This window comes from Diabrotica virgifera, chromosome 3, assembly GCF_917563875.1.
Source record: "Diabrotica virgifera virgifera chromosome 3, PGI_DIABVI_V3a".
Lineage (NCBI taxonomy): Eukaryota > Metazoa > Arthropoda > Insecta > Coleoptera > Chrysomelidae > Diabrotica > Diabrotica virgifera.
The window spans coordinates 53,085,052-53,225,416 of record NC_065445.1 but is presented as its reverse complement, the minus strand read 5'-3'; the positions used below and the strand labels follow the sequence as shown (position 1 = coordinate 53,225,416).

Genomic DNA, 140,365 nt, shown 5'->3' with positions numbered 1-140,365 from the left:
ATAGAATTGTTTTCAAAAGTTAGTTCAATATTTAACTACAGCAAATAGACATGTCCACTATATTTTTCCAAAAGTACCCAAGTGAAAATACTGCTTATTCTACCAGAATGACAGCTCGGAAGACTAGCTAAAAAACCATGGTTGGTCAAAACTATTAATAAAGTCGTGAGTAAGGATTTTCTTGATACGTTTATTACTATAAGACATCTCAGCTATAATTTGGCTACCAAACTTTTAGTAGACTTTGCTTTGAGAGATACTTGAGATATACTACGTTTGACCCTAATAAGAGCATTTAGAAGACTTTCGTTCTAAACTTCAGACCAAAATCTACCAGATACCCTGAAGGCTTTGATACGATTAACCTTTTAACTTGTTCAGTGCCCACGACGACAGTGTGTCGTCACAAGGGACAAGGGTTCCATCAAGGTTGCTATGTGGCGTTTGTTTAAGATAAGCACCGAACGTGTTAAACGATTTCCGAAGTGGAAATCGAAACTTTGTGGTTTATTCTCAGTAAAAATAGTAAAACCAAAATAATACCGACTTGGACATTGAAATCGAGTATATTGAAAGAGTAAACCATCAGCATTCATAAAAATGAGAAAGCTTTTAGCAAGCAATCTAAGCGTCAGCACCGCTGGAGCAGCGAGAAATGTTACGAACTCTCGAAGCTATTTTATGGAGTAGAAGGGTGAACGTTAAAAGCAGCAACTATAAAAAGTTAAATAAGATTTGCTTTGGAAATGTGACTGTTTCGACGCATACTAAGATAAGCTTGGACAGACAGAGTAACCGATACAGAGGCATTGAGACGAATGGATACAGAGATGAAATACAGCCTACTACAACTTGTGAAAGACAAGACGGAAGGCAGGTGAGGGTAAGGTAGAAAGAAAAAATTCTGGCTAAAAACCTACGGTAATGGTTACACGTACCAGAGGCTGCAAAAATGATACATGCGGCACACAACAGAGAAAGAGACGGCACATAAAGATACATTGTTATTCTTGTGCCTTAAATTACACAAGAAAAATGGCAGGGCAAGTATTCTCCTTAATTATTTCACCATTTCGTCTAGGTTTACTAAATGTATGTACTTTATTCAGGCTTGAATACAGCAGCTTTTGCAAATAGCTCCATGTTGATTTATAAAACAGGGGAGCAAATCATATTTGTTCAATATTCGTAAATCTCCATTCCATATTTTCTTGAATGCAGAACATTAGAGCACTGTCTCATATTTTTTCAAAATCTTATGCTTCTGATTGTCAATTTCTTAAATGTATATATCTTCATTATTCAGTCTCGGATTATTGCTTTTGTCAAGTGTAGATATCTTTAAATCACTAATAAATTAGTATATCATCAATATTTTGTTTAATTCCTTCATTATTAAAAATATTTGTAGGTTTATTATTTCATAAACATAAAATTAATTTTCTCATTACTACGTAAGATACTGATTATATTGTCAATATTACGCTAGCAGTCAATTTTATTTTTAAGTTCTTTTTTATTTTTCAGCTTTAATAATAATGATTTGATATGTTTGACGATTTGTAGTAGTGTTCTCTGTGCGTCGTTTAATGGGTTAGCTTCAGGGAATGATCAGTAATAACGTTTTTAATCGAATCCAACCATCTTATCGGAAGCCTTCTTTAAGATCAATAGTCCAAGAGGCAGCGCTGAAAAATCTCTTTGAATTTACTAAAGCTAGATTTTTCACAGTTGGTTACTGTGATTGTGTAGAGAAACATACTGCGGTCGGTCAAGCGAAACGTAGAACAGGGGTTACTGAGAGGGTATCAAAGTTGATTTCCTACCAAGGTAATTATATCCATTTACTAAGGCTGAAAATCAGTACACACATTCTAAATTAAATATAAAAAAAAGTTATTATAGTCGGTCAGCTGTATGACGGGACAGAGCCGGTCGGTCGGCCGGCCCCAGTGAATGTACAGGGTTATTCACTATATTTTGACCCCCTTGTAAACTGCTTTATCTGCTTTATTTACAGAATTAGAAAAAAATGTAAAATACAAAAGATATTCGATTTTTTAATTATGATTTTTTGACATATATATCGTACTAGTGACGTCATCCATCTGGGCGTGATGACGTAATCGACTATTTTTTTAAATGAGAATAGGGGTCGTGTGCTAGCTCATTTGAAAGGTTATTCAATTCTCTACACAGTACTATAAACATTAAGATCATTATTTATACAGGGCGTCCAAAATTTTTTTGAAATTATTAATTAAACAATTAATTTAATTAAAAAAAAAATTTATGGTGTATGATTAATCATGTTAATGTTTATATTACTGAATAGAGAATTGAATAACCTTTCAAATGAGCTAGCACTCGACCCCTATTCCCATTTAAAAAAATAGTCGATTACGTCATCACGCCCAAATGGATGACGTCACTAGTACGATATATATGTCAAAAAATCATAATTTAAAAATCGAATAACTTTTGTATTTTACATTTTTTTCTAATTCTGTAAATAAAGCAGTACAAGGGGGTCAAAATATAGTGAATAACCCTATACATTCATTGGGGCCGACCGACCGGCTCTGGCCCGTCATACAGCTGACCGACTATAATAACTTTTATTTATATTCAATTTAGAATGTGTGTACTGATTTTCAGCCTTAGTAAATGGATTTTACCTTCGTAGGAAAGCAACTTTGATACCCTCTCAGTAACCCCTGTTCTACGTTTCGCTAGAACAACCGCAGTATGTTTCTCTACACAATCACAGTAATCAACTGTGAAAAATTTAGCTTTAGTAAATTCAAAGAAATTTTTCAGTGCTGCCTCTCCGTCTACAAGCTTTCTATACCCACAAAGTATGTTAAAATGGTTTTATTGTTGAAGGCAATCTACCAAATCTAATAATCTTTACGAATATACAGAAAAGTGTATCTGTAGCTATTGCCAGGCTATATTATGTATTGGTTCTAGTATGTATTACTTTCTAGACACTATGGGACAGAGCTAGAAGTGCAGATATACGACGGAGATGCAAGGTGCACAACATAAATAGCTGGGTGAAAAACAGGGGAGTAGAATAGAACGACCACATAAGCCGAATGACAACAAATAGAGTAGTAAGGACGGCTAGAGACGACGGTTCCCCAATAGGAAGACGATCAGTGGGAAGACCTTGAAAACGATGGAATGACAACTTACAGGAGGCACATTGAAAAACAGACTGAGTCATGTCTACTCAAAAAGAAGGTTTTAGTTGTTGTAGACCAACTACACCTTAGCGTTGCTGTAGGCGCAGAGATCAAGTGGTTTGTATAGATATTCGAACCACTTTGATGGAAAACAAAGTTTTGGTTTACGCTAATACCGTGTATTTTGTAATGGTGTATATCGTCCCTACCATTTCCAAACTGCAAACTGTTGAGTGCAAACTGACGAAAATGGTTATATTCGATACTTTTGATTTGTATAAATATAACTAAAGGTATATTTGTACAACGCTAAATGTAGAATGTGTCACATTCATTAGTTTGTGTTGTAATTTATTCAAAAGTTATTCAATTATAATAATCTGTAAACTGTCGAAAATGCTAAACTGCTGAGAAGAATAAAATGCACGTGTTTACAATTTGTGCGAATTTTGTTTCAGTATCGCTTCCAAGAAATTCTTGTGAGGCAGTTTATGATTTCATTTTAACTGATTTTTATTACCTATTTGATTATATAGTTATTCGCTATTATACATTCGCTACTTTGAATTATCGGACCGAAACAAATCATCGATTAATGCAAAAAGCAAAGTAACGAATGTGATTTTTTGGAAAGAAAAAAATGATAAGCAGTTCAAATTTGTTATCAATCTAAAAAGGATTAAACATTACATACAAAAATATAAAAATTTTCCCATTTGTTAATGCGCTGATTTAGGAGTCTCTAAAAAATAGTTATTTTGCTCTCCTGAAAAGTACCACTTTTCACATTCGATAGTTGGAAATGGCAGGGACGATATATACCGTATGTGCAAGTCGGTGGCTGATAAGGAAGTCCTTAGCGACCTGTAAGTATTGCCTCAATTGGCCGATTAAATGGATGGAAACAACAGGAAAGCTCTTTAACCAATACGTTGCCAGCATTCCAGGCTCTGCAATGAATAAACATACATTCTCTATCTTCTCGACACGAGTGGGCATAGAACAAACGAACACAAGTAAACCAGGGAAGAGGAAAAATGATGCAGTCTCAGTCCTCTCGAAACTTCAGAACTAAATAAAGTTACAGACTATACTTCCAATGACGATGAAAACTAGTCAGAAATATCGCGATGAAGTTCAGTAAGCATCTAAGAAGGTCCGGAGAGAAAACACGTGTACAGGATTTATATTAGCATTCAAAAAATAGGAGTAATCCATATCGATTTAATTTTTAAAAGTCTCAAACAAGTATTATTTACATGCATTGTTTTGATTTCGTAAATTAGGTGACATTGCTTCTGCAATGTAGGCCACTCGTTTTGAAAAACAGCGGACTCAGCAATTATGTTACTATTAGTATTTCATGGTCACATTCAAGTATGAAATCATAACAAAACCATTACGATTTATGTATAGATACGGAGAAAGTAAAACAAAAATCATTCATTATTCATCATTCATTATTTAGACATCAATGTAGTTAGAATCTAGACTTTGTCCACCAACTCGTTACTGGCATATTTAGTGTTGGCAAATAAATATATGTCTGGTAAATAGTGTTCAACTTAATCAACCCCATCATCGTGGGTAACTACCCCAACTACCACACACGGCCGTCGTATCGAGGAAAAGCAGAGTCTCGACCCAAAAGACACTCGTCCACAGGCGATAAAGCCAATCAGAAATCAGAAGATCTTTCATGTTGTAATGTGTAAAGGTATACAAGCTCAAATGACTCATTTCAAATTTATGTATCTTATTTGAGATATTTCTAAAGATCTTGACGCAATATACTCTATGTATTGCATGCAATATACTCTATTTATTGTATGGAATATAGGTTGAATTCTCACCCACGGGTCGCCAATGAAAAAACTAAAGGCTGTTGAGATGTGGTACATCCTCTTACTCGTTAAGATGTTACGGGCATTTTGATAGCTTGTCCTTTGCCTTGAATAAAATTTGCCTAGATACTAGGACTATTTTTCGACACTGAAGACAATTTGTAGCGAATCAAAGGACACAACTTATTACAGTAGTTACTTATTGAACATTTCTACATTTAAAACATCACCTCAATGAAATTTATATATTTTCAATTCAATACTACACCAACCATTTATTTTTACATACGCTGATATGACTCCTGTGGTATAATATTTAAAGAGCGACATTAAATGAACATGTTGTAAAAGTTGCACTTAAGATTAAAAAATCTTTGGGGTTACATGAAAACTATAAAATGTTTTTCTGCTAGACAAAAAGTACAATTTATACAGTTTTTGAGGAGTTTGCCAATAATAAATGTGCAAAGATAATTCAGTTTTATGCGTATCATTGCCAAATACAAATTGGCCTAAGGAGACAAAACTAAAATATTTTATGACAGTTCTGAGTATGTATAAAGTTGATATTAGTAAAATAATTATTGTAAATTATTTAGGTGGAAATTATCGTAAAATCATTATGAATATGATTGATTTAAGTTTTTAATTGATATTAAATCATTTTTTAATCAATTACATATTTGCTGGGAGAGAACACTGGAAGAGTTTCCCAAAAAAGACTAAATGCATGGTTATAACAGCAGATCTAATAAGGTGTAAATTAGAGCTGGAGGGTCAAATAATAGAACAAATCATGGAGTTTAAATATCTAGGCATCACACTATGCAGCTACGGAAAGCTCGAAACAGATAAGTGGAAGATCAGGTGAATAAAGCAAACAGAGCCGCGGGTTGCCTGAATGAAACAATATGGAGAAATAAAAACATCGGAAAAGAAGTGAAAGTGAAAGGCAGAATTTACAAAACAGTCATCAGACCAATAATGACATACGCGGCAGAAACACGACCTGATTCAGAAAGGACAAAAAGAATGCTAGAAACAGCAGAGATGAAAACATTGCGAAAAATCGATGGTAAGTGATCGTAAGTGGACGTGATCGATAAACCCAACATCATTGGATAAACCCCGTCGATTAGAAAGGTACTTCCCACCTAATAGCTTCAGTTTTCTCTGTCGCAATCGTCACTTAGTTTTAGATGGCAGCGCGCAGTCTAAGTATTATATGTCTATGACTGTGTCCGGCTCAAGAAATATTAGGTTATGTGAGGTTATGTTCAGTGTTCCCAATTTTTACTGCAGTATTCCTTGTATAAAGTAAAGACAATAAAACATAGTTTACAAAGAATACTAAATGATGAATTGATATAAAAATTGATTTCATATTTATATTGAAAAAACATACCAAATAAACTATTATCTTTAAATCTTATAATGGCATACATTACGACATTGGAGCATAAATAAATAATAATTACAAAGTTATACAGCACATATATATTCTCTATTCCACAACAATCAGTTAACAACAAAACCGCCATAAAATCAAACATACATAAAAAGTAAAATATTGTTTTTAACGAGAAAATATCTTTAATTTGGAAATGAACCAACTGCTTCTAATGAAAATGTTATGCAGATAAATCATTTCGTTGATTTCCTCGGTGACTAGTATACTCTACACTGCGTGTACGTTTACATCAATAAAATGAATTGAAACTTGATCAATAATTTTATGGTGTCTAAAATTGCAGAAAACGGAATTATCTTCTTCCTCTCGCATTCATTATGCCCTATAAGGGTGTTGGATATTATCTTCAAGAAATATATTATAATATAGAGATACTCTTTAGAGCAATTGTCATTGAGCCTACTGGAAAAGTTAGAGAATATAATATGGCACAGTAAGTATTGAGCCTAGAGATGATAATCTTTATCCAGACAGTACATGACAGTAGAAGGTGTTTCCCAACCGGTGGGTCGCGGCGTGACTCTTACACTAGCTGAATGGCGTACAGAGTACAGAATTGCGTATCATTATGGGTGGGGGATGGGTCGCGAATATAAAAAAACATCAGAAGGTGGGCCGAAAGACATAAAAGGTTGGGAACCAGTGCGTAGAAGATAAATAAAACCATTTCAAGATATGCTGCATGTTATGAAAACCCCTTATCATATTCTTCGGTGGTGCAATGTTAACGCTCCCGACTTACGAAATATCAAATTAGTTGTTCAAATCCCCACGAAGGGAGGCTTTTTTCTTTAAATAAATATGAATAATGTATTTGAAAGGGCGAATATTCGAATCATAATTTGTAGACGGAGAGGCGCGCTGAAAAATCTTTGAATTTACTAAAGCTAAATTTTTCACAGTTGATTACTGTGATTGTGTAGAGAAACATACTGCGGTCAGTCAACTGAAACGTAGAACAGGGGTTACTGAGAGGGTACCAAAGTTGCTTTCCTACGAAGGTAATTAAATCCATTTACTCAGGCTGAAAATCAGTACACACATTCTAAATTGAATATAAATAAAAGTTATTATAGTCGGTCAGCTGTATGACGGGACAGAGCCGGTCGGTCGGCCCCAGTGAATGTACAGGGTTATTCACTATATTTTGACCCCCTTGTAAACTGCTTTATTTACAGAATTAGAAAAGAATGCAAAATACAAGTTATTCGATTTTTTAATTATGATTTTTTGACATATATATCGTACTAGTGACGTCATCCATCTGGGGTCGTGTGCTAGCTCATTTGAAAGGTTATTCAATTCTCTATACAGTACTATAAACATTAAGATAATTATTTATACAGGGTGTCCAAAAATTTTTTTTGAATTATTAATTAAACAATTAATTTAATAAAAAAATTTTTTTTTTGGCATCCTGTACAATTAATCATGTTAATGTTTATATTACTGAATAGGGAATTGAATAACCTTTCAAATCAGCTAGCACTCGACCCCTATTCCCGTTAAAAAAAATAGTCAATTATGTCATCACGCTCAAATGGATGACGTCACTAGTACGATACATAATATGTCAAAAAATCATAATTTAAAAATAGAATAACTTTTGTATTTTACATTTTTTTCTAATTCTGTATTAAAGCAGTTTACAAGGGGGTCAAAACATAGTGAATAACCATGTACATTAACTGGGGCCGACCGACCGGCTCTCTCCCGTCATACAGCTGACCGACTATAATAACTTTTATTTATATTTAATTTAGAATGTGTGTACTGATTTTCAGCCTTAGTAAATGGATTTAATTACCTTCGTAGTAGTATTACCGCAGTATGTTTCTCTACACAATCACAGTAATCAACTGTGAAAAATCTAGCTTTAGTAAATTCAGCGAAGAGATTTTTCAGCGCTGCCTCTTGGACTATTGGGATATGAGGAAAAGGCAATTTAAATATGATGACAGGGAAGATGAGTAGAAAGGCTATATCATTAAACGCAAATGAGATTTTATATGGCGGTGTATACCAGAGTAAATTGAAGATAAAATAAGAGGAAGATAAAATAAAACGATTGTTTTACAGGTCTCTGAGGTGTTCCACAAGGAGAAGCGCCGAGATCGTAAGGTGTGCAGAATAGATTTTTCAAACGCAATAGTACACAATTTAAATGATTTTGCGGATAATGAGGCTCAATACTACGTTTCGAAGAATAAAATTTTAAAATAAATTATTTAATTAAATTTGCCTTAGTTATAAAACTATGATACTATTTTAAATAAGGTGATTCACAGATAACAGGGCGATTCATTGACGATGTCTAATCTCTGAGTTGTAGATTCTAGATCTAAACATAAGATGATTCTGCTCATGCCTTATGTATTGTTAGTTTTTGAGATACCGAATGTTTTCGCAATAATTTTGTATAATTTCACAAATTCTATTTAAAAATTGACAATTTTACGTTTTTTTTGGCACGAGGATTGCTAATTTAGCCTCTAATTTAGCATTTCAATCAAAACAACTTTTTTGCGGTTAAACTATGGGTAAAATAATAATAAATACAGTCGGAAAAATGAAAGAATACCCATGAACGATCACATCAATCATTTATTTTGCATTTGCTGTCTTTTTCTATAAATAACAAACGTTTGTTATAGAAAATAACAGCAAATGCAAAATAAATGATTGATCTGATTGTTCATGGGTATTCTTTCATTTTTCCGACTGTAGATCCTTTCGAAGAGGCAACCAATTTAATTGGACCTCTGAATTTAGATTTTATTCAAGAACATTCACATTACTACAGGATATACCTCTCACCTTAAGACAAATACGTAAATCAACAGTTTTTGAATCGATGGATTGGTCGTGGAAGTGAGTTTGCAAAAAGTCCTGATTTCAATCCTTTGTGTTTTTCAGTTTGGTCGCAAATGAAGGCATTAATTTAAAAGAAAAGAATTAATTCCCTTTTAGAATTGAGATAGAAAATAGAAGTCGCGAATGTGATTAAAAACAGTAGACGAGGGTTATTTGATATTGATGGACAAGAGATTTTTGCGAAGCTGGAACATAAAGTGTAGTGAACTAAATAGTGGAAATTTTAAAAGTTAACTTTAAAGGTTTTTTGTATTTTTACTTTAATTACTTTAATTTGTGATTGTTACCCATTTAGAGAATAAAAATTTAAGTAACTCGATAACTGATCGAATTACATGAATCAAACACGAGTATATTTTTGTAGAATTTAACACTTCTTCACATTTCTCTATTATTTTACCCATAGTTCACTCGAAAAAAAATTGCTTTGATTTACTACTAAACACAATCAAGTGTAACTAGCACCCTCTATTAGCAATGCTAAATTAGACCGTAAATTAGCAATCCTCATGTCAAAAAAACCTAAAATTGTCAATTTTTAAATAGAAATTGTGAAAACATTGCAAAAACTAGCAATATTTGTATAAGGGGGAGTGCGGTCCTGAACCTAGTTGATTAAGTACACCTAAATTTAGTCTCGAAGTTTTTCATCGCTTTACCATAGTAAATCTTTAAATTCATTATAACAAACATAACCAGTAGTTTAGTTATTAGTTGTGATTTGATTGCCGTAAGTACTTTTATCAATATATTTACGGTTTCATCATAATCTTATAGAATTTAAAATAAAAAGTATTTAACAATTTTATCCGATGGCTGGTACTTCCGACTACAGGGGTCCTCCAATGTTACCCGATCAACAAACACCATCTTACTCTACAATTATCCAACAGAAAGCAGCTACATTCCCTTCGAAACTACAAGCAGTTATTATCCTAGCAGTAGACACACTAAAATTAGAAGACTACGTTACATCAATAGGATCACTAGTACAACCCAAAAATGTACTTTTTTCATCACGAATTTCTAACGGCAGAATTTGCATCTACCTTTCCAGCAAAAAAGTTGTTGACACTTTTTTAACAGACTACGGAGGTATAAAAATAGGAGATAATGTTATCAGAGCAAGAAGACTAGTCACTCCTGCTAATAGGTTTCTGCTGTCTAGTGTCTGTCCGTCTATTCCTCATCACATCCTCGAAAAATATATTGCCGAGAAGGGCTTTCATCTTCTTTCACCGATGTCTTTCTTAAGAGCGGGAATTCAAGATCCTCAATATAGTCACGTATTAAGCTTTCGTAGGCAGGTGTACTATACACCTGCCGACAATCTTGTTATTCCTGAATCCATTGTCATTGACTTCGATAATACATCTTACCGAATCTTTCTTTCTGATGGACTCACTTGTTATCTCTGTCATCAATCTGGTCATATCGCCTCAACATGTACCTATACGGCCATCCAGTCAAACCCGTCCATACCTACATCCCAAACTGACCAAGACTCTATTTCTTCATGTAATGCAACAGCTGAAGACAAAAATCACTCTGTCCAGAATCAAACAGAAAACACTGGTGAAGTAATGGACTCCCAAGAACTCCCTACAGAAATTACTATACCGAAACGTTCTCATTCTGAAATATCGTCTCCACTTGATACACCACCGGTAGAAAACACAGAAATAGATTTTACAAAACCTAAAGCAAGATCAACAAAAAAGCCAAGAGTCACTAAATCTGATACAGAAACTGGAGAAACAGTTTCTACTGAATCACTTATCCAACCTGCAAAGGAATTTATTGATAAAGCTTCAACCCTGTTTGAATTAAACTATACAGAGATAGTCAGCTTTCTGGATGATGCACACGTTCCCCCAATCCATTAAGTATCGCACAAGAATACACGAAAAACATAACAGGACTATTGGCAATGCTAACAGAAATCTACCCCAAACTCGAAGACAGACGCATTAAATCTAGAATTACACGAATAAGGAAGAAGCTACGTCGTCAACTAAATCTAGATCAAACTGAAGGTGATAACTCCGAAGATACAGATGTTTCCCAAGAAAACCTCAATTAAAAAATCAATAAATGTGCTACGCCTGTGACGTCAATATAACTGTAGGTCACATTGTTATAGACTGTCCATCATATCATCTGCAAAGACAAGCTACTGGACTACCATGTGATATAAAGTGTGCGTTAAACAGTGCGGATTGTGACAAAATCATTAGGTTTTTAAAGGAAACTAAATTATATAACCAAATATGAGTACTACGTTTCAGAACAACCATAAATTAAAATTAACTTTGTAAAAACTCTGTAAAAAAAACTTTGTAAAATAGTTTATATTTTGTATCAAATTAATATGTATCATTGTACCACCGTTAATAACTTTTTATGGTTGGTGGGGTTATTTATAATAAAAAAAATTGTATAAGGTATGTTGGACAGAATCATCATATTTTGAGGTCTAGAATCTATTCTAGAATGTCAAATATTGGCCATTCTTAATGAGTCACCCTGTATATATAATCATATATTGTGTTTTAATGACTTATTTTGTATATTGAAATAGAACGAAAGCAGTGCTAAAGATTAACGATAAAACCATTTAAAAAACCCTGAAATATTTTCCCCACGAAATCATATTTTAGTAGTAGGTACTAGCTATCAACAAAAATGTACAAAATATACATCACCTATATTATTAGATCGAGTGCAACTTTTACAAATAATTCTAAAATTCAACACGGAGTACGGTTTCTTTTTTAAAAAAATAAATATAATAAAAACATAATAAATAACTTCCCGATCTTTTCTGCCATCTATATACAATTTTTTACCGCTCAATTTTTGGGGGTAAATTTGTACAATACCGAAACTTATGCTGTGTTTAGAATAGGTTATATATTTAGCAGCGTATCACCAAAGTTTAAAATTCAACTTTAAATAAAATACACTAATCACAAAAAGTATCAAAAAGTTATAATACTTATCTATCGTCTCCTTTAGGTGTCTACATACCAATCTATTTCAAGTTGAAGCGTGTTTTTGCCGAAAAAAAAACAGTAAACAAAACGTTGTTAAAGGAGAATATTTATTTTGGACATTTGTGTTCCAGAATTTGATCTGTGCACTATGCCTGAGGTAGATCTACACACCCAACAAGTCACCACGGCATTAAAGGAAACATGTAGAATAATTACCGGCTGTATGAAATCTATCTCTCTATCCCCACTGTACCGGGCAGCTGGATTCGCATCACCAGAAGACCGCAGACGCGCAGTTTTTTAAACATTTTAAAAAAGTTGTAGGTAATGAGTTTTCCCCGAATACTGCTCCGTTTTTTGGTTATTTCACGTTGAAATGTTCGATTTGGAATTTGACGACAAAGAACTTATTTTTCATTAGCTACTTCAGATTTCATGTATACACCATTTTTTTCACTTTTTTATACGCTACATTTTTGCTAAGAATATTTTTTTAGATAAAATACTTACTTTTTGAATTATTTGCCAAAAACATGTTTTTCTTTGTTAAAAATGTATTCACTCGCAAATAACTCGAAAAGTATTGACTTAGTGAAAAAACTCTAGAACAAGAGTTGTTTAGAATTAGTCATTTTATCCAATTCCGGACTTATTTTGAACGTATATTTTTCACCCCCAAGAAGGGGGTATTCCCCTCCATTTTTGTAAAATGGAGGAGATGTAGAATTGTAAACTTTTTCTTATATAATAATACACAATTTCAACTACCTATTCCCAAATTTTCATCTTTCCTTTATTTTCTTTTGGGTCATACTGTTCTTTGATCGGGCTACTTTTTAGACTGAAACATACAAACTCTTATCCGTATAATCAAATTAAAACTTTTGGTGATACATGCTAAACAAAACTATGGCGATCTCAATTCCAATGATTATTCGACAACGTTTCGATATTCTAAAAATTCTTGACTGACACGTTATAGGCATAACGATAATAGGTCATTTCCTAGAGGTTCGCAAAATGCAAAAACTGTTAATTTTTACCGCCGTTAACTGTACAAATGGGCAGAGAGTAAACAATGGCAGTGCTTCGTCACTTTGGAAGAAATCTCTCGATTTTCATAAAGGTTGTGATTAGGGTGTTCCGAAAAAACCAAACTTTAAAAATGTTGATCTCCCCGGCTGTTTTCTGGTGATGGGTAGCATATAAACCATCAATTGCAAATGTCAGCCCAAAATGTTAACTTTAACCCTTATTTGTCCCAAGCCCAAATTTTTTTGGGTTTTTTTTATCTCCCCGGCTATTTTCTGCTGATGGGTAACCTATAAACCAGGGGTGGGCAAATACTTTTAAGCGCGGGCCAAAATGAAATTTTCAAAATGTCTCCCGGGCCGGAGGACTATACCCAGTATGTACGCTAATATTTTTGGTGGAGGTTTTTCTCTGCCCAGAAATTTTGTTGACAAAAATACTGTAAGTATCATTTTAAAGCATGAAAGACATTTGACTGTTAATAATAATAAATTGCCTTTCTGGTGTGTACATGCGAACAATTTGTTCCCAGTAAAATTACGAAATTTTTAATATGGTCTATTATATTAAGCCATAACAAGGATCCAGATAAAAAATGAACTTCAGAAATTCGATCAAGAATAGAATAATTAAGAACAGCCTTTTTGAAGATGAGGAAATTTCTGAGTAACCAAAGATTCAATCTGCAAATCTAATATCGGATGGTAAAATGTTATGTCAAGTCAACCGTCATAGACAAAATTCAAAGGAGACAACTGATCTGGTATGGTCATGGACGACGTCAATGGACGATGACAGGCTGCCAAAACAAATTTTAAAATGAACGCCAAGGGAAAGAAGGAAGAGAGGAACGCCGAAACAATCCTGGCTAGGCGGCATTCAAAAGGCAATGTCGGAAAGGAACCTTCACCCTGAAGAATGCAACGACGGACGAAGCTGGAAACTGGCAACCGGAAGACGGAGGTTGGCTAGCTGTATAAAAAACAGGGACAATACTAAAAATGTTATGTCCACTCTCTTCTTCTTTATTAAATTGTTAATGCTGACTTAATGAAAAAGCTGCAAGCTTTTGAGATGTGGCTTTTTAGGGGAATTATGAAAATACCATGGACCGATCATATTACGAACGAAATGGTGTTGCACAGAATGGAAAAGGAACAGAGAACTTTTGATCACCATCAAAAGGAGAAAGACATATTTTGAAATTAAAAACCACACTAAATTTTCTCTTTTTTTTTTCACCTATGTGATAAACATTATAGAAGTTTTCAGGGAATTTCGGCCCTCGGTAATAATGTAATATTTTATTCTGCGTTTAAATTTTTCAAAAATACTTATTAGTTTTCTCAGGATACGAAAAAAATGAATGCATTACACTCTTAAAAAAATTGCTTGCGGGATTTTTCAATGGGCCGGATAAAGTAAGCAAAAGGGCCGGATCCGGCCCGCGGGCCGGCTTTTGCCCACCCCTGCTATAAACCCTCAATTTCAAATTTCAGCCCAAAATGTTAGCCCTAACAGGCTATTTTTCTCTTCTCTTTTTTATCTCCCCGGGTGTTTTTTGGTGACGGGTAACCTATAAACCCTCAATTTCAAATTTCAGCCCAAAATATTAACCCTAACCCTTGTCACAAGCCCAAAAATTTTTTTTTGGGTTTTAAAGATTTTTAATCTAAAACTTTTTGAAAGAAAACAAACAAGTAAAAGAAAAAAAATCATAAGCCATGTTAACAAGTTTAATGTGGAGATTAAAATATAATAATATAACCCATTTTTCATGTTTATTGGTCTTTCTCAAGATATCTTGAGTACCTAATTATTAAAATTATTCTCGTCAAAAAAACAACACTTTTTCTAACTAATACATCTGAATATAAAGGAATATACAAAGCTGTTAAAAATAATTAATTTAAATGGAGAATAGTAACTACATCAGTAAAAGTTTATTTAAAGGTTAATTAAAGTTGCCTTTCTGAAATCGGTAAAACACTTTCTGTGATTTTCAACTACTTGTAACACACTTTGCTTGCTTTTTCATTTCAGACATTACATTGCCCTCAAAAAAGATGAAAAACGCAAGCAAAGTGTGTTAAAAGTAGTTGAAAACCACAGAAAGTGTTTCACAGATTTCAGAAATACAACTTTGATTAATCTTTAAACAAACTTTTACTCATGTAGTTACTATTTTCCATTTAAATCAATTTGTAACATTCCTTAATATTATTTTTCTACGACCGTTTAATAAGATGCTCATTATTCGCTATTTTTTCATAGATAATAGCACCCATTACTGTACCCGTGAGTAATAATTCATTACTCACGGGCTGAAGTTAGATTTAAGTGGCGCATGCCACTTTTAATATTAATCGTATATAAACTGCAAATAAAATTACTTAAACATGTTTATTTAATACAATAATAATTGTAATTTATACCAACAATTAACTTCGAAACATTTTTAAATGAATTTTAACTGTAACAATGTCAGTATATTTTTTTACGTTTATATCTTGTTTACTAAAAATTTTGACGTTTATCATTTAATTTAGTGACAGTGACATTAGCGCATTTTGTTTATGTCAATTGGAATTTATAACTAATATTGTGTTTGTTTTTCAAGTTATATTGTGTTAAATTATAACATATTATGTATAGTTATATATTGTTATATTATATATAGTTAAATGTAAATAAACATTATAACTATATATATGAAATACGTCCACCGACAACAGCCATTTCCTATTTATTAGATTCACTGATAGCATGTAGGTACAAATTTAAGCTTATAATTTTTCGGAAACCAATAGAACTTATATTGACTATTTTTAGTTGTATTTTTACAAATAATAATAAGAATTTAGTAATAGTAGGCAACCAATTATTCAGCCACGTACTAGGGGTAAATAGCATTTAGGTATTTTTGTAAATTATTATAATTTAAATCTCGAGTAGTTGATAATTAAATTGTTTACTAATTAAAATAAAAAAAAAGGTCGTAGAAAAAGTATAGTATTCTACTCGCATGTAATGGCTATTACTCACTCTGATGAATTACGACACTCGCCTACGGCTCGTGTCGCAAACTTCATCATCGTGAGTAATAGTCATCATTACATGCTCGTTGAATAATATACTATTATTATATTTTTATCTCGATATTAAACTTGTTATCATGGCCTGGGATTTTTTTCCCAACATATACCTATGTCAAAATATAATTTAAAACTGAGTTTACTTGTTTGTTTTCTCACAAAAAGCTATAGATTAAAATTTTTTGGGAGGCATGGGACAAGGGTTAGAGTTAAAATTTTGGGCTGTTTGAAATTGATGGCTACCCATCACCAAAAAACAGCCGGGGATATAAAAAAAGAGAAGAGAAAATTGAAAAACCCAAAAAAATTTTTTTGGGGGGCTTCAGCCAAGGGTTAGGGTTAACATTTTGCTTAAAATTGACGGTTTATAGGCTACGCATCACCAGAAAACAGGCGGGGAAATCAACATTTTTAAACTTTGGTTTTTTCGGAACACCCCAGTTGTGATAAACAGGCAATAGTACGTTTACCTTTTGGTTGAGGGGTTAGTTTGAGTATAACGGAAAATTTGATCCCACACGAAATTTACAACTTGCTATTAGATAGGATGGGGTCATTCGTATATTTATGATTTGCCGAAAATTTTAATGCAATAACAGACTTAACTATTTATAATGGGAAATAAGCCACAATATTATTAAAAAATTATTTTTATTAACGTTTCGACGCCCAAATCGGGTGCCGTTGTCAAAATACAAAATACTATTAACATAAACAAAAATGTTGTTGCTTAGTAAAAAAAATTCTTCTAATAATTTATTTAATTTGACTCATTTATATCGGCAATTCAGATACATATGATACATTTTAAAGTAGAAGACTTGAAAATGATATTATCTCCATTATTGGCTAATATATTTATGGAGGATTTCGAAACTAATATCATTTCTAAACAAAATTTAAAACCCACTGTATGGTGGAGATATGTAGATGATGTGTTTTCAATATGGCCTCATAGATCAGAATTGTTGGATACATTCCTGAATATTATAAACGATCAAGAAGAGACAATAAAATTTACAATGGAAAAGGAATATAATAACACCCTGCCTTTCCTCGATGTTTTAGTCTCAAAGAAGGATACTGGATATGAGACTCAAGTGTATAGAAAACCAACAACACATACCAACAGATATCTCAATTACAAATCAAATCACATCAACGTTAAAAAGGGAATCATAAAATCCTTATATGATAGAGCCAAAATTACTTGTTCTAACGAAAACTCATTTTTAGAAGAAAAACAATTATTAACATCTGTTTTATTAAAAAATGATTATCCTTTATCGTTTATAAATAAAGAATTGTCAAGATTGGATCGAATGGAACAGAACAACATAGAACGGGATCCTACAGCATTCACAAGAAATAATACGAGGAAAATATCAATACCATACATAAAAGGACTATCAGAGAAACTTAAAATAATAGGAAATAAATTCAACATTTCAACAACATTCAAAACAACCAACACATTGAGATCTATTCTATCTAAAACTAAACCTAACAATGAACAAGAAAGGACAAAGAATTGTATTTATAAAATATCTTGTGAATGCGAACATTTTTATATAGGTGAAACATCAAGACCATTAAACGTTAGAATAAGTGAACATTAATCTTATATTAAAAATAGAGAATTTGATAGATCTCAAATATGTCAACACGCATGGGATAATGAATATAAAGTTCAGTGGAGAGATTCAAGTATAGTCCTGAAAGAAACAGATAGTAAAAAGATAAAAATCGGCTCTAATTATGCTAAAGATAAGAAGCGGCTCTAATTATGCTAAACGAAACCAATTGTGTCGCAAATTCCTCGGTGGAATGCAGTAGGATGTGGATACCCATACTGAAAGAGGAAGTCAGTAGAAAGAAAATACCACAATTAGTAAGTCAATAGTCGAATTAGTACATATTTTATATTTTAGTATTACTTATATATCCATGTATTATTGATATTATTTATAATTTAAACAAAATTACAGTAAAGTCAGAGTTTGGTATTCATTTTGAGAGTAAATTAAATGTAAGAGCAAATACTTACGATGTTGGGATAGTATCACGAGGTTTTTCCTGGTTTTCCCTCGTGATTTACTATGAGATCTCTAACGCGAAAATTTTAATGTCACCGTTGCATATGGTTGTCTTTTTAAAGACAGATCACATGCTATGATTTTTTTGTGACGGATATTCTTGAGTTGGGGTTGATTTCATGTAATCCAATGAACTATCTTTTAGTAAAGTCGTCCCAGGAACGCAACTCATAAATATTGGCGATATCATTTTAAAGTCTTCTACTTTAAAATGTATCATATGTATCTGAATTGCCGATATAAATGAGTCAAATTAAATAAATTATTAGAAGAATTTTTTTACTAAGCAACAACATTTTTGTTTATGTTAACAGTATTTTGTATTTTGACAACGGCACCCGATTTGGGCGTCGAAACGTTAATAAAAATCATTTTTTAATAATATCGTGGCTTATTTCCCATTATAAATAGTTAAAATTGTAAAAATGTCACAAGAAAATAGCTTCAGAACAACATTAATAACAGACTTTTTTCATAACTAAATCTGCATGTATAATAGAGGAAAGTAGCCACATTTCGGACAGTCTTCGCATTTTTAATATTAACATACAGAGTGGAGTAACAAGTTGTAGCCAAAAGTCACGAAACGCCCAAGTGAAGACCTTGGGACCAGAAGGGGACAAGTCACAATTTCGTCAAAAATGAGTTAAAGTAGAAATCGCACACTTTAAGGCCCTATTAATGTCCCAAACAGAAAATGTCAGCTGATTTCTCATAGATGGCGCCGCTGTAGTAAGTCCCGTTATGTCACCATAACTTTATATTGCAACAGGAGACAAGCCACAGTAGTAATCAACATGGCGGCGGAACATTCCCGTGCATGTAAATGAAAAATAGACGTTTCTGAATTTGATTCTGAACAGTGACCAAGATCCGTTTTTAAATGAAAGCGAAGATGTCAAAGACTATACAGTATGCGCAAGTAGCAGTGATTCCTAAAACATAAACTTAGAACGTTATGTTTATTAAATGTGTGGCTTGTCTCCTTATGTTATATTTTTCGAACCTAAAAATATTATGATTGTTCTAAAGGTTTTTTGTGGCTTATCCATTTTTAGTAAAATACTTGCTTTATTGTAGGAAAATGAATAGAACTAAAAAAATTAGGTGCACCTTGCGGTTGCACAAAACAGTGTAGACAGAAATTGGTGCTTGCCAACAGATTCTACCAGATACTGAGAATAATGAACCACTGGAAGACACTGAACATTTGGACCCCTTTTCAGCTATTGAAAACATTGACAACTTAATTATTTTATTGCGGAATTTTATGTTCACTTTTAGAATACATATAATTTTTTATACTAAAGGGGATAAGCCTCATATTTTTTTCAAAAAATGTTCAAAAACTCAAAAACCGTTAAATATCTAAACATTTCTGTTATTTTTATTGTGTAATTAATAACATATTCTAAATTTTAGAAACGATCATGGGCCTTACTTCCGAGAAAAATGTAAAAATTGGATTTCATGATTTGAAAATAAGTTTAAAATGATGTTTTCTCCAAAGTATTGTTTGGTGGCATGTCCCCTTCTGGTCCCAAGGTCTTCAATTATCTCTTCAATGGATGGTCCCCATTGCTCAAAAACTGGGATAGGCCTATTCTACAATATGGAGACTTCAAATTTGATGCTTGCAATGTTGCCAGATTGATTATTTTTCTGATATCAGTCACTTTGGTTTTTTAAATACAACACTCTGTATATTGTATTATTATTATTGGAACCCTCACTTCAACACCAATTCAGCCATATGTAATACTTGGTATTTTATCTATAGTGTTTGTCACTCCGAGTTGTCAGTATGGCTTGTATAAGGCAATGCTTTTCAAATGAGAAGTAAAGGAACAGTGTTGCCACATAATCGGTACGGACACCAGAGGTGGCTTTTAAATACAAGAATTTAACCCTGTCCGCTTCGCTAGACGCTTACTGTTTATAAAAAATTCACTGAATATTTTATTTTTAGTAGAAAGTTATTATTCTTCATAACGTTTTATCAAGATGGGGTTTACGATAAATCGTAATTTTATGTCAAAAGAAGAGTAATACAGCAACTCTCCCATACATAGCAGCACCAAAATTGACAATTGACAAACGTCTGCGAAACCCCCCTATCAGAATCATAGTCTTGACACAGACTGCACCGAGTTCATTTTTATATTTTTGATTAATTTGTTTTGATAATAAACTGAGCATAATAAGAAATATTGAGTGAAAAATCGTTTAAAAAATAATATAAAATCGGGTCATTTACAAATAATATTCGAAATTTGGCTACACTCCTCTACCATAGCTTGTCCACAGCTCCGACAAGAAAAAAAGATTCACTTTAAGTTACTGTTAATGGAACATTTAAACATTTTAAAGATCTCTGTACATAGTGATATAAATAAAGCTTTTGAAGGAGGATTTTACATTGAAAAAAATATATATAAATGTAATACTATCAGAAAAATGTGAAACGTTAATAATTGTAAATGTTGAAGATGGTTTCAAAAATGAATGTTCAAGATACAGATAGGGTACACTGCGTAAACCATTAACTAGACCATTTTTTATTCATCCCGCTATCATTTCTAAAATGTAAAGTAATTTTGAGTTTCTTCTTTAACGATTTTTAAATAAAAGCTCACATTCTTTTACTCAATCTCCATCGGTACAGAAACATATAGTCGTTTTGGTGAATTAACAATTTTGCATTGGTAGTAAAAAAAATATACTCTGGGAACTGGCCTGAACTGGGTTACTCTGTGAAAGAGAGGGAGGGGGCTATTTGTACTTCGAGAGAGAGGAAACGCCCTCCCCTTCCGATAAGGCGAGTTGCACTAGAGTTCATAAGCTTTCTCGGCTTTGGTAGAACAATATGTAGCCGGTTTCAGACGATTTTTGGGTGTCTGCAGTCAGGCCGTAGAAGTCTTCTATTGTAGAAGCGTCAATTTTCTAAAAAAAGAATATAGAAAATATTAATGAGTTACTATAGTAAAGAAATTTATCTGAGACTTTTCGCTTTTCTATAAGAGATGTCGCTGCAGAGTCCCAAAAGTGGACTTTAAACTATTTTAAAATTCCACATAAATAGACAGTTTGGTTTTGTTTTGCTTCAGCGGTGTGCACGCAGCTCTACTGAGGAAGTCTGTAAGACAGAAACAGCTGTCTAGAGATTGTGCATCGCCTCTGAATCGAAAGGAAACATAAACTGTCTTTTTCATTATAGACCAAGAGGCAGCGCTGAAAAATCTTTTTGAATTTACTAAAGCTAGATTTTTCACAGTTGATTACTGTGAGTGTGTAGAGAAACATACTGCGGTCGGTCAAGGGAAACGTAGAACAGGGGTTACTGAGAGGGTATCAAAGTTGCTTTCCTACGAAGGTAATTAAATCCATTTACAAAGGCTGAAAATCGGTACACACATTCTAAATTAAATATCAATAAAAGTTATTATAGTCGGTCAGCTGTATGACGGGACAGAGCCGGTCGGTCGGCCCCAATAGTCGATTGAGGAAATGAAGCATTTTAGCTCGCAATTTTTTCGTCCAACATGGATTTACTTGAAATTTTCACAGAAGGTAGGGAATAGTCCAAGGATCATTTTCTATATCATGCCGCTTTCATACGCTAAAACCTTGGGGGTGGTTGCCACCCCATCTCGGGGGTATTTTTTAATACATTTTAACCATGTAATTCGATGGAACAAGTGATTCTAAGAAAACAATGTTTTTTACATTTTCTTCGTAAAATTAATATTTTTCGAGTTATTCGCGCTTGAAAATACCTCGAAAAATATTCTATATATTTTTGGCGATAAAAAGTTTCTTCAAAAACGATTTTGTAGGATTTTTAAAGAGCTATAAGACTGTGTAAATTAAATTCCGTAAGATCCCTTAGTTTTTAATTGGGGCGGGTTTAAAGGGCTCGAACAAGGGAGTGTTTGCTGGTAAATAGAGGTTTTAAACAGCTTAATTTGGCTAACTATTCACTGTAATGAGAATCTATGCACAGGGTAATTTTATTCATTAAAAAAGCTACAATTTAGTAGTTTAAAATTTTTTTCGTATCTTCAGTATTTTCGGACATATTTTGAAGTAAAAGGTGAAAAATACCAAATTGCAAAAATCAATTTTTCTTTAAACTCCAATTTTTCCAAAATTAGGCATTTTAAATAGGTCAAACTCCTTGAGTGTATTGATAATGTAAATATAAAAGGAACTACAGAAAGGTGAAGTCCAATTTTGAATTAGGAAGGTAAGGTGGTTGTTTTCAATGATTTTTTCGTAGAGAAAAGCAGGTACCGACATTTTTTTGATTATAAGTCGCTTAATTTTCATGCTAGAAACTTTTTATTATTTTTTTGAAAGGTCTAATTGTATACTTGAAAAAAATATTATTTAAGTTTTCCTCGAAAAATGCAAATTTTTCTCATTATTTGGCTTTGAATATTTCAAATAATGCATTTGACGAAAAAAGCTAACCTTTAACATGCGGTTTGTTTTGGTCTTAAAGATATTATTGGAAAAGAATTTGGTTTGTGCTAATAAAAGATACAATTTTGATATCTACAGTTTTTTTTCGAATAAATGCATATTTTTCGAGATATTCTCAAAAAATCCTCTAAAAAGTCGATTTTTTTCTCCGAAAAACTTATTTTCAAGCGCGAATAACTCGAAAAACATTTTACAAAGAAAATGTAAAAAACATTTTTTTCTTAGAATCACTTTTTCCATCGAATTACATGGTTAAAATGTAATAAAAAATTCCCACCCCCTAGATGGGGTGGCAACCACCCCCCAAGATGGGGTGGCAACCACCCCCAAGATGGGGTGGCAACCACCCCCAAGGTTTTAGCGTATGATAGCGGCATGATATAGAAAATGATCCTTGGACTATTCCCTACCTTCTGTGAAAATTTCAAGTAAATCCATGCTGGACGAAAAAATTGCGAGCCAAAATGCTTAATTTCCTCAATCGACTATTGGGGCCGACCGACCGGCTCTGTCCCGTCATACAGCTGACCGACTATAATAACTTTTATTGACATTTAATTTAGAATGTGTGTACTGATTTTAAGCCTAAGTAAATGGATTTAATTACCTTCGTAGGAAAGCAACTTTGATACCCTCTCAGTAACCCCTGTTCTACGTTTCGCTTGACCGACCTCAGTATGTTTCTCTACACACTCATAGTAATCAACTGTGAAAAATCTAGCTTTAGTAAATTCAAAGAGATTTTTCAGCGCTGCCTCTCCGTCTATTATTATAGCAAACGTTACAGCAGTCGAAAAACAAAAACCTTTTAATCAGAGTTGGCTGTGAAATCACTTATCTATAAGGCTTGTTATTATAAATTTAGTATTTGTTTTTCTCAAGAAACGCAAGAGGAGTCAGAATCCAATTACTGCCTATCTTTCTCTCTCCCCTTCCTTATACCCTTTCAGATGTCGGATTTGGGTTTAGTTATGCTACATATTCACCCATCTCTTTTATCCGTTCTGTTTTGTGCTATTATTTTCATTTCTTCAATCGTTTTCTGTTTAAACTTTCCCGCATCTACTATTTGATGAATCCATTTTTTCCTCGGCCTCTCGTTTTTTTGTGATATTTAAAATTCTCTCATCTTAATTTCCTCGGCATCCTGTATGATTTATAAATTTTGAAAATCTCAGGAGGTGTAACCAAAGAAAGTATTCCACCTGTTGTCAATCTGGTGGTATGGGAACGATATTTATTGTCGTTTTCTGTGCAACTTCGATTGATAACTTACTTTGTTTTTTGGTAGATAGTTCATCCGTGACATTTCTTTCTTTGCAATACTAAAGGGCCCAAAGTGTCATGCCTGGGAAATCGGAGAGAAGAGGATATGGGACTACTGATGAGGGGGAAAAGACCTCCGAAACCGGTATAGTCTCTTCTTGCACTCTCCGATTTAACCAGAGCATTATGCAGCTGCTGCATTTTCGTGTTGCAAAGAAATTGAAAATGTTTATACATTTTTTGATATTTCTTCTTTCGTGAATTTTTCTCGTTGATCTACTGGATTTCATTACCATCAGATGTCCATATCAGTTTAATTGTCTCTTTATTAATGTATTCATTATTGGTTCCTGTTTGGTTCTCACTCTTATTGTCTCATTTCTTATTCTATCCTATTTGGTCTTCCGATTGTAGCTCGTAGATGTCTCATATCCATTGCGTTTATCCTACTAGAGTCCTTTTCATGAGCATTTTTCAGTGTGTCACAAATGATAGAAAAAAATGTAAGTCCGTGATAATACACATTTATGACATTTATTCTAACATGACATTTTAGTTAAATCTGACAGTTGTCACATTTGTAATTAGGCATAAAACAAATCAATTGTGTTTATTGCATTTATAAAATGGTATTTTCTTTGATTTGTATAGTCTTATAAATTGTACAGATTATATTCGTAGATATATTATACCCTATTCCACGAACATACGCCTGTTTTGGATTACTTCGACAACGAATATTTTACTGTGCAAAATAAGAAGAACGAAAGTAAATCGCAAATTACATTGTTGTTTATTGGAATAATTATTAGCGCCATTTACTTTCGTACTTCTTATGTTGCACAGTAAAATATTCGTTGTCGAAGTAATCCAAAACAGGCGTATGTTCGTGGAATGGCCCATATTATATAATTCCTAGATAACTTTTTTTTATTATAGCGCCATCTATCGACAACTAGAATAAATGTTATAAATATCTGTAATCACAGACGTGCCTTTTTTTGTCACATACAATTTAATGCGTTAGAAAGAAATCGAAAAACTGTGACGCACTGAAAAATGCTCATGAAAAGGACTCTATTATGCCTTTCCTGCAAAGTCCAATTTTCGCTCGTATATACAGTCCCTGGCCATATTATTATGACCACCTATGAATTTTTACAAAAATCAACTATTTCACTAAGTACGTTTTGTTGAAAATATGATTTTTAAATTTAATTTTGTTATGCAATGTTAATGTTATTCATTAACTATAATATATTTAATAATAAACTGCAATAAAATATTTGAAAATATTACATATTTATATTTTTTTAATATTTTGTTCAACATCTGATGTTAATCAGATGGAAAATTATTTGGGAGCTTTTAAAACGAGAAATTTCCGATGAAAATGTCACTAACGAACTTGTTTTAATTAAAGAACTAATATATCGTTGAAAACACAATGACAAATTGAAGCAAAAAAAATTTAACTGCATTCAAAATATGCCAAGACGAGTACTAGCAGTAATCAAAGTTAGACGGGCTCAGCAAAGTATTAAAAAAATACAAATATGTGATATTTTCAAATGATTTATTGCTGTTTATGATTAAATGTATTATATTTAATAATAAACACCAACAAAACATTTAAAAATATCACATATTTTTGTTTTTTCAATATTTCGCTGAGCCCCCTCTAACTTTGATTACCGCTAGTACTCGTCTTGGTATACTTTGAATGCAGTTAAATTTTTTTTGCTTCAATTTGTCATTGTGTTTTCAACGATATATTAGTTCTTTAATCAAAACAATTTCGTTAGTGACCTTTTCATCGGAAATTTCTCGTTTTAAAAGCTCCCAAATAATTTTCCATCTGATTAAGGTCAGAAGTTGAAAAAAATATTAAAAAAATATAAATATGTAATATTTTCAAATATTTTATTGCAGTTTATTATTAAATATATTATAGTTAATGAATAACATTAACATTGCATAACAAAATTAAATTTAAAAATCATATTTTAAACAAAACGTACTTAGTGAAATAGTTGATTTTTGTAAAAATTCATAGGTGGTCATAATAATATGGCCAGGGACTGTAGTATCGTCGGTATTACAATCGAATTTAATGTTTTCATTTTTGTTTCATGGGAAAAATTCTTGTTTTTTCAGAACAAGCACTAGTGCGCAGTACAGTTTGTTCGATTTCTTTGTTCTGTTTGTTACTTCGAGATCTATTTTTCAATCATTGGTAATTATACTTTCAAGATAATCATATGCGGTAAGTATTTCCAGTTAAGTTTTTTTGCTTTTTATCTTTATTTCGTATTCTTCCTTTTCGCCGATGACTATTATTTTACTTTTCTTGATGTTAATTTCCATTTTTAGTTTCTGTTTCCTCTGCCCATATGTTTATAAGTTTTTGCATTTTGGTCATGGAATCTGCTATAAGGACTACGTCATCCGCATACAATAAGGCTTCTATTTTTACTGGCTGTAATCTTTGGTATCCTATTATTGTCCGTATTTGGTTAGCAGTTGACATGCTCTCCCTTTTTGTATATTGGCACTATAAGGTTGCTTTGCCAGTCTTTTGGGATTTGTTGCTTTTTTCATGCCTCTGTATATTTTCCATAGCCAGTTTATCCCTTCGTCTCCCATGTATTTTACCATTTCCGGGTCTATGTCATCATCCCCTCCAGCTTTGCCTGTTTTTATGTTCGATCTTTCCTGTATTACTTCTTTCCACTTATTTGCTCTATTTCTTTGTTCCCGTCATATTGATATGTTTCATTTCTAACGTCTATTGTTTAATTTCTAAATTTATTTTCGTAGTATCATTTTCACGCTTTAGCTATCTGTTCTGCATTTGTCTGGAGAATCCAATTACAAAAATAATTATATAACTACTTACATCGACTTGATCATCGTCAAAAAGAAGCCAAAATCCGTGGCTTTTGACAATGCTTATATAATGTCCTCTATTAGGTCCGCTACCACAGTGTATCACAACAGCTACAAGATCATAAAGTCTATCTGGATTCAGTGCATCATCCGACTAAAAGAAATAATATAAATGAAATTAATGAAAATTCGATTACTTTATACCGGGTGGTGAATTGTAAAAGGGACCATAGGAAACTCAATGTAAAATTCTAAACTGTTGAATTCCTGCTCCCCTAATTATTTTACATCAAGACATTAGAAACTACTTGTAAAGGATTGAAATCTGTATTGAAAACAAATGTTAAAATTGTTCTACGAGTTAAACATATTCCAAAATTTTGTAAAAATGTAATACATTTTTCAATTTTTCAGCCCAAAATGAGGCCACACACAGTGCAATAATGTGTCACAATGAAGTTGTTATTTTCATATTTTTGAACTGTCAATGTCAATATTTTTATTGTATCATTTATTGTTTAAAAACAATACAGTTGATAAGATACCCTCAGTTGCGGAGAAAGTATTTTCACATAAAGATTTAATACTAAAGATTTAACAATAAAGATATAGCTGTATGGCAAACTGCCAAAGCCATATAAAAAAAAAAAACAATAAAGATTTTTTATTCAGTCAATGGTGTGAGCACTGTCAGTTAAATAGTAACGTGTGGCCTAACTTTTACACACATACCTACTGTGGCAAATGTATTATATTTTTCAAAATTTTGGAATGCGTTTAAATCGTAGAACAATTTTAAAATTTGATTTTAATACAGATTTCAATTCTCTACAAATATTCTCTCATGACTTTTGATGTAAAATAATTAGGGAAGCAGAAATTCGACAGTTTAGAATTTTACATTGAGTTTCCTATGACCCGTTTTACGATTCACCACCCGGTATATAAAACACTGTAGTAAAGTATGTATACTTGAGTCTACGATTCTTTACCCGTGCGTCATTAATACCTGGCGAGATAAAACACTTTTTATCTAGCATCATTCTCTTCCACGCATGAAACTAATGACAAACCAGCTACCGCCTATTAAGTAAAAACACATGTTATTTTTATGAAGGCTCTAAACTCAGTACATTGAAAAGAGATACGTACAAAAAAATACGTTTGGGAATGTTTTCAGACTTTGAGTACAATTTGTGACGTTTCTGGTGTCTTTACTTTTGTGGCTGTCCGTCTGTTGAATTTTGTCGAATTTTTGCATTTTGAAGTTTTTTTAAGTACACAAACAGTATTTTTCACAACTAATTTTATATTGGAGTTTGAAATTTTATGGTAAGTGTATTTACAACAAACAACAGTAAAATCCTTTATAAAGGGTATATTTAAAATCCCTCAAAAGGGCGACATCAAAATCACAACATAACTAGTTTTCGACTGGTTTACCAGTCATCATCAGTGCTTACGTGCAATGTACATGCTAACCACCAAGATATTATTTAACAAAAATATGTGGATCAAAGCCCAGTAAAAGTAGTTCGTCAAGGAAACATTGATTTAAAATGCTACGTTAAGCGTGGATGTTTTTACAACATCTGTTACAACATACAAAGCTAACCTCATTAACACAGTTAAGGAAATGTTTAAGTTTCCGCCAAAGTGAATCAAATGACAAAAAGAAAATATTCGCTCTGCCGAGATTCACTTTGACACATTCGGAATAGGAAACATACAACACAAAAATTCCTATCTCACACGATTAACTACTCAAATCAACTTATCTTTCATTAACAAAAGAATTATTAGAAATAGGGGAAGTGTATACTAATCTCATAAAATTTTGTGAAGTTTATTTCTACAAAATATTTTTATTTTGTACAATAAATAATTTTCTCATTTGCTATCAATACATTATAATAATGTAGATAGATAACTATTGATTGGCGTAAGGTTTATGTTATTTATGTCTGTTTACTGTTAATAATATTAGCCAACAGCAGGTATGTTTGGTTGTGTAGTAAATTCCAGTCACGCCTAGCAACTGAACTTCCCAAAAAATAAATTACTAACGTCACTAGACAGTTGTGTCTCAGAGAAGCGAATTGACTTTATTGAATTTTTTTATAAATTGTTTATTTATTTATTTATTAATCAATGATATTAAAAGAATTTATTAAGCTACTTCAAATGTAGCTGTAATTATGCATCAAAATTTTAAAGCAAAACCTACATTTGACATTCTATTTATTTGATAACGTGAAATTTTATACTATATAATATAACCCGTGATCAGAGCCGAGTTTAGGTCAATTGACGCCCTAGGCAATTCTTTAGTAGCTGCCCTTCAAACATGTACCATTTTTGCGAAAAAAAAATTGCAGAAATTTTTATTTAAAGAAGAATACACAAAAATGGACTTAAACTACGTTGTTTATATATCTATAACAGAAAAAATTGTCATTCCAGTTCGATCACATCAGAGATTTCTTAAAAAAAAAATTTTTTTTCTTAACAAAATCGACAAATTGTTAACACGTTCTTGCGTCATACTTGATGGGAAATTATTTTTAATTACAAAAATTGAAGAAAAATCTTCTGCGTAAAAAAACATAAATACACTTTTTACGCAGAAGATTTTTCTTAAATTTTTGTAATTCATGGTATACAGCCAGCTACAGGAAATTTTTCCTTGTGGATTTTATTTTTAATTCTTGACATTTTCGAAACTGACCTTTCAGCAGACACGTTGGCAACTGGGGTGCACAAATAAATGTGCAAAGCAATGTCAAAATTAGGGAAAATATCTTTCAATTCACTTAGTGCAGTCACTAAAGGATTTCACCTCCGATTTCGTTAAACCTTCATTGATTTTCATGAAAATTGGTGAGTAGTTAGAGGTACCTCAAGGAACAAAGGTGACATGATGCCAACTTGCGACTTTACCGTGGTGGTGGATGCCACCCCTTCTCAAGGGTGAATTTTTTTTAATAATACCATAAATCGATAGAGAGACAAATTCTAAGCTAAATTTGCTATATGTATAAAGTTATTAATATAAATCAATACTTTTTATTTATTTATTTTGAGTTATTAAAGATTAAAGATTTTATTTTTTCGTAAAAATGTATGTTTTAAAGCATTTTTCCACGTACAACTCAAAAACTATAAGCTTTTACAAAAAAGTTATTATTACCAAAATTGAAGATAATAAAAAGCTGAATACACTCCTCACTTAAAGAACTAAACTAATGTTAATTCAAATGAGTTATGGGTAATTGAATGTATATTTTTTCGACGAGTACTCAAATCTAAGCATTTAAGCTTACATAACGGGAAAACGATGCATTTTATAAAATATACCCGCCAAGTACTTGTCAAAGTACTTCGAAATACCTACCTATCAAATGAGTTCCAGTAGAAGTTAATAGCATCACAATTAAGCAAGTTATGATAAATAAGAGAACCCTTTAGAACTTTTTAGGAAAAAGTGAAAAATTAAACATACAAAATCCACAAATTAAATCCACAAAAATTAAACTATATAGTAATCCTTAGAAGAATTTCTTTATATTAGCCATAAGTAATGATTGCAACAATTTTGACAGGTTTAGAATGCATTTTTTTAAAAAAGATATAATTTAAAAAAATCATAATTTTTAAAATTATCGTAATTTTCATTTTCTTTTGATAATAACTCCAAAAATACTCAATATACGTAAAAAGTGATATATGTATAACCAAATTTTAGTTTTTTCTGTATCAAATATTCTACCTTTTTACTATTTCTGTAGGGTAAAAAATAACCGAGATAGAAACGTTTAAAGCTTAAATTTTGCTGCGAGAACCATGTAACCGGAACCATTTAATCTTTTATTTTTAAAAAAGCAAAGAGTTTAAAAGATTAAATTTAACGTGTTTTAATAGCCATTAAAATTAACTTTCAAATGGTTTTTAGATAAACCTGATATCGTAAAAATTAACGGGGTTATTTAAAAAAAATAATAACTTTTTTGGAAAAATTTTTAAAAGATAAACTTTGAAAAATGTTTGTTGCATAAATTTTAATGCTACCAACTTGTTCGGGGACTCATTTGATAAATATTTCTAAGTACTTTGACAAATGTTTAATAAGGTTATGTTATAAAATGCATCATTTTCCCGTTATTTAAGCTTGAATACTTAGATTTGGGTACTCGCCGAAAAAAATATATATTCAATTACCTATAATTCACTTTTGGTTAACATTAAAAGGCTTTTTCAGTAAGGAGTTTATTTCATTTTTTATTATGTTTAATTTTGGTAATAATAACTTTTTTGTAAAATCTTATAGTTTTTGAGTTATTTATGAAAAAGCGGTTAATAACATTAATTTTTCTGTCGAAAAATTAAAATCTTTGATCTTTAATAACTCAAAAAGTTTTGATTTATTTTAATAACTGTATGTAACAAATTTTGCTTAGAATTTGCCCCTCTATCGAATATGGGGATATTTTTAATAAAATAATTTTCACCCCTGAGAAGGGGTAGCATCCACCCTCAGGGTAAAAACGCAAGTTGACACCATGTCACCTTTGTTCCTTAAGATATCATCTAACCACTCACCAATTTTCATGCAAACCGATAGAGGTTCAACGAAATCGGAGGTAACAGCTTATATCCACTTTCAGTGACTGCACAAACTCATCTTTAAATATTAAGATTGTCAATTGGTGATTTTATTGTGATATCCAAATGACCCTTTACGTGAATGCATTCATGTATGAATGATGTATCTTGGTCGTCTTTATTTTGTATCAGATTTTCAGCTTCTTTAATAATTTCTTCATTGCTTAATTTTGGCAAATCTGTTAATAACACGAAAACGTTGATAAATAAGTCGATAAGATTCCAGACGTCTATCCAGGTCTCTTATCAGAGTGTCGATTATAATATAGAATGTGTGGATTTCCATCTCTCCTCGTCAAATTGAATTTTTATTTTTCTCTTTCTTATTTATTTATATGTTTTATTTGAGCACAATTTTTTGGCTTCCTTGCAGTAAGGTAATTTGAAAGAGCTTCATTTTCTTTAATGACAGAAGCCAGATCCATAATTTTTATATACCTACAAATATTTTTGTGCAGTATTTTTGCCGCCCTCTCATAATGTGCCGCCCTAGGCAACTGCCTATATTGCCTAATGGATAAAGTGGCCCTGCCCGTGATCAGAGCAGTAGCCACTTTCTGTCACTTGCTGTTGCGTTTAGTAAATTTCCTACTTATTTCGTATGCTTTAAATGATGACGCACGGGTAAAGACTCAGGGACTCAACTGTACACTACACTCAGATGCAAAAAAACGCAACAGAGAAAATTTTGCTCAAATTCAAAGTATTTCAGTTTTTTTAATTTTTAGCACTATTTTGATTATTTTTTTAGCACACTGTGTAAACATTTATAAATTTTAATTTGGTATAGTGAGTTTTTTAATAAAGTTTTGTATTTGATATATTATACGGCGATAATCGAAAGGTGGTTTTTTATCCTAACTTTGAAACATCCTGTGGAATAATGGACCGTGATAGTCGTGACGTCAAATCAATGTTGGCTACTCTGAAATGGTTTCCAAACAAAGCAAAAATTCACACATGGTGTTTGTTTTGGTTTTTATAATTGGAATATTATGCTTGTAGGATGTTTAATTTTTACAAAATGTTAATGTGTTGGGTACCCGTGATTGTAATTAATGCTCCTAGTATATTTCCCACCATATTTCCAAATAGGACTGGTTAAAAACCTGAAGAAAAGCAGTAAGTACTATGTAGTGTATATATCCTTGATTTTGTGTAAGGCCATTAAATTTATAAAATTAAAAGCAATATGATTGATATGACTAACAAGGATTGTGTCTTTAGAAAAAATCTACAGATGATTGTTAAAACAAAATAAAATTAAAAATGATTACACAAATCACGTGTATAATCAATTGACAGTTGCTTTGTTTGGAAACTTTTTGGCGTTTTGACGTCACACTATCACGGTCCATTCCGTTGGCGGATTTTCGCAAAACCTTGTTTTTCGGTTGCAACCCTGTCTTTTAAGTATTATGTTTTTTGTTTCATGTAAAAATATGGATTGGTTCATTTTTAGAAGCGAAATGACTTTTGTCACCCACAATTTACGACTTTTCCTATTATTACCATTATCTTTTGTATTAATTTGTAATACGACGATGGGGGCTATGGTGACATCGAAGGAATGTCATATCGACATCCCAGAAGCACTGTATTTTAATAATGATTAAAAACAACGACATGATCTTGATTTTAATGAACAATGATAACAATAACCAAACATAAAAAAAACTTAAATGTAACTTGACCTAAGTACGCAAATAACAAAGAAAAACTAATAAAAAATAACTTAAAACTTTGTATTGCCTCCCCTAGCCTCTATAACTGCCTGTACACGTCGGCTCATGCTGTCTACGAGGTTTCGAATATCATCTTGCTGGATGTTTTGCTATTCCTCTTCTAGAGCCAAGCGAAGTTCGTTAATTGAGGCTGGTGTGACTTCGCGACCTCTAATATTTCTACCAAGCATACCCAAACGTGATCTATTGGGTTCAGATCTGGCGAACACGCTGGCCAGTTCATTTTATTAATACCAACTTCCTCTAAATATTGCGTGACACACATTGCAGAGTGGGGTCGCGCATTATCGTGCATCAATAGAAAATCATCGCCGACATATTGAGAAAAAGGTACTACGTGATTCGCTAAAATTTCCTCAATATACCGGTGTGCAGTCAACGAACCCTCAATAAATAACAATTCAGTGTGCGCCTCCATGGCTAACGCGGGGACTGAAAGCGCACTCCGCAAATCTCTCCAGTTCGACGCCATACTCGTTGTCATAATTTCTCCCATCTTCAACCACAGCAACGGCGTTCGCACAATCTTCGACACTAAGAAACATGAACAATCATAGGTAAACAAAAGGTAAGTGTCACTATGACATAATGATAACAGTCACCAAAGCCACGTCGTCGTATTACAAAATAACTCCAAAATAATCATAATTAAAAAGTCCTAAATTGTAGACGGTAAATTCATTTGGCTCTAAAAAATGAACCAATGCATATTTTGACATGAAACAAAAAACACAATGCTTAGGAGACATGGTTGCAACCGAAAAATAAGGTTTTACGAAAATTCGCAATTATTCCACAGTATATTTCAAAGTTAGGATTAAAAACCACGTTTTAATTAACCCCGTACAATAAGTCAAATATAAAATTCTATCAAAAAACTAACTACACCAAATTAAAATTTATAAATTTATACACAATGTGCTAAAAATATCATCAAAATAGGGATAAAAATAAAAAAAAATGAAATACTTTGAATTTGACCAAAATTTTCTGTTGCGTTTTTTTTGCATCTGAGTGTATTTTATCAGAAGGAAATAAATAAATAATTATTTGACTCACATCCTGTAGTCTTAATTAGGAAGTGTTCAGAGGCCTCAGACTACTGAATCCTCAGTTCACTTCTATACTTTTGCCACTGGTAGTATGCACTGCACTACTGCGGCTATACTGCCAGTGAGCATAGAGGAGAAGAAATTGAAGACATAGGAGTCTGACGTTCCGTAATAAGCTGTGATGAAGACTCCAGAGAGTGAGTCGAAAGTTCCACGTAAGTAAATAAATTTTAATAACGTGGAAAACAAAGTAAATAAAACTTACCGTATTAAATAACCTAAGTTCTAAAGGAAAGACCACTCTGTGAGAAACTTTAATATGCCTATTGTACTGCTCCATGTATTTAAACCGCTTGAGATGTAACGCTAGTATCATAGGTAATTTTTTGACGCGCATACACTTCTGCGCCTCTTGGTAACTGCTGCAGTTATCACATTTGAATTTGTTGTCGCTACATAACGTTTCGGTGTTACTAAAACACCTTAGACAGTGCGTTATGCTCGTATTCTGTTCGATGTCTACTTGAAGGTCGAAAAAATCTTCGTCTTTACTGCTAACGTTCTCGCAATTTAAACACCTCGTTTCACTGGTCAGTATACCCTAAAAAATGTTAACAATCCGGTTAATGGGTTAGTTAATCCGATTTGGGAAGCTAAGTTTCAACCTTTCTCCAATTCAATAGGACCATTTCATCTCAGAAAATTAAACAATAATAGTACCTAATCAGTAAAGAATCGGTGAGAAATCAAATACAAAAAGCAAATAGACTGGCAGGATGCTTTAATTACACTATATGGCGAAACCGACATATTACCACTGAGATGAAGTCAATAATAGTTTATAAAGCCAGTGTAAGACCAATAATGTCATGCATCAGAAACAAGACCGATACAGCCACAACACAAAGACTACTGGAAACGGCAGAGATGTGAGTAATGAGAAGAATTACAGGCAGAGAGATCTACAGAGGAGTTAAGACATTAGAAGAAAATGTAACGTACAGTGTTTAAACGAATGGACACTAAATAGAAAAAAAAAGAACGGAATAACCACATAATCAGAATGGGGGAGTCAAAATACCACACTTATGCAGTTTGGGTTTATCCTTTTCGTGTCTTTTGGTTGGTGTTTCATTGGAAATTCTTTCCCCAAGACCAATGATTAGAAGTCCTCAAGGCCAATGTCTAGATCCACCGTGTGCGAGAATATGCGTTAAAGGCATTCTTCGGATGAGAAAATTTAGTATCTGACGATTTAGAACAAGTCGAAATCAACCAATGTATGATTACTGATCAAAGTTGGTTGTATCAATGCGGCTCAGAGAAAAAAATTAGAAGTTTGTAGTGATTATCCAGATAAAAAATCGCAAGTTGAGTTCAAAAGTGAAATACATGTTCATGTCAAAAGTATTGTTTACAAAGAGTAGGTGGCTCTAGGCCAGCGGTTCTCAACCTTTTTGAGTGATGTACCACCTACAGTTATTTTTATTATTTTTGGTACCACCTATATTTGTAAATTGTATTATCAATACTTAATAAGTACTGCTATTTTAATTTTTTCTGTGTTTTGTGTACCACCGCCAATAATGATATGTACCACCAGTGGTACATGTACCACAGATTTAGAACCTCTGCTCTAGGCTAAGTAGTTATTAACAACTATGCCTACAAATTAATTCCACAAGGATTTCAACATCATCAAATTCGTCTTTCTAAGACTGAAAATGCAGAGAACACGAATGTCGGATTTTTTTGGAGATATGTATTTATCTAAAAACGTATTTAAATAACTAACCTGGAAAATTTCATGTACCCACGTAGGCTCAGGCGGACTATGGGCGGTCCCATTTTCGCCTGATGCTTTTGATTTCACATTATTTGTAGTTGAATTCTGTTGTCTTTCAGCTAAAACAAGGAAATATGATTAGAAGTAAAATAGAAGCAATACGTATTTTCTCTTTCGCCCTTTTTGACCGATTTGATATTGAAAACCACCGAAGTACGATGAAACTGTAATAAAATTACCAATGATAGATACCCCTCCATGACCCTGATAGGGAGTAGATCTACTTCAAGGAAGCGGTCCTGCTCACGCGAGCCTTGGTTCTCACTGAACTCCCATTATCCATTACCTGGGAGGTATCTTTTCCTAACATTTCTCCTAGGTACCTCAAAATACATTTACTGTGAGCTACTTGCCTAAATAGCCATCCTCCAACCCGTTTAGCCAGCATGCAGGATTAAGGCTAGTAATTACCAAATGGCGAATTTGAAAACAAAAAGAATGGTACCGATACGAAAAACTGAATTCTAAATGTGAACTCAATATAAGATTGGGCTATATTATGTAGTCGTTCAAATATTGCAAAGATATATTTATACAGACTGTTACAGCGATTTTTCGCAAAACAAAACTTTTTTTTTGTATTTTTTGGATCATTCTAAACAAAAAATGTTTTTACAAGTTTTTCGCAGGATGCATGGTTTTCGACATAAACGCGGTTGAACTTTCAAAAAATCGAAAAATTGCAATTTTTTAACCCGAATAACTTTTTATTAAAAAATACAATAGCAATTCTGCTTACCGCATTTGAAAGTTAAAGTCAAATTCTATCGATTTTGATTATTTTCATTGCTAAAAATTAATTTCTTTATTGTTAAACAAAGCTATAAACACATAGTGCCTGAATGATGTTTTCAATGCATTTCTCATTTAAAATCGAACGAGTAGGCGCGCATACAGACAATTTCTACATAGATTACGTACATTAAAACGCATGCACTGGGCACGGGAAACACTATGTGTTTATAGCTGTGTTTAACAACAAAATAATTAATTTTTAGCAATGCAAATAATCAAAACCGTTAGAATTTGACCTGAACTTTCCAGTGCAGTAAGCAGAATTGCTATTTTATTTTTTAAGCAAAAGTTATTCGGGTTGAAAATTTTCATATTTTCGATTTTTTGAAAGTTCAACCGCGTTTATCTCGAAAGATATGCATCCTACGAAAAAACTTGTAAGAACATTTTTTGCTTAGAATCACCCAAAAAATACAAAAAATTGTTTTGTTTTGCGAATATTCGCTGTTATGTAATTCCTCAAGATTTTTGTTTATAACAATCTTATCGACGTCCGGATCAACTGTTACCCAAAAAATTCGTGTTCTACGGGTCAAAATACATAAAAAATTTGGGTAAGTCCATCTGAATTAAGGAGGCCCCTGGCGACAGGACTAAATGTAACGGAATAATTAAAAAGGAATTTTGCGAAATATGAAGAAAGGGTGTGTATGTCGTTTGTTTATCATTATTTTTATTGCTTTATTCAATTTTGATAAATCATTAAAATGTTTCAACAAAATTATGTCAGTAGTTCAACTTTTATTTTTAATCATAATATTATTTTACTATCCAAATGACGTAAATATTAACGAACCAATTATACCAAACATACATATTATTTTCAGTATAATGTTGATTCAAGAAGATACAAGAAGATTAGAACGTGTTTCCTCATTAAAATTACATAAGCGTTCCTTATCAGCGCATTTTTTTTATTTCGCTAACCCATATTTTAATCAGTTGTATACATAAAGAATACATACATAAATGTTTACGAGGAAAATTATAATTTACATTGGCTAACGTAATTTAACTGGAGATACTAATTTATACAGTTTTTAAAATATTTCCGAAATATTCAAATGAACGGAAGTGGAACGTTGGGAAAACCATTTTTTTAAGTAGATGATATTTAAAGAATTAACAAATGACTAATAAGCTAAATTAGCGGAACAATGTTTAAATGTAAAACCTCACTGCCTTTGATTAGGCTATTGATTATGTATTTTAGAAAGGAACTACAACGTTAACGGGGTTTTATTGCTTCATAATATAGTCAATGGACCTCTATATATAAAAAACCCGCGGAGTGCTACCATTTAAAGGGGTGCGTTTTTGAGAAAGGGGTGAATTAGTCCCTAGGCACAGAGCGAATTAGGGTGAGTTCTATGCACTTTTGGTACAAACACATCTACAGGAAAATTGTTCCAGGTTAAATTTACTATCGAAACATCACATTTTAAAGTCAAAAATATTTTTTTTTACAAAAATATATTCAAAAGAAAAGCCAGAAAAGAACACAAATGATAGCAATTTTTTTTTGATCCTTCCTGAACTTTTTTCCACGGGGCTATTCGTATGGTATAACTAGACCCAAACCCAGACATCCAAAGTGAAAGATATCCTCCAACACCAAATTGTTCTATATGGTCCACATAATGTTCAGAAAAAAGTCACACCATTTTAAGCGTCGGGTTTGGGGGGGGGGAGAGAGGGGGGAGAAATCGGTAAATTCGTAGTTTTTTGCGTTTTTCGTAAATATTTCTAAAACTACACGATTTAGCATAAACAACCTTCTATACAAAAATGTTCTACATTAAATTTGAAATAAAAAAGGCCCTATGCATAATCCTTCTAAAATGAAAGGTTTCAAAGTTACCGAGGTAGTATAGTATAATTGGTCCAAAAAAAGGCCTAACCTAAACATCCAAAGTAAAAGTTTTCCTTAACACCAAATTGTTCTATATTGTCCACATACTGTTCAGTAAAAAGTTACACCATTTTGAGCGTCCGGTTTGGGGGGGGGGGGGGGAGAAGTGGGTAAATTAGTAGTGTTTTTACGTTTTTCGTCAATATTTCTAAAATTATGCTTTAGCGTAAACAATGTTCTATACAAAAATGTTCACATAAAATTTAAAACAAAAAAGGTCCTATATAATTGTTATAAAATCAACAGTTCCATAGTAACGGAGGGTGAAAAGTGGAGGTTTTCGATACCTTTTATATTTTTTGGGCAATTTCTTACTGATTTTCTTTAACACGATTGTGTTTTATAAATCAAATTTGCTATTTCAGTGGCCGATGGTATGTTAGTGATAAGCCCTTGAAGAAACGTCAACCTCACCACCCAAAATCATCATCAATTGCCCAAAAAATATAAAAAGTATCGAAAACCTCCACTTTTCACCCTCCGTTACTATGGAACTGTTGATTTTATAACAATTATATAGGACCTTTTTTGTTTTAAATTTTATGTAGAACATTTTTGTATAGAACATTGTTTACGCTAAAGCATAGTTTTAGAAATATTGACGAACAACGTAAAAAAAGCTACTAATTTACTGAATTCTCCTCCATCTCCCCCCCCCCCCCAAACCGGACGCTCAAAATGGTGTAACTTTTTACTGAACCATATGTGGACCATATAGAACAATTTGGTGTTGGACGAAAATTTTTATTTTGGATGTCTGGGTTAGGCTTTTTTTTGACCAATTATACTATACTATCTCCGTATCTTTGGAACCGTTCATTTTAGAAGGATTATGCATAGGACCTTTTTTATTTCAAATTTAATGTAGAACATTTTTGTATAGAGGGTTGTTCATGCTAAACCGCACAGTTTTAGAAATCCTTCCCCCCCCCCCAAACCAGACGCTCAAAATGGTGTGACTTTTTTCTGAACATTATGTGGACCATATAGAACAATTTGGTGTTGGAGGATAACTTTCACTTTGGATGTCTGGGTTATGCCATCTTTTGAATCAATTGTATCATACTATATAGGTACAGGCATTGCTTTACAGAAAAAAAACTTCCATCCTCACTTTTTAAAATGACGTTTGGTAGAAGCCTGTATGGTTTATAGTTTCCAAAATATGATTTTTCAAAGTTCGCCACTCACAGCGATTTTGGCCCATTTTCCTTGTTACTTCACAAACATTGTTCTGTAACTTTCTTCTACGTATCTTTAGGTACATGCAATGTTACATTTAATAGGAAGAAAAGTCAATTACCTTTAAAATGGTCTATTGTAAAAGGCTGTATGTCTATTTGTAAGCAAGATATGGTTGTTCAAAGTTTTATACTTTTAAGGATTTTTGATATATTTTACGATTATTTGTAAATTTCTCATTATAACTTTTTCTATTGTTAATTTAGGTATATACATTGTACAATAAAAAAGAAAGCTTATTTTCTTTACTTTAAAACGGTGTATTGTAAAAAATTCTAGGACTATTTTTAAACAAGATATGCTTTTTTAAAATGATCCATATACACATGCAATAGGTCCCACTAAGTTTGAACCCTATGAAAAACTTTTTTATTATTTATGAAAAAAATTATTCCTTATAAAATGCTCTGCATAGTCTAACATCTAAGATGCAATCATCAGATATAAAATTTTATCAATATGCTAAAAAATATGAATTTCGCTCATGGGTATGGGTAAAGTACCTTTATATGTATTTCACAATATCGAAAAGTGTTATTAAGAACAGTTATTTGGAATTAAAAAAATTTAAAATTTTTCTCAAATTACGGATACCCTTCAAAAATAATAAAAAATATCAAAAATCATTAAAAAGTATAAAACCTTGAAAAAGCCTAACTTGCTTAGAAAGAGCCGTATAACCTTATACAGTAGACCATTTTAAAGGTAACTAGCTTCTCTTTTTACTAAATGTACCATTGCATATATGTACCTAGAAATGCGCAGAAAAAAGTTACAGAACAATGTTTGCGAAATAATGAAGAACATTGCCCAAAAATGCTGTTGGCGGCGAACTTTGAAAAATCCTATTTCGGAAACTATACATTCTAGAGACTTTTACCAAACTTCATTTGAAAGGGGAAGGATGGAGGTTATTTTTCGCTGAAGCAATGCCTATACCTATATCCCTGTGGAAAAAGTTATGGGGCAAAAACAATATTGCTTTCTTTCGTGTTTTTTTCTTGCTTTTCTATTGAATATATTTTTGTAAAAAAAATATTTTGACTTTAAAATGTGATGTTTTGATAGTAAATTTAACCTGGAACAATTTTCCTGTAGATGTGTTTGTACTAAAAGTGCATAGAACTCACCCTAATTCTCCCTGTGCCTAGGGACTAATTCACCCCTTTCTCAAAAACGCACCCATTTAAATGGTAGCACTCCGCGGTTTTTTCAAATTTAGAGGTCCATTGACCATATGAGACAATAAAATCCCGTTAACGTTGTAGTTCCTTTTAGTTCTCTTATTTTGAACATAATCAATAGCCTAATGCTTCAAACTAATCGATCTACATTCTACGTTAAGCGCCATGTTGAAACAAGAATCTTTGATGTGGGCTAAAGTCGTACATTTTATTGATATAACCTCATCATAGTCCACAGTACATAGTCGTTTTTTGAAAATTATTACAAAAGTCCTAAAAATGGTTTTAACTGCTTCGTTTGAGCGAGTCTACCACTTTTTGAAAAATTTCAGAGTTTGGGTTGGACGCGTTTCCTCACGCCTCACGCCTAAACCTGTAGCTCTAGCGCGCTTAGGTTTTGTGATTGCAAAACTATGCTTTTTAATTTTAATCAAAAGATTATGCGTTAGAATAAAATAAATTATTTTTATCGCCAACAGTACAATAAAGTAACACTTTATTGTACTGAAAGAAGAATTTTACTTTACCTGCGCGATTAATCAAATTAACCGAGATTTAATGTAAGTGGTCGATGGCAGTAATCGAATGGCGAGTATTTGAGTGGACTGTGGACTTACAATTTATTTACTTTAATTATTAAAAATAATGTACGCAATTTGCGATATTATCAATTAAATTTATGCCAAAAAGTGAAATTCTGTAGTATTTTGTAATTATATTCATATAAAATAAATTAAAACTTTGCCGATTTAGTATCTAATTATTCAATATTGATAAATATCGATTAAAAATAGAAAGCGGCCATCTTGCAAGTTATCTGTCATCACTGTCATGAAATTATTATGACGTCTAAAATTTAAAAAGTTCTTAAAATGTAAATTGCAAGTAAGTGTTAAAACCAATATCAAATTATGTTGGCAAATATTATTTTATATCAATAAAACATATTATCTTAACCGACTGTCAAATATACCAGCAAACGAGAAGTAAACTCAACCTTCCCAGGGACATATCTGAGCTTCTTAGAGACAATACAAATATCAACAATATCATACAGTTTTTAACGGAAATAGGAATACAAGACATTTAATTGTATCACAAATTTTTCAGGTATACTTTTTGTTAGTACATAATATGTATTTACTTAATATTACAATCTCTTTTTATTTTTAATATATATTTTCCATTGTTGTCGTTTATAACCCCAGTGGTTCGGACGATATTAAATTTAAAAAATATATGTTGGCGATAAAATTTTGTATGCACCACGTCAGTAAAGACTGCTTATCGATCTCGTAATATCAGACTCGTTCGATAAAGAGTCACTTTACTGACTTGGTACATAAATAACTATTGTCGGACAAAAAGGAGGGCGCGGCGCGATTGTTGAGTCCGGCACCCGCAAGATGTTACTCTAGCGCGGTACCGTTTTGGTATTACAAAACTCTTAATTTTCAAAGTAAGTTATCAATCGAAGTAGCACAGAAAACGACAATAAATATCGTTCCCATACCACTAGATTGACAACATGTGGAATACTTTCTTTGGTTACAACCTCCCGAGATTTTCAAAAATGATAAATTTCGATTGATAACTTACTTTGTTTTTCGGTAGATGGCTCTAGTTCATCCGCCGCATTTCGTTCTTTGCAATTCGGAAAGGCCCAAAGTATGATACCTGGGGAAATCGGAGAGAAGAGGATATGGGACTACTGATGAGCAGGAAAAAACCTCCGAAACCAGTATAGACTCTTCCTGCATTCTCCGATTTAACCAGAGTATTATGCAGGTGCTGCATTTTCGTGTTGCAAAGAAATTGAAAATGTTTATACATCTTAATTTTTAATTGAAAGTATTGATAATTAATTACTAAAGATTGCCCATCTCTTGTGCGGCAAATTTACAGCCTCGTTTCTTTAGTTGGACAACGTAAATATGTTAATTATGGCAGGTTATGTTTTGCGATTACAAGTCATAATTTTTTTAACATTCAAATAAGACATGTTTATTAAAAAAATAATTGTCCGACAAAAAAAAATGACGCAAACTTATAAAAAACGAAATTCTTTTTAAATAGTGGTAGTCTACTTGTACTTTGTCGGTATCGTCACAAATCACCTTCCTCTAGTCTAGATACTTCATGACAACGTTTTGTTTTGATATGAAACGTTAATTAGTCTATCTTTACATTCGGTTTCGGATTAGTCTATCTTTACATTTTCTGACGTTCTAGACGTCACTAGGGTATAAAAAGTTTTGAAATTAATTTGTCGGACTGGCTATCTGATAACCAATTTTTGTCGGACAGTGCTATGTTTGGATAAAGGACCCTCCAATCTATCACTTGTTATTCGTGTCCGAAATTTTGTAATCGCAAAACATAACCTGCCATAATTAACATGTTTACGTTGTCTGACTAAAGAAACGAGACTGTAAATTTGTCAGACAAGAGATCGACAATCTTTAGTAATTAATTATTAAAACTTTCAATTAAAAATTAAGAGTTTTGTAATAACAAAACTGTACCGCGCTAGAGTGACATTTTGCGGGTGTCGAACTCGACGATCGCGTCCTCTTTTGTGTCCGACAAAAATATTTTTTTTTATTTTAATCAAAATTAAACATTATAGTTTTGCAATCACAAAACCTAACCACGCTAGAGCTACAGGTTTAGGCGTGGGGCGTGCTGAAACGCGTCCAACGTGCACTCTGAAATTTTTCAGAAAGTGGTAGATTCGCTCAAACGAAGCAATTAAAACCATTTTAAGACTTTTGTAATCATTTTTTAAAAAGGACTATTGCTGGACTATCATAATTGATGGTACTTATTCTCTATTCATAGAATCATAGGCAGCGATCATAGAATGGTAAGAGCCAAACTAAAATTAGACTTAATAACAGAAAGATCCAAAATGATTAGGAAGAAAGCCAACCCAATATGGAACGACCCAACTCATTTAAATGGATACCAAGGCAATATCAATAAAATCCTACAACAAAATGAATGCATGAATAATGTAAATGCCCTAAACGAAAATGTCGTAGAAGCTATTCGAGAGGCTCAAGTAAAGAGCCCTAAAAGACGCCAAGACGAAAAACTAACCATTGAAACAAAGCAACTAATGGAAACTAGAAGAAAAATCAAAGGAAACGAAAGCATTGACGAAGAAGAACTGCGAAAAATAAACAAAGAAGTATCAAAAGCTATAAGGAAAGATTTAAGGAAATTTAAGAATGAAAAAGTCCAGCGAACTATAGAAGAGAATAAAAGTCTGAAAGTCCTGAGAAGACGGCTAAACAATGGAAAATGCGAAATACATAAACTAAAGAACAAAGAAGGAGTCCCCACATCAAATAGAGAAGAACTACTACACGTAGTTGAAGATTTCTATCAAGAACTATGATAGCCAAAGAGAAGACCAAAAGAATTTGGAAGCCGCTGCATCACGCAAAATTATCAACCAGGGTTCAGAGCTCATGCCAGAGATCACACTAAGCGAAATCCAGGACGCAATGAAAAAGATGAAAAACAACAAAGCGCCAGGAGAAGATGGAGTCCTAATAGAAGCCATAAAGATGGGTGGACGTGCCCTTCTCAACCAAATACAAATTTTGTTTAACCTTTGTCTAACAGATTGCTGCATACCGGAAACATGGAACAATGCAGTAACAATTTTACTACACAAGAAAGGAGACAAGGCGCACCTAGAAAATTATAGACCAATCAGCTTATTGAACCACATCTATAAAATATTTACCCGAATAATTACGACAAGACTAGAAAAAAAGTTAGATTTCTACCAACCCCGAGAACAAGCTGGATTCCGCTCAAAATTCGGAACAAACGATCACCTACAAACAGTAAAAGCCTTAAGAGGATCGGTACGTATTTTCGGCTGCAAGGCTATTCAAATGGGGATTCATTTTTTTCGAATCCTGAGAAAACTAATAAGTATTTTTGAAAAATTTAAACGCAGAGTGAAAGATTACGTTATTAGCGAGGGCCGAAAGTCGCTGAGAACTTCTGTAATGATTATTTTAATATGTTACAGGGGTGAAAAACTAAGAGAAAATGTAGTGTGATTTTTAATTTCAAATATCTCATTCGAAAGAAACTTCTTATATATTCTAAGGGACTTTCGGCCCTCGATAATAATTTAGTCTTTCATTTTGTGTTTAAATTTTTTAAAAATATGTATTAGTTTTTTCAGGATTCGAAAAAAATGGACACCATGTCCGTGGAAATCGAACATTCGCTATCTTTGTCATACAAAGCACTCATTCGAATATAATGTTATGACAAGACTCAAGACAGTGACAAGTAGAGATGTCTCCGACCCGCTATTTTGATATAGCAGTTCATTCTGCTACTGCTTTTTAACGCTTTTACGATAATAATAAAATCAATCAAAGAGTTGTTTTATTAAATAGTATTGATAGCGTATTTGAAAAATAATAATTGATTTAAGGCGTACAATTAATAAAAAATTATTTATTGTTTATATATTATTTATGAAAAATCCAAGTATTTCAAGTCATTAAAGTTCAAATAAAAGGATTATTTTATAAGAGTTTGTTGCGATAACCGTAAATAGGTACGAGTTTAGCTATAAAGTAAAGTGCCTCTGATGGCATAAAATGTAGTAAATGCTAATGCTTCAAGTACGTACTACATTTTTGAAGATTTCACTACACTTAAAAAGCATTCGCTTTTCTCCGTAGTATTTGCTACTATTTACCAGCCTACATAGAAGAATGTACTACGCCTTTGAAGTATGTGCTTGTTTAGTAGTATTTTGCTTCAGTTTAAGTGAAGTTGGTGGGTGGACGTCTTCGGCGTAGGTATTTTTTTGTTACAATATGGCAGCATTTATGAATGTGTGTCATAGAAAAATTTACAAAGAAGAAGATTCTTCATTTTTGGGGTCATTCTTTTATTAAATAAAATTTAATAATTGTGAAGAAAATTAACAAATAACAATTGTTCATTTTTCTATTCTTCGCCTATTTCTATTTCTTCGCTTTTCAGTAACACATTTCTTGTAACAACGTCCCATATTTTAATTTACGCAAATAAAGAAATAAATTAAGTCTTTATAAATTAATTGAGTAATACTACATTTATACAACGCAGTTCTTCACATGTTCAAACCTTATTTAAGCTTTCCATGGTAACAGTACATTATTAAAATAACTTTACATTTTTTTTTCTTTTTCGACTATTTGTATAGTATATAAATAATGGTAACCACTGAATACATAATTAGTGAAAAAATAATCCTATCATTTATACAAGTAAAGGTTATCCAAGAACATTCAAAAACTGAACGAAACCGAAATAGCCATCTCTACCTTTCTAATGACAATGTCACTGTCAACCTAATGTTTACATCTGCAGTTTCCATACCAGTGAGAATTTTACTACACGTAATTTGCCGTGTAAAGACAGAAAAAGTAGGGATAGCCGTAAAATATTTGCGAATTATGTACCCATAGCCTTAATAGAAAAGTCGATAGAATATAACAGACCACTGGTACTTATCTTCGTAGACTTTCACAAAGCCTTCGACACTGTGGAATAAGACAGCATTATAACCGCTCTGAACAATAGTAGAATAGATTACGAGTTTACAAAGTTAGTGCAAACATTATACCAAAACGCCACAATGCGTGTAAAACTACATGATACTACCAGAGAAATTCATATCAAGCGAGGTGTGAGACAGGGTGACACTCTCTCACCTAAATTATTTATAGCGGTCCTCGAATACGCCTTTAAAATGATCAATCATCTGCGTTTTGCCGACGATATAGTACTTATTACCGAAGATCTGGGTGAAGCACAACAAATGCTACTAGAATTAGAAAACGTATCTTCAACAATAGGTCTAAAAATGAACATCAGTAAGACCAAATTTATGACAAATTTAGTTCCCAGCGAACACCTAACCATCCAAAATCAAGTGGTAGAATTGACAGAAAAGTACATATATCTCGGTCATGAAATCAGAATAGGCAAGGACAATCAGACTTGCGAATTTCAACGACGAATAACACTTGCTTGGGCGGCGTATGGTTCACTAAGAAACATCTTTAAGAGCAACATCCCGACAGCTATGAAACGGAAGACATTTGACTAATGCGTTCTTCCTATTATGACATACGGAGCAGAAACTCTCACGCTCACAAAAACAACAGCACTAAAAATGCGAGTGGCACAAAGGCGCATGGTAAGATCGATTCTCGGCGTGACAAAAAAAGACAAAATAAGGAACCAAGACCTAAGGAAAAGAACAGGTATCACTGATGTCGTTGAACGTATAGCCAAGCTGAAATGGAATTGGGCAGGTCACATAGCGCGACTGAAAGACTCAAGATGGACCAGAAAACTAATTGACTGGCGCCCAAGAGAAGACAAACGCAGCAGAGGACGACCACCAACACGCTGGATGGACGACATTAACCGAATATCCAAGAAATGGCAACAAGAAGCACAGAACCGTGAAGAGTGGCGAAGAATGGGAGAGACCTATGTCCAGCAGTGGACAGAAGAGGTTGCATGATGATGATGATGATGATTCTCTATTCTGGACTTTTTCAATTCATTTGTTTTTATTCATTTTATTCTTGAATATTACCATTAGCAAATGAAATAGATTCAAAAAGAAAAGGAAAGACAGTTAATATTTCATTTTGTTTCAGAGGCAATCACCATCCTCTTACGTATGCTTCACCCTTTTGGGATCTTAAGAGAGGCCTGTGGTCTGCTCTGAATTCTAACGAAAACCAATGGTCTCACTAAGCAATTATATGAAATAATTTGCTGTTAACGCTGTAGCGACATCTATATAAAATAATGAGAAGTCTAAAGGTAAGAACAGAACAAGTGGGTCGAGGTGGAGGTGTAGGTCGCGGTGGATGCTAGTAGTTAAGTCGCGGTCGATGTCGACAGCACATAGCAAGAAGGTCACCTGCGCTGTCAGTCGAGCTAGAACCACTATCAAGTGAAGTAGTTTAATGAAATTTGAATGACAAAAAGACTGTGCTTTTGCGATGTTGTGTCAGTCAAGTGATGATGGTGAAGAAATGTCAGCTGTAAATGATCAAATCCTCCTTCATATTTCAAAAATTTACTGAATTTAATTACCTTTAGAAATTAAAAAATAAACTGAATACAAAAAAGGGATTATATAAAAAGTATCAACTCAGATAGCGCAGGTAATGACAACTTGGCTTCGAACGGACCAATCACAGGGAAGCATCCTTGTAGGCCGCGCAGTAGACATCCATGTAAAACAAACTCATTTTATTTTCAAAAGCATCGATGAAAACCTCCCGGATGGCATCGCGCTAAACCTCCACCGCGACTTACCTGCTCTGTTCTCTTCCATTCACTACAATGTGTTTGTTTTACATGGATATCGACATCGACCGTGACCTCCACCTCCACCGCGACCCACTTGTTCTGTTCTTACATTAAAGGTGCGCCCATAGTGTGCACTGGTTTTCGAGTGATACAGCCAGAGCTGAGTCAGTGTACGAATTATCATTTGTTGTATGAATTATCTTTCGTATTTAATGTTAGCGTGGTGATGCACTTTGGACAGGTCCATTTCAATACGAAGGATTTAGCTACACTGACTTGGCATTGGCTTCCGATTCGGAAAACCAGCGTGCACTATGGATGTGCCCTTAGATCCGAAAATCTAAAACTTTTATCTTTGGAACCAAAATTCTGGTGACAATCTGAATTTGTGCCTTCTAAAATTTACAAAGACAAACGCACTATGAATAAAGCAGACTAGGGGAAATCTAATATTGCATTCCACAACCCGTCAATTCATCTAGGTAAAATTCCATTGAATCTTGATTCCTTGTACTCAGATATGAGTAAAACTAAAAGAAAATGACAGTTAATATTTCATTCCACGAAACATTTAAAACTTTGTCGGACAGTATTACCAGTAAATTAGTAATTTTATCAAACAATCCTGCAAAAATATCATCATTTATGACTGCTTTTTGCATCTCAATGGATTGTTTTATGTCAAGATTACGGATCAATTGTTCATATAGCTCACATCCCAGGTAATTGTATCTGGGTACTTTCTCTACAGCTTTTCCTTTAACATAGATTCTTTGGGCTTCTAAGGAGTAACGTGTTGTCTATGTGTCAGATTATTCACTAGTGTTCTTCTTCTTGCAGTATCATCTCCTATCGGCGGTTGGTTACCATCACAGCAATCTAACTTTGTTGGCTTGACTAGTGTTCTGGTAATTGATAATCCTCCATTTATGTCATCTAGCGTCTGTTTAAACATTTCTTCTGAGCACATTTTAAAAAGTAAAGGCGACGGTACACATCCTTGTTGTACCCCTCGTTTTATAGATATCTCTTTAAATTTTTGTTGGTTTACTTGTATTATGGCCTTCTGATATCGGTATTCGTTTTATAGATATCTCTTTAGATTTTTGTTGGTTTACTTGTATTATGGCCTCCTGATATCGGTATAGCTTAATAACGGAGTTTGCCACCAGCTCCCTTAAATCCGTTGAACTGTAGCAGAAGTAGTAGTAGTAGTAGCAGTAGTAGCTGTAATTGAAGGGGAATTGATGCAATTTACTACATTCAAATGTTTCAATAACAGTATCAACATTTTTACTGAATACACTTTAAATTCACAAAATAATTAAGAGGAAACAGTAGCGATCAACAGGTAGCGAAAACGCGTTCCAAGATTGCGGCTGTAATTTTGAATATCTTTTCGAGATATTGGGCACACATATTCGTAATATAATAAAGAATGGCGGTACAGAGCCCAATTTGAAAAATATATTAATATGTGGAAATTACTCTGTAAATAAATACAATATTAAAAAAACGAGCCTGTACCGCCATTAAGAAGAACAAAAAAATACACTTTCTTCAAATAAACTTTTTTATCCGATGCCTAGATTTTGTGTCATTTTGGAACTACTAAAATTTTTTATTTCATTAGTAGTTCCAAAATGACACAAAATCTAGGCATCGGATAAAAAAGTTTATTTGAAGAAAGTGTATTTTTTTGTTCTTCTTAATGGCGGTACAGGCTCGTTTTTTTAATATTGTATTTAATTACAGAGTAATTTCCACATATTATTATATTTTTTAAATTGGGCTCTATACCGCCATTCTTTATTATATTACGGAATACGTGTGCCAAATATCTCGAAAAAATATTCAAAATTATAGCCGCAATCTTGGAACGCGTTTTGGCTACCTGTTGATCGCTACTGTATCACCTTAATAAAGCATATTGAAAGTAAATTATATAGCACAAAAATGACACTTGCTTTAGTGTGATGACAGATGTGGGATTATCAGCGGCAATGGTGGAACCAGGATGATACTAAGGGGGAGGGGGGTTACAACTACTGGATGGTCTCTGGGGGGTATGGAATAGTAATGATGTTAAGCATATAGAGCTCAAAGTAAATACAAGGGGAGGGGTTATATACCCCAAAACTCCCCTGGTTACACCTATGAATCAGTGGCATCTTAAGGGCTCTTAAGATTTAGAAATTGCCCAAAAAGTACTTCCTGATTATTACATAATGATATATTTAAATATACTTAAATTTACCTAATTGACATAATTAAACAATCATATTATACATTTTTCTAAACATAACAACTACCTTCATGAAAATATTCAAGACAATATTTCTGTCATAGATAGCGATAAATTTTAATTTGATAAGAATGAATTATGTTCATTTTCCTTAGTAATCAAATTAACAATTGTTAAAACCTATAAATTATAATTAGTATGCTATTATTGCGACAGTACTAATGTTAGTTTAACGAGTCTTATTAACAACTTACCTAATATAATTTCACTAATATGGTTGATGAGAAAATTTAAAAACTCATGTGCATCTTGCTGCATGTAATTGTCAAATTCCTCTGCAAATAAAAAATTATATTAAACACTAAATTAAATTAAACATTATTTAAACACAAGTTAAATTTTACTCTAAAGTAAGATAAATTTTTAGAAATTAGCATTAGAACCCAGCAAATCCGAATCCTGTTAATCTGAACATTCGGCAAATCCGAAACGACGGAAAGTGAAAAAAAATTAAAAAATACAAAACAAAAACTTTAAAACACGTTTATGATACTGAGTAAAACCAGAGAATTGAACAATGTAGGATTAATAGGACTTTGATATTTGAAATTTCTTACAAATAAATACGTACTTTAATATGTAGTGCTTATAGAGGTTAAACATAAACTTACTTCAGTTCTCTCGTGTTCAACTTGAGTCCAAAAATATTGTCCACACTCCTGCGAGAACGTTTTGCTAAGCAAAATCAACGACAATGAAAGCTTTGAATTACTATGTAGGCTAACTTTCGGATAATCCGAACTTTTCGGAATCTGAACAAGCTGTCCCCCCAATTTGATCAGATTTTCGGGGTTCTACTGTATATAGTCAGAACCGTCGAGAGGAGTCTTTAAGAGGGGGCAACGTTTAATTTTAGGTTTGTTCTAACTTGATACAAAACCGTTCTTAAATCGATACATGCATGCGCAATAACGATTAATTATGCGCAGTAACACATTTTTCGTTACTGTGCATACTTGTAACCGCTCAAGGACGGTTTTGGATCGAGTTGGAAGAAATCTTTTATTTAGTAATTCTATTGGAGAATGTTGCAATTCACCAATATTATCCTTGTTTATCCCTTTGAAATGATAAATTTCCTTTATCAATTCTTCACTGATGTCTTTCTTTTCATAATCTTTATTTAAACGGCAATAACTTCTGAAATTTGCTTCATCATTTAAATGTCTTTTGATCAATGTTTCATAAGAGCCTTCTTCAGGTCTAATTAAGTTTAATGGATGTGTAAGATTTCTCCTATGAGTAATAAAACAGTAAAAAATCAATGTTTCTTGCACTAAAACTTGCAGCATTTCGTAATCCATATTTTTTTTATGTGACAATGCATGTCAACTGTTTGATGCCATCATGTAACTACAGGGGCTGCTGCTGACTTCAGAGTCAATACAATGGCAAATGCTACCACAACAGCAATTGCAGTTGCTGTCTGCAGTCGATGTAAGAATCATACCTTTAGGTTGAAGTTTTTGGACTGCATGTTTCCCAGTTATCTAATAAAATATAACATAAACTTGTTCAGTTGCCACACCTCCTTCATTTCAATACATTGCAAATAGCTACATTTTAGTAGCAAACAAGAGGTTTTATCAAAAATAACAAATGTACTTACCTTTTTCTTTTCGTAGCCTTGCTATAAATTTTTTTGGTGCTATAGATCCTACTTTCTTTTTTTGGGTGGCTATACTGTGAAATAGGTCTGCAAGGCATGTAAGTAATGTCTCTTTAGTTCTCTTGTTTTTAGCTTTATATTCTAAGACCTTATCCCTAAATGGCTTACAAAAATACAAAGCTTGAAGCACCGAATTGCTGTAGCATGTATTTCCAAACTGAAACAAAAATATGAGTAATGAATGACAAATTCTTTGTACATGACTGGATAATACATGAAATCATGTTTATTAGGTTTATTATTACACATAACCATTCAACCACTATGTAAACTGTTTTGCAGATATATTCAAAAGTTAAATGTCGGCAGTAAATATTATGAAATTGAAGGAAGAATATTTACAAATATAACGATAAAATTACTCACATTAACTAAACCAAAGTAATGCTCGTTGCAAGGAAACTGTTCTGAACCAATATCTCGTTCCAATTGGGAAATATTTGCACCCTAAAAAATAAATTCGTAAGTTACATCAACTTGAGAAGTATACTTACATCATAAAAAATGTTAAGACGTAGATAGATATTTGGCTATTTCAGCGTAGCAGTATTTTTCAAATAATAACTAACGTATTACCATATTTCAGTAGCTAATCCATAACTTTTGAGTTGAAAATGTGCGAAATTAACACAATTAGTAAACGAGACATCTCCATTTATCGCATTTTGACGGTTGACAGATGTTAAACAAATTTAGGTTTGCTCTTTAGGTTTGATGTCATTTGGAATTCTGAGTATAAATCAAATTTAGTAAGAACAGTACAACCAATTAAATATGTGGCCAATGTATAAGAAACAATAAAGATAAAAAATAATTTATGAGTATGACAGTTTTGACATCTGCCATCAGATTGAATCAGATGGTAAATACTGATCGGAATGTAATTTTTCTTTAGCTAACAAAATATTTACCAAAAATACTCGACTAAAATCTAAATTGTTTATTATACACAATCAAACTGTATAAAAATTATTAATATCTATTAAGCAATCAGTTTTTAAAATGTTTTTAATTTTGTATTCATTAGGTACATACAAAATTCTAGGAAGCTGTAAGTCATTATAAAAGTTGAGTAACTAGTCAATAGATGGCAAGATTAACATTACCTGACCAGGACCGTCTTCAAAATTATTGAAATTATCATTACCAAAGAACCTTTATTATTGTGATCATACATACGAGATTGATCAACTCCATGACTAGGGAGCGGATTTATATGCGATCAATTTTGATGAAATGTGCGCATATATATGCAGTAAAAAATTACGAAATATGCGCAAGATATGCACAAAAATTTAAAAAATGCGCATATCGAGAAACCACAAATTTTCTGTTCCATTCTATTCTAGGGGGCTTCCACAAATTTTTTTACGAGGAAACATTTTTTTTATCAGAAAATATTTTTATAACTAGAAAAGCTCCTTTCAACATCAACAAAAGTAATTCGGGTGTATTTAAGATAACTTGTTAAAGCCGAAAATTCTGCACCAAAATCAATTTCAAAATTTCCATTAAAAATTTTGCATATGAAGAGTACAGGGGAAAAACAAGGAATGTCACTTTTTCATGAATTTTGGCTTTTCTCGCCATGTGGTAGCAAAAAATGAGTACTATCGACTAGACTATCGATTCAGAACAATAACCAGAAAGATCAGTCTATATAATTTTTTTAAGAATTTGTATCCAGGCGAAGGACCAGGATTGTCCGCACGCCACTGGGCAAAAATAAGGAATTTTAGAAGCTTTTTAGTGCATTATTAAATTAATAACTTAATATAGATTAATATTATATTAAGAATATAGACCAATAATTGCTAGAATTCTGCTAAGAATCTCCTAAGTAGTTTTTAGATATCATAAGAATTAAACTTTATTGGTGTTTATCTCAATATGTATAAAATATGACATTCCTTGTTTTGCCCTGTACTCTTCATATTATGTCCTTCAAAGTTTTATAAAGCCATTTAAAGACGGGATCTGATAAAAAGCATGAATATCTCAATCATAAAACTATGGTTAAAGGTGTAAATTCTCTTAACAATAGGGGATTTAAAAGAATCACCATAATTATAGCTATTAAATCGGGATGCAAATTGAACTAAATATAATAAAAGTAAATAAAATTTGGATTTCCCGGTAAACCATCCTTCATCATTTTAACATCCTACAATCATTTTATAATGGCGTACTATAAGCACTATAAGTACTTTGTGTAGAGATCGAGTATTTTCAAAGAAAAAATGAAAAGGCTGTGAACGAGCCGTCTCTCTTCAGGTAGTTCTCGAATTAATAGATAAGACAGCCTGTGCGGGGAAATATTTTTTGTCGAATTAAAAAATAATTTTTATTTGACTTAAAAGTTTTTAAATAGGCACAAAATATGCATGTTCCTTTAAAAATATGCAAAATTTAGTGAAGTTCTCAAATATGCGAAATATGCATGCAATATGCATTTAGCATAAAATCCGCTCCCTAATATGATCCACTAAATAAAAAATATTTTTCTTTTCCGACAGTAATATTTTAAGAATTTACATAAATTTAATAACATTAAACAAAAGCAGGAATTGTGAAAAAATGCTTTATTTTAACACATTTGACCTTTTCTGAAACTACTAAGAAAACTACTAATATAATATAAGGTAAGGTAGACGGAAGAAGAGGGCCCGGTCGAAGAAGAACTTCATGGCTTAGAGAATAGTTTAACAGATCCTCTGCATCCCTTTTCCTAGCTGCCTTCAACAAAATTGAAAAAGAAGGAGAAACTATATACTGAGATAAATGTTTCCGCGAGCTGTACCTAGATTTGGATAAACCCCTTTTTTATGTCGCTAATTTAAACTATTTTTAATATAGGTAAACACAATTAGATATAAAATGGGATCATTTCACATTAAAACGTGAAAACCTTGAATCGCCCATGTCTGTCCGTTCGTAAACACAATTCCTCCATTATAAGCAATATAATTACAAGTGAAGTGTCGAATGAAAGCTTATAACCCAAAGGTGGTAGATGAGAAATTTGGCCTCAGATTTAGTCTTAGTAGAAAGTGCTACATTATAGTTTCAGAAATAGTACGTACATGCGATATATCAATCTACACGTATTGAAAAGTTGAGTTCAAATATTTAGTTCAGGTCTTGATGTCATTTCCGGTTAAAAAGTTATCACCGGAAGTCTGTAAAAAATGACGCAATTGGTAAAATGGTAGGGGGAGATATGCCTGAGACGGCATACTTTTTTTTAATTTTTGTAATCGATAATCTATAGAGATATTCATGTAATAAAAATCAAAGTCAGTGCTAGGATCATTTACATAAATATAACAATATTTTTTAACAACCTACATATTATAGTTTTTTTCTGAAAAAATAAATTGTAAAGTATTACATGTGCCATCTCACCCACATACATGTGGGTAAGATGGCATACCCTTGAAATGAAGGCACTAATCTCGATATAAGTCACAAATATTTTTTTTACAGGCTTGGGTACACCGGCACATTCGGAATATGACCACTTGCCACAAATTTGGCATCTTAGTCAGGTTTCTCGAGAACGAGATAATGAAAAGAGACCATTACAAAAAAAAAGAATGTGTGTGTACTTTGTACGCACGCGCACGTAAGAAGTTATACTTCAATTATATAATTTCAACGAAATAAATATACTTAACAGTTACAATACAAAAAATTAACAATAATTACCAAAAATTAACCAAAACATAACAATGCCAAATATTAAAAAAAAAAAGAAAAAAGTATGAATCGTCCGGGATTTGAACTCGCAATCTCACGATTTCTCGATCGCTGGTCTAATGCTCTGCCAACCAGGCCATCAAGGCGCATGTTACTGACGTTTCAGATATACATAATTACACATCACGGTGACAAGTGAAATATAAAAATAGATGTTTTATTATTTTACGCCCAAGGAAGACAAATCCAAAGACACAAAATTATAATAAATAATACATATACTAAAAAACACTAATATATTATTTTAATGGCTTATTTGCGCTGATACATAATTTGAAAGATTAGCAACTAAACGTCATACTGTCTGTGTGCGCATGCGCGCAGATTTATAAAAAATATTACTCTCAATCGCGCCTAAAGAAGTATAACTTCAAAATGCAAGCAGCATCTTCCTCGTCACTTGTTTCAACTTCGACGGAATCAATTTTGTCGGTTCCAATTCCTCTTGAAACGACCCATAACTCTAACGATCATATAACAAAATTAATGCAGTGTAAAAACGCATAAGGGTGAGATGGCATACCTATGCCATCTTATCCACCTACTTACTATGCCATCTCAGACAACATTGCAATCATACCGTCTTTTAAATTAATTTTTATTAAGGTGATACAGTAGCGATCAACAGGTAGCCAAAACGCGTTCCAATATTTCGGCTGTAATTTTGAATATTTTTTCGAGATATTTGGTACATGTATTCGTAATATAATAAAGAATGGCGGTACAGAGCCCAATTGGAAAAATATATTAATATGTGGAAATTACTCTGTAATTAAATACAATATTAAAAAAACAAGCCTGTACCGCCATTAAGAAGAACAAAAAAATACACTTTCTTCAAATAAACTTTTTTATCCGATGCCTAGATTTTGTGTCATTTTGGAACTACTAATGAAATAAAAAATTTTAGTAGTTCCAAAATGACACAAAATCTAGGCATCGGATAAAAAAAATTATTTGAAGAAAGTGTATTTTTTTGTTCTTCTTAATGGTGGTACAAGCTCTTTTTTTAATATTGTATTTAATCACAGAGTAATTTCCACATATTAATATATTATTCAAATTGGGCTCTGTACCGCCTTTCTTTATTATATTACGAATACGTTTACCAAATATCTCGAAAAAATATTCAAAATTACAGCCGCAATCTTCGAACGCGTTTTCGCTACCTGTTGATCGCTACTGTTTCCTCTTAAGCACATTTTTAAGATATAAATCGATGCAGGAGTGATAGGCATAAGGTAAAAGAACATCACAAAATTTAAAAACTTAACTTAGCTGTAAAGACTCGCGAATTATAATGTGATACAAAAAAGCCAATATTGTCCTACTTATTAAACATTCCAAAGGCTACTGCTGTCAAAACAGAACTAACATGCATAAGTTGAGCAATGTTGACAAATTCTAATTTAAGGAACTGAAAACTGTCACACTAGGCACTAAATTTGAAATAGTTTAAGAAAAACGCGTGATATGCCATCTCAGCCAGTATGCCGTCTCAGGCACATCTCCCCTATATCAATCGACGCAAAGTTACACGAAGATTTCAAATATCGACTTGCGGTTCTAGTTCAGGTCACGTTGGGTAAAAACCTAAGACTAATGAAATCCAATTAATTGTCTTGGTCACGGGAACTTTTTCACAGAGAGAAGAGTAAGATTTACGCCACTCCAGGTGGAGACTTCCCGTGTGACTGACTGCACAAGGGAACAGGTCATGGAAGCTGGCAAAACGTTCAAAGCAGGAAAAATACCTGGACCTGATAGGATAGCGCCCGAGATAATAAAAATCATCATTGAGGGGAAGCTGCAATGGAAACAGGATTTTAAGAACAACCTGCTAAGAAGGCAAGAGAAGGAAGTATTAAAATGGCAAATCTCATACTTATCACGAAACCAAGAAAGGAATTCGAAGAATCTTGGGTGTACAGACCTATATGCCTGTTAAAATACTTTAGGCAATACTTTCGAAATTTTCGCGAATGCAAGACTTGAGAGGAATATAATGGAGAAATTTGACATAGCGCCCCTATGGATTCAGGAAAGGAAAATCTGCGGTAGACGCCATGAGCAGCATCATAAGAGGGAGATATCCATATGGAGGAGCAGATGGATGGTGACTTTCTTACTCGATATAAGGAATCCTTTTAATAGTGCTAGCTGGAGATGGTTAGTGGTTTTAAAGCAACTTGAATGGTCAAAAGTCTGCCAAAAACTGAGAGACAGCGAACCGCGGCAGACGATGTTTTTAAACAAATCATTGCAATTGATTTAGAGTTTTTTTGAGGAATTACCTCAAACTTCCACAACAACTTTTCCACTAAACCATAATATAAGTCAACGTTTCGTAAGGAAAATATTGAAAATTGAAAATAATTAGACGAAGAGTTTATACATAAATTATATACATAGACATAGGTACATATAATGTGCATCTATACTATGCTTTGTTTTTAAACCAGGAGGAGTAAACTAAAAAGAGAGATTCACACCCAAAAAAGTCACTAGAAAAATCACCAAAAAAAAAAATCTTTTTTTTTTTGATGATCATATCGGCCTTCCACGGTAATTCATAAATATTATTATACTAATATGTCGATAAAGAGTTGTACAAGAACTGTTTTTTATATTAAAGCAGTATTTATAATAACTCAGAAAACACAAAAATCGCCCATATTGCTTAACCTATGAAATGCCAATGGTGTCAAAGTTTCATAATAGTGGAGTAAACTTGCCTGAAGTTGGACCAATTACAAATAAGCATTACAGATCCGTAAATTTGAATTACCCCTCCTGGTTTAAAAACAGAGTATAGTACATAAGTAGATAATTAAAAAGTTTATTAAAAGATAGATATGAAAGAAGAGAAAGACGCAATAATTTATTAAAATAACACTTGCCTAATTATATACTTCAGATATTTTACTTAACTCTTATCAAATTTGTGTTCACAGAAAGTAGTAAACATAAATAATAAGTACAATATAGAGGTTTTAATTACTAGTTTTTTATCTAAAAAATTCTACAAATTGACGTCAGCTGTCATTAAAAAACTATGCAGCAAATTATTTATATTTCCAGTAATTCTGGCTATGTACAGGATGGTGTGTACGCCACTGTCGCTCGTCTGGAAGGGTACGTTTAATTTACATAAGAATTTATGGCTAATCATCGGAAGCTAGAATATAATAGAATAGAAATAAGTCTGGATCCCGCGTTATGAAAAAAAAATTGATTAATAGCAAGCTGAAAATTTGTTAATAGCTTAAGGGTGTCTAGTCGGACAAACTTTGATATATGGGAACACTGAAACAGGGGAAGTTTTAATTGTGGAACAGGTTAAAAATTTGGAACGGTCAGACCACGAAAACGTCACATGTATTTTGTCCGACAGAACTTCCAATTGATTTGTTACCCTTTCATTAAACTCTCATGCAAAAATCAGTCTGCTATTAATTAAGTTAAACAGAAAATAATCAATTGCAAAATTTAAATAAATTGCAAATGCATAATGCATAGTCTACCTAGCAATTAATAAGTTTAAAAGTTAAGCTGCTGCATGTGACACCCAAATATAGACAAAAAAAAATAATAAAAATACTATTTGTGCAAAGGGTATTGTAATTTCTTAGTTATTGATTAAGAAAATCTTCTACTGAATAATATGGTCTTTCAGATAGGTAGGCTTTTGTCAGTTTACGGAATTTGGGGAAAGATGCTGCAGATTTAAGTTGTAGAGGGAGATGGTTGTAATGTTTTTTGCGGAATATAATATAGGTTTCTTTACTAAGTCAGAGGACGGGGTCGGCAAATAGACGTCAAACGTAGAATTTCTCGTGAAGTAGTCATGATTAGGTCTTGGTGGAAAGACATGTAGATGTTTACGAATTAAGCAAACAGTTTCTAAGATATAAAAAGATGGAAGGGTTAAAATTCCGTGATCTTTGAAGTAACTTCTGCAATGTGTTGGTCTTCTGAGGCCAAACAGATATCTTATTGATCTTTTTTGTAATTTAAAAATAACATCGACTTGGGCAGCTGTACCAGAACCCCAAAAAGGAAGACCATAACGAAGATGTGACTCGAACAAAGAAAAATATGTCATTTTGGAAGATGCTAGATTGAGTTCATTCGAAACAGATCTTATAGCATAGCAAGCTGAAGATAGTTTCTTTCTTAACAAATCGATATGGAGGGACCATTTAAGGTTGCTGTCTAAAAAATACCAAGAACTTTTACAGAATCTACGCTACTGATCTGGCTGTTATTAAGAAATAAGTGTCGAAGAGCTCCTTTATAAGACAATGCTACTGTTTTATCTACGTTAAATGAGAGTAAATTAGAGTCAGACCAGGTTTTTATTGTAAGTAGATCAGAAGTTATAGTAGCATGAAGAGTTGCAATGTTTGAGTTGCTCCAAGTGATACTGGTATCATCAGCAAAAAGAAAGATTTTTCCATCGATTTTTAAACTAGTGATGTCATTAATAAAGATAAGGAAAAGTAGAGGATCCAATACTGAACCTTGAAGGTACCCCACATACAATTTTTTTGAGACTAGAGTCTGTATCATTTGCTCTAACCAGTTGTTTCCTATCATCCAAGTAAGATTGGAACCAATCTAAATAAATACCTCGAATTCCGTAGAAATTTAGTTTTTTTATCAAAGTGTTGTGATTTACACAATCAAAAGCTTTGGCCTAGTCACAAAAAACGGTGGCAGTGTGAAGATTATTGTTCAGTGCTTGATAAACCTCATGTAGTACAGAAAACATGGCATCAGTGGTGCATTTATTATTAAAAAGCCGAACTGATTTTGTGATAAAATGTTGTTTTTAACTATGGTTTGTTTTTAAACCAGGAGGAGTAAACTAAAAAGACAGATTCACACCCAAGAAAGTCAATAGAAAAATCACCAAATACATCTTCTTTTTTGGTTTATCATATCGGCATTCGACGGTAATCCATGCATATTATATTATACTAATACGTCGCTAAAGAGTTCTAAAAAGAACTGTTTTTTATATAAAAGCCGACTAAAAATCTAAAAATTAAAGGAATAACGCAGAAAACACAAAAAATCGCCGATATAACTTAATTAACCTATGAAATGCCTAATGTCAAAATTTCATAAATGTCATTAGTGTCAAAATTTCATAACAGTGGACTAAACTTGGCTGAGATTGGACCAATTACAAACAAGCATTACGGGGCGGTAAATTTGAATTACTCCTTTTGGTTTAAAAACAGACCATAGAAAGGACATAAGTCGGGCTTTTATGAGTCTCTCAATAATTTTGGAGAGTACCGGTAGTAGTGCAATAGGTCTATAATTGCAGGTATTAGATATTTCACCACCCTTATGAAGAGGAATAATGATGGTTGTCTTCAGGCATTCTGGAAATTTACCTTTCTCAAAAGAATCATTAATTAGTGAGATGAGGACTTCTAACACATTTTCTGGGAGATTAGAAAAAATTTTTATCGATAGACCATTAGTACTACAGGAAGATCTGCTTTTTATACTATTGATTGTTTGAATCAGTTCAGATTTATCGACTGGTTTTATAAAGAATGAATTCGAGACTTTTCTTGAATTAGGAAAGGAAATGGGATCTTGTGGCAAAATAGTCGATGTAATATTTTTCTCACATTAACAAAGTATTCATTTAGATTTTCAGGGCCTGGAAGGGAAAATGTTTGAGCAGTGTGGGTTTTTTTTCGAAGATCGTTTATTATGGACCAAGTTTCTTTTGCAACACTTTTTGAGCTTCCCAGACGGTTATGGTAGTAGTCTTTTTTTAGCTGATTTTATAAGTTTAAGATAGGTTGCCCTGTAATTAGTGATATATTCAGTGATAGAGACGTTGTTAGTAAATTTATTGATATAGAGAAGAGAACGCATATTCTTGGAAGATATTCGGATACCTTTAGTAGTCCAGGGTTTGCGACGTTTTGGCTTAATTGCAATTAAAGGAAATGCTTTATTATCTAAAAAATCACTGAAATTATTATCCACGCCCATAGCAGGAAAGCGCCACTCAGAGGTTAAGCATAAATTTTGGAAATTACGAAAGTTCCGGGTGGAGAAAATCCTGCAATGTGGATCCACAGAGTAGCACTGCAGAGTGTTTCGTCTGTTTTTGCCCTGAAAGTGGGTACTGCTACTTCCGTCATTATCGAACCGAAGATCTGCGAAATCGTCCCATTTCCATATTAAACCTCAAGGAACAGGGTCCCAATATAAACTTCGCCATGTATTCATTCTGGCATACTGAAGTAATAAATACTTATTCTAGCGATTGAACCAGCCAGTTGAGAATTATTTATTACCTATTGACCTGACTTACGCCACAGGAAGAACACGGGGCGACTATGCTCAGTGAGCTGGGTTTGTGAGTATGTGTGATACCATGCTCAAAACAGCCATTTTCCTCGGACCTATATTCGTCTTTTTCTGAAGTTCTATGTAAATTCCATTCATTGTAACCCTCTTTATACCATCCGTTTACCATGTTTGAGGTCTACTTCCTGCTTTAATACTGTCAATCACCCTTCAATCACCAATTTTCCCAATGCTTAAATACTTTCAATCACAACTTTATCTTCCCCTATGACAGAAGTATGTTCTCCTTCTCCTCCTTCTTCTTCTTCTTCTTCTTCTTTAGCCCATTTCTATCCAACTTTGGACATAGGCCTTCCCCAAATATTTCCATGTCTGTCTGTCCTTGGATGCGCTTTTCCAGTTTCTGCAGCTTTTACAATATCGTTTTTCCATCGCATCTGAGGTCTTTCTCTGCCTCTTCTTTCTGTCTACGGTCTCCAGTTTTGTATTTCAGCATTCCAGCTTTTGTCTTCCTGTCTCGCAAATCTCCACTTTAATCCTGTTATATGTTCAGTTACATTTTTTACTTTTGTTTTCTCTCTTATCCATTTGTTTGATTTTCTGTTTTGCAATTTTATTCCCAGGATGGATCTTTCCATTTTTCTCTGAGTTATTTCTATTTTGTTTATGTTGGCCTTTATTAATGTCAATGTTTCTGAGCCATACGTCAGGAGACGTATTCTCCTAGTGAAATAGAAATGTTTAAATTTCCACCACTACTCAATATTCCTGCGTACGAAACTTTGCAGTATTAGACTCACCTTTGTACCAGGACCAGGTATAACCTTGCAGTCTGGGTAAAGTGGTTTTTTTACCACATCCCTCTCATGGCCTGTTTCTGTATATCCTTTCGTCAGAAATCATCATCCATTTGGTAAGGCTCCTTTCATTTATGATATTACCATCTCCCTATCTAACCGTTACGTTGCTCAGATTTTGTTGCGCTCTATAATATTCCGTTCTTACCTCTTTCCTTATTACTATACCTAGGTAAGAGAAGTCCAGTAGGGCTTCCAAGGTTGCCGTTGGCGTGCCCCTCATTTGCTTAGTTTGAGGATGATACTTTTTGCTGCATCTTTGAGTACCTTACCACTGATGCACATTATGTAATACTTGGTTTTATGACCATGTTGTCAATTTTCATGAATTCGTCTCACTATCATTAACATGGTTACCGGTCTTTTGGTTATTTGTTCCGTTTGCTGATTCCAAGTAAGCCTGAGTCTAATGTTACCCCAAAATACCTTATTCCACTCTCCATATTTATGTGTAACATGTAGCTTTAGAGGACCCAGTCCCCCCAAATTTCTCCTTCTGGCAAAGGACCCCGCACAAACCTTATGGCAAATAGGTCCCAGTGGATTTCGTTCATACTTTGGGAAAATACTCTTTGAAGCATCCTGATAAAAAGTTCTCATGGGCACAACTCAATCGTATGAAGGATTTTCAAGATATAGAGGTCCAAACTTGGAAAATTATAAGATTTACGGGGTATTCCAATTCCGTGAGTTACTGGTTATTTGGCAACATGTAGAAGGATTTTTTCCTGGCTATCCAATGGCGACCTTTATTTTGACCTTGACCTTCAACGGACGTCATCTTCTAGAGTTTCGAGGGTTTTAGGCATTAAATTGATATAAACAGATTACTCATGGGTTTTTGGGATCGCAAAACACGAATATGCCATCAGAGTTGCCCTCCGGATGACGTGGTGGCCAGGGCCACTGCAAGGGATGTCATCTTCTAGAGTTTTGATGGTTTTCGGCACTTAATTGATGCAAATGCATTACTGGAGGGTTTTTTGAGGTCGCTAAACACGAATGTGCCATCACAATTGCCCTCCGGATGACGTGGTGGCCAGGGCCACTGCAACATCTTCTAGAGTTTCGATGGTTTTCGGCATTTAATTGATGCAAATGAATTACTGGAGGGTTTTTTGAGGTCGCTAAACATGAATATGCCACCAGAACCGACTCCCGGAGCACCTGGTTTCCAATGTCAATGAAAGGGGCTCCTGGAGTTTCGAGGGTCTTTGGTACTACATTGATGCAAACGGATTAATTATAGGTTTTTGGGGTTGCTGAACACGAATACGTGATCACGTGTGAATGTGATTCGTGGGTCAGATCTGATAGTGTATGCATGTATATCAACCCCTAAGAGTAATTCATTTGATTCCTCCGTAACTCCAGAAGATAACCTGTCTTAGGCACCAGGTGCTCCTGTGTCTGTTCTGATCACGTATTCGTGTTCAGCAACCCCAAAAATCTATAACTAATCCGTTTGCATTAATGTAGTACCAAAGACCCTCGAAACTTCAGGAGCCCCTTTCATTGACCTTGGAAATCAGGTGCCCCGGGAGTCGGTTCTGGTGGCATATTCGTGTATAGCTACCTCAAAAAACCCTCCAGTAATTCATTTGCATCAATTAAATGCCAAAAAACCATCGAAACTCTAGAAGATGTCCCTTGCGGAGGCCCTGGCCACCACGTCATGCGGAGGGCAATTCTGATGGCATATTCGTGTTTAGCGATCCCAAAAACCCATGAGTAATCTGTTTATATCAATTGAATGCCGAAAACCCCTGAAACTCTAGAAGGTGACGTCCGTTGAAGGTCAAGGTCAAAGTAAAGATCGCAATTGAATAGCCAGGAAAAAATCATAGACTACTAGTACTTTTCCTTGATCCAAACTTCTACATGTTGCCAAATAACCAGTAACTCACGGAATTGGAATACCCCGCAAATCTTATAATTTTCCGAGTTTGGGCCTCTATATCTTAAAAATCCTTCATACGATTGAGTTGTGCCCATGAGAACTTTTTATCAGGATGCTTCAAAGAGTATTTTCCCAAAGTATGAACGAAATCCACTGGGACCTATTTTCCATAAGGTTTGTGCGGGGTCCTTTCATGATTTGAACTTCTCAGGGATTGTGTTAAGTCATTTGAAGTCCATTCTGTAACTATAGCCAGAGTCTTTCTCATTATATCTCTGATTGTGCCATTAAATTTACTGTAGGCGTAGGCTAAGATGATTAGATCATCCGCATAACCCAGTTCTTGTTGCATGTCATTTTTGAGTCTAGTTATCAGTATATTCATCACTAGATTCCACCACAAGAGCGGAGATAAGACTCCTCCTGCGGACTGCTTCTGGCTATGTATGCTGAGACTGTATCGCCCAGTAATGTTGCGTATATCACACGGCTCTATAAAATGCAGTCTATCCATCTGTCGCTTACTTACTTACTGCGTGGCGTTACAACCCTTCGTGGGTTTTAGCCGACTCGATAACATGCCTCCACTGATTTCTGTCTTGAGCAACCTCCATCCAATTCTCCACGCCCATCGCGCTTAGGTCTCCTGCTATATTATCTCGCCACCGGAGTCGATGGCGTAAGCGTGGTCTCCTTCCAGTTGGGACTTCCTCCCACGCCAGTCTTACTGTTCTTTGGTCAGAATGTTTTCTGAGGTGTCCCGCCCATTGGAGTCTTCTGGACTTTATCAGTTTTATGATTTTGGCGTCTGGGTAAAGTTCTTCGAGCTCTTTGTTAGTTATTATCCTATATTGTCCTGATGCTTCATCCAGCACAGGGCCAAAGATCTTCCTTAGGTTTCTTCTTTCCCAAACAAGTAGTCTCTCTTCGTTTGCCTTTGTTATCGTCCACGTTTCGCTTCCTTACATCACAACGGGTCGTATGATTGTTTTATAGACTTGTATCTTCGTACATCTTGTTAGTTGTTTTGATTTTATAAGGTCTGTATCCTGTTGTTTATTTCTTGTGATCCGTTATTGTCTTCAGTTATTGTTGTTCCAAGATACTTGAATTCTCTAACGCGCTCAAAGTTAAAGTCATCGATGGTAATGTTCTGACCAATTCTGTCTCTGCTTTGATTATTGCGGCTCATATACATCTATTTCGTCTTGTTTTCGTTGATTTGGATTGATTGGAGCTCCATCTTCTATGCTTCCTTCTCGAACCTCACGAAAGTCTCCTTCATCCTTAATCGTGTGTTACCTATTAGATCGATATCGTATGCAAATGCCAGTAGTAAGTTTGGTCCTTCTCGATGAAATACTGTATTGGGTTTTTCGATTCTTGCACTTCTGATTATGTGATCCAGAGCTAAATTGAAGAGTTGTGGTGAAAGTACATCTCCCTGTCCATCTGTCGCTTATTTGGTCCATTTTCTTTAGACCTTTTAAGGGAACTTTATGGAGCCGTAACATTTCTGTAGTATGTTCTTTCTCCTCAAAATGATTTCTCCACGATTATCTTTCTACTCTTCTACATTCCTTATTATATGAGGCGCTCAGAACAATAGTGATCTAACCCACAAATTGAGCATTTTTAGATTAATATATCAATAAAAGCAGGAACATTAACTCTTCGGATTAACAAGGGTCTACATAACCTACCTCTAAATCTCTTTGGCAAATGGCGCTACAAAATATGTAGCGCATACCATATAGACAAGGCGGAAACGGCGGGTTCGTTGGGAAAAAGATTCCCATGAGATATTTTTGCATAATCACATTCGTGAGACATCCCAGAATAAGGTTCAAGAAGTCGCCCACGAGAAAAATGGGCCAATTTTTTTTTAACAATTTTTTTTAATCAAATTGCAAAAAATCAACATTTTGGCTCGGACTGATTTTTTTTAGGTTTTTTGGATCATTCTGGACAAAAAAGGTCTCTTATAATTTTTCTCTAAAGTTGATCTTTTTCGAGTTATAAGCAAGTTAAAATTTGAAAAACGCGAAAATGGCCATTTTTAAGGCTTAATAACTCGGTCAAAAATTATTATTTTGAAAGTCAGAAAGTGACTAAATCAAAGTTTAAAGTCGCCGTTACATGATCCTGAAGAAATCTGTCATTAATTTACTAATAAGCTGTTATTTTTAATTAATAACAATGAGTGGTTGTATCGTATTAACGCTGCTGTAAATGTGAGTGCGAGTAAGATGCACAATTGGACTGCTGGAATAGCTTCTCTCTCGCACTCAGCATTTACAGCCCCGCACACGTGCATGCGCTTATTATTATTACTTAAAAATAACAGCTTAGTAATAAAATAATGACAAAAATTTCTTCAGGATCTTGTAGGGGGGGCTTTAAACTTTGATTTAGTCATATATTGACTTTCATAATAATAACTTTTAACCGAGTTATTAAGCCTTGAAAATCGCCATTTTTCGTTTTTTTCAATTTTAAATTGCTTATAAGTCGAAAACGATCAACTTTAGAGAAAAATTATAAGAGACCTTTTTTGTCCAGAATGGTCCAAAAAATTAAAGAAAAAATTGTTCGGGCCAAAAATATTGATTCTTGCAATTTGATTAAAAAAAATTGTTAAAAAAAAATTGGCCCACTTTTCACTTGGGCGACTTCTTGAACCTTATTCTGGGATGTCTCACGAATGTGATTATGCAAAAAAATCTCATGGGAATATTTTTCCCTTCGAACCCGCCGTTTTCGCCTTGTCTAATAACCGTAATGTAAATACGAATGCAAAGATGGCATTTATCTCAAAACTTCGTTTTTAGGCCACTGTTGCCCTGAGCGCCTTTTATTTTGTCATAACTTTGCGATAATCGGCCTGATAATATTATACCTATCTATATTGTCCCTGGCTGCCGGACGTCGGCGTCGGCTCTTCTTAAACGTTTCCATATTTTCTGTTTTGTGCAGTTGTAATACAGATTCTTGTTATAATCTTTAGATCATCTGCCTATCTGGTAGGTGGTCATCTTTGGTGATTAGCCCATATTCTGATTCTACAATCATTTTACTCACATAATACGTGATCATATAATATTTTCTAATATTTCTAATATTTCGTATCTCTTCGAATATCTTCTGACATTTGAAGCATTTACATACGATCGAGATATTAAGCAATATATTGTGAAGCTATTTTCTTGTGGCATCTTAAGGGAGGAGGCGCAAAATTTCGGCTCCAATGCTTTTCAAATGCATTAATTTTTTCCGCATCCTGACAAAACTAGTAGGTATTTTTGAAAAATTTAAACGCAGAATGAAAGATTACGTTACTAATGAGGGCCGAAAGTCCCTGAAAACTTCTATAATGTTTATTATAAGTTACACGGGTGAAAAAAAGAGAAAATTTAGTGTTATTTTTAATTTCAAATATCTCATTCACCTTTTGTTTATTCTAAGGGACTCTCGGCCCTCGATAATAATGTAATCTTTCATTCTGTGTTTAAATTTTTCAAAACTATTTATTAGTTTTCTTAGGATTCGAAAAAAATGAATGCATTTAAAAAGCATTGGGGCCGAACTTTTGCCCCTACGCCCTTAAACCAGTGCTTTTCAATCTTTTTGATTTTGAGACCCCTTTATAGGTTGAAATATTCTGGCGACCCCCTGGGGTCATAGCAAGCCAAAGAAATAATTTAATTAAAAACTACATACGTTAGGTATACAAATTAAAGAACAGCCAACACTTTGCTTTGCAATTTGACGAATCTACAGGTGTTTCCGACAGTGCACAGTTTGCAGAATTTGTGCGCTTTGAAGCAGATGACAATATCATGGAAGAAATCTTATTTTGCAAAGCACTTCCTGCAAACACTGCTGGCCAGTATTTGTACGATATGTTTTTAGGAAGCACTTGCAACTACAATATTGATTGGGAAAAATATATCTCTATTTCTAGAGATGACGTTAAAGATATGAATGCCAAACATATCCTGGACACAGTGTTTTCTTCTTCGACAGGCTCTAAGATAGTACCTTCTGATATAAATAACGTGCTCAAGGAGCTAATAAAAATTGTAAATTCTATCAGAGGTAAAGTTTTGCAAACCCGGCTATTCAGAATCGTTTGTGAAGATATGGACTCGCCTTATCAAAATTTCCTTTATCACACAGAGGTCAGTTGGCTATCCAAAAGAAAGGTATTGATAAGAGCTCTGGAACTGAGAGCTGAAATTGTTAATGTTCTTACAAGGTGTAAAATCTGCTTCGGTTTTTCTGACCCTATTCATCATCATCAATGGTGCTACAGCTCTATGAACGAGCCTCGACCTTCCCAAGTCTATTACGCCAGTCAGTCCTATCCATTGCCAACCGTTGCCAGTTTGCTGCACCTATTTTTCTCCCATCCTCATTCACACCATCCTTCCATCTGAGTTTTGGGCTACCCCTATTTCTACTTCCCACAGGTTGTGACATATGGATTCTTCTAGGAGAGTTGTTCTGCTGTGATCTTGCTAGATGTCCTGCCCATCTTAGTCTTCCTATTCTTATAAGAGTTACTACGTCTTTACCACCAAATTTTTGTTTATATCTGTGGTATACCTCGTAGTTGTACCTCCTCCTCCAGACACCATTTTCACAGATACCACCGAATATTCCTCTCAGGATCCTTCGTTCAAATATAAGCAGAAGGTTTTCATCTGCCTTGGAAATGGTCCATGCCTCTGATCCATATGTCAACACTGGTTGTATAAGGGTTTTGTATATGGTTATTTTTGTTTTTGGCTTAAGTTTCTGCTTTTCATATGTCTACTCAGTCCAAAATAGCATTTGTTTGCTAGGATTATCCTTCGCTTGATTTCTTCCATCATGACGTTCTTCTTGGTCATCAGGGAGTCTAAGTATGTGCCTTATCAAAATTTCCTTTATAACACAGAGGTCAGTTGGCTATCCAAAAGAAAGGTATTGATAAGAGTTCTGGAACTGAGAGCTGAAATTGTTAATGTTCTTACAAGATGCAAAATGTGCTTACGGTTTTTCTGACCCTATTGGCTGTTGAAATTAGCATTCTGGCAGATAGTTTTAGTCACCTTAACAATTTGAACAAGAATCTTCAAGGAAGAGAAGAGAATATTTTAACAGCTAAAGATAAAGTAAAAGCATTTCACGCAAAACTCCGTTTGTGGTCAACCTCTCTGCAAAACAAAATGTTTGAGTCTTTTCCATGTGTTCAGAAGATTGATGAAGATAATGCAACAGACCAAAGTTTTGCAGTATCGGCTCACATTCCTTGCATTATACAGAGCTTGCATAATTTACAAGAGCAACTTTTGACATACTTTCCAGAGTTGCACTCTGAAGCTGACAATAGGCGTAGATGGATTCTAAACTCTTTGTTGGAAACATCAGTAGATCTGACTGATGTCAACAATAAAATTAAAGAATGTCTTCTAGATTTAGCTGCTGATGGCATGCTTAAAATATAATTTTATTCGCAAAATGTCGAAGTATTTTGGATAAAAATAAAACACCAATATACAGAGCCTGGCAAGGGAAGCTCTTAAATTATTAGTACAATTCGCAACTTCATACTTGTGTGAAATGACATTTTCTTCAATGGTAGACATTAAAACTAAAAAGAGAAATAGACTGCAATTAGAAAATGATTCGATTAGTAACCTTTCAAAGATAGTGCCACAATTTGATAAACTTTTAAAAAACAAACAAGCATATCCTTCCCACTAAAATTGTGTTTTAAGAACCTCAACTTTTTCTTTCAGTCGGCGACCCACCGAGTAAGGCTTCGCGGCCCCCCTGGGAGTCGCGACCCACAGATTGAAAAACACTGCCTTAAACAATTTACTATTTGTTGGGAATAAGCCACAATTATGTACCGGGTGTCCCAATAAGAATGGCTCTCAGCCATATCTCAGGAACCGTTTATACTACAGCTTTGGGAAAAAAATTTTTATAACAAAAGTTGCCTCGAGAAAAGCCTGGAAATTATTTTCATAATTGTAAGTCCACCGCTAGAGGGCGTAATTGAATATCAAAAATTAAAAAAACGAAATTTTACAAAATTTGCCTAATGAAACGGCACTGGAAATCTGATCATCGTATTCTTCATACAATTTTTCGTATATTTTATTTACGTTTACGTCTACCTGTGCAAGTAAGAGGTGGGGGTGAGTGGGAACCTTGTTATGAAAAAATCGCTGTAAGTCCGGTTCTGCTTAATCGATTTTTGCAAACTTGACCTTGTTGAAAACAGCTCTTTTTCGTCAATGTAATAGTTATAATTTGGAAAAAGCCTATTACGTTACATGCCGGCTAGGAGGCGCTCTTTATTTTTTTTAGAAATCTTATTTTCATTGGAAAATATTAAATACAAGTATGTATTTTTTTCCTGTATTATAAAATTAGACTAAATTAGAAACAGAATACTGAAAACCGCATGTCGATACTTTTTTTCTATCTCGAGATATCTTAAGGAACGTGTAAATTTTTAACATAACTGTTGCTGTCATATAAGTGGAAATATATAGAAGCAAGTAGTGTGCTATGGAAAAAACAAAGGAACATTCTCCAGATGTCACCGTATATAATGAATCAAAACAACAATAACACTATAAAATATAACAAAAAATGAGTGTGTGTACTTTGTACGCGCGTAAGAAGTTATACTTCTATTATTATGATTTTGACGAAATAAATATATTTTAAACAGTTTAATTTTATTTTTATTTAAATATTACACTAATTTTAATACTTTTAATAATACCAATACTTAGAAACAGCGTTAATATGTAAATTTTTATGAATTGTTGCCTCCGCGCATTTGCTTTTCTTTCGATGAATCGTGAAGATGTAAAAACGTCAGATTTTCTACACAAATTTTTAATTTTTATTTCATTATTTTTTAATACTAATTATCCTATTCCTATACTAAGATAAATACATACCTACTATATCCTATCCTAAAATAAATACATAACTGTTATTGTCACTGGTAAACTAAGTTAAGGAAAATCCACTCTTGAAAGAGTAAGCATCGAACATAATGGGCAGCAATTTGAACATTTAGGTCGTCACTAAGTAGTTGTCTTTATTGTTAACAGAGAAAAAAGTGGGTTTATAGTTGTACTGACTTTTTAAATTAAATAGTTTTTATACATATTTTTGGACTTATTAATATAGAAAAATAGAATTTGTGTATTCTTTGTACGCACGTTAGAAGTTACACTTCTATTAAAATTGGGTAGAAAATCTGACGTTTTTTAGATTTTCTACGATTCTATGTATTAACGTTATTTTTAATTTTTGGTAATATTTTAAGTATTAAAATTAATTTAAAATTTAAATTAAAATACAATTAAACTGAAAATTAAACTAAAATAAATTTATTATCTACGGTGACAACTAGAAAATGTTTCTTTGTTTTTTTCCATAGCACACTGCTTGCTTCTATATATTTCGTCTTATAAGACAGCAACATTTATGTTTAAAATTTACACGTTTCTTAAGATATCTCGAGATAAAAAAAAGGTATCGAGATGCGGTTTTCGGTATTTTGTTGCTAATTTGGTCTAATTTTGTAATACAGGAAAAAATACATACTTGCGTTTAATATTTTCCAAAGAAAACTAGATTTCTAAAAAAAAAAATAAATAGCGCCTCCTAGCCGGCATATTACGTAATAGGCTGTTTCCAAATTATAACTATTACATTGACGAAAAAGAGCTGTTTTCAACAAGACCAAGTTTGCAAAAATCGATTAAGCAGAACCGGACTTACAGCGATTTTTTCATAACAATGTTCGCACTCACCTCCACCTCTTATTTGCACAGGTAGACTTAAACTTGTGAAATAAAATATGCGCAGAATTTTATGAGGAATACGATGATCGGATTTCCAGTGCCCTTTCATTAGGTAAATTTTGTAAAATTTCGATTTTTTAATTTTTGATATTCAATTACGCCCTCTAGCGGTGGACTAACAATTATGAAAATAATTTCCAGGCTTTTCTCGAGGCAACTTTTGTTATAAATTTTTTTTCCCAAAGTTGTACTATAAACGGTTCCTGAGATATGACCGAGAGCCATTCTTATTGGGACACCCGGTACTTTAAAATTAAGTTCATTTGACGTTTCGACTTCTACTTCGGATTTTGAGAAAGATTTCCGAAGTTGAAATCGAAACGTCAAATAATCTTATTTTAAAATAAAATTCTGGCTTATTCCTAACAAAAGTGGTAAATTTCATTAACCAATATTTTGTGCTTCTCTTATCTTTGTTCCATTCTACTTATTCTTCTTCTTCTTCTACGGCACTACAGCCCAAATTGAGCCTTGGCCTCCTTTATTTTTTGCCTCCACCCTTGCTTGTCTGTGGCTGCTCTTCTCCATACATGGACTCCTAAAAGGGCTTGTGCGTTGCTGTTTACTGTGTCTTCCCAGCGCTTTCTTGACTTTCTAACTGGTCTCTTTCCCTGCATTCTAGCATTAAGTACTCTTTTTGGTAACCTATCATCTCCCATTCTTATCACTTGTCCGGCCCATTGCAATCTTTGTATTCTAATGAAGTCTGACAGGGGTGCTTCCTTATAAAGTTGATAAAGTTCGTTGTTGTACCGACTTCTGAAGATTCCGTTTTCCCTCACAGGTCCTAGTATTCTCATTCTCCTCAGTACTTTTCTTTCGAATGTGTCGAGTTTGTTTTTGGATGTTTCTTTCAGGAACCAGGCTTCACTGCCATAGCAAGTTATTGGTCGAATTAAAGTTTTATAGATTCTCATCTTTGTTTTTCGGTGGACACTTCTAGTCTTCTACTTAGTATTCTACTTATTGGATTATTCTAATTGAATGTGTAAATTATGAAACAATTATTTTTTAAACGTTTAAAACAAAATATTATTCCGATACACTTGGAATAAATTATTGTCGTCATTGGAAAAATATGGTATTTAACATATTTATGTTTGAAGTAAAAACAAATGTCCAAATTCCGTAAATTCTTTGAATTGAAACGAAGGTATAAATAAACCCTAGAAATGTTTTATTGCAAATCGACACTATGAAACTCTTTATCGCGACGCTGATAATTTGTTTCGGTATATCGTTGGTTCTATCCACTTCCGAGAACCAGAGTGAGTACATTTTAGTTTTCAACATAATTATATTGAAATATAAGTACCCTTTTTTTGGTGTCGCATATATTGCTAAAATGAACAATACGCTTATACTGCATTTATTATATCTATATAAACTAGCACTAACAGCCTTAGAGGCCAATGGCTTGAAAAGTTCGTTCTTTCTTCATTTTCGCTTTTATTTCTGTACTGAGATCTTCTCTGGCTTGATATGTGATTTTTCTCTATTCCTTCCTGTTATTCATTTTTTTTTCTGGCCTTCTAGCTATAATAATTCTTTCCATATCATTTTCGACCTCTTGCTTCCATCTATTTTTCGGATTTTCTTTTGTTTTTTTTAAGTTATACTCTATAGTGTAGATTAGTACCCTTTTTGGAGTCGTCGTGTTCGGTATTTTTTCTAGGTGACCTCGCCATCTAAGTCTTTGTGCCTTTATCACTCTTATTAAATTAGGTTGGTTGGATAATTTTTTAACTCATCCTTTGATCTACTTATCCATAAACTGTCCTCTATTATTCCTCCATATATCTTCCTCAGGATTTTCCTTTCCCAGATCTCCAATAAATTTTGATAATTGTCATTGTCCATGTCTCACTTCAGTATGTTACTATTGGTTGTATAGTTTGTTTTGTATAATTGTATTTTTGCCTTTCTTGATAAAAACTTACTTCTCAACATTCCATTAACGCATGTACACTTATATTGCCTGCCATTATTCTTCCTTGCATTTCTTCTTTAATGTTCGGTTTACGTGATATTATTGCTCCTAGGTATGTAAATCTTTCTACCATTTCGAACTCGTATGATTTTCCTTCTTCTACTTCTACTTTAAACTTTTCTTCATTTCTGAACTGACCATTTGCCCATTCCATACAATTAGGTTTTAGTTTCATTTATGTAGGTACTACTGCCAGCAACACATTGTGTCTTATCTTGGCATCCCCAAATGCCAAAACTTGGTGTCTATTTGATATAGGAGTCCTTCTCTATTGATTTTCGCTTCTCGCAATATTTTTCTAGGTAAAGTTGAAGGGTAATGATGACAAAGGATCGCCCTGACTTATTCCTTCGTTTACTATAAATGTTTGCGATTATTGATTGTTTATTTTTACTCTGTTTTCTGTATTCTCTAAAGTAAGATGTATCATGTTACGTAACTTTCTGATAACTACCAATTCCTCAAGCGCCTCTTGAAATTTCTTTCTGTACTATACTGTATTTACTATATTTATTTCAGTGAGCACGTAAAGGTTGGAATAAATTCATTTTTTCGAGAATGGACGATTTTGGAAAAAAATCCCGAAACAAGTCAATTTTTATTTTTAAATTGCGACTTTTTGGCATATATATCATACTAGTGACGTCACCCATCTGGGCGTGATGACGTCATCTATAATTTTTTTAAATGAGAATAGGGGTTGTGTAATAGCTCATTTGAAAGGTAATTCAATTCTCTATTCAGTAATATAAACATTAACATAATTATTTATACAGGGCGTCCAAAAAAATTTTTTAAATTAAATTTATTTGCATAAAAAGAAGAATCTGTGTAATTTATTTAACTCAAAAATACATTTTACTGCTATCAGAAAACAGGAAATAATGTCTATTTGACAAATAAATATTGTGTTTTTGCTTAAATTCAATATTAAAGCAGCCACTCACCTTCCTCTTGACAGTTTGAACATTGAATTTAAGCGAAAAGCAATAAATATTTTTCAAATAAACATCGTTTTCTGTTTTCTGAGAGCAGTAAAATGTATTTTGAATTAAATAAATTACATGCATTCTTCTTTTTTGTCAATAAATATAATTCAAAAAAAAATTTTTTTTGGACACCCTGTATAAAGAATGATGTTAATCTTTATATTACTGAATATAGAATTGAATTACCTTTCAAATGAGCTATCACACGACCCCCATTATCATTTAAAAAATCATCGATGACGTCATCACGCCCAGATGGGTGACGTCACTAGTATGATATATATGCCAAAAAGTCGTAATTTAAAAATAAAAATTGACCTGTTTCGGGATTTTTTTCCAAAATCGTCCATTCTCGAGAAAATGAATTTATTACAACCTTTACGTGCTCACTGTTATACCGTGTTATTCGTAATCATTATCATAACATCATCCAGCGCATTGCGCCTACTGTTGAAAGGAAGTTGCCATCAAATGGAGCCATTCATTTCTGAGCTCCTTCTTCGTTCTTCTTAATAGGCAAATTGCCTGTTCAATTTTCGGTATCTTCTAATAGGTAAACGTGAAATACATATAATTTTCCGCGTCACTAATAGTCCTGTCACCAGGGGGTACAGCGGCCTCCTTTATTCAGATGGACTTACCCAAGTTTTTTTATGTATTTTGACCCGTAGAACACGAATTTTTTGGGTAACAGTTGATCCGGATGTCGATAAGATTGTTATAAACAAAGAACTTGAGGAATTACATAACAGCGATTTCTCACAAAACAAAACATTTTTATGTATTTTTTTGATCATTCTAATCAAAAAATGTTCTGACAAGTTTTTTCCTGGGATGCATAGTTTTAAAGATAAACGCCCAAGGGCGTGTTATTGAAAAATAACGCCCTAGGGCCTATTAAATTTAAATAACGAGTTAAATACTGTCAAGTTGACAAATAAAACTCTAAGTAAAACTATGGTTATCACAATAATTACGTTACGACTATTACGTTACTACTACTTATTTGAAAACTAATTAATTCATTCAAAATTCATTAAAATTTTTTGCATATAAAGAATTATTTAGTCGGATATTAAACGTTGAAGGCACCACGGGTATTATAATAATAACGCTTTCGGTCAACGTATATACCTCGGGCCGAAGGCACTCGGTCTATACACCATTGACTCAAGCGTTATTATCCTTATAATACCCTTGGTACCTTAATAACTATTTTACTTATATTAAATGTTAACTATACTATTTGTAATTTATAATATACAAAAAGAGATGAAACTAGTGGAGGTGGAAATGATCGCTATAAACGTATACATTATTAACATATTACATAGTTTATCCCACCTTTAGACGTCTGTGACAGGAGTATTTTATAAAATTCTACTGTCACAGTGACAGTTTTCATACTCCTCCGATACGTCTAAAGGTGGGAAACTATGTAATGTAATGTTAATTTATACTTTTATAACAATCATTTCCATCTCCACTAGTTTCATCTCTTTTTGTTTCGCAATGTATTATGTTTTCCATCTTTTGCGCTATTTTGCTGGTTATTAGTGCGCTCATCACTGTGTATTACCATTAGTGCGGCAGATTCGTGCAAATATTATAAGAATTGTGCATTTAATGATAGAAGCATATAATTTGGACCACGTATACTACACATACCAAGGTTCAAAATTAGATATGAGGCCATCTCAGATTTTGCCTTTTCCAAAAATGGCGAGCATTCAAAATGGCGACTATACATATGTGACTAATAGCATGATAACTTTTGAATGAAAAGTCCGATTTCAACCAAATTTGGTATATAGGTTCTTTTTTGATGTATAAGATCGAACTCTTGAACCGGAAGAATCGGTTTACCAGAAGTTGTGTTTTCCTGTTTTTTTTTTGTAAAAATATGTTGTGTATTTTTTCAATTCCCCTCTATATATTAATTTTTCAAAAAGGTAATACCGCCGTTGAAAAGAGCGTAAAAATATTTTTTAGGAAATATTTTGAACTCTTTAGTTATATTAATTACCATTTAATAAATGCATAACGTATCTTCACATGTAGGTACCTATGTGCGGTAGATTCGTGAAAATAATAATATAAGAATTATTGTGCATTTAATGGTAGAAGCATATAATTTGGACCACACCTACTACACATACAAAGATTCAAATTTAGATACGAGACCGTCTCAGATTTTGTCTTTTACAAAAATGGCGGGCATTCAAATTGAATCTGCCGCCCATAGGTACATGTGAACATACATTATGCATTTATTAAATGGTAATTAACATAACTAAAAAGTTCAAAACATTTCCTAAAAATATTTTTACACTCTTTTCAATTGCGGTATTACCTTTTGAAAAATTTATATACACAGGGTGAAAGAATTGAAAAAGAAACAACATATTTTTACATAAAAATACAGTAAAAACACAACTTCTGGTAAATCGATTCTTCCGGTTCAAGACCTCGATCTTACTCATCAAAAAAAGAACATATATACCAAATTTGGTTGAAATCTGACGTCTCGTTCAAAAGTTATCGTGTTATTAGTCACATATGTATAGTCAACATTTTGAATGCCCGCCAGTTTTGTATAAGGAACAACAAAAACTGAGATGGCCTTATATCTAAATTTGAACCTTTATATATATAGTATATAAAGGTTCAAATTATATGCCTCTACCATTAAATGCACAATAATTCTTATAATATTTGCACGAATCTACCGCACGTAGGTACATGTGAAGATACGTTATGCATTTATTAAATTGTAATTAACATAAATAAAAAGTTACAATTATTTCCTAAAAAATATTTTTACGCTCTTTTCAATGGCGGTATTAACTTTTTGAAAAATTAATACATACAGGGTGAAAAAATTGAAAAAAAAAATATTTTTACATAAAAACCAGAAAAAACACAACTTCTGGTAAACCGTTTCTTCCGGTTCAAGACCTGGATCTTATACATCAAAAAAAGAACTTATATACCAAATTTGGTTGAAATCTGACGTCTCGTTCAAAAGTTATCGTGCTATTAGTCACATATGTATAGTCGCCATTTTTAATTCCCGCCATTTTTGTAAAAGGCAAAATCTGAGATGGCTTCATATCTAAATTTGAACTTTATATGTGGACCGCATTATGTAATAACGGATTAACCGCCAAAAGTCCAAAATCGAGATATTAGTGCCATCTTGCAGCTAGGGTGCAAATCTATGTATAAAAATATGTTTTTTGTAAAAAAATTAAAAAAAAAGCTGTTTTTAAATGCCTGTATTAAGCGACATTTTTTATTTTATTAAAAAAAATCTCGCACTAGGATTTGTAATATCGAACTAAACGCCAATAATGGTACATAATCCACTGTCATAAACAAAAATCTTTGTAAGTGTAATAACGAATCAAGCGCCACGAATAGTCGGTTAATTCTTTATTATACCTCGTCCAATTTACTTACCGTTGCACGTCATTCGCGCCATAGCCTGTGACACGATACCAACACGAAATATCTAGGCGGTAGGTGTGTTCCCCTTTAGAATCATTTTGATTCTAAAAAAGAACACACCCACCGCCTAAATATTTCGTGTTGGTATCGTGTCACAGGCTATGGCGTGGATGACGTGCAACGGTAAGTAAATTGGACGAGGTATACAAAACATAACATATTTACTAACGTTTAAGATATCCAATTAAAAGACATCCTTTGTCAGGTAACATCAGATTAAGCGCCAAATATGTCTCTTAATCCGGTATTCGGATCTTAACTAATGCATATCTTAAAAAATCATTAACGAATTAAGCGACATTTGATCGAATAACTTTTAAAATATAAATTATTTTTAAAAAATTTTAAACACATGTAAAAGTCTATTTACATTTGCATTAATATATTAAATATGAAACATGTCAGTACTATATTTTAGAAATAGTACCAAAAACAAATTTAAAATCTTTAAACCGATTTATCTCAAAACTACATTTTGGCGCTTAATCCGCTATTACATAACGCGGTCCATGTGTAGTATATGTTAAATGCATAATTGTTTCACATATCGGCTGCACTACATGTAAACTGTAACTCGTGATAATGACCATAGGTGTCATATGCACGTTAATTTAAAACCATTAAATGCACAATAATTCTTATAATATTTGCACGAATCTACCGCACGTAGTTACATGTAAAGATACGTTATGCATTTATTAAATGGTAATTAACGTAACTAAAAAGTTCCAAATATTTCCTAAAAAATATTTTTACGCTCTTTTCAATGGCGGTATTAACTTTTTGAAAAATTAATACATACAGGGTGAAAAGATTGAAAAAAAACAACGTATTTTTACATAAAAACCAGGAAAAACACAACTTCTGGTAAACCGATTCTTCCGGTTCAATACTTGGATCTTATACATAAAAAAAACTTATATACCAAATTTGGTTGAAATCTGACGTCTCGTTCAAAAGTTATCGTGCTATTAGTCACATATGTATAGTCGCCATTTTTAATGCCCGCCATTTTTGTAAAAGGCAAAATCTGAGATGGCTTCATATCTAAATTTGAACTTTATATGTGTAGTATATGTTAAATGCACAATTGTTTCACATATCGGCTGCACTACGTGTAAACTGTAACTCGTGATAATGACCATAGGTGTCATATGCACGTTAATTTAAAACCATTAAATGAACAATAATTCTTATAATATTTGCACGAATCTACCGCACGTAGTTACATGTAAAGATACGTTATGCATTTATTAAATGGTAATTAACGTAACTAAAAAGTTACAAATATTTCCTAAAAAATATTTTTACGCTCTTTTCAATGGCGGTATTAACTTTTTGAAAAATTAATACATACAGGGTGAAAAGATTGAAAAAAAAAACAACATATTTTTACATAAAAACCAGGAAAAACACAACTTCTGGTAAACCGATTCTTCCGGTTCAAGACCTGGATCTTATATATAAAAAAAAACTTATATACCAAATTTGGTTGAAATCTGACGTCTCGTTCAAAAGTTATCGTGCTATTAGTCACATATGTATACGCTGTGAGCTCGTACGTAGAGGGGATATTTACAAATTCGCGAGCGCCAGTAGTGGCAAGTCTGTAAACGTTTACCGGAAATTTGACATAAATGTCAAAGTGATTAATTTAAAATTAAAATTAAAAACATTAATTATAAAAAATATTAGTTGGTCAAAGCTGTGGTATATATTTTTACCTTAAATATACTTACGTTTTAAATACTGAATTTAAGTTTTTTTAATGTGCCGTAATATGTAATTATGATTTAATCTAAAAATCTTAGCGCCATCTACACGATAATTGTGAAAGTATCTGAAGTAAGAAATTCATATTTTATCAATAGAACGTCAAAATAATTAGCAAAATCTTAAAAAAATCGATTACAATTTAATTACTTTTTTGCGTTGTAAATGTTAAGCGATAACAATTAAATAATAAATTTAAAAATTACCGGTGAAAGTTGAATTAGTAATCCGCTAGGAGCGCCACCAGCGAAGCTCAGAGCGTATAGTCGCCATTTTGAATGCCCGCCATTTTTGTAAAAGGCAAAATCTGAGATGGCCTCATATCTAAATTTGAACCTTTATATGTGTAGTATATTTACGTTAAATGCACAATTGTTTCACATATCGGCTGCACTACATGTAAACTGTAACTCATGCTAATGACCATAGGTGTCATAATAATAATAATATGTAAGCACTACGAGCCTAGTAGGCCCATGGCTTGATGTACTATTCTTTTCCACTCTCTTTTGTCAGTCGCTTTTCTTTCCCAGTTCCTTACGTTAATTCTTCTCATATCTTCTCTAACTCCATTCCTTACTTGTTTTTCTTATTGTCAGTATTGTTTTTAACCCCGAATATCACTTTTTCGCAGTGGATTTACACTTATTTTATTGTTCTTCACTTTATAATCACCTGGTACTGTCAGTTAACATTCAATTTTTTAATTTTCGCAACAATTCTCGAAATTTTCGGGTTTATCGTTGGCGAAAAATCAAACACTTTAACACTTTCAGTGCCCCGTTGCCCTTATAGGTGTCATATGCACGTTAATTTAAATAAAAAAAAATGACATTTTATTGTGAAACTATTTTAAAAGAAAAATATTAAATATATTTCAGACGACAAACAACAGCATATTAAAGAAAAATCCCACGTACACCATGAAAAGGGAAAAAATCACCACCTCCACGAGAAACACCATCATCTAAGACATCATAACCATCATCTACACGAAAAAACTCACCACAAATCTTTCAACAGTAGAGGCCATTCTTCAGAACACCATCATCATCAAACTGCTGCCAGAAGTCATTATCACCATGGGCACTCTCTTTCTCATGCTTATCGATCGCAACCGAACAACCAATGCTCCTGGGTTTGTAATGGAACACGTAAGTTGTATTTCTAATCATAATTATTATTATCAATAAATTTATCTAACTGATTTTCTATTGTAATCTTTTTTGTATGCAAAATTTTTTGTATGAGATCTATTGTCACGTACTTTACGGCTCGTAAAAATATTCAGATAGATTTTATTATATTCGCTCAATTTGCTTATTAGGGGAGTGCAATTAGAACTAAAATATGCATTGTTTCGGAAAAATTCAAACAAGCTTATATTTTTCTAAAACTTTTTTTGTTAGTTTATATACATGTTAAAGTAAAAAGTTCTACTCGCGGGTATGGCCGCTAATTGTTTATTAATTGTTTACACAATAACAACTGTTTTGTATTAATAATTTTAAAAATATCGTTAAATTCATCATTTTACTTTGATCAAATATGTTTCTATTTTGTTTTTGATTATACTGAATCCGAATATGGCATTGCAATTTGAAAATTCTTATACATAAGCTCTTACACAGTATTTCTGCGTAGCTAGGAACCACATGGAAAACTCTTTTATTATCAATTTTATGAAAAAAAGTTATTCTTCATAAAATGCTCTGGATAATCAAAAATCTAAAACTTAACCATCAGATATAAAATTTTATCAATTTTATACGAGTTATGTCAAAAATATGAATTTCGTTAAAGAGTAAAGTAACTTTATATTTCAGAATATCAAAAAATGCTATTATGAAAAGTTGTTTGAAATTAAAACCTATGTTTTAATATACAATTACATTATTCTAATCGAAAAATTTTTTTCAATTTTTTCTCAAATTACGGATACTCATCATCATTTTATTTCAATTATTTACTATTTTATTATCACTTTTACGAAAAAAGTTATTCTTAAAAAAAATGCTCTCCCTGGTCTAAAATCTAAGATACAGCCATCAGATATCAAACTTTTTTAATTTTATACGAGGTATGTAAAAAATATGAATTTTTCTAAGAGTTAAGTGCCTTTATTATTCACAATATTTTAATTAGAAGGAAGTAATTGAACACTAAAACAAATTTTTTAATTCCAAGCAACTTTTCTTAATAACAATTTTCGATATTGCGAAATTTAACGATACTTTACTCATGAGTGAAATTCATATTTTTTGACATACCTCGTATAAAATTAATTAAATTTGATATTTGATGATTGCATCTTAGATTATATACGATGCATAGTATTTTATAAAGAATAACTTTTTTTCGTAAAACTGACAATAAAAAAGTTATCAACAGGTCCTAAGTTACGCAGACATACTGTATAAGAGCTAAAAAAATTTTTTTTGCTGAACATTTATTATTATTGAAGTTTATTATTAATTTATTTTAGGTAAGTTTTACAGAAAAAAGTTTTGATCACTTTATATAAACATTTTTTTAGCTGGTAATTTTTGTTATCTTTCTTAATTTTCTCAAAAAGAAATAGTCTATTTCATTTTTAAAGTAAAATGGTTTAGTGCATTTTAAAGATTACATCCTAAGCTTTAAAAAAAACTTATAAAACTGTAATGGATTTGTTCAAACTTGAGTAATACCATCTTAAAGTGGTGGTAATTCTATAAAAGTACGAAGATTTCAAAAATTACATTTTTTAAGACGTCATATCATTTGAATTAAATTTTTGAGATTTTTTTTGAATGTAACATCATTTAGTACGATGCTTGAAAGGTCAGTTATGCAAAATTGAGTATTTTATAAGAAAAATTGTATTAGTTACACATTTTAAAATAATTTTTAAACAAAATTCATGTAAGGCTCATTTTCCGCCCCCACCGTACTTATGCCCATACATTTTATTTATTTTTATTATAATCGTAAGATAGCTTAATTATTCTTCTTTCAGGTTCAATTTGTAAAATTTCATTTGATTTATTAGTTAAAGAATTACATTAAAATAACTCAACTGTGCACTTCGCCGTACGCTAGTTACAGTGCGCCAATGTTTGTGAGAAGGGTGACTTTAGCGTTATAAATAAAAAATTATAGAAGCTACAGATTAAAATCTTTATATAAGGTTTTTTTTTGTAAAATTTTCTGAATTTTTCAATGCTTAAGTCAGTTTTGTTCTAAAATTTATATTTTCGGAGTTATTTAAAAAACATCAAACTTCCTAGTTCATTTGTTTAATAAAAAATGAAGCACCCACTTCTTGAGTAGAACTTTTTGATATGTTGTTTATTAAACATTTCTTAATGAAATTACAAAAAGTTCTATCTTGTTTGATTTTTTCCGAAGTGAAAATCTATATGCACTCCCCTATATTATAAATCAGAATCGGAATAAACCACACAAAAATATAAATATATGTTACGAAGTTGTTCTCGTATCTCTTCATGCTACATCAGTGTCATTAAAACAGAAAACGCATTCCAAGATTGCAGCTTTAATTTTGAATATTTTGTTGAGATATGTATTTGGCACAGTTATATGTACCTAATATAGTAAGGAATGGCGGTACAAAGCATACAAAATTTATTGAGCATACGCAATTAATTATGAGGCTACAGTAGTAAGATTGCGGCTTTAATTTTGAATATTTTGTTCAGATATTTGGCACACATATTCGTAATGTAGTAAAGGATGGCGGTACAGAGCCCAATTTGAGAAATATGTTAGAATGTGGAAATTACTTTATAATTAAATAAAATATTACAAAAACGAGCCTGTACCGCCATTAAGAAGAACAAAATAACAAACTTTCTTCAAATAAACATTTTATCCCATGCCTAGATTCTGTGTCACATTGGAACTACTAAAATTGATTATCTAGAACAAGAAATCGAAAATATTATAACTAATAACTGATTAGGCAACATAGAGAAATAGTCACTGTCATTTTGACAAACCTCCGTCGGTTCTCTAAGTGTAACAGCACGACTCTCTTATTTGTTCTGTTATCTATATCCATATCTGTTCAGTGCAGTAGTGTATTATTTTTTAAGATATTGGAATTCGTTAGTGTTGATCCATAGAGAAGTAGTGTTTGTTTATAATTAATTTATTATATTTTATGTAATAGAACCAAGTTGTCGGACTATTTGAAAAACTTGAATATTATTAATTGTGAGTTTTGTAGGTAGATATATTTTACGTAAAAATATTTCGAATTCTTATGCGAGTATATAAAGTTTTAGGTTTAGAAGGCATTTTTTATTCTAGAAATATCATCAATAGTTTAAAATTTAAATAAGAAAACCAAAATACATACACGCTTTTAATAAAATTTTCACCTATTTTGGTTTATTTTTATAAATATTTATTTACTTATAATACAATTGTTTTCTTTTACTTCCATTTAGCGCGCCTATGAGTATGTTGTCACAATATTGAGCTTAGTTAGTGTCAAATAATGCCGATGGACTGTTGTCAAAGTTTCGCAGAACTTTCGAAAAAAGGTGTGCTACTATCTCACGAAGTAATATTGATGATGCACTGTAGTGGCCTCTTAACTAATACCGATGTTATGGACCATAAATGCTAAAATATTTCAACCGAACCCAGTCTGTAATTTGTTCTAAACAGTTTTTTTGTTTTAGAAAATCCTACCGACACTGGTCTTGAAGTAACATTGAAGAGCTCTAAATCGTTGTTTGCACTGCTTAGCAAGACAACGAAGTATGCTCTTATACTGGACTTCAAAGCATCTACAGCTACTCTGCTCAGTGGCTCCCAAGGAACCTCCTACGTATCTGATCTCCAAGCAGGATCATTTTACCAATTGCAACATTCTGACTTGAACTGGAATTCATCATCAAGCTTCCAGGATTATTTGGAAAAGTTTTCCGCTGCAGATACATTAAAAGCTGCTACGACCAATGGCCAAACATTAGATATAAATAATTTGTCAGGAGTAGCTAGCACCGATTTGCAATCGATTTTAAAATCGTTTGGAGTTTCTTCGCCACCTCAACAGTTTTTAAATGTCCTGTTAACGTTCTCCAAAAATGTAAGTGGTGTTCTAGCTCCTTTATTCCGTCAAGATGTGTCCTTCACACTTCCAAATAATTTTGAGTGGTTTTTGACAGTTACTCAAAGCTTGGCCCATTTCAGAAATTTTGGTCTTGACATAACACCTTTAAATTCAGATTGTAGAAGTATCTTCTCGAGGAGTAGCGGAATAGAAGTCTTGATTAACTTATTATCTAGATTAGGCAGAAATAATGATCTTGGTGCGTTCATTAACAATATTACTAGTTCTCGAGAAACAGCTCTGGGAGTTTTAAGGAACATTAGCGCTGGATCGAATGAAGGTTTAGATGGATTATTAACTGTCTTAGTTCATGTAGTAGAACTTATTCACGGTCAAGGATCTGTGGATACTGTTGTTAGTTCTGTGCTTAAGCTTAATACGACTTCCATAAATGAAATAACGGTGGGAGAAGTTGTTCATAAAGCTATAGAAGCAGCTGAAGCCCAGGAACGGAATTATCCTCACAATGAAGGTATTAAGAGATTGCTAACATTCTTACGAGAGCTGGACCAAGGAACTTTAGCCATAAAAAATATACGTATTCTTGATTTGATAAAACTGTTCCTCTCACCTAATCCTCTCGATAAAATTAGGAGCATTGTTCACATATTCTCCAATTTTTCACCATCTCAAGGCATTCCTGCTTTTTTCAAGTTTGTGACAGAAGCTTTAGGTAGCCAAAATGGTACATTCCTATCTCACCTTATACCTGGGTTTAATATATCTCAATTTACCAACGGTGCCAATCTGCAAAATATTCTACAAGGGAGAAACTGGACAGAACTATTCTCTAATAGTTCTAACTTCCAATCAGCTCTGTCACATATTCCAATTTTTGGACAAATAGCGAAGCAAATTTCTTCAGCATTCGGAGGCGATAGTAATCTTTCCAGATTTTTCAACGCCAGTAGCTTTCAAAATATATTTTCAAATGGATTTGGTGATGTTATTAAAAATTTTGGAAATCCCCAAGGTGGTGGTAACCCTATAAGTGGAATAGTTGAAAATATACAGAAGAGCGTTGGGAACATAATTCCAGGTGAGTAATATTGGTGTTAATCATACCTACGAGTAGAGCATTAAGTTCATCGTCATAATTATCCCGCCTCAAAAGTCTACTTCTGAACATAGGCCTCTTGCTCTTGTATCCAAATCAGTCTATCTTGCGGCGCTCTCATCTAGTTTTTATGTACCCTTCTTAAATCGTCAGTTCATCATGTAGTTGGTCTCTTGTCTTCCATTGGTCTCCATTTCAATAACCTCTTTGTCCAACGCCCATCTGTCACTGTAGAAATGGGGCCCCCTTTAAAAAAATACCTATATGTGTTACAGCCCAGTAAATCAACATAAAATATGGCGATACCGTGTAATTTTCTGTGTCACCAAAGAAGTGGTCAACTCAAGACTTTCGAGTTATTTATGAGTAAAAATGTTTATTGTTCAACAAAAAAAACACGTTTTTAGGCGATTTTTCGCAAATAGTTCAAAGAGTAAGTATTCGATCGAAAAGAATATTGTTAGCAAAAATGTATCTAGCTTATAAAAAAAAAATGAAACAAAAATGAAGTCTATCGACTCAGTAAAAGAAAATTTGCAGCTCATGAAAAGTTTTTCTTATTCGTCAAATTCCAAATCGAATATTTCAACGTGAAATAACCAAAAAATGAAATACTGATCGGGGAAACTCATTGGAAATTTTTTAAAGTGTTTAAAAGAAGCTTTATTTTTTACAAAAGTTTCTAGCATCAAAACTAAGCCAGTTACACTCACAATACAGTTAATCCCATTTTTTGGCAAAAAATTGTGAAAATATCCCCCTATTTAGTACCCCAAATGAAACTAATAATTATCGCCTTACAAATTACCCAACTTTTTTATACGACCTGTAAGTTTCACCGGTTCAAAGTGCTTATTTTTAAAAGGGTTCTAGTTCAAGGGCTTGAACGAGTCACTAATCACGAGTATATGAAAATTTTAAACAGCCATGTCTTAACCAATTTTTGTCTTACAGAAAAACAAAATAAAGCCAAAATATTTATAAAAGCAAGACCTACCTACATTTCTTTACTCTTAGAGATTTTTCGTGTCACTAATACTTTTTAAGTTCTTTTGAAAAAAGGCATTTTTCCAAAATAAATAAACTTTTAAATTTTTTCAAAAATAAGAATTTCGAACCGGTCAAATTTACGGATCATATAAAAAATAAATATTTAAAGTAAATGATAAAGCGCTAATGATAAATTTTATTTGGGGTGCGAAATAGGGGCAGATTTTCACGATTAAAAAAAAAAAGTTTTAAGAGTTTTTCCCGAAAATTGCTTCATTTATTGGTTGAAATGGTATTTCGGTATTTCGGGTTGAAATATTCGATTTGGAATTGGACAAATAAGAATAATTTTTCATGAGCTTCAACTGTGCTTTTACTGTGTCGATAGACTTCATGAATAAATACACCATTTTCTGTATCTTATAAGCTACATTTTTGCTACAAATATTTTTTCGATATCTAATATTTAATTCGATAAATACTTATTTTTAAGTTATTATTTGCGAAAAACGCGTCTGAAAACAGTGTTTTTTTTTTAAAATAAACATTTTCACTCGCAAATTACTTGAAAAGTATTAGCATAGATAAAGAAACTTTATAGAAGAACAAAATTTGCTTATAATTAGTCAATTTATACATTTCTGGACTTATTTTAAACATACGTTTTTCACCCCAAGGAGGGGTATCATCCCGCGAAGTAAAAGCAACCAACTGCATAAATCCGACTTTGAGGTGGAGTGTAACTAGAACCTAAATCCAAATTGTCAAGCAAATACGTCCGTCGTGACGCTGATAATTTCACTCCAAAACTGTCATTTACTGAGTTATTGGTGTATTCATGCATTGTTTATGACTTACATTTTTCATCTTTATTGGTATAGAATAAAATAGAACAAAAATTACTAAATGATTACATTACTCTTCTTTTCATGAGCATTTTTCAGTGCGTCACAAATGATAGAAAAAAGGTAAGTCCGTGATAATATACATTTTAGTGGCATGACATTTTGGTTAAATCTGACAGTTGTCACATTTTATTTGCAATTTGGCATAAAAGCAAATCAATATTGTTTATTGCATTTATAAAATGGTATTTTCTTAGATTTTTATAGTCTTATAAATTGTACAGATTATACTCGTAGATATATTATATAATTAGGAAATAATTTTCTTTCGACTATAGCGCCATCTATTGACAACTAGAATAAATGTTATAAATGTCACCGACGAAATGTAATCACCGACGTGCGTTTTTTTCTGTCACATGCAATTTAATGCGTTAGAAAGAAATCGAAAAACTGTGACGCACTGAAAGGTCCTCATGAGAAAAAGCATAGTATTATTCTATGAGATGAACAACTTTCTTCGTGCACTATCTACTATCAGCGAATATATCTACAATTTTATTAATTCGAATGGACAACCTCATTTTCAATACTGCACTGCTTAAAAAACGTATATATGCAAATAATATAACAACATATTTTTACATATTAGACAAAAAGATGGGGCCCTTGACATATTGGGGCCTCCTGTAAGCTTCACGCTGCGGGGGCCTCTGTTACGCCTCTGGATAATTGTATCGAAATACTAAACGTAGGTAAAGATTAAAGAGAAAACCCATTTCTAGATTTAGAAATATTGTTCTAAAATTCGGCAAATTGCAATTCTCAAATCTTTCAATAGTCACGTACAAAGCATTATAGTTTATTGTCGTTACCATAAAATTTCGGTATACCGGAAGGGATTAAGTTTCTAGATATTATGAGATGATTCACTTGGCAAATACGTCTATTTAGAAATTTACGTTTTTAATTTTAAACACACAACGTAAAATAATATAACAATAACAGATTTTTACATAATATCAGATGACAAGATGAGGCCCCTAAGCGATTGGGTCACCCCGCAAGCTTTACGCTGCGGAGGCCTCTGTTACGTCCTTGGCCTGGATATCCTTTCGATGACGTCAGTCACATTGGTTCTTCTCCTGATCTCTTCGTTTTTTATTCTGTCTTGCAGAGTTATTCCTAACATGGATCGCTCCATTCCTCTCTTAGTCGAGGAAATGAAGCTGAAAAAATGGCAAAACCTCGCAATTTTTTCGTCCAGCATCGATTTGTACAAAAATTTGGGATTAGGCTCATTACACCCTCTAGTTCATTTTCTATATTGAGCCGTTGTACGCTTTTGGTTTTTTAAGGGTGAAAACTACCCCTAATTGTAAAAAATTATAAAATAACATTTTAAACTTTAATATTGCCAACATTTCGTTCTTATTAGTTATATAATGATCATTTTATGTTTTAAAATATACCATCATAATATTTCAACCCTTAAAACCACCCTTGTTGGAGCTATATATAAAAAATTTACTTATCCTAAAAGAATAATTTCGGCTTGCATCGATTTACATAAAAATTTGGGATTAGGATCATCTCAACCTGTAGTTCATTTTTTATATCATGCTTAAGGGCGTTGATTATTTTTAGGGGTGTAAACTACCCCTTATTGCCAAAAATTGTATAAAAACATTGTAAACTTTAATATGGGTAAAATTTGGTTTTGATTGGTTAAATAATGATTGTTTTATACTTTAGAATATAATATCATAATATTTCAACCCTTAAAACCACCCTTAACCCGGGAGTAGTCGCGCTCACTTCTGTAACGTCGATAGTCGCGTGTGAGATTCTATCTCAAAATACGAATTTAAAACAAATTTTTATTTTGTACTATTTTTATCTACTTTTTATATTGAACATATATATTTGTAACAATTTTATTTAAAAAACCTGTGTTAACGGCCACCTGCCAACATCGGCTACCTGTCCTAACGGCCAGTTTAAAAATTTCCCAAACCACGTCCACCATTCTATATCGGCCAATAGTTCTTTCATTTATAGTGGCCGTTACTGACAAATTTTACTGTACAGTAAAACCTGTGATAACGGCCACCTGCCAACATCGGCCACCTGTCCTAACGGCCATTTCAAAAATTTCCCAAACCACGTCCACCATTCTATATCGGCCAATAGTTCTTTCATTTATAGTGGCCGTTACTGACAAATTTTACTGTACAGTAAAACCTGTGATAACGGCCACCTGCTAACATCGGCCACCTGCCAACATCGGCCACCTGTCCTAACGGCCAGTTTAAAAATTTCCCAAACGAATTATATGTAGACCACAAAAGCTGGCAATAGCGGCCACCTTTCTATATCGGCCAATAGTTCTTTCATTTTTAGTGGCCGTTACTGACAGGTTTTACTGTATTACGAAAAAGGGTGAAATGTGAGATCGTATCTAACGGCGCGACTACTCGCGGGTTAAAGCTAATTGGCTCTCCCCAAAGCCATAAATTCCACAAAAAGAAGAAGAAAAAGAAGAAAAAAAAAATTAAAACAATTCCTACGCATTACTACACCCCTCCTCGAGGCACTTACGAAATTTTTTCAAAATTGCAAAATTGTTCATCAAGTTATCGCGAAAAAGGATAAAAATTGAGATTCTATCTCACCGCGCGACTACTCGCGGGTTAATAACATTACAGTTTTTATAACTAGATATTTTTACTAGATATTTTAATACAGAAAAAAAGTAGAATTAAAGAATTACAAAAACATTTATTTACACAAAAATACGAATTTACAAATATGTACAAATACAAATTCAAATAGTTTTTTAGTCATCTTCCAGTGTACGAACCGATTCTGTGGTATTATACGTACATTGAAAATTATCCATAAGCGGACTATCCGAATTTAAAAAAAAAAAATTGTTTTATAAACATAGCTCCTTCAGTTTTGGCGATAAAAAGTTTTTTCAAAAATAACTTTGTACAATTTTTGAAGAGTTATAAGATTGTGTAAACCAAATTTCGTAAAATCTCTTAGTTTTTAATTAGGGTGAGTTTAAAGGGCTCTAATAAGGGGGTGTTTGCTCGTAAATAGAGGTTTTAAACAGCTATATCTCGCTGACTGTTCACTCTAATGAAAATATATGCACAAAGAAACTTAAGTTATTAAAAAAGCTACAATTTAGTAGTTTATCATTTTTTTCGTATCTCCAGTATTTTCGGAGATATTTTGAAGTAAAAGGTGAAAAATGGGAAATTCCAAAAAAATAATTTTTCTTTAAACTCTAATTTTTCTAAAATTAGGCTTTTTAAATAGGTTAAACTTCTTGGGTGTATTGATAATACAAATATAAAAGGAATTACAGAAAGGTGAAGAACTATTTTTAATTAGGAGGGTAGTTAGGAGGTTGTTTTCACTGATTTTTTTCATAGAGAAAAGCAGGTACCGACCTTTTTTTGATCATAAATCGCTTAGTTTTCAGGCTAGAAACTTTTTTTTATTATTTTTTGAAAGACCTAACAGTATACTTGAAAAAAGATTTTTTAGGTTTTCCTCGAAAAATGCAAAGTTTTTCCGTTATTTTACTTTGAATATTTCTAATTATGCATTTGACGAAAAAAGCTAACTTTTAACATGCTGTATCTCGGTTTGTATTGGTCTTAAAGATTTTACACAAAAAAAAATAATTTGGTTTGTATTACTAAAATATACAATTTCGATATCTACAGTTTTTTTTGATTAAATGCATATTTTTCGAGGTATTCTCAAAAAACCCTCTAAAAAGTCGATTTTTTCATCGAAAAACTGTTACCTTCAAGCGCGAATAACTCGAAAAATATTAGTTTTACAAAGAAAATGTAAAAGCATTTTTTTCTTAGAATTACATTTTACATCAGTATACATGGTTAAAATGTAATAAAAAATTCCCGCCCCCGAGATGGGGTGGCAACCACCCCAAGGTTTTAGCGTACAGCGGCATGATATAGAAAATGATCCTTGGACTATTCTCTACCTTCTGTGAAAATTTCAAGTAAATCCATGCTGGACGAAAAAATTGCGAGCCAAAATGCTTCATTTCCTCGACTATCTGTGTAACTCTCAATTTGGTAACGAAGGCTTTTGTTAAGGTAAGTGTTTCTGCTCCGTATGCCCATACTGGACAGACGCATTGACCAAATATATTTTTACAGAACAAGTAAAAACTTCGTTTGTATAATGGTATAAAAAGTTTATTGAAAAACTATTAAAAAGTCATCCAAAAGAATTCGCAAAACGTTTTCAATCTAGATCAGAACATCTTCAGTGCGTTCTGCTTATTACATGAAACTAGCAACCTTGTAGAATAGGTGACATCGAGAAATATGATATACATTTTTAAAAGATGATGTCAGTGGCGACTCTAAGTGGATGTTAAGCGATAAAATTTAAGAGTGCTCAAAGGGCAACATGATTCACTGCTCGATGGTAACGTGTGGTACTTGCCAATTAGATGGACACAGACCAACTGTGTCCATCTGTGTTGGTCTGTGTCCATCTAACTGGCAAATACCACACGTTACCATCGAGCAGTGAATCATGTTGCCCTTTGAGCACTCTTAAATTTTATCGCTTAACATCAACTTAGAGTCGCCACTAACATCATCTTTTAAAAATGTAAATCATATTTCTCGATCTCACCTATTCTACAAGGTTGCTAGTTTCATGTACCTACTAAGCAGAACGCACTGAAGATGATCTGATCTAGACTGAAAACGTTTTGCGAATCCTTTTGGACGACTTTTTAATAGTTTTTCAATAAACTTTTTATACCATTATACAAACGAAGTTTTTACTTGTTCTGTATGATTTTTATTTATGGTATACAGCCAGCTACTGGGACTTTCCCATTGATTTTAAATATTTTCTTCTTCAGGCATATGAGAAACTCAAATTTAAAATTTCTTTCAGTTTTCCATATGCTACTTACTTAAGATCGATTCTTCTCTTTAGTTTATGGGTCTGATTGTCCCTGCCAATCATATTTCGTGCCCTAGGCAATTATATTTATCTATGATCTTGCCCACCAATACTGATGTTCTGGTTGGGTACCAAATTTGTCATTATTTAAACCTATATGGGATGTTTATTTAAACCTATATTTCCTGTAGCCACAACGAGTTCCTGGACCATCTCTCTTGCCATTCCTAGATCCGCTATTATGACTGTATTATTTTTCATTTTTTTCAGGGCCTCTTTGATTCCTGATATTTTTCTTCTTCTTCTTTACGTGCCATCTCCGCGACGAAGGTTGGCAATCATCATTGCTATTCTCACTTTTGATACTACAGCCCAAAAGAGTTCAGTTAAGCTGCATCCAAACCATTCTCTGAGATTTAGGATTTTTTTTTCAGGAATTTTTTTCAGAATTCAGCCAGGACATTTTTTCTCCTACCTATGCTGCGCCTTCCTATATTTTTCTATCGTGCATTAAATCTGATCCTTGGTTTAATACTTGGTATTATACTTGGTGTAGTAAATCTACATGTAGGCCAGGATAATAAGACAAAATATACCCTGTTCGTGACACTTCAGCAGCCAGGGTACTGAAGCGTTTTTTGGACAGGTAATACCTAAAGGAACAAATTATAACTATTTCCTGCGTAGGATCTGGCGGCCATTTTTATTTATAAACAATTAACTGTAAAAAATGGCTTTCCCCCCTTTTTTTTCAAATCAACGGAAAACAGTGAAACTTATGATTTTTTAGTACAAAGATCTTCGAGATTATGGAAAAAGCTTTAAAATGACGTATTACAAAGTTTGATAATATACTCATCTATTGTTAATATAAAAAGGTCGGAATTGCAAAAAAAATATTTTCTCAATGACTGTTGTAAAAATTAGTGTACAGCTTTAAAATTTTTGTCAAATGAGGGTTCTTTGGTGCTTAATATGTGATAAAAATTTTAAAACGATTCATTTAATTGTTTAAATTTTATTCAAATTGTTTATCCCAGAGAGCATTTTTTTTGCAATAACATAAGTCAGAAAAAATGACCTTAGAACCATTCCACAGGTGTCAAATGAAAGAGCATGAGCTACATTTTCAACATGGTTTAAAAAAGTGAATAAAAATGCATTTATTAGTAATAAATAATTATGCAAAAGTATCGTCAATTTTTCTTTATAAACTTTTTGAATAACTTTCTCCAAAAAAATTAACTTTTTTACTCTATTTTAAGTGCACAACTACCAAGTAATGTTATCTATATCATAATTGATAAAAAATTGTAATAAATATGTATAATTTCTTATATCACAAAATAAAAAGTTTATAAGGAAAAATTTACAATACTTTTGCATAATTATTTATTACTAATAAATGCATTTTTTATTCACCTTTTTTCAACCAAGTTGAAAATATAGCTCATGCTCTTTTATTTGACACATGTGGAATGGTTCTAACGTCATTTTCTTCTGACTTATGTTATTGCAAAAAGAATGCTCTCTGGGATAAACAATTTGAATAAAATTTAAACAATTAAATGAATCGCTTTGAAATTTTTATCACATATTAATAGGTCTGGATCCCGCGTATGAAAAAAAAGTTGATTAATAGCAAGCTGAAAATTTGTTAATAGCTTAAGGTGTCTAGTCGGATAAACTTTGATATATGGTAACACTGGAACAGGGGCAGTTTTAATTGTGGAACAGGTTAAAAATTTGGAACGGTCAGACCGCGAAAACGGCACATTTATTTTGTCCGACAGAATAGACTTAAACTCTCCGAACAGAGATTAAACTCTGATGCAAAAATCAGACTGCTATTTATCACCTATCATAATTCCTGTCATTTGACATATTCTACATGTTCCACTCATTAAAACGCCCATTTGCTGATAAATAGCAATCTGATTTTTGCATGAGAGGTTAATCTCTGTTCGCAGAGTTTAAGTCTGTTCTGTCGGACAGAATACATGTGCCGTTTTCGTCGTCTGACCGTTCCAAATTTTTAACCTGTTCCACAATTAAAACTGCCCCTGTTCCAGTGTTCCAGTGTTCCCATATATCAAAGTTTATCCGACTAGACACCCTTAACCTAATAACAAATTTTCAGCTTGCTATTAATCAACTTTTTTTTTCATACGCGGGATCCAGACCTATAAGCACCAAAGAACTCTTATTTGACAAAAATTTCAAAGCTGTACACTAATTTTTACAACAGTTATTGCAAAAATAATTTTTTTTTAAATTCCGAAATTTTTCCCAATTATATTAACAATAAATGAGTATATCAAACTTATGACTTACGTCATTTTCAAGCTTTTTCCATATAGTCTAGTAAAATAAAATTTCACTACATGTAAAACAAAATGTAAATTCGTACAGGTTGAAACAAATTTTATATCAAAGTTTAGGTGGGTACAAAAGATATTTTCAAGAAAGTATCCAAATCACACAAGGGGATCATTCTTTAAATAATTAAAAAGGGGTCATTTTTGCAAAAAAATAACTTTTTTAACTGCTGAGGTCATTCAATTACTAATGAAGGTCTATAGGATTATATTCTGCAAAGTTGAAGGGTAAATCTTTCACATATAACTTACTAAATTAAATTTGACCCCCTATTTATTTAAATAATTATACATGAATCTTTAAAAACAAATTTGCAAAAAATTATTTCTAGCGTTTTAAATAAGCACTATAAAATATCTTATTTTACAGGAGAAGTTGCACTATGTTATCAGTATTAATAAAAAAAATTAGTCCAAAAATATTTAATATTTTTTGATATATTGAATTTTTCTATTAAATGTTACTCTATTTTCAATTGCAAAAACGCGGTTGTTTCCAAAGAAATATTCACCTGTATTAAATCTTATTAGTTTTATTTTTATGTATATTTTCGATAAATGTATTGATAAATTCAAATTTCAATTAAACTTCCCCCTAAAATGACATTTGAAAATTATTCAAATTTGTTTATAATTTGTTTTTTTAATAACGTCGCGGGGATTAAATATTTTGAAATGCCGTTTCGATAATTGGGTTTCTGGGAATTTTTCACTAATTAACAAATTTTTTTGTCTTTTTTTCCTCTTCTTTTTTTTTCTTGGAGTTATATTACTACGGGCCCTTTTAGGGTTAAGTTTAATTAAGAATGTCGAATTTTTAAGTTATAGATTCTAGACCTAAAAATATTAAGATTGGTCTAAAATCACTTAAATAAAATGTGGCTGGTTACTGAGTTACAGGGTGTTTAATTTAAAAATTAAAAATTATTTTTACCAAGTACTTTCAAACTATTTGACGCATCCTTATCATACTTGTCAGAAAGTGTGGGTACTATACAGTCTACTAAATTGTGACAAATAAAAGTTTCTAGCTACTACCAGAGGCGTACGACAGGGGATAGTTAATGGTTGACCCTTTCCAAAGTCTACGCCACTGAGGGAATTACTATTTTAGCGAAATTTTTCGATTCTCCAATACTTTATATGTAAATAATATACTCTTTACTGGTAACGATTAAGTCATTAGTTTTCGAGATATTGGACGTTAAAAATGAAACGGCATAGTTATTTTGATTCATTCATTCATTCATTTTAAACTTCCAATATCTCTCAAACTGATGACTTTATCGATACCAATAAAGTTATTTACATACAAAGTATTGGTGAATCGAAAAATTTCGTTAAAATAGTAATTCACTCAGTGGCGTAGAATTTGGGAATGGTCAATCATTCACTATCCCCTGTCGTACGCCTCTGGCACTAGCTAGAAACGTTTATTAATCACAATTTAGTAGGGTGTATAATAGCCACACTTTCTGCCAAGTATGATAAGGATACGTCAAATAGTTTTAAAGTACTTGGTAACAATAATTTTTAAATTTTTAAATAAAACACCCCGTAACTCAGTAAGTAGCCACATTTTATTTAAGAGATTTTAGTTAAATCTTAATATTTTTAGGTCTACAATCTAGATCTCATAGACTCGACATTCTTAATAAAATTTAACCCTAAAAGGGCCCGTAGTAATATAACTCCAAGGAAAAAAAGAAGAAGAAAAAACGACAAAAAAATTGTGTTAATTAGTAAAAAATTCCCAGGAACCCAATTATCGAAACGGCATTTTAAAATCCTTAATCCCCGCGACGTTATTAAAAAAACAAATTATAAACAAATTTGTTTGATTTTCAAATGCCATTTTAGGGGGGAGTTTAATTGAAATTTGAATGTATACATACAATTATCGGTAATATACATAAAAATAAAAATAATGAGATCCTAAGCAGGTGAATATTTCTTTGGCAACAATCGCGTTTTTGCAATTGAAAATATAGTAAGATTTAATAAACAACTTCAATATCTCAAAAAATGTTAAATATTTTTTGACCAATTTTTTTTTGCTTAATACTGGTAACATAGCGCAACTTAGTCTGTAAAATAATATATTTTATAGTGCTTATTTAAAACGCTAAAAATAATTATTTGCGAATTTGTTTTTTAAGATTTATATACAATTATTTAAATAAATAGGGGGTCAAATTTAATTTAGTAAGTCTTATATGAAAGATTTACCCTTCAGCTTTGTAGAAAAAAATCCCATAAACCTTCATTGATAAGTGAATTACCTCAGCAGTTAAAAAAGTATTTTTTTTGCAAAAATGACCCCCTTTTAATTATTTAAACAATGATCCCCTTGTATGATTTGGATACTTTCTTGAAAATATCTTTTGTACCCACCTAAACTTTGATATAAAATTTATTTTAACCTGTACGAATTTACATTTTGACTTTTTTTATTTTATTAGGCTAATAATCTTGAAGTGATTTGTACTAAAAAAACCATAAGTTTCCCTGTTCTCCATTGATTTGAAAAAAAAATGAAAAATACCATTTTTTGACATTTAATTGTTTATAAATAAAAATGGCCGCCAGATCCTAAGCAGGAAATAGTTACAATTTGCTCTTATAGGTATTACCTGTCGAAAAAACGCTTCAGTACCCTGGCTGTTCAAATTTCATGGAAAAAACCTTATTACCCTGGACTAATGGTCTTATAGAGATTTTCGTTAAGAGCCCAGCTGATTGATGTCATTTAAAAGGTTTTTCGCAATGCACCAGCAGTACAGAGAATTATAGGTATTGTTTAGGTACTTTTCACTCATCATTGTCTCCTTATTTGTATCTGAAAATCTTTGTACATACTTGACCATGTTTATTTAAACCTATATTTTCTGAAGCCACAACGAGTTCCTGGACCATCTCTCTTGCCATTCCTAGATCCGCAGCTATTATGACTGTATTATTTTTCATTTTTTTCAGGACCTCGTTGATTTCTGATATTTTTTTTTTCTTCTTCTTTACGTGCCATCTCCGCGACGAAGGTTGGTAATCATCATTGTTATTCTCACTTTTGATACTACAGCCCAAAAGAGTTCAGTTAAGCTGCATCCAAACCATTCTCTGAGATTTCTCAGTCAGGACATTTTTCTCCTACCTATGCTGCGCCTTCCTATATTTTTCTATCGTGCATTAAATCTAATCCTTGGTTTATTACTTGGTATTATACTTGGTGTAGTAAACCTGCATGATCTTACAGAGATTTTCGTTAAGAGCCCAGCTGATTGATGTCTTTTAAAAGGTTTTTCGCAATGCACCAGTAGTACAGAGAATTATAGGTACTTATTGTTTAGGTACTTTTCACTCATCATTGTCTCCTTATTTGTATCTGAAAATCTTTGTACTTGACGGTCTTCTCGTTGTATTTAACATTTATTTATATTTATTTCGATCGAACGAGCTATATTAGGAGTATCTCTGAGGGAACATATACGAAATGAAGACGTGCGAAGCACGACGAAGGTGAAATATGTAATTGGAAGGATTGCGCAAATGAAATGGAACTGGGTAGGACACGTGGCACGACAAAACATCGAAAGGTGGACGAGAAACATTGTAAATTGGAGACCACGCGAGTACAGTCGTAGTAGAGGAAGACAACAAAAGCGATGGCTGGACGACATCAAAGCAAAAATGGGAAGAAACTGGCACCAAAGAGCACACAACAGAGAAGAATGGAGAACTTATGGAGAGGCCTTTGTCTAGGAGTGGATGCAAACAGGCTAAAGATGAAGAAGAACGCTGTTTGATCTTGCTATGATATGCCTTATTTGATAACCATTTTAGAGCTAGCTTATAGATGCATCAGGATTAAAGTGGCGAACAATTTTGTTTTTTATTTCGTGGTACAATCCGACAAGCGAGAGCTGGCGGGTGACCTTAATCGCTGGTGTCACAAATGCGTAGTTGCCGTATCAAAATTTTAGTTGAAATAGACAACAACAAAAGTTTAGACAGCCATAGAAATGAGCAATCCCTTCCACTTTTTAATTTGTTCTACGCGCAACCCGCTAGCACTCACTTGTCGGATAGTATGGCTTTTTGCTTGTATCTAGGGGAACGATATCTTTTATAAATTTTAACCATTAATTCTTCAAATAACAGATGTTACTCTTTTCTATTTCCACTCCACTTCCATTGTTCCTTGACTGGATGTCTTATTATGTCTATTAAGGAAGTCTGTTATAATGGTGTTAGGATTTTTAATTCTTTCATTTAAACATTACAGGGAATTCTCTTAATCAGTCCACATCTACTGAAGCTGGAAGTACTACAGGTAAGAATATTTAAAATTTTATTAATAGTTTTTTGAAAAAACAAACTTGTTGTCTATTCCTGTTTTTTGTTGTGTTTTCTTGTTTTTCATTCAAATAGTTTTTAATAATCTACTTCTAAAGTCAACGATATACATTCTTAAATTATTTCTCAAGTTGTAGATTTTAGCTATTTCCAATTTTTTCCTTAGTGTACACTATAACTACTTTGTTTCTTTTTGCAGAACCAAGTACAACTGAGAAATCATCAGCAAATACAGGTGAATACATTATTAGAGCTTTATTTAAAAATGTTAATGGAACATTCATATATGCATATATCATTTATGTTGGCAGTATATTAAGATTTTGCAATCATATGAACTTATTTTTGTTTTTGAAGTCGCTGGTTTAGATAAATGATTCGATCTGGATTGATATCAACCACATCTAGAATTCTTCAATCACGAGGAATTATTTATTATATTGCGTCAAATACTTTTTTAAATTTGAAAATAAGATTTTACCTATTTTTTATATTATACTACTATTATATTTTCAATATAACTGCACATTTATTTACAGAAACTACCGAGCATGATGGTTCATCACCAGCAATAGGTAAATAGGTATATAAATTCTTTCTTAACGGACTGGTTAAAAAGTTGACAGCAATGAAAATCATTTATATATGATAAAAAAGACTTCATTCCTCCCTATATTTTTATTAATTTAAATGCACTTTTGCAGCGGCTCTTCAATTCATTTATCCGTCCTGAGGAAATTTTCCGAAAATTCAATAAAATTCCATCTATACTAAATTTTTCACAATCAAAATGTAGTAGAAATAAACAAACGAAGACACGTTAAATGCTACTAGGAGCACTCCCGAATCATAATTTACAATGTATAAACTTTGAAAATTATGATTTGGGATTTACAAGGTATTAACATTGTAAATTATGATTTGGGAGTGCTCCTAGTAGCATTTAATGTTGTCTTGGTTTGTTTATTTCTGCTGCATCTTGATTGTAAATTTACTATAAGACTGCTAAAGTTATTTTATTTGATCAAAAATACATTTATATTTTTGACAAACTTCTACCATCTATTTTATATTGTGGATTGCAAGAGGCCGTATTTTTCTCCATGGATTATAATATAATAAGAGATATTGCCGTTATAGTTCATTCGTACACATATCTAAAGAGAGATTAATATTGTTTTTCTACAACCGTGTTAAAAATGCAATTTATCTACTCTATGTCATATTATGTATAAGTTTTTAGTTTGTGAAAACTGTCATTATAGATAGCAGTGCGTGAAGTGTTTAAAGTGTGCGTGAAGTAACAATGTATTTTAAATGGGACTTACTTTTTCGCACTGTTTTTGACACACTTTCATATAATCAAATATCCATAACTTTCGCGTTGTCATGGTGATGACATAATGAGCAATAAATTACGACAAAAGTTTTGACAGTTTTGTGGTTTGAAAGAAGTTAGAATTTTTAAATGTCAAAGTTCTAAAAATTGTAGAATAGAAATGAATTCCAGTGACGACGAGTTACAGTTTTTTTATTCGTTTATGGTAGAGTAGATAAAATATTGTATGAAACTGTGCGCGAAGTACTTTTTGCGAACTTACGCGATGTATAGCATTCGATCCGCTGTCGCTCGTGCTCTAAATATCGCATGCGTTCGCAAAAAGCATACTTCACGAACTGTTTCATAAATAACTATTTTAGCACTCCGTAGGAGCGTTAAAAATGCTACTTTAAAGCACTAGTGCTTTAGAATTTTTAAGGCACTGCAGTTAAAAGTGAATTGTCAAATTGTGAAACGTCAAAATATTTATATGTCATTTATTAACATTAATATTAATAGTACAACTTGCGCAATTTGAAAAAGGTGGTTTAAAAGGTTCTTTAAAATTTAATTTAAACTGTATTATTGCATTTTTAACACGTTTGTAGAAAAAAACTATTAAAATTTGTTAGAATATACAAAAATAAAAGTAGATGTTGAGTACGTATTGACAGTATAGGCAGTTTTGATGTAATGTCAAGAAAAATATAAAAATGGAATGTCAGTCAAGTTCAAGTAAAAGTTTTTGTAGATATTGTTCTGTAATTGAGAATGAATAAATTATAATTGTTGATATATTTATAAGACGTTTGTAGAAAAAATATTGTATGATATACGTGTTAAAAAGTACAATTTTAAGGCACTCATGTGAATTGTAGAGTTCGCTTCGCTCATTCTGCAAACTTTCATATGCGTGCCTTAAAATTGTACTTTTAACACTTATATCATAAATAACTATTTAATCAACTGAATATTTTGAATATGACTGCGTATTTATTTTACAGAAACGACTGAGCATGATGGTTCATCACCAGCAATAGGTAAATATTATAATTCTTTCTTAACGAACTGGTTAAAAGTTGACAAAAATGAAAACGATTTTATGATAAAAAAATGACTTTATTATTTCCTATATATTTTTTAAGTTAACTGCCCTTTTGCAGGAAATTCTCAATTTAGTTATCCATCCCTAAGGTAATTTGCAGAAAATTCAATAAAATTGGTTTAAAGACTGTAAACGTTGCTTTATTTGATAAAATAGTCTCGAAGTGAATATTTTTCGAGGTTTGGGAACAAATGGAACTATCAAAAGGTACACCTGGTTCCAAAAAAAACTGATACGACTCTTGAAGCGTATTTTGTAGAAAATTGAGCAGTGTATTTTTAAGGATAAATACTTAATATTTACATACTGTCAATGTCACTGCCAAATATTAAAATTTGTCAGATAGCTTATTCTGTTCCACGGTTATTATTATTATTAATCTTTATTATTAATACTTTCTCCGCAACTGAGGGTATCTTATCAACTGTATTGTTTTTAAATAATAGATGATAAAATAAAAATATTGACAGTTTAAAAATGTGAACATTATTGCATTGTGTGTAGCCTAAGTTTGGGCTGAAAACTGAAATATATTACATTTTTACAAAATTTTGGAATATGTTTACTTACGTAGACCAATTTTAACAGTTGTTTTCAATACAGATTTCAATCCTCTACAAATAGTTTCTAATGTCTTTTGATGTCAAATAATTAGGGAAGCTGGAATTCAACAGTTTAGAATTTTACATTGAGTTAATGCAAAATTGTGACGCATGTCAAAATTCTTAATGTATTTTAATTGTATTCATTTTTTTCGAATCCTGAGAAAACGAATAAATATTTTTGAAAAATTTAAACTCAGAATGAAAGACTACATTATTACCGAGGGCTGAAAGTCCCTGAAAACTTCTATAATATTTATTTTAATAAGTTACAGGGCTGAATTGAATATTAATTTGTTTTGTTGTATAATCCACGTTTACAATAATTATGTGATCTATTTGATGTAAAAACTATCATTTATATACTCTTTATAAAATACAGGAATTCAAAATAATATAAAAATTTAGACCTTAATAATTAGTACAATTTATGAATTAACATAATATGTAATCAGTTGTTTGTTGTTTGTTTATTTTATTATTTGTCTGTCATAATAAATATAATGTCAGATCAATCAAATACACTGCTCAACATGATCAAATCTTACTAAGAGTCGTATCAGTTTTTTTAGGAACCGGCTGTACATCTACCTATCTATTAATAATGAGTAATTTTGTTTTTACAACATCGTTAGTATGAGAAGATTAGTGAACATGGTTATATGTAGATAGTTTTTTCTTTTGAAATCCATACCTTTCTTTTTGTATTCTTTTTCAGCTAGTATAACAGCTCTTGAAAATATTCCTTTGTTATTATTTTACAAATTTGAATGCTCGATTTTAACCCCAAATAATTAATGTCACAATTTTCGTAGATAATTTCGACCTCTTCACTCTTTCTTCGGTGTTGAATATATTGTAGCAGTTCACTCTGCGGTATATTGCCACAATTCAAGAACATGTGATACAAAATCCAAATTCAATGCATATCAATTCAGACAATTCTAATGGAAGTGCGTTGACATTTTTGAAAACCGCAATATAAATAGATATATTTTTTATTTAATAGTATCTTAAAAAGAATCCATTAATTTACTTTCCAGAAACAACCGAGGCCAGCAAACAATCACCAAGCACAGGTAAGTTTAGGTTAGATTAGGTTGTTGTTGTAGTACTTGTTGTACTTGTTGTAGTAGTATTTGTTACCCACTTCTCCATGGCTAGATCATTTGATAAAGTCCAATTCCATTACTTCGATTAGGTAATTATTATCGAATTTACTGTTTCATAAGCAACTGATTGGGACAATTTTCCCTCCATCTTCACAATCACAATCCCACAAAAAAAAGTTGATTATAGCAAGCTGAAAATTTGTTAATAGCTTAAGGGTGTCTAGTGGGATAAACTTTGATATATGGGAACACTGGAACAGGCGCAGTTTTAATTGTGGAACAGGTTACAAATTTGGAACGGTCAGACCACGAAAACGGCACATTTATTTTGTCCGACAGAACAGACTTAAACTCTCCGAACAGAGATTAAACTCTCATGCAAAAATCAGACTGCTATTTATCACCTGTCATAATTCCTGTCATTTGACATATTCTACATATTCCACTCATTAAAACGCCCATATGGTGACAAATAGCAGTCTGATTTTTGCATGAGAGTTTAATCTCTGTTCGGAGAGTTTAAGTCTGTTCTGTCGGACAAAATAAATGTGCCGTTTCGTGGTCTGACCTTTCCAAATTTTTAACCTGTTCCACAATTAAAACTGCCCCTGTTCCAGTGTTCCCATATATATAAGTTTGTCCGACTAGACACCCTTAAACTATTAACAAATTTTCAGCTTGCTATTAATCAACTTTTTTTTCATACGCGGGATCCAGACCTATATTGCCTTTATTAAATCTTGTCGTACTTTTCTAGCGGGTGAGAAATGTATAGTATCTTCAATTCTGACCTGTCAAATGACTTTTAAGCATAAGGAATATATGACAGTTTATCGTACTGAAAAGATTTTTCTTCAATCTGTTTTATCCACTCGCGGCCAAAACCTTGTTTTCTACGTGTGGAATAATTTTTTTGTATGGCTCATTTCTGAGCCCTTTAGACATTAAGACCTCTTCGGCGAGTCTATTGTATCACCCTAAAGCTTCCGATATGTGCCTACGTTGACGAAGTTTTTGACTCATTTGAAGATATAAGCATTCCGAGCTTCCTATTTTCTACTAGGATCAGCAGAAGTTTTCCAGGAGCCCATCTTACTATACAAGGCCTTTGTTCACTTAATAGACTTGTGTCTCAAGGAAAAATAAAAACTTTTTTAACGGAATTTCCTTCATTGGGTTCGGTTTGATGAACGCCGAACCAAAGTCTTGCTAAGGACCTCGTTTGAACTTACCTTGACTTACTGGTTTCCCTTAACCAGCACCATTACGTTGTTTGAACGCATTTGTTTGAACACTGGCTTGAGTAGACTCTCAAACACTAATCACCATATCAGCGGAGAGATCTCTCAGAGTATATGCAGGTATTTTGCTCTAAAAGAGCAGAGTCTGGATCCACTCAAGGTATTTTTTCTCTCGGCTGCCACGTATTGAATTCAACGGTAGCACAGCTAAAAGCGTAGAGGAACTGGTCCGAATATGGGCTATGTATTTTATATGGGCCACCACACTATCTATGAAACAAGTAGTGCTATCTGTTAGAAAATGCCCAAATATACTAGAAGGCCCCTTTCTTGTCATATATTTACAGATTTCTCGACCAGTACATATTTTGTTGTTACATAGTGTAGACCCTTTGATTTTGACTTTTGAAAAAAATTTATTGGGTAAGTTTATATTACGTAATATTTGTGTTTATTGACATTCTTTTGTTGTTGTTTGTTTGGGTTTATATGACTGCGGACACTAAATCCATTCGCCAGACATTCTTTTGGAATTGATATATTATGCTTGTGTGGCAGGGAAAGGAGGGAAAATGCTTTTAATGTAGGTTAGGAACAAAAAATAATTACAAAATCATAAGCTAATATTTTTCTTGAACGTACATATTTTGAAATATGGGCCCCTTGTGTGACGTAAATATAGGCTAGGGGCCCATATTCAGACCGCTCGCATAAATCTAGCAGAACTATTGGAAAAGGCATTATTTATGAAATGCCAGGCGGCAGAGATAGCATAGCAGATAGCTAAGAATGGTTTTAAAGTAACTGAAATAGGGCCAATAAATATAACCATTTTTTCTGATGCTGATTTCAGTACTGAGAAACTGAAATCTGAGAAAACTTGTAATTTGACTGAAATTTATTTGGAAGAATTGACAAGCGACCTTGCAAAAACGATTTCTTCAGAAAATATAACAGTTCGTTCAGAAGATCAAGGACCAAGTTATTCTAAAGACCCAGATCAACCATTTAGGAACACAACGAACGCAACAACTGTGCCAGAACACCGTTCAAAACATTCATGAGTTCATTCGTTCTTTCAACTGCCCCATCAGTTACAAAGCGAGCGTCTTCAAGAGGAAGAAAAAATTCTCGTTCTCAATTTATAATTTCATCTCCGTATAAATCAGACCTTGAATTATCAATTGAGAATATAAGAAAATCAAAAGAAAGAACGGGTAAGAGAACTGTGTTTTCAGTTGAATAAAGAGAAAATGTAAAGACCAAGGAAGGAAAGGGGAAGAGAATAGTTTCTGCGCTAAAGCCAAAAGAAAATGTAAGGAAACCCAACAGAAAAATCAAAACCAAATGCAGTTCGGATGAAGAAGAGGAAGAGGAATTTTTGCCCGCTGACGAAGATCTTGACGTAGAACAAATAGTACAGTATTCTCCTGAAAGCAATGATGCCACATGTCTATTTTGTGAACAACAGTTTTCTGATGACACTAGAAGAGAGACGTGGGTTCAATGTTTAATGTGCATTCTCTGGGCACATGAACAATGTTCCGGAGCTGAAAAAGACTCTTATGTTTGCGATTTTTGGAGATAATTTTATTTTATTTTTTCACAGATATGTTTATTATTCTTTAAGCATAAATTGTTAGCTAGGTTATTTCGTATTTTTGTCGTCAAAAGAAAATTTTGTTAGTTTTTGAGTGGGGCCCATATTTTAGACAGCCTGGCCTGGTTAGAAAAATATGCCTCACGTCATATTATTATCCGTAAAATAAATAAACTTTATTATAAAAAATACATAGTTAGTAGTTGTTTTTCTAAGGTCTTATAGCATGTATAAATGTTATGTAGCATTGTTATAGACATATAATAAGCAAGTTTCAATAGAAAAACAAATGGGGGGCCCATATTCGGACCAGTTCCTCTACCCAATGTTCAAGACGATATCAAGACCATATTGACTGCTTTAGATCGAACACGCGTCCACCCTGTGAACAAATTGAAATACTTCCTAGACAAGTGAGGGTATTGAGGTATAGGGATGATTTATTATTAGCACTCCGTTACGTATCAACCGGTCTACTTGGCTTTTAAAAGCATTCAAAAAGAAGGATGATAGATTTAGTAATATTAAAGCCAGTTTTACTCGACTCGAAAATAAATACAACCCTTGTCTTCCTTCAGGATAAGAAACTATCTCAAGACAGGCCCTAAATATCCTCATCATTGAGATTGCAATGAGGTCCAGACTTTGGTGTATCAAAGTCTGTAACAGCTCAGCTCACACTGAAGTCTCTCATTAATGGGAACTTATGGTGGGGGAGCCCAAGCGGGGATTTTTGCAGTCACTTGAGCGCGTCAGATTATGACATGGGGAGAAACCTTGTACACTGTAAATGTACCCCTACCATATATCGGATACAGGGGAGTTCATTAAGGGGGGTGCGAAAAAAAATCTTCGAAATTGTTAGAAAGCGAATATTTCGAGAAATAAACAGATTGAAAAACTAAAAAATACGTGTTCAATTTTAAAAATATATCGAATGATATCAAACACGGCCCCACACGGACAGGGGTGAGGGGTAAATTGAAAATTTTAAATAGAAATATTCGCGAAATAAACATCAGATCCAAAAACTGCAAAATACACGTATTCAATATTTTTGAAAAATCTGGAGCCCCAATTTTTTATTGCAGGTTTAAATTCCTTGCGTAAAAATAAGTAACGTTTATTTGAGACATTTTTTCGAATTATGGATAGATGGCGCGATAATTGGAAAAAACGATTGTTGGAAATGGAAAATTAAATTAAAAAATGGAAAGTTCCCACTTAAATGGAAAACTTTACTTAATTTTCTTTGGTTTTATGACCTAATCTTCACAACCTAATAGGTCCCCATAACGCTTGAGTAACTGCAAATTTAGCATACTTTCCTCCCTTACTATTATACGTAGTTAGAGGACTCCTCCTCTACGTAGTTAGGGGACTATCATCATCTCTTTACTCCTGGAAATGAGCTTCCAGAAGAGTACAGAAGGCCTCCTTCACAGTGGAAGATAAGCTTTTACTAAGAAAAAGCTTCGCACCCACTTTCGGAGTCAGAACTTTGGAGAACATATTATATGGTATGCGTTTTAGGAACCCTTTTATATGCTTTTTGGGGAAGCCTTTTGGTGAGGCTTTTATATTTTAAATGCCTACTTTCAATATGTTTTTGGTTTACATTCTCTCTCTCTTTCTTATATTGGTCGTTACCATATTTTAAGTAGTTCCCCATAACTGATGCTATTTAGAAGCTCTGTAAGTAATTATTTAGGAAGCTAGTTTTACAATGACACTCTCCTTATTTAAATTGTCTTGAGACAGATGTCTGTATTAACATATGTTAATACAAAAGAGCTACTTCATCCAATCTCTTGTCACCTCTGACACCATTAGTGATATAGAATGAAATGTATATTTTTATTAATGTATATTTTTGTAGAAATTATGTTTTAACTTTTTATAACTTTGTTGTTATTAGAAGCAGCAAAATCAACCCCTCCACCAATTTTAGCAGATCCATTTGCTGGTGGTGTACCCAATCTATTTGGACTCAGAGGAAACCTTGACTGTACGTACTTTTGAGTTAAATAACAATGGTTTTGATTTTATTATGTAAAGGTATTTTCTCAACTTGTCGCTTTTCTTCAACTAACGAAGAAGAAGAAAGACGACAATTTAAAAAAAGACAAGCATACATTCAAGGGAGTCGATAAATAAGTAAAATGTTAAACTAAAAAGCAAAAGAACAGTTAAAAGGACAAAAGGGATGGAAGGACTCTATGAAAAAAAAAAAAAAAAAAAAAATGAGAAATGGACATCCACAAGAAAATTAAATATTTAACTTACAGCTATGCGAAAGAAATACTGAAAGATAAAAAATAGTCCAAGTAATGAAGCTTAAAATAGGAAAAAACCTCGCAATTTTTACAGAATGGATCGATTTGCTTGAAAATTTAAGAATAAGTAGTGGATAGTCCAAGGATCAAAATCTATATCATGCCAAAAGGCGCTTTTACTATGGGGGTGGTTACCACCCCATCACGAGGGTGCAAATTTTTTCTTATATTTTAATCACGAAAGTTGGTAAAAACGTTCATTCTAAGCAAAAAACGTTCCATACATTTTTTTGATAAAATTGATAGTTTTCGATTTATGCGCTATCGAAAGTATTAATTTTATATCGAAAAAATCAATGTGTTTAATAAGTTTTCTGCTTATAACTCCAAAAGTTTTCTTTTTATCAAAACAACTTTACTTAACAAAAATGTACCTTTTGAAAAAATAAACAAAACCGTTTTTTTTAATTTTTTTTTAAGACCAATATAATCGAGCTATACTGTATTATATTTTGGCTCTTCCTCGTTAAATGCTAAATATTGTACTTTCAAAGTCAAAAGACGGGAAAACTATGGATTTTTCGAGGACACCTTCTTGAAATTGATTTAAAGTACTTAAAAATATCTATCTCCAGAAATAAAAAAAAGTCTCTAGCTCAAAAATTAAGTGACTTATAATGAAAAGAATGTCAGTCCCTATTTTTTTCAGCAAGAGATCGCAAGCAACCCCTTAATCTCCACCCTAATTCAAATTAGTCATTGACCTTATTTAGTCTTTTTATTTATGTATTATCAATAGGTTCTAGAAGTTTGACCGGCTTAGAATGATTAGTTTAAAAAAAAAATGGAGTTAAAATGAATAACGAATTTTTGTAGTTTGGAAAAAATGGCCTTTTCTTCAGAATAGCAAGATTAGCATCAGAGATACGAAAAAATGTTTAAATATAAAATTTTAGCTTATTTAATTCCTAAGAAACTGGTTTGCAAAAATTTTTGCTACGGCAAAAATTAAGTGAGCTATTAACAATTAAAACTTGTAATCACATTCAAAAACCACCTTTACCAACCCATTCAAAGTCACCTCTTTTTGCGACTAAGAATTTTAAAAAGATTTAATACTAATAGACTTATATATCTTGTAAAAACCTACAAAATTATTTTTTAGCAAACTTTCTAAGATAAAAGATAAAAACTTACGGTTAAAAAATCAACATATTTTTTTGAAAAAAAAAAGGAGAAATCCAGTTGGAAGTATTATAAATAATAATGTAAGTTAGCGGTATGTTTAGTCATTGGCCTTATTCATTCTTATTTATTTATGTATTAATAATAGATTTTAGAAACTTGGCTGGTTTAGAATGATTAATTTTAAAAAAAACTGAAGTTAAAAGCAAATAACGAATTTTTGTAGTTTGGTAAAAAAGATTATTTTCTTCAGAATAGGAAGATTTGCATCAGAGATACGAAAAAATGTTTGCACATAAAATTGTAGGCTATTTAATTCCCAAGAACTTGGTTTGAAATAATTTTTTCTACCGCAAAAATTGAGTGAATCGTAAATGAGTAAGTATATCGAAAAACATTGATTTTTTCTATACAAAACGAACACTTTCGATAGCGAATAAATCGAAAACTGTTAATTTTATCAAAAAAATGTATAGAACATTTTTTGCTCAGAATGAATGTTTTTATCAACTTTTGCGGTCAAAATATAATAAAAAATTTACACCCCCAAGATGGGGTGTCAACCACCCCCATGGTATAAACGGCTTTCGGAATCATATAGATTTTGATCCTTGTACTATACACTACTTATTTTCAAATTTTCAAGCAAATCGATCCATTCTGAAAAAATTGCGAGGTGAAAAGCTTTGGTTCCTGACCTAAAAGAAAGTTTTAGGTTTTCTGACAATAAAAATTTTGTCAACGATATTCGTTCAAGTTACAGATTTCCCTTCTTTCTTAGACTTCTTAGGTTGATGGATTGTAGACTATTAACATAAGAAAAATTGCTATGGTGCACATAGTTAAACAGTGCAATTATTTCTGAAGTTATTAAGGACAGACTAAGTTTTCAATTTAATAGCACATAAAATAATATCAAAAATATTACTCTATATCCCACCAGATTGAAAACAATGGGAACCTTCTCTGGTTACACCTCCGAAGCTTCTAAAATTTGCAAGCCATAACGGATGCTGAGACTAAAGAAGATGAAGGAATTTTACAATTTATAATTCACGTCTCATCTGCTCAGCGCGTTAAAGTTCCAGCGAGAATGGTTTCCTTCGTACTCCAGTCAGAGTAAACATGTAAATAAAAAATGAATAACAATTTTCAATTTCGTTGCAGCACGAAACTACAGCCGCATTATATTCTAGTTTAGTTCAATCAGAGAGTGCAGCAAGCACCTCTGATTGAAGTGCCTCCTGATGAGAGACTAATAAGTTTCGAAACCGGTAGAGGTGCTTGCTGCACTCTCTGATTGGAATAGAATATGGTACGGATGTATTTTCGTTTTGCAACGAAATTGAAAATGATTATTCATTTTTGATTTATTAAAGACAATTTCCAGACATTTATAATAAATACGTTAAAATTACTGTGAATTATTATGCACTCACTGGCACAAAATTTCGCCACTAAAAATTTTTAATAAGTTAGATAATTTATAACTTTATTATTTGTACTTCGATTTTCAAGTATTTGCATGAGTTTGTAAGTACATGTATTGATATCGTTTGTTACTATTACGGCAACAAAACATTGCTTACTTGGCATTATACGGGGGTGAATGGAAGCGTTGTATTTTCTCCTAATTTTAAAAAAGAATGTGTGTACTTTGTACGCACGTAAGAAGTTATACTTCTATTATATGATTTCAACGAAATTAATATACTTTAAATAAACAGTTTATTTATATTTTATTTAAATATTAAACTAATTTTAATACTTACTACTTTTCAAAATTTTTTATTAAAGCAGTACCAAAAAATTAAAAAAATAAAAGAATAAAACACACACAAATACATTGAAAAATGCCATAAATGATTTCTGAACAATAATTGTCGGAAACATTTTTAACTAAATACGTATTTTCTGAAAAAAAAATTATATAATAAATATACTTACAATCATAAAATGTATAAAAAAAAACAAAAAAATAAAAGTTTCTATTGGAGTTCGAACCCGCTAATGTTTGCGCAGTTAGCATTGGAATTCATTCATCTTACACTTCTACCCACGGAGACACCTGCATCATATGGGAAGATCGACGAACTAAACGGTTTAAACTTTTGACAGTTCTGAATTTATCCAAATTATTTTGATTTTTGTAGAATATTGAAATAATAAATACAACAAAACATAGAGTAAGAAAACAATATATTAGGTGAATATTGACATAAATTTTGATGGTAATCAAATTATGTAAATCAAAGCATTACATGCTATTTTGATAGGTTCATTTTAAATTTTCCAAATAGGTAGGTACCTATGCAATTTTTATTAGGAGACTGAAACATTTACAATTATTACGTACCTGTCGCTTTTAAAAACTATTTAAAAATTCACTACAATTATAAACTTGCTTTTTTCTCTGCCATCACAACAATAAAAACTAATATACACAACATTTGTTGATCCATAATCTCCAACAAGTATTGACAGTTGATTTTAACACCCAATACGATCCCGTATAACGTTTGAGCGACTAAATATACTGTCATATATAACGATAATTGACTAAGATACTGTCGGTGTGCGCATGCGCCAGGGAATGTAAAAATTCACCCTCGTGCCTAAAGAAGTATAACTTCAAAAATTCTGTGCAAAAATTGAAGAGCTGATTTTATTTCATCTGTCATATTAACCCGGAGGCATCACAAAAATTTTGTTTTTTGAATTATGTATCCGAATATCTCTTTTCTTGTAAGAACTGTACAATTTTTTTTAAATATAAACACTAATTGACTCATAAACATAAATATCTTAAACATATCATAAACCTTAAATAGAGGTTGGATTCATGAGATCAGAATGGCCCGTATCTCAATCCTATTGAGTATAAATAATATTGGATGAATTAAAAATAGCAACAGGCAGATGTGACTGTGGAACTAGCATAGCTAATCTAAATCAATTCAAGTATGTGGCTGCTACAAGAATTGCTGAAAGCAGGTTTAAGTACTCCCTTAGACTTAAATGTACTATTAAGTGAAGACAACATTAAAATTTTTAAACTAATTATGACATTTCTTCAAAATATTAAATTAAAAGTGTGAATGTAAAACTAATCGTTTGAATGGATAGGTATTTCCTTTGTATTTATTATGTAATGTATGAATGAGATATTTCTTGTAATTAATTATATTATTTTGTAACCTATGTATGTTCGAAAAAAATATACATAAAAAAAAGCTAAAAAAAAAAAATAAAAAAAAGAGTAAAAAAAAATAATAAAAACAAATATAATATATAAAAAAAATTAAAAATAAAAAAAAATTAAAAATAAAAAAAATAAATAAATAAAAAAATCACTAAGAGGTTCTAAATCTCCGAGAGGATGAATCGGATTTAGTTTCTACCGTAGCTTAGTGAAGAAAAAAAAAGAAAGAAAAAAAAATTAGCATAGTTGTATTTATTAACATAGTAAGTAGACATTGTTATTTCTAAGCTTTATTTTTTATTATTCTTTATTTTTAAGTGTATACTGGACAATTTTGTACTTATGAATGAATAATAATTTTATATTTAATTACGTGGCTAAAGGTTATAAACCAAGGCCAGAATCAGAACAAAAACAAAATAGCTATTCGCCGTCATCCTAGGCTTCCAGAAAATTTGGTACAGTTATGGCCCTGGTAGAGGAATATCGGGCTATTCCCCAGGCAAGGATAACACATCTTTATTCGATGCCAAACAGATTGCGAGCAGTCGTTGCTGCAAGAGGTGGACATACCCGCTATTAAATTGTTTTGTTTTGTTGTTAATTTTGTTTTGTGTTGTTAATTTTAGTGCCTTTGATAATATTAATTAAATTAAAATATAATTCAAAAACAAAATCTTAGGGATACCTCCAAGATAATACGAAAGCAGCATGAAACAAAATCAGCCCTCTAATTTTTCCACAGAACTTTTTAAAATTAGGAGAAAATACAACGCTTCCATTCACTCCTATATAGTGCCATCTAAGCAAAATTTTTTTGTTATCGAAATAATAACAAACGATGTCAATACATGTACCTATCTACAAACTAATGCAAGAATCTTGAAAATCGCAGTACAAATAATAAAGTTATAAATTGTCAAACTTAACCAAAAATTTTGAGTGGCGGAATTTTGTGCCGGTGAGTGTATATATTTGATTTGAATTTTTGTTTATGTTTGAATGACATATACTTTTTCTTTTTAGTTAACATTGGCTTGGATGGCAGAAATGGTAAGTGTGTTCGAGTTATTATTAAAACAACGAATTTACAACGAAAAAATTAACTATTAAGAAATCTCAACACTATGAAGGAAAGAAAAATGAGCTACTTTGGTCCCATACTAAGAAATGAAAAGTATGAGTTAATGCGATTAGTTAATAGTTATACTAGGAAAAGTGGAAGCAAAAAGAGGACTGGGGAGACGACGCATGTCTTGGTTGAAATATTTAAACCAGTGGAGTGGAAAAACAACAATAGAACAATAAAACAAGCGTTCATTGAACACATGTACAGTTGAAAGTCTTTGGGACACGTTTAAAACTTCAATATAAAATCAAAAAGGAATCGAGATAACATGAAAGCTACAAAGCAACAGTAAAAATATAAACAATCAATAAACTACGAGTGAATGAAATGATAAATAGATAAGGATAGATGGTCGGTAATATTGAGAGCTTTTGGCTTTCTTCAGCAGTAGAGTGACTTCGGAATTATTCCAATCATGAGGAACCATTCCCTTATAAATGAAGTAGTTATCTAGTAACTAGTTAGTTATCCAATATTTATTTTTTTAGGATTATTTTATACTAATCTAATTAAAATATTTTTCAGCTCGTCACCAAAATCGACTTAAACGCAATGTCCAAGGAACAGCCTAATTAAGTCCCCGATGGAAATATGCTGTACTTGATTAGTTTTAATTTATATTCATTAAAAAGTATATTGTACATACATTTGTTTTTAATAAAATTACAATAAAATGAATACATTTTAACCATTAAAGAAATACGAAAGGAGCTCGATTCTGCTGTAGTGTAAGTGCAGGTCTTCAGTGAAATAAAATTAATAAAAAAACATGACTGCAAATTTTTTAAGCAAAAATTACGTACAGGGTCGGACTTATAAAATAACTTATGTAACGGTGCTTTTGAGCTCGTTACAAATGAAAACTGTCTTAGCTAAAATTGAACTGATATGCTCTTTTGGTAGGCTAACTATCCAGAACACTTCAGTAAAAAGGAAATTTTTCAAAATTACCGTATTCGCAAAATATTTTTTATTAAATTAGGAAAGTATAACATTTTAACAAATAACACATTTATAAAAGCAGGTTAATAATTTTAAAACTTAGACAAAAATATTATGAATGTGGCCACCATTATTGTTTACCGCTTCTTGAAGTCGTCTGCGCCATAAATTGATAGCCCCATTTATTATATCCTGTTCAAAATTGTTCCAAACAAACTGCATTCTTTATTTGAGCTCTTCGATGATTTCAAATTAATGTCCGTCATACAAATTTTCTTCAAAAATTCCCCAAATTGAATAGTCAACCGGATTTAATTCTGAGCTATTAGGTGGCCACCTCTCTGGCTCAATATAATCCGGGCAATTTTCACTCAAGAATATCCTTATATTGTGGGAAGTGTGCGAAGAAGCACCATCCTACTGGAAAGTGTAATCATAACATGTTTTACCCCGGCATCAACAAAAATCAGACAAAATTTTCCCAACATGGATACTGCAACAGAGACCATGACACCTTTTAAAAAATGACTTTTTTCAATTAAAAGATGCTCTAGAGGAATTTCTCTCTTAAATTGTACGTCAGAATACACCCTATTATTTTGGGTATTTTTAGGAGGCCGTAAATAAAACATTTTTTCATTTGAAAACCATACTTTTCTAAAGTCTTCAAGAGAGTGGAATCTTCTTGGCTCAAATTAAATCTTTCCAGTCGGTTTTCCCTTACATTGGCAGTAAGTCTTTGACCGTAAACTTTTTTAAATACTTTAAGATGTCAATCTTCTTTAATGATTTATTGAACTGATCCTAGTGCGGGAAATCCTAGTTTCTTTTGCGATTTTCCTTGTTCCAACAGATTAGTCAGTTTGCAAATTTCCTAAAACAACCCTTACTCTAGCAATATTTTCTTCAGTTCTTTCACTTCCTCTTCCACTTTCATATTCAATAGTCTCATGGGTTTTCCTTAGATGTCTTAAGAACTTTCCCATCGTTCCAATATGCCAATTTTTCTCAGGAAATGCATTTACAATTTTTCTTGCGCCATAATTATATTTTTCACGGTACTATTTCATTAAAATTGTGTCCTCTTTGCTTAAAAGTAGCATTATGAACTGGCCAATTTACTTATTTAACTATAAATCTGGCGAATGGATTTAGTGTCCGCAGTCATATAAACCCAAATAAACAACAACAACTATAAATGTCAAACAAATTCCATGACAACCTAAGCAGGCATGGCTTACTAACGCCTGGGTTTCCTCGAAAGCGGCACCGACAAACAGCGACCGTAGCACTGCGATAAATTACGTCAGATTACGGTGAAAAATTCAAGGTTCTTCACTGGGGCAATGGAATGTGCAAGCTCAGCAAGCGGTGGCTTCCAACGCATCCTTGGAAACCAACGCTAATATTTTGCATGGTACAGTTTTTTATGATGTCATTCATCGCAGTGTTACGATCGGAGGTTGTCGGCACCGCTTTCGAGGAAACCAGCGCTTAAGTAAAATTGACATATTTGAGCGTTTGAGAAATTCTTAAGACATTTAACAAAAATTACTGCTAATATGAAGCAAAAACGATGGAAAAGATGTAATTTAGTGTTAAGAGGATTTCGTTCTGGTGAACATATTAAAAAAGTACTCGAATAAGATTTCCTAATTTAAGTAAAAAACAATATTTTCCGCAAATCGTCAGGAAATTTTGACATTCCTGTCAAAATTTCTTGAAGAAAAAGTCAGGACTTCCTTACTGTAAGGAAATGTCATTTCCTTACTGTAAGGAAATGATATTTCCGTACAGTTGTTAGTGTTCTACATAAATGATAGAAAACACATTGCTATTAAAACCTTGTAAATTACCTTAATCATTAAATTTTCTTTATCTGGAGCTTCCTGGATAAATTTTTCAATTTCTTCCTTCGTTAAAATCTTAGATTTCTTTGCCCTATAACCTTGAGCTTGCCGTTTCAATAAAGAACGAAGTTTTGAGTATGTAGATATATCTACATTGTGTTTAAGTGCAAGGGTTGATTTCAGCATTGAATAATTGGCCCATAATGTTGAAGATTTCATCTTTAAACAAAGGTCTAGGAAGTATGCCATTACAACATTTTCTGAGAAAGAACTCGTATTTTTACTCATGCGATAATCCATAAAACGTCTGTATGCATTTTCGTACTTTTCTCTTGATTTCTTTGGCAATAATTCTAATGAAGCAGTATTCACTGCCTCAACCAGCTCTGGAGGAGTCCCAGGAATGGAAATTTCATCATCACTTATCATTTTACTTTCGAGAACACCAGCAATTAAATTTATAAGCGTCAAGTTTGACAATTCAACCTCAATACGTTTCCATAGTAACCCAAGTAATTTTATTAGGAATTTCAAAGCACCATTTATTTGGGAATAAAATTACCGCGCTTTTTTTAAATCAATCAATATCTGTCGAATTTTAAACGATTTGCGGAAAAATAGTATGTTTACCTCGTAGGGAAAGCCACATTCCTGGACTCTGTGTTGCTAAGTCTCGGCTTGCGCCTCGACTTAGCAATCTTCACAGTCGTCCAGGAATGTTAAGCTTTTCCTACCCGGTAAACAATGTACTATTTATTTACAAATTTGGGATTTTTTAAAATAATATGGCGAAGGTGTGTACTGAACATTATTTACATAAAAAATGATATTTTGCGAATCCGGTAATTTTGAAAAATTTTCTTTTTAATGAAGTTTTCTGGATAGTTAACTTGCCAAAAGAGCATATCAGTTCAATTTTAGCTAAGACAGTTTTCATTTGTAACGATCTCAAATGCACCGTTACATAAGTTTTTTTATAAGTCCGACCCTGTACGTTATTTTTGCTTCCAAATCTGCAGTCATGTTGAGGACATGTTAGGAAATCAGCCCTACAAAAAGAAATTAAATCGCCCAAAAAATAAAAAAATTATATTCAACTAAAAAATGTACTCCTTTATTTCGGCCCACAGTGTATTTATTATAATGTACAGCACGACCAAACTCACATTGTATTTGAGATTTGGATGCGCACTGGTGTTGACGTTCGGGTTTTCCAAATTTTTGAATTGTTTCGTAACGTCTCGCCAAGTAGAATACCTGGGGTGCTGGAGGTCCGGAGTAGCTCAGGCGGTACCCACATAACAATTTCATGTTCTTAGTAGATTCATAGAACATACTTTTCAGAAAAAGTATATACTGAGAATGTGCGTAATTACCATTGCGAATGTGCAGAGCAGATACTGAGTATATACTACATTACAGTACTTAAACGTTCTATGTATATACTTAGAATGTACTACCGCACTTCTTTTCAGTATATACCAAGAATGTTCTTTTTAGAACATTCCAAGGACGTGCTATAAACCTTCTATGTGTATACTTAGAACATACTACCGCACATCTTTTTAGTTTATACCAAGAAGGTACTTTTTAGAATATTCCAAGGAAGTGCTATACACCTTCTATTTATATACTAAGAACGTACTACCGCACATCTTTGTATGGGAAGAATATTATATTTTTAAGAATATTCTAAGAAAGTGCTATCAAGTGCTATATTCTATATTGCTTAGAAGTATGTTTTCCGCATCACCTAATCTCATCTTAGGTTCTACTGGTTCTACCAAATATCGATTTACATATTTTAATTGCAAATGAGAATGTAGTTAGTACCTACATTCTACAATATTACTTAAAAAGTAAGTACATATTTATAAATTTTAGTTATTTATATAAATCATTATATAATATTTAGCTAAACTAAACTATGCATAATAAGTAACTAAAATTTATATAATACTTATATGTACTTACCTATTTAAGTAATATTGAGTTATCAAAATAGATTATATGTATTTTGAAGCACCGCAAACAAAATAAACAGATTATGTATGTTCTTTAGTCCTAGTACTACATCATTAGCCTTCATCCTTAGTCCTTAACACTGCATAGATCCATAGATGATACAAATAATGAAATAATGCCTGTTTTCTTTTTCATATTTTACGGTTTTTTCCTATCCCTGATCCATTCAGGTAAGAATAGAAATGGTCAGAATATGATGGGGGGAGGGGGGTTATGAATGTATTGTGGAATAACAAAATCGGTGGTCAGTGTTGCCAAACGGAGAGAAATTTCCCTTTTTGCGGGAATTTTCAACATAAAAGGTGATAAAGGGAAAAAGTTAACTCAAAAGGGAATTATTGTTCCAGTCCAAATTGTAAAATATTAAGAAAAAATCAAAATATTTGAAAATAATTCAACATATCTTCTCAGATTTTGTAAACAGGAGGGAAGTTTTTTTTTATAAAAGTGGGAATTTTTAAGGTAAGTTGACGGAAAAAGCTTACTCGACGGTTGGCAACGCCAAAGCCTTTGGTTGCTTTGGTTGTGCAGTTTGGCACGTTTTGGTTCTGCGAAATGGCCTATTGAATTGAATGTACCTAAATTCAAATTCCAAGGATGTAAAAATACTAATGATTCATGATAAACTCGAAATGGTAAAGTCATTTCAATTATGAAAACGAATTTTTAATAGTATCTATGTAAACGTTAATACAATTAATGTTTAACCTTTTTTACCCTACAACAATTTTGAAATGAAATTCGTCCAAAACTACCTACATACATAAATTTTATTAATTATGTATTCTAAAAAATAACGAAGTTGATAATCTATAAGGCTAATATTATACTTCCTATACATACAAATTATTTTTTAAGATATTTTAAAAGTATCTAAGTATGTGTTAAGAATGTACTTATAAGTATGTGTTAAGAATATTCGATAAAGGTATATTCTAAGAATAAACTTTTACGAATATTCCGAGATCCTACGTACACGAATATACTTAGTATATTCGGTACGAGAATATACTTTAAAGTATATGCAAAGAACATGAAATTTAGAATGTTTTTTAAGGTAGATGCTATGCTTGTACTACACATATACTAAAAAGAATATACTCCGACGAATGTTGGTAGTATATGCTTAGAACATGATGCGAACATCATTGTTATGTGGGTAGGATGTCTGACTTTCATGCAGGTAGGACGGGATTCAAAACCCAGCGCCGCGCCGGCGAGAACAGCTAGACATTTTTAAAAATGTCTTTAGGCCCCAGGTCAACTCAGCCTGAATAAAATGAGTTCCTTGGGTAAAGCCAGAAGTAATAATAGGCGGTTGAAGCGTAGCACTGGCCCTGTTACCTTCCTTGTATAATACCGTAGGCCCTAGATATATCAGACTATCCTGCTATAAACCCAAAGCCGCGTCAGCGGTATAAAACGGGAGACTATTATTAAGTAAAATACCTGCACGGGACCAAAATGAACTTAAAAAAATTGGGAAAAACCGAACGTCAACAACAGTGCGCATTCAAATCTTAAATACAAAGTGAATTTGTGTAATAAGTAGAACAGCAGTTGAATTACGCCCTTAAACTTTTTGCCAGGAAAAGACGCGTTTAGCCAGGAAACGCTTCTAGTACCTCGGCTTCATCATCCTTGTATTTTCTCCTGCATTTTTCACCTGTGACAACAGTGGCGACCTGATCAAGGACGAAACAGATGTATAGCGCCAAGAGATGACTAATATTTGAGACTTCAATCTTTGCGAAATAGCGAAATCGCACAATTACAGCTCCCAATCTCAAAAATAAATTACTAATAGTCGGAGAGATAGAAGCGGATTTTGTCCGTGATATGGTAAAACGATACGGGGATATGTTGAATTAGTTGTGTACATGACTTTCCCTAACGGTCGTAAACCAGAGTGGGGGACGAGAGTAGATATAAGGGGTCAAAGTCGCGGTTTTTATTATTTTTTTTGTGACGCTCATGATCGAGATAGTACATCAAAATTTGGGAATACGTAGGTCATGACGTAACTAAGTAAAATCTCCAGGGGCGGAACGCTGTGTGGCTGACAAAGGGGTAGGGGTAGGGGTGAATATAAAAATTATAAGGGGTTTTTTGTGACGTTCGTGATTGAGATAGTGCACCAAAATGTGGGAATAAGTAGATCATGACATAACTAGGTAAAATTTCCAGAGGCGGAAACCAGAGTGGGGGATGAGGGCAGTTATAAGGGGTTAAAATCACGGTTTTTATTATTTTTTTTTTGTGATACTCATGATCGAGATAGTGCACCAAAATTTGGGAATAAGTAAGTCATGACGTAACTAAGTAAAATCTCCAGGGGCGGAACGCTGTGTGGCTGACAAAGGGCTAGGGCAGGGGTGAATATAAAAATTATAAGGGGTTTTTGTGACGTTCGTGATTGAGATAGTGCACCAAAAATTTGGAAATAAGTAGACCATGACATAACTAAGTAAAATCCCCAGAGCGGAAACCAGAGTAGGGGACGAGGACAGCACAACATTTGTCCCCCACGCAGCGTTGTGCCCCTGGAGATTTTACTTAGTTACGTCATGACCTACTTATTCTCAAATTTTGGTGCACTATCTCGATCATGAGCGTCACGAAAAAAATAATAAAAACCGCTACGTTGACCCCTTATAACTACCCTCGTACCCCCACTCTGATTTCCGCCTTTGGGGATTTTACTTAGTTATTTCATGGTATACTTATTCCCAAATTTTGGTGCACTATCTCGATTAGGAACGTCACAAAAAAAATAATAAAAATCGCGACTTGCCGTAAGTAGCAAAATTAATGCACGTAATTCCAGCGCGAATCGTACATACTATGCTAATAAAATATTGATGACATCGAAATTATTAGACAAAAGAATCAAAATGACCATCTACAGAACATTGATTAGACCCGTAATAACCTATGGTTGTGAAACCTGGTTAATGACGATAAGGAATGAAGCCCAATTCAGGACATTCGAGAGAAAAATACTGAGAAAAGTATATGGCCCGGTGCAAGAGGAAGACGGCACATGGAGAGCTACGAGAAACCACAAGGTTAATAAATTGAATGAAGGTTACGATATTGTACGATTTGAGAAAAGTCAAAGACTGTCAATGGCTGGGACATGTGTAGAGACAAGACGATGAAAAAACAACAAAGAAAATAATTTTTTGAATTCCCTCTTGTCTTCGTCGCTTCAGCATCCATTTGGCTTGCAAATTTTAGAAGCCTTGGAGGTGTTACCAAGGAAATGGACCAATAAGTTTTCGATTTAAAAATCTTTTAGTAATATTTTAATATTTTCTAAATATTATTAATAATGCTATTAGGATCGAAAACTTCATGTTTTAATTGCCAGTTGACGCTAGTCACCTAATATTTTCACTTCAGTCGCAATGGGTGGGAAAAGCTCTCGGTGCTGATCAATTGGAGTATGGAGAACAAGCCTACGTTCTCTCCGATGAGGCTCCAATAAGAACCGAAAATCGCGATTCAGAGGACTGGACTGCGCTCCGTATTCTAATTGAAAAGTAAGATTGTTTTGCCTTCGCATTGCAACTGAATTAAAAATAAAATTTTTATTTTATTTTTATATTGGTTTTTACTCCTTCGAGTAACTAGGTCCATTTTCTGTTGGAATTTACCAGCTGAACAGACGGGGTCGTGAATTGTAAGTTTTTTGAATTCCATCTTGTCTTCTTCGCTTCAGCATCCATCTGGCTTGCAAATTTTTGAAGCCTTGGAGGTGTTACCAAGGAAATGGACCACTAAGTTTTCAATTTAAAAATCTTTTAGTAATATTTTAATATTATTAATAATGCTATTAGGATCGAAAACTTCATCTAACAAAGAAAATATTAAAATGGAAGCCCATAGGAAGGCGAAAAAAAAAAGGAAGGCCAAGTACGAGATGGTTGGATGACGCGGAAGACGACCTGAAAACCATAAACTTGAGACGATGGAGAAGAAGGGACAAGAGAGACTCGAATAGAAGGACATAGCCAGACAGGCAAAGACCCATCCACGGTTATGATGCCAAAAGAAGAAGAAGATGGACTTGGTCGAGTTTACATCAGGTCTGGGGAACGTTTTGCAGAATGTAATCTTGTACATAATATAAACTTTGGAAGCGGTTTTGTCATGCTATTCGGTGGCATTGGTTGGAGGAGTCGTACGGAGATTATTGAGGTGAATATTCGAATGAATGCCGACTGACATATACGCAATATTGTCGAAGAGCACGTTTTTCGTTATGCCTGCTTCATTGGATATGATAACTTTGTAAATGCAAATGCCGCAGGAACAGTCATACAATATCTTGAGGATGTTGGGATTGAGACTCTAAACTGGCCACCAACGAGTCCTGATCCAAATCCCATAGAACAGGTATAGAACATCCTAAATTGTCGTACAAGAGCAATAAATCCAGCTCCAAATTCAATTGCAGAATTAAAAAATGTTAGACAGAAGGAACGGAATCGACTTCCGCAAGAAACTATCCAATATCTTCTGCGAAGCATGTCTACATAGATACAGGTTATCACTAGAGCTAGAGGAGGAAATACTAAGTGCTAAATTGTTACAATGTTGCCGTAAAAAGTGTTCTATTGTCGTTATTTCTATAATTAAAAATAATATACGCAAAATCAGATTATTTCATTAATTCCACTACAAAGTTGTAGCTCTTCAATATGCAAGTTTCTTGACAATGAAAATACGTAGAATAATCCAGCACAACTTATTTAGCAATAAAAAGTACACAATTTTTCAACAGAAAAAAAATTTACTGAAAACCAGACTCAAAATAAAATATACAATATTTTTTCCGTGAGTGTATAATTATATATAGATAAAATTATAATGCTACATAGACAATAATTGGTAGAATATTCTAATAGAAGTAAAAACACTACTGTGTTTTAAAAGCCTACTGAAAGTGTTTAACCGTTGATTTATAAATTACAAGTTATATTTTATCAATCAAGGTTTAACATCAAAAATATAATCACTAAATTATGTAACCCAGCAAATGACCATTTTGGAGTATAATTTTCAGCGTCACGACGGATTTGCTTGAAAATTTGGACTTACGTTCTACTTATCCTCCACTTCAAAGTTGGACTTGTGCCGTCGGTTACTTTTACTTAGGGGATGAAAGTCACCCCTTCTCTTGGGTGAAAAAAATATACTTTCAAAATAAGTCAGGAAATGGATAAATTGACTAATTTATGCAACTTTTATTCTATAGAGTTTCTTAACTAAGTCGATATTTTTTGAGTTATTTGTGAGTGAAAATTTTTATTTTTCAACAAAAAACCACGTTATCAGGTTGTTTTTCGCCAATTATCGAAAAAATATTCTTAGCAATAATGTATCTTATAAAAACCAAACAAATGGTGTTTTCATTAAGTCTATAAACCCAGTAAAAGCAAAGTTGTAGCTCATGAAAAATTGTTCTTATTCGTCAAATTCCAAATCGAACATTTAAACGTGAAATATTAAAAAAATTAAGCAGTTTTCAGGGGAAAACTCGTAAAAACTTTTTTAAAGTGTTTAAAAAAGCTTTATTTTTATTTTTTATAAAAGTCTCTAGCATCAAAAGTTGGTCCGTTTTTTTGATAAAAAATTAACGTGAAAATCTCCCCCTATTTAGCACCCCTAAGTGTTGACTTAGATAAAAAACTCTATACAATAGAAGTTGCTTAGAAATAATCAATTTATCCATTCCAGTCCAACTTTGAAGTGGAGGGTAAGTAGAACCTAAATCCAAATTTTCATGCAGTAGCAGGAAAAACACCACTATTTTAAAAGTATACCTACTGAAAAAATTTAACGCTATAAGTAAATAATAACTAAAATTGGATTAGAAATATTTATGCTTAATACGCAGGAAATTAAGGCTGCACTTAACAAAGACAAAAATTTGGTAATTTTGGTCCTAATGTTACCACCGTTAAAGTCCAATATCCAAATTTTTGCCCAATTGGTGAACAGAATAATAATCTTCGTTTTAATGACAACTTTGTCGAAGTGAGCTCAAAAACTAAGTTGGAGGAGTTGAATCTCACTATTCTAAACAAAGTGAAGAGACCACTTCTCCACTTACTCTACAGAACTCATCAAATGTCATCAAATTCAAACCATGAGTAGATATCCATGAAGTATGGCGGATGATGCGTTACTAGGATTTCTTCGCATGGAAGAGTTAGATCTGGCACTTTCTGAAATGTTGCTAAGACCTACTCCTTCCACCTAAAGATTATCCAAGTTTTTGTTTTCAACATTTTTCGTCAATTGGAAATACCTGAAAAAAAATAACAGAAATATAAGTTTTACACAATCTTCACAGTTTTTCCATACTTATTTTATAAAATTTAATAATAAATAAAAATTGACCATTTTCAAAATTGACTAGTCTCGTTTAAAGGGCCTAGCCGGGTAAGATGGTGAAAAGTGCCCCCAACCCAATCTAAATTCCATATAGGCCACTTTTTAGCACATATAGAGGAACTCACTTTCTGAAATTTTTAGCCCCCTAGGTGGTCACGTGACCCCCCTAGAGCCTAATTAGGCTTTTTATGTTTTTATTTTTTATCTCAGCCGCATTAAGAGCTAGCCAAAAACTTTATTTAAAAAAGTTGTAAGTTTTAAAAAGATCTATATGAAAATTTTTTTTTTATTTTTTTGGCGGGAAATTCGAATTTTTAGAACAATTTTAAACTTTTAAATAAATCTGAAAAAAAAACTAAGAGACTCGTTTTTACGAAAATTAATTATAATGTGTATTTTTGCACAATCTTTCACCCTGAATTTTTTCAGATTTTTAAAATTGGTGAAACGTACCGTTAAAAATAAAAAACCGCATTTTTTCGTTTTTTTTTTTCGTTTTTTTGATACAATTTTATACATATTTTTCAAAAAATTTAACACCGTCACTAAAATAGGTAAAAAACTGAAAAATAATTGGGATTTACTTCATAAAAATTTTTTGTAACGCCATCCATTTTCAAGATACAGGGCGTTGAAGAAAACAAAATTTTACATATTTTTTACGATTTTGCCGAAACTACTGGCAACATTGTAATAAAACTTGGCGGGTTTTAAGAGGTAGTTATTGTGCATGTTTTGACATACAACTAAGGATTTAATATTCATCATTGGCGCGCATAGGGGTAATGGTCTGAACTTTTCAAAGAAAAAAAGATAGTACGCCACTGACATATTTCAAATTAACAATCATTTTTGAATTCCTCGTTCAATTTGCAATAAAAAATCTATCTTCTCATTTTTTCATACGACGCGTTGTTTTGCTGCAAAAAATAAAATGTCTTAACGCTTCCAAAGTATTCGAATTAATTTTGATAATGGATGTATGAGTTTATTATGTATGTATTAGATGTAGAAACTACTAGAAGTTCGAATACTTTGTAAGGGTTAAGATCTTTTATTTTTTGAATAAAAATGGCGCGTCGTATGAAAAAATAAGAAGATACATTTGTTGTCACAAATTGAACGAGAAATTAAAAAACAATTGTTAATTTGAAATATGTCAGTGGCGTACTATCTTTATTCTTTAAAAAGTTCAGACCATTACCCCTATGCGAGCCAATGATGAATATCAAATCATTAATTGTATGTCAAAATATGCACAATAACCAGCTCTTAAATCCCGCCAAGTTTTATTACAATGTTGCCAGTAGTTTCAGCAAAATCGTAAAAAAATTGTAAAATTTTGTTTTCTTCAACGCCCTGTATTTTGAAAATGGATGGATTTACAAAAAATTTTTATTAAGCAAACCCCAATTATTTTTCAGTTTTTTACCTATTCTAGTAACAGTGTTACCTTTTTTGAAAAATATGTATAAAATTGTTTCAAAATACGAAAAAAAACTGAAAAAATGCGGTTTTTTATTTTTAAAGGTACGTTTCACCAATTTTAAAAGTCTGAAAAAATTCAGGGTGAAAGATTGTGCAAAAATACACATTATAATTAATTTTCGTAAAAACGAGTGTTTTAGTTTTTTTTTCAGAGTCATTTAAACGTTTAAAATTGTTCTAAAAATTCGAATTTCCCGCCAAAAAATTAAAAAAAAATTTTTTCTTATAGATCTTTTTAGAACTTACAACTTTTTTTTATAAAGTTTTTGGCTAGCTCTTGATGCGCCTGAGATAAAAAATAAAAACATAAAAAGCCTAATTAGGCTCTAGGGGGGTCACGTGACCACCTAGGGGGCTAAAAATTTCAGAAAGTGAGTTCCTCTATATGTGCTAAAAATTGGCCTATATGGAATTTAAATCGAGCTGGGGGCACTTTTCACCATCTTACCCGGCTAGGCCCTTTATTTGGAATATCTTTCAATATTCAACTTATTAAATTTTTCGAGTTACGCTCTATTTCATAGTTTCTTGTCACTTCATTTTAGAGAAATTGTTTTTCAATAGCTTCATAATGTTCACGTGATGTTTACGAACTATTTGATAATAATTCCAGTTAGTTTGTGGTAAATTTTTTTATTTTTCTCTAAAGGATCTCTTATTAAATAAAAGAAATAAGAGAAAAATCAGAAGTCAGAAAAGTAATACAGCAAGACAAGAATAATAAAGCACCTGGACCAGATAAAATTCCCGCTGAGTTACTAATGCCTGGCTGCACCAACAGATATTAAGCTCAAGACGATCTTTAAGCCAGCTTACGAAACATACGCGTTAGGTACACCATTGAGTCTTAGATCAATTTTCAACTTGTCACAATGGATTGCCACGCGGATTGGATCGATAAAAATCGAAAATTATGGTGCAAAGTAAGTTAGAATTAAAGCGGCCCGTATCTATAACCTGAACCGGGCCTATGCTGGAGCTTAAGATTTGTTGGTGCAACCAGGCATTAAACTTTTATACGAGGAAAACATTACCTACTTAACCAAGTTGTTTAACAACATTTAAAACGAAGGAAAAATACCAGATGATTGATTGGAGTCAATGTTTATAACATTACCAAAGAAAAGCAGACCTACCATATCACGCGATTTTAGACTAATCAGTTTAATTAAGCTACTTTTACTAATCAAAACCGAGTATTCCTTCTGTTCGAAAGTAGAATGACTAATAAGCAATTTGGATTTCGAAATGGTCTAGGAACTAGAGTGGCGCTATTTTGTATACAGGTTCTCTTATAAAAAGTTGTGAGTTCCGAAAAAATATGTACATGTTTGTTTCATCGACTTGGAGAAGGCATACAACACGATACACTTTTTAATTGCCTGCGGGCAACAGGACTTGACCACTACGATATAAGACTGCTAAAATGCTTATATTTATGACTGGGTTCTATTTTGCCACCCAGTCTTTTTAATCTAGGGTAGGGTGGGGTAGTTTGGTACACTTTTTATCGGGAGCTTATATTTTGGTACTGTTTGCATGAGCAAGTCCAGCAAACATGGAAATAGTTAGTATGATGTTTAGCGATATTATTTTTGGTGAAATAGGTATCTGAAATCCTCAGACATTAGTAAATCCAGTCAGTGAAGCAAGCTATCGGAGAGACCTTAAAATTAACACTTCAAAGACAAAGTGGATGGCAGTTGGAAAAATGAATATAGATCAAGGTCTGCCTTCTCTTAATGGAGAAGAGATAGAACGTGTCCATTTTAAATACTTTGGCAGCTGGTTGAATATAAATTGTGGCTCTGCTGAAGAGGTAATAACTAGAATCAAAATACCACATAAGGCTTTTATGACCTGGAAACCAAATATAACAGAAACCTGACGATGCATGTTGGCAAAAAAGTACTCAAATGTTATGAGTCAATCAGTGATTTTATTTACAAAAACTTGTGCAGCTCTTACAAGAAAAGAGATATTCGGATAATTCCGAAAGCAAAACCTTAGTGATGCCTCCGGGATAATATGAAAGGATTATGAAACAAAATCAGCTCTTTAATTTTTCCACAGAATTTTTTAAAGTAAGGAGAAAATACAGCGCTTTCGTTCACCCCCGTATAATGCCATCTAAGCAAATTTTTTTTGTTACCGGAATGATAACACACGATTTCAATATACAGTGTGTAAATTTTAAAACTTACAATGGGTTATATCTCACGAACAAATGCTGATATCGAAGAATGCTTAAAACGGTTTCTAGGATAGTAAGGAGGAACTAAAATGACATGAAAGAGAACTCACCCCCATCAACCCCCTAGGCCCCACCCACCACAACCAAAAAAGTTTAAATTGCAAACCCCTACTTGTGATACATCATTGAAAAGGCTGTAAAAAATGCTATCCAATGATATAGATAATAATTATACAGGGTGAAGCAATACCTGTGAAACTTTGGCTTAAATGGAAAATTTAATGAGGTTTTTGTTGAACTACAAAATTGTTAAAAATATCAATTAAATAAATATTCAAAGTTTGTAAACATTGTTTTGTAAACAATAATACAGATTATTTGCAAATTCTGCACGACCTTTGTCAAATATTGTTCTAGTAATAGAGCGACATGCTTGAGTAATTCTTTCTCGCAATTTCCCAAGTGATGCAGGTTGAGTTTCATAAACAAATGACTTAAGGCCATAGAAAAAAGTCAGGTGGCGGTAAGTCTGGTGACCTCGGTGGCCACTCAATAGACCTATCCTCCTTCCAATCCATTTGTTCGGACAATTAGTATCCAACCAGTGCTTAACTGGAGCTGCATAGCGAGGAGGTGCTCCATATTGTTGGAAGTGCAGCCAATCTTCGTCTAGAGCTGGGTTGCCTTGGTCGTAAATGCCTTTCATTAAATATTTGAGCTGCTCGTAAATAACACTAATCCTCGAAGGCAAATATGAAAATGATTTCCTCGCTTTCAGGTATACTGTAAACCATCGTGACAACAACTACAGCTGAATGACAGTACCGATCGTACAAATCATGAAAACTAATGACATTAATTTAAAAGTCTCAAATAAACCAATAATTATTGAATCTGACAAAACCCAAAAAAAAAGATGTTTTCAACTTAAGTTTTTATTTAAGAGAAAAAAGTACCGACGTACATTTATCATTCAAAATAATAGTCCGGGAGATAGCATTACAATAATACAAAAGTCATAGTAAGCCGGCTGATGTTAACACCCTGTATAATTATTATTTATACTATTGGATAGCATTTTTTATAGCCTTTTCAATGATGTATCACAAGTAGGGGTTTGGAATTTAAACTTTTTTGGTTGTGGTGGGTGGGGCCTAGGGGGTTGATATGGGGGAATTCACTTTCATGTCATTTTAGTTCCCCCTTACTATCCTAGAAACGGTTTTAAGCATTTTTCTATATCAGCATTTGTTCGAGAGATATAACCCATTGTAAGTTTTAAAATTGACGCACTGTATGTACCTACCTACAAACTGATGCAAGAATTTTGAAAATAGGAGAATAATAAAGTTATAAATTGTCAAACTTAATCAAAAATTTTTAGTGACGGAATTTTGTGCCGGTGAGTGTATTTTTATACTTATTAAGTTATCAAATAATTCCTTGTTACTTTTGTATTTTTGATAGTAAAATTCAGTCCTAAAATAAGGAAAATTTGATATAAAGAATAGATATAACCTTACATACTCCTCCCTGGCATTTAAGATTAATACAAAACAACAACATACCACAGAAAATCAACACAAGATTTAAAATAAACTTGAACTTATATGTGGTCCACACTTAGCCCCTTTACCTTATAGTTAAATGAAAAAGGACGAGGGAATGAATCATAGATTATATTAAATGAATTACACATATTTTTGAATGAACTAGTACATAACTTTGACAAGGACAATTCTGCAGGATTTGAACAGAAAGCGAAACAAATAGGAATGCCTAGAAAAATGTTATTCTAAATATTTCGTAAAATTTAAGAGAGGTGCGACAGGTGTGTGTTTTGTCTCCTGTGCTGTTCAACCTCTATGTGGAGAAGGTTTTTGCAGAGGCACTTGAAGGCACTAACAAATAACATTCGGTACGCCGACGACACCGCGATAATCACAGATAACGAACATGATATGCAGTTTATGCTAAATAAAATAAATACATATGGCTATGGAAAAACATATGGCTTGAAGATAAATGCTGGAAAAACTAAATGCATGGCAATAACAAAGGGCGTACTTTTAAGAGTACAACTGCAAGTAGATAATGCTCCAATCGAGCAAGTGAAAATATTTAAATATTTGGGAATGATGTTGAATGGCCAATGGGATCCTCAACATGAAATAAATTGCCGTACCGAACAAGCAACACTACCTTGTAACCGCAGCTTTCCTTCAATTTCCGTTACAGATAGGTTAAGTGCTATATATGGTCCACATTGTTATATGGCATGGGGACATGGACGTTGAAAATATCTTCCATTAATAAGTTGGAAGTCTTCGAAATATGGACCATGCGAACAATATTCCGCATACTATGGGCAGATAGGTTGAGAAACGAAGAAGTCTTAAGATGAGCAAATATTGAGAGAAGAGAATTGCTCAATTTAATCAAGGCACTCAACTTTTGCTCTCAGAATGAATTTCGAATAAACAATACCCTCAGACACAAAGATCAACAAAAATATACATTCCAAAATACAAGAGGACACTGATCGGTTATTGATTATATATTGACAAACAGAAACATCCACTACTCTCAAGTACTAGACATACGATGTTTAAGTGCAGCTAATATTGGAAGCGATCACAACCTAGTACTTGGAAAAATCAGAATAGAGCTACAAAGAAACAGGAAAGAAGACCCTGTTGAATGTGAGACAAGAATAAAGGTAGAACAGCTACGAGACTTGTCAACACGAGATCTATACCAGAGAAGACTGCAAAAAGTACTGAATGAAAACTACATTACACCGGATGAAGACATCGAAGAACGTTGGAGGAAGATCAGAGATAATATGGCAGCAACGGAAGCACTTGGAGAACGTAAGATAAGTGAACATATACGAAAGAAAAGGAGAACTCCATAGTTCTGTGAAGAAATAAAAATAAAATACCAAGAAAAAAAGAAAATCTACCTAGAATACAAGTCCAAAAGAACGAGACAAACATATGAAGAATATAAAAGAGTACGAAATGAATTAAACTCAATAGTAAGAAGGAAGAAAACAGAACATTGGGAAGCATTTTCAAAAGAGATGGAGCACGACTTTTATGGGATGCAAAAGGAAATGTGGAAAATGATAAGAGGTCAAAGAGCAGAGATGAAGGAATTGATAGAAGTAAAACATATTGATACAAATACATGGACAACTTACCTAAAAAACCTTTATCAAACAGCTAATCACAAAGAACTGGAAACACCACGATTAGAATCGGATGAGAAAACAGAAATTAAAGAGGAAGATATAAAGGACGCCTTAAAAAAGATGAAAAATCGAAAAGCTCCTGGGAAAGATGGAATAGCTAATGAACTTTTAAAATACGGAGGAGATAGACTTCACAAAGAACTGAATATCCTTATAAGTAAAATAATAAATACAGGAAGAATTCCAGAAGAATAGAGAACCGCTCAAATGATAGCGTTATTTAAGAAAGGTGATAGGGCAGACCCCAGTAACTATAGAGGGATAAATTTACTGAGCACTATACTGAAACTCACAACAAAAATACTTATGGAGAAAATAATGGCGTGCATAAATATATCGGATGAACAACAAGGATTTAGAAGTGGAAGATCATGTAACGATGCAGTTTTTGTGATAAGGCAAATAGCGGAGAAATCATTAGAATATAACAAACCAGCCTTTTTCTGTTTCATAGACCTAGAGAAAGCGTTTGATAGAATCCAATTAAAAGATGTGATACACCTTCTATATGAGAAAAATTTACCACTAGATATCATAAAACTGATAGAAAACATATATGTAAGAAATAAAATAGAAATGAAAGTCAATGGAATAATAACAGAACCCATAGAAACAAACACAGGAATCAGGCACTGAGATTCACTAAGCTCTCTACTGTTTAACATAATATTGGATGCAATAATAAAAAGTGAAGAAAAAAAGAGGGTACAAAATGGGCAATAGAGACATAAAAATACTCTGTTAAGCTGATGACACCGTGTTAGTAGCAGAGTACGAAGACGACCTACAAAGATTATTGCACGAGTTCAACATTAACGCAAAAGAAATGAATATGAAGATATCAGCCCAACAAACAAAAAGCTTAGTAATTGCCAAAGAACCAATGAGATACAAATTGGAGTTAGACAATCAAATTATACAACAAGTAATGACTTTCAAATATCTGGGAATTAATCTATCAGCCGACAACAATATCGAAGAAGAGGTAAAAGACCAAATAATTAAAGCCAGTAGAACGGCCGGATGCCTAAACGACACAATTTGGAAAAACAAACACCTAAGATTGGAAACAAAGGCCCGAATATATAAGTCAGTTGTTAGGCCAGTTATGACTAACACGGCCGAAACAAGACCAGATACAAGCAAAACACGAAGACATCTGGAAACCAACGAAATGAAGATCTTAAGAAGGATTGCTGGAAAAGGACTACAGGATAGGGTAAGAAGTGAGGAAATCAGACGCTTATGTGGAGTAGACAATATAAATACCTGGGTAAAGAACAGAAGAGAAGAGTGGAATGAGCACATAGGCAGGATGTCTGAATCAAGGATAGTAAGAATAGCCAAGGACAAGTCACCGTTAGGCAGGAGAAGTATAGGACGCCCAAGGAAAAGACGGAATGACAACTTAGGGGCAGAATGAAAGGCACCGTTGAAGAAAAACAGGCAGTACTGCCTATATAAAAGAAGAAGAAGAAGAAAAAGAAGAATCAAGGTACGAAAAATTGGATTCCTGGCCATATCCTGAGAGGTGAAAAATATGCACTGCCTCAACTAATCATTTAAGGAAAGATTGATGGCAAAAGGGGAGTAGGTCGCAAACAAATGTGACTGCGAAATATAAAGAACTGGACAGGCATAAATAATACTGGCAAGCTTTTGCATGCCGTAAAAGACAGACGTCTGACCTTAAGATAATTCGCCAACGCACTATAGGTGTACGTAAAAGTTATTGTAATAAATTTAAAAAAAGTAAAAAATTGGGATTAAGTTATTTTTTTTCGAAGGAAGCTTTCTCAAGCTTCGTGAACTCAATAACACAGCCCAACAAAAAAATTTTTTGTCTTGCTGCCGAAAAAAAATCAACTGATTTTGGTTAATTCATCTGTGCTGATTCCAAAAATACAAACCTTTTCTTTGTATTAGCTCTAGTTTTCGAGATATTACATACTCATCAAATACTTAAATATTCTTACATTTCTATGTATTCCACCAGTATAACTGCACTATATCTTTGGCCTTTTTTTTCTCAGCAAGATGATATGGTATTTTGTAACAACATTAAAGGACTGTTATAGAAAAAATGGGTGTATCGGAGTATACACCAGATCACTGGCATCTTTTTATCGACAGTTACAAACGAAGTTTAAAGTGTGCCCTTCTACATAATGGCAACAAATATGGAAGTATACCAATTGGGCATTCTACAAAAATAAAAGAAGAATATAAAACAATATCCCTGGTGCTAAAAAACATCAATTATGCTCAACATTATGGGCGATCTGTGTTGATTTTAAGATGGTGAACTTTCTCCTGGGACAACAAGGTGGCTATACAAAATATCCTTGTTTCCTGTGTCGTTGGAATAGCAGTGCTAAGGACCAACATTGAAGTAGAAGAAAATGGCGTTCTACAGATGCTTTAGTTTAAAGAAAAGCTACCGTAGGTAACGAAGCATTGGTCGACCGAGAGAAAATAATACCTCCGTTACATATTAAACTAGTGCTGATGAAACAATTTGTAGAGGCCTTAGACCAGAATCGTCCTTATTAGAATACTTGTCCAGCAAATTCCCTGCACTTAGTAAAGAAAAATTGAAAGCCGAAATATTTGATGGGCCTCAGATACGACAACGTAGTGCAGGGTGCTCTTTTGTGAAAGTTGTGAAAAATTTTCTTGGAAACAATAAATCGGAAAATGACTGGGATATAGTGGAAGAAATGCTCAACAATTTTAACAAACACGGTTGTCATATGAGTATTAAAATTCATTACCTCCACAGCCACTTAGACCGTTTCACAGAAAATCTTGGTGACCTTAGTAAGGAACAAGGGGAACGCTTCCACCAAGATATCAAAACGATGGAAGAGAGGTATCAGGGAAGATGGGACACTCACATGAAGGTGGATTACTGCTGGAGTCTTCAAAGGAACCGCCCTTTTAAAGCCTTTACAAGAAAATCATAGAAAGGGAAGTTTTTAGGTGACGCCGAATAACAGATTTGTGCTGCGATACCGCTTAAGTTAGATGAAAAGTTAAGTTTTTTTGGCAGATATATGTAATAATTTTTGTAAGTATATTGTTATACAATAAACATCTTACTTTTTATTCGTGTTTTGTTTATTTGATGGGTAGCAGCACTACATATAGGTAGGTAGTGTTGCGTTAAATTACCCTTTATGTCAGAAATGTGATCTGTTGTCGTATTTTCTGAAAACGATCTGATGGAGCTAATCTGGTGGCATTTTTGGATTCAGCAGACCCAAATTACCTAGAAACAGTAAAAAAATTTCCGGCAGCAAATAGTGTGTTTACCAGTGTAATTTATTGTCCATAATTTATTAACTTAAAATATAAGTTATAAAAAGTAAAGTTTACTTACAGTTTCATGACAATCACTACCGACAGAAAAACTTAATTTACTACATTGTTCCCAATTCTTTACTAATGCCATAAAATTATTCTATTACAACAAAGGTTTATCACACGCAGTAAAATGGAAAATAACACAATTATCAGTATAGCAACGATGAGTTGAGGTGAAAGATAGAATTATCTTATCTTTATTTAAGTTACCTGTTGAAATTGCTGTCATCAAATATCAAATACGAGAAATATGTCAGTTTATTTCATATCATAAAACAAACTAACAATATATTTTCAGGGATTTCAAGGAACTTTTTCAACGAATGCATTAAGATTGGCGTGTAAAACACTAGAAAGGATGAGTCTCACGGACATGATCGTATACATATTATGCAAACAGGCTCGCATTTTTGAAAAGATTAAAAGTACATAGGCTATGATTGCAAAATTTGACGAATATTTTGCGTATACATTGATTTTAGTTTAATAACTATACTGATGTATCCGCTTATTTATTTGGATTAAAAGTACTTCTTTGTAAGTCTTATTTAAAAAAATATATATGATACATTTTTTACCTCGCTAACTTTTCTGTAGCTGAAATTTTTCTTTTTTTTTTTCGCAAAAACAAAGAATACAAAAGTTTATTTCTGTGTATTTGACTTTAGTTTAGGATTTGTAATTTTTCGCTATTATGGCTTGTTTTCGATTTACCCAAAATACTAAAAATTTAAAATGCCAAGAGTTTGCTGTCATTGGCAATTTCTTCATTTAAGCGACTTCGAAAAAGGACGCAGTGTATGCATGAAAGAGGCCAGTTGTACTTTACAGGAAATTTAACGAAGATTCGGAGATAATCCATCAACGGTGTTAGCAGTTTGGAGAAGATAGTCCAATGGTGAGATTTATCGCGGCGGCGTGGAGGATCTGGACGTCCTAGAATATTGCAAGGTTGTGATTTGCGCTCTCAGAAATAGATGAGACAGTGTACATTAATTAAGAGATGATTTAGTTGCAGCTAGAGGAAGGGCAGTCTGAAGAAAAACAGTTAATCAAACTTACTTACTTACTTACTTACTTAAGCCGTCCTCTTGTACCTTACGGTGTCGAGGTAAGTGGAGAAATCAGACGTCTCCATGCCTTTCGGTCAGTAGCTAGTCTTTCTGCTTCTCTCCACCCAATATTTCTTTTTACGCAAGCCTTTCCAATATTTGGGTTCCACGTTCTTGCTGGCCTGCCTCTTCGTCGTTTGTTGTCAGATGCCGCTTTCCATACCCTCTTTACAGTTCTACCTTCACTCATTCTCGCCATATGTCCGAACCACACGATAACTGTTTCGTTTCAAGTCTGTCTAAGGTCCTTCCAACACCGCACCTTTCACGTATGTCTTCATTTCTTATACGATCACGTCTGGTCACCCCGTATACCGCACGTAAATATCGCATTTCGCATGCTTGAATTTTATTACGGATGTTGTCGTTCACTGTCCACGTTTCACTACCGTAGAGTAGCACCGGCTCGTATACAGTTTGAAATATTTTCATTTTGTTTTCAGGCTTACTTCTTTCTTCCTAATAAAACTTTTATTTAGTGCATAGTATAATTTTGTTGCACTTATTACCCTGCTGTTTATTTCTGGTTCTATATTTATTTCCTTGCCCATTCATTGTTGATCCTAGGTACTTGAAGTCCTCTACTTGTGTAATGGTCTCATTATTCAGCTTTACATTTATATGTTTTCTTGAGTTTTCGATATTACTAAAGCTTATGTTTTTTCAATATTTATTTTCATCCCAAATTTCTTAAAGGCTTCATTCCAAACATTCACATTCACTTGCAAGTCTTTTTCTGATTTTGCCACAATTACCAGGTCATCGGCATATATCAACTCTGACACGTACACTTGTTGAAGTTTATACACCCCAACTCTAGTTCTTTTTAGCTTACCCCTGCATTCTTTTGCAATTTCGTCCATTAGAGTGATGAATAACAAATGACTCAGAACACCACCTTGTCTTACACCTGTCCTTGTGTAGAATTCTAGAAATGAGCGATTGTTCGTTCTTACATTATTACGTGTACATTTATATATACTATTTATTGCTTGGATTAACTTCGGTTTCACAATTCTACGGTTTAACATTTCCCAGATCTTGTTACGTGGCGCCCGATCAAATGCTTTTTCCAAGTCCACAAAACAGAGAAACAACTTACTGTTATGCTCTAGGGCTTTTTCTGATAACTGTCTCACCGTGAATATGAGATCAGTTGTACCTCGCCCTGGCCTAAAGCCGCATTGGCTGTCATCCAGTGTGGCCTCGATAT

The 140,365-nt window shown here is 32.8% G+C and overlaps 2 protein-coding genes across 5 annotated transcripts; one reads left to right on the top strand and one right to left on the bottom strand.

The window, feature by feature from the left end:
- Window positions 1-18,967: 18,967 nt before the first annotated feature.
- LOC114349056 (ubiquitin carboxyl-terminal hydrolase 46) lies at window positions 18,968-53,720 on the bottom strand. Its single transcript, XM_028299480.2, has 8 exons — window positions 53,593-53,720; window positions 53,383-53,463; window positions 52,957-53,173; window positions 51,542-51,622; window positions 36,494-36,603; window positions 34,964-35,299; window positions 27,250-27,393; window positions 18,968-21,542 (listed from the first exon to the last, which is right to left on the bottom strand). The coding sequence occupies exons 1-8, from the start codon at window positions 53,593-53,595 to the stop codon at window positions 21,435-21,437; spliced, it is 1,080 nt and encodes a 359-aa protein (XP_028155281.1). The 5' UTR covers window positions 53,596-53,720; the 3' UTR covers window positions 18,968-21,434.
- Window positions 53,721-74,888: 21,168 nt separating this feature from the next.
- Window positions 74,889-117,155, top strand: LOC114349091 (uncharacterized). Of its 4 annotated transcripts, none has more exons than XM_028299501.2 (11): window positions 74,889-75,028; window positions 82,904-83,176; window positions 86,714-88,186; window positions 101,671-101,718; window positions 101,941-101,976; window positions 102,281-102,316; window positions 104,067-104,102; window positions 105,813-105,848; window positions 110,641-110,730; window positions 116,412-116,438; window positions 117,040-117,155. In XM_028299501.2, exons 1-11 carry the CDS (start codon window positions 74,956-74,958, stop codon window positions 117,084-117,086), a joined length of 2,175 nt encoding a protein of 724 aa, XP_028155302.2. In that variant the 5' UTR covers window positions 74,889-74,955; the 3' UTR covers window positions 117,087-117,155. The 4 variants fall into 4 exon arrangements, with proteins under 4 accessions (XP_028155302.2, XP_050502414.1, XP_050502415.1 ...); XM_050646457.1 differs by having other exon boundaries at window positions 74,941-75,028; window positions 101,671-101,713; window positions 101,939-101,976; XM_050646458.1 differs by lacking the exon at window positions 104,067-104,102 and having other exon boundaries at window positions 74,941-75,028; window positions 101,671-101,713; window positions 101,939-101,976.
- The last annotated feature ends 23,210 nt before the right edge of the window (window positions 117,156-140,365 follow it).

Bases quoted from the DNA above. Each gene is read 5' to 3' on its own strand.
- LOC114349091 (XM_028299501.2), top strand. From the start codon at position 74,956: ATGAAACTCTTTATCGCGACGCTGATAATTTGTTTCGGTATATCGTTG. The intron at 83,177-86,713 runs GTAAGTTGTATT...TTTTTGTTTTAG, and splicing joins CTGGGTTTGTAATGGAACAC to AAAATCCTACCGACACTGGT. The intron at 110,731-116,411 runs GTACGTACTTTT...TTTTCTTTTTAG, and splicing joins ACTCAGAGGAAACCTTGACT to TTAACATTGGCTTGGATGGC.
- LOC114349056 (XM_028299480.2), bottom strand. The intron at 51,623-52,956 runs GTAAGTACATTT...TTTTATTTGCAG, and splicing joins AAGGCTACGAAAAGAAAAAG to AGGAATTTGACAATTACATG. The intron at 21,543-27,249 runs GTAAGTAGTTAT...TTCTTTTTTTAG, and splicing joins TTGACGATGATCAAGTCGAT to AAAATTGACGCTTCTACAAT.